The following is a 142416-nucleotide window of genomic DNA, read 5'->3' on the forward strand; positions in this document are numbered from 1 at the left end:
TTCTTTCTTTCTTTCTTTCTTTCTTTCTTTTTTCCTTCTCTCTTTCTCTTTCTTTCTTTCCTTTCTTTCTTTTTCCATTCCTTTATTTTTAATCTGTCTTTATAATAAGAATGGTTTTCTTGTAGATAATATATAATCTTGCTTTCCTTATCCACTCTGACAGTGTCTGCTTGCTTGCCTGCCTTCTTTCTTTTCTTTTCTTTTCTTTTCTTTTCTTTTCTTTTCTTTTCTTTTCTTTTCTTTTCTTTTCTCTTTCTTTCTTTCTTTCTTTCTTTCTTTCTTTCTTTCTTTCTTTCTTTCTTTCTTTCTTTCTTTCAAGACAGGGTCTTTCTCTGTCACCCAGGCTGGAGTGCAGTGGCATGATCACGGCTCACTGCAGCCTTAATCACCTGGGCTACAGTGATCCTCTCTCCTCAGCCTCCTGAGTAAGCTGAGACTACAGACACATGCCACCATGACTGGATAATTTTGTTTTTTTTTTTTTTTGCAGAGATGGGATTTTGCTGTGTTGCCCAGGTGGTCTTGAACTCCTGGGCTCAGGCAGTCTGCCTACTTTGCCCTCCCAAAGTGCTGGAATTACAGGTGTAAGCTGCTGTGCTCAGCCTCTGTCTCTTAACTGGTGTATTTACTGATATAGTTGGATGAATATCAACTATTTGCAACTATTTTCTATTTATTGCCAGAGGCTTTCTGTCTTCCCTGGTTTCAATTGAGCATTTTATATGATTTCATTTTATCTGCTCACTTAGTTTATCAATTATATTTCATAAAAATTTTTAAAGTATTTTGCTTAGTTTCAGTATGAATTTTTGACTAATCTAAGTCTATCTTCAAATAACACTATACCATTTCACCTGTAGTACAGATACTCTCTTTAGGTTGTACTCTTAAGCAAGTCTGGAGGGTTTTAGAGATAAATGTGTGGAGGACTGAATAATCTAGTTTATCTCTCATTGGTGGAAAAAGAGTTTAAGGAGTCCCATACTGCCTACTTCTCCCTGTATCACCTAAAGGTTTGCTTTTATGAGTTTTTGATGCTATGTGATTTGGTGCACAGATATATGTAACTCATATCTTTATCATGCATTACACCCTTTATCATTATAAAGTGCTTTAAAAATCTTGTAATTGCTTTTTGCTCTTATCTCTGATATTAAGATCATATCCCCAGCTTTTTTATAGTTAGACTTTTCAGACACACTCTTGCTATCCTTTCATTTTTAACTTTTTTGAATTTTGAGCACACATATTTGACTATGGACAAAGAATTCTACCTCTGCCTATATGCCCTAAAATGCATTCTACATCTGAAATCACACTTTTCTTTTTTTCTTTTTTTTTTTTTTTTTTTGAGACGGAGTCTTGCTCTGTCACCCAGGCTGGAGTGCAGTGGCCGGATCTCAGCTCACTGCAAGCTCCTCCTCTCGGGTTCACGCCATTCTCCTGCCTCAGCCTCCCGAGTAGCTGGGACTACAGGCACCCGCCACTTCGCCCGGCTAGTTTTTTGTATTTTTTAGTAGAGACGGGGTTTCACCGTGTTAGCCAGGATGGTCTCGATCTCCTGACCTCGTGATCCGCCTGTCTCGGCCTCCCAAAGTGCTGGGATTACAGGCTTGAGCCACCGCGCCCGGCCGAAATCACACTTTTCTTGTGCAGAGATGCATCCATATGCATATGATCTTTACCAAAGAAGTTTCCAAGTTTATTTGTGATGGATGAGAATGTGTATTCAAAGGTAATATAGTACTGGAGTTACCTTCAGGGGTATCATACTCCTCTTGACTCAGCCCCTACCTCGTCACAAAAGATTTGTTTTTAAAGGAACAAAGCAATAGACAATAGAAAATCTCTTTTAGGTGTGCCCAAAACAGAGTTTTGCTTTGCAATCCAATTTGCAAATTTTAAAAAAAGTGTATTTAGCTATTTCACATTAATTCCAAGACAAATGTTTGGTTTTTGTCATAACATTTCAAGTTATATTTTCTATTTTCACAATTTATAACCTCTTCTTTTGTGTGTTTCCTGTGCAAATACTAAAGCATTTGTATTTTTATACAAATGGTTTCCTTTATAACTGTGTTATTTATAACACCCTATTCACCTGCATTTCTTGAGATAAGGCCAATTAATTTCCTACAATGAGCAGCAATAAAATTAACATCTTTGTTCTTCCACCTCCCTCCTGGTGTTAGTTTGGAAGGGGTGCTATAACAAAGTACCAAGATGTGGGTGGTTTAAGCAACAGAAATTATTATCCCACAGTTCTGGAGGCTAGAAGTTCAAGATCAAAGTGTCAGCAGGGTTAGTTTCTCTTGAGGTCTGGGAGGGAAGGACCTGTTTCATGTCACTCTCCTAGCTTCTAGTGGTCTCAAGTATTCCTTGGCTTGCAGATGGCATTCTCTTTGTGTCTTCACATTGTCTTCACTCTGTATGTGGCTGTCTCTGAGTTCAAATTTCCACTTTTTTTTTAATAAGGGGGCAGTCACACTGGATTAGGGCCTACGCTCATAACCTCATCTTAGCTTAATCATCTGGAAAGACCCTATTTCTAAATCAGGCTACATTCACAGGCTCTGAGGGTTAGGATTTCAACACCTTTTTTGCAGGAACACAATTCAAAATATAAGACTCTTCTACAGCTAGATTTTAGCCACATTACTCACTTCCTAATGTTTACCTTTGAACTAGTAAATGTACTATGGTTTTATTATTAATTCATTATTTTTAAGTTATAGTTTTTACTTCTGACTCTAAATGATGAATAAATCAAATTACTTACTGCTTTCTATCTTCCCTCTTGGTCGCCACTCAATTTGTGCTGATTATATCATTTATACACTGTAGAGCTTCATAACATTCACATTTTACTCTATTATTTCCACGTTTGTTCAGCTTTGCTTGCTTTTCTCATTCCTGCCTTCTTTTTCAGTTTCTGCAGTCTATTCTTTCCCTCATTTTTTTCGTTTCTCTGATATTTTTATTTCTGCTTCTTTCTGAGCTCTCTTGAGTTTTTGTATTTCTGCTTTTTAGTTTTGTTCTACAGTGGTAATTGTTTCATTAAATTTTTATAATTCATGACAAAATATTTGGCCTACATTTTCATCTGCTTTATAGGGATATTTTTCTGGTGTTTTTTGACCCATTTATTTTCTGTTCCTTTTCTCGGTGTTTTTTTTTCCTCTTGTATTTCTGGACAGCTCCTGTGTTGGTTCTATTTTGAATACTTAGTTTTTTTGTTTTTTTTTCCCAAGACTGAATCTCACTCTGTTGCCCAGGTTGGAGTGCAGTGGTGTGATCTCGGCTCACTGCAACCTCTGCCTCCTGGGTTCAAGTGATTCTCATGCCTCAGCCTCCCAAGTAGCTGGAATTACAGGCATGTACCATCGTGCCTGGCTAATTGTTATGTTTTTAGTAGAGATGGGGTTTCACCATGTTGGCCAAGCTGGTCTCAAACTCCTGATCTTAAGTGATCCACCCACCTTGGCCTCCCAAAGTGCTAGGATTATAGACCTGAGCCACTGTGCCCAGCCCTTGAATACTTAGTTTTAAGTAAATACAGTGTTTACTGTATCAGCGATTCATGGTAAGTCAACGTGGAGAAGGGGCAAGAATGTGTTTCAAGCTAGGGAACTTTTAAGAAACAATTCTCAGTATGAGAATTTATTTATCTCAATATGGGAGTTTATTTAGCCTTCCCTGCACCCAACCAGATAAAATCTGTTCAGTTTTCTTAATACCCCATGGACAGATGATGAGAAGGAGGAGAAGAGGAAGAGAATGTGGAGGAAGTGAATATGCCTGCATCAAGGGATTCTTCTTTTAAACCTACATAATTTTTTAAAATCAACCTGTGCATCCCAGTTCCCATTGGTGCAAACCAGTGATTTTGATTTTGTACTTCAGTACATGCCCTTAACCTTGGCGAAATGTCTTTGCCACTTCTTTCTGAGATGTACAATCCTGAGTGATTGCTCCCTCTCTGAACGTTTTTGACTCCCTGCTTAATCTTCTCCACTTTTGGCATTCTTTTGCATACTTTGAGGTTCAAGGTTTTAACTGTTTCCTAATTTTACCATGTATTATGTTTGTGTTTGCATTTCTCCTTCTCCTTGCTATTTTTGGATAATTTTCTAAGAGGCAATAGAGAAATTCTGCTTTTACACCACCGTATCTAATTGAAAAGATGGAATCTGCATTTTGAAGGTTTCAGTGTGATAGATGACCTCAAGTTCTTTGATGTTCTTTCCATTGAGAGGTGGGGTCTACCTCCACTTCCCCTTGAATCTGGACTAGCCACAGCCACTCACTCATATAACTAATAGAAGGTGGCAGAAATGACGCAGCATGACTTTTGAGTTAAGTCAGAGAGTCCATGCAGCTACTGCATTGTTTGCCGGTACACTTGCCCTTGGAGCCCTGAGCCATCATGTAAGAAGGCTGCCATGCTGAGAAAGCCTAAGCCACAGGGAGAGGCCACATGGAAAAGCTTGGTTGATAATCCCAGTTAAGCCCAGCATTCGAGTCATCCTAGCCCAGGTACCAGACATGTCAGTGAAGAAGACTTCATCCGTAGACATTTGAGACATCCCCAACTGCTTAAACCTTTCCAGTGGCATCCCCCAGACATTGTGAAGCAGAAACATGCCATCCTCACTGCGCTCTGTTCGAATTCTTGACCCATGGAATCCTTAGGTGTAATAAAATGGCTGTTTTATGGCATTCATGTGAAGGAGGATTATTATACAGCAACAGACAATCAGAATGTCTGGTGAATCTTTTGCACAATAAAATTTGAAAACTACTGTCTGAGATAATTTTCACTGTACCCAAGAAAGTTGACGTCATGGTTGTACGGTGTTTTAACCTAGCAAAGTCAAACAATTCTCAGAATTTCCTTCCTTGTGTGGTTCCAGGTTGGAGCTGGCCACAGAAGAAATTTATGCAAGCTTTTAAGGGTGGAGATGAAGAAGCAGTCACTTTTAATGCTCTAAAGGACAGTGTAGGGCATCAATTGCCATTGCAACCCAGACACATTATCACTGATCTGCTGATTTACCTTCTTGGCATGGATCTGCAGCTCCTTCAGCTCATTTTTTTTTTAAAAGTATAATTCCCAGTTTATTTTTCTCCAGAGAATAGTCTGTCTTCAGCCTTTAAGAACTCAGCTCCTTACGCGGGTTTTGGTGGGGGTCGTGTGGCAGCATCCGCAGGTCTAAATCTGGTTGGGGGTGTTCGGTTCTTACGGGCTTCATGAGGTCAATTCCTGACTAATTTGTTGTGAACTGGATAACTCACACAGTAATGCAGCTTCACATACAGCTTGGGAAGCACATAGGCATCGAAGATGTTCATTTCAGGAACGTCCCTGACTGTTGCAGCCTCCACTGTGTTTCAAATGACGAATTTCTTTTTTTTTCTTTTTTTTTAATTTATTTATTATTATTATACTTTAAGTTGTAGGGTACATGTGCATAACATGCAGGTTTGTTACATATGTATACTTGTGCCATGTTAGAATTTCTTAATGGCCTTTTCCTTGGGCACACATTGGGCACAGTTCGTGCAGCAAATAAGCTGCATGTGGCTGCGGCCCATTTTGGCACAACCATTGTTCCTTCTTTTCTTTGTTGTCTTGGAGGTACGGACTGGAGACTCCTTCAGCTCTTGATGGACCTCTTTGAGTTCTGGGTCAGGCGAAAGTGCTGCTCCATGGTGAAATATGCCAAAGAGTAGGATAGTTAACAGAGCCCTGGGGCAAAACAGTAAAGGAGTATTGCTGCTCATCTCACATTAAAAGCAAAAACCTGAAAAACATTTGGCCCTCTTTCTTGCTGAGGATTGAAAAGAATGCCCTTGCCAACTCCATAATGTAGACCAAGCAATACAGGGTTGTGTTGTCTATTTCAGTTAAGGTGCCATGTTGCAATGTATCTGGGTTGCAGTGACAATGGGATGGCAGCTGTGTATGGGACTACAACGTTGTTCAGTTTTTATAGGTTTAAATTAGTAGTCCGGGAGGCAGTTAATTTTTTTTCTTTTTATTTCTTTCAGGGCCAGAAAAGCAAATTAAATTGGAATGTGATGGAGACCACTATCCCTGCCTCCTTTCCTTCATTAAAGGTGGCACTAATTTCTGTAATTCTTTTCAAGATGTGGCTTTCCTTCTGATATACCATCATGGCTGGAAGAGAAGACATAGGTGAGCTTAGAGGCTTCCACTTTGTCATTTTTACCGTAATAACTCTAATACAATAGGTCAAGAAAGAAATCTGAGGGCTTTTCCAGTTTTTAATTATAACCATCCCAGTTATGCACTCAGGGGTCTGACCATCACTGGTAGGTTTATGTAGCCCACGTACCCACTGTGAAATAGACTTGGACAGGGACTCCATAAATCTGGCTTTCATAAGCTCCTACTCTAACCTGGGGACTACGCTGGCATTTCAGACCCCCCGGCAGAAGTATCAGCTAAGACTGTATGTCTAATGGCTCTCAAAAATCTGGGTGTTTCCCTTTTCCCTAGTATATCTGGAAAAAGGCTGCAGGTCCCTTTAGGGAGGGAATGGGGGCATGCTTATTGTATGTATTTGCAGTGGCATTGCAGGATTCTTTATCAAGGAGGTTAGACTTCCTCTGCAATCAGTAGGCTTTAGTTCTGAGAACTGGCCTGAGATCTGAAATATAGGATTGCAATTACCCATTTGGTGACTGGCATCAGCCTTTTGTTCACTAGCTTTCAATTTTTGTGTGGTTATATAAACCAAGTAGTAGTCCAATTGGTTGCCCTTCTGTATTGCTCTTATTGACCATTGCCACAGATACTAGTAGGTCAAGAAACCTTGACTGTCACTCTAGCTTTGGTCTGTATCACAGTAATTATGTTCCTCCTGACTTTTAAGATTAGATGCCACCATCTGGTCTCTGCTATTCTTGAATCTTATCATCCCCATTGATAATAGCCCAATTCCATTGCAAAATCTCTTGCTCTCAAATGTACTAAGACCTAAGATACACAGATGTACTAAGGGACAGTTATGGCTGACCTCAAAAGACGCTGGCGCCTCACTACCACTGTTATTACTTCCTGTACTGGTTATTACTTTGGCCTTCCTGGGGGACCTAGTCAGGTGTTAGGTTCTCTGATTCACATCGCAAAGGATTTTAATATGTATACCTTTCTAACTTGTTGACACCTTTCTCAACACTCTGTTGAGGCAGTTCCAGCATTTCTATCTTATGAGAGATTGACACTGTATCCAAGCCTCCAGGAGTCGTCCCAACAACACTTTAGGACTGACTACAAGTGTCCTTATCAGGACATTAAGTTTCAAGTCATGAGTCATGAAAGAGTGCTCCCATATCATTATCTGCTCCCTTAGCTCACCTTATATTCTGCCCTCCCCAGTCTAACATCCTTAAGCTCCACTCCCATAAGCACTCCAATTAGTATATGTTAACCAGGTCTTTAAACTTGTTCTGTGTGTATATAATATGCTTCAGGAGGAAGAATCTTCACTTGAGTTGTGCTGCGCCTTGTTCCTGTCACTGGTTTGGAGGTAGTTAGGGAAGATAGAGTTAGATCTTGAGAAGGACAAGCACCATTTTGTGAAGCACCTGCTTCACATGAGCCCTCTGCAAGGTCTCCTATTGAATGGCGGCTCTTCTCTTTTAACAAGGGGGAAGAACCTTAATCCTTCAGGTTGGTGAAAAAAAATCTCAGTAGGTCTCTTCTGTCAAGGTCACAGATCTGGTATGATAATTGTGAGAATCAGAGACTAAGATGAGGATATTTGGTTCAAGGTGGTCAGGTTCATGCAACCAAATATCCTCATCTTAGTCTCTGATTCTCACGATTATCATACCAGATCTTTGACCTTGACAGAAGAGATCTACTGAGGCTATCATTCAGTATTCTTGGAGCTCTGCTAGCCTGGCAATTCAATTCTGGGCTTGCTTTTGAATAGCATCTTCCCTGTGGCTACAAAGGATAAGAACCTCTTCAAACACTACCATGGAAGCTTTCTCACTTTCACGGTATGTCTTGAGTTGTCAGCTTAACGTGCGCCCATCTATGGTTTTTTCCCCTTTTTCTTCAAGACCTCTAAAGCCGTGAACAAAAGTCAACCAAATTCATAGTTTTTATAATTATCTCTTTCCTGCTTATCCTACTTGGTGCTTTTTAAGGCTGACCGGTAAGTGACCCAGTCTCAGCATCTCAATCTGAGGGTCTGCTTTCTAGAGCTACTTCTTTATTTAACTGTTCTTAAATTGACAAATAGAAGTTGCATATATTTATGACATGCTACATAATTTTTGAAATATGTATATATTGTGGAACAGCTGAATTAGCATATGTTTTATCTCACATACTTACTTTTTGTGGCAAGAACGCATAAAATCTACTTCTGGCAATTTTCAAGTACATCACACATTGTTATAACTATAACCATGTTTCACAATCACCATCTAATGTCGTTATATTCTATGATAGATCTCTTAAACTTATTCCTCCTATGAAACTGAAATTTTATATCTTTTGACTGACATCCTCCTTAAAGACCTCCCTACCCCTCACCATTCTACTCTCTGCTTCAATGAGTTTGATTTTTTTCGATTTCACATCTAAGTGAGTTCATGTGGTACTTCTCTTTCTGGATCTGGCTTATTTCATTTAACAAAATGTCATTCAGATTCATCCATGTTATTGAAAAGGACAGGATTTCTTTGTTTTGTTTTCAAGACAGACTAGTATTCCATTATGCAGAGCCACTTCTAGTACCCACTGTTTAGCCTAGGTTTCTTCAAAGTGCTGAGCCTGAGACAAGGCGTGTGCAATGGTCATTATTTTGGAAAATAATACTTCAAAGAAGAATAAGGGAAGAATGAAGCAGGAAAGGAGGGAAAGATAACTTAAGAGCACCTTACTGAGTGGATGGCACTGTGGAGAACTGGAGATTAATCCTTGTTAGGGACCCTCTGGGAAGTCATGTGCAGCACATTTAAGAATCATCTACTTGAAGGGGAAGAAGGGAATATTTATCACTGACTCCTGTACATTGCTGGCTGAGGATTGTCCCATGGGATATAACTCTCACATTTCCATTTTTGGAAAAAAGTATTTGGTTCTTTTTTATCTTTTAAAGATGATCAATGAGACTTTTAAAAAGGTATCATTATGAACTTATGGATTTTAACATATTTAAGTCTCTCTATTGTAATCATTACTCTTTTTGATAATGTCCCATCTTTGGCTATTGTGAGCGCCTTCAAATTGGTTCCTGTGACCTTTCAACCTGAATCCAGCAGACTTTAGTAGCTTCCTTGTTTTCTAGCGTGACAAGGTCTTCTAGGCTCATTCCTGCTCCAGACACGAAATCATCCATTTTCCCAAGGAGCCCTTCAGAGATCACGATCTGGCACTAGAGGTCCTCGTTGCTATTGGGTTGGTCAATGTATGAAGACCTGTTTCCTGGACAGAGCTAGAAATATGTTTTTGTTTATGGAAAAGAGAAATACCTCATGAGTTAGTACTCATATTTCCAATTCAAATAAAATATTACAGTTTTTCTTTACCTACCTTCTTTGATTTTGTATTTGCACTTCTTTACTCTTTCTAATTAACATAATTACTTATTTGCTTGTTAAAAGAAAAACTTTAGACACAATTGAGCAAAGAGGGATTCACAAATCGGGGAGCGTTCCCATCTCCCGGAGCCAGAATAGGTTTGGAGCAACTGTGGAGCTGTCACATGGTTGGATAATATTTATGGACAGAAAAAGGAAAGTGGTGGACAGGAAACAGAAGTGAGGTACAGAAACAATTGGGTTGGTTACAGCTCAGTGTTTGCCATGTTTGAACATGGTTTCAACAGTTGGCAACCTGTGATAGGTTACAGTCTGTTTACATATCCAATTAGGTTACAGTCCACTTTGGGTCAAACTTAAAATATGCAAGGAGGCAGCTTTAACTTAACACAGTTTAACCTGTTCTATTTGTATATATAATTGTTTCAAACATCATTACAAAATTACTTATTTTCTATACCCTATCATATATGTGTGTATGATAGTTTGATACTCACCATATCAATATTGTTATTAACAATATGAGCCCTGAATACAATTTAAGATTTCTTTGCAATTCTATTTTTCCCCTTAGAACATATCCCATTAGGAGGGTACAGTCAAATTAATATGTTTTGAAGTTATTGAATTAATTGGATATCACATTCTCTATATGTTAATAGTTAAACCATCCCATCAACTTAGTATTTGTTTTCAATTTTTAGGAACTGATATTTTCCCACCTTTATTTAATTTTATTTTTAAATTATGTAAACCATTTATGTGGTTTGTAAGTCAAAAGTTCTAAAACAAAGTATATTCAGAGAAGTTTAACTTCTAACCCTAATCCCTCTAACTTGTTTTTTCCTTCCATTTTTCATTAGAGTTTAATTTATTCTTCCAGTTTTTTGTTTGTTTGTTTTTGTAGAGACAGGGTCTTGCTCTGTCACCCAGGATAGAGTGCAGTGGCATAATCACAGCTCCCTGTAACCTTGAACCCCTGGGCTCAAGCAATCCTCCCACCTTGTCTTCCCAAAGTGTTGGGATTACAGGTATGAGTCACTGTGCCTAGCCCCTTATTCTTCCATTAAAAAAATCTATATATATGTATAGATAGATATATTTGCATTCCTTCCTTTCTTAGATAAAAGGTAGACTACTACACACCTTAATCTGCACCTTGCTTTTTTTCACTTAATCGTACTTCATGCAATTCACTTCATAATGATACTTAGAGATTGTATTCCTTACTAGAGCTTCACAATTCTCCTTTTTGTGAACTTATTGAGATATAAATTGAAGACGGTGCAAGCAGATTTGGAAAGCAACTGAGTCCTTAACTAGAAGGATAGATTTATCACTTGTTGCAATGTGGAAGACTGCAAAAGGAAAAAATTTTTGGAGAAATATCAGAAATTTAGTGGACATATTTTGCTTGAGATGTCTATTAGACATGTAAGAAGAACTACAAATAGATAGTTTTGGATACCCTAGTCTAGAATTCAAGGGTGAGGTCCAGGCTAGACATATAATTTGGAAGTTAATAGCTGGGGAGTTTGGTGAAAGAATGGAAGAGTAAATGCTCTAGGCTGGTCATTTCTCCCCTGATTTTATTAACTCCTAAATGTAGGAGATTTGGATTGCCTGTTTTTAGCCCCTGGACTCCTGTTTCACTGATTTCCGTGATGAACAGGTAGGCAATCACTGTCTGCAAGCAGAGCAGGAAAGGCGCAAGAGGAAAATACAATCTTGTTCTCGCCAACCTATGTCCCCTGCCAGTCTTCTCTCCTGGGCTATTGTCAACCCTTCTTCCCCCACCCTCTTCAGGTGCAGAACTTCCATCTCCCAGGGTTTCTTACTGTTGATGTAATTAGTTCCTGGAATCTATGCTTCCTTCTGAGCTTCTGCTTGTTTGATTCTGGGGAAGGAAGCCGGTAACCCATGCCAGTTTTCCATCTTTGCAGGAACTCAAAATTCTATTAGATTTTAAAAATTAAACAGGGGAAAGAATTTTTTTTAAGAGAAACAAGATGAGGAAACTGATTTATCATCTCTTTCAAATATCCTGTGGAACTATTCCAAGGAGATTGATTCTGATTAGACTCAGCCTGGGGAAAACAGGGATTCAACAAAGCTGGAAATTGCGTACTGGCTAAGAAAATAAAGAACTGACTACTTGCTAGGAAACAAAAAGTATTCTATGTGAAGACACGCTTTAACTCTAAAACCTTTCTGAAATTTTACCTTGGGTAAACGTGTATAGTACATCCTTAAAAGCTACATTTCCCCAGCCTATGGTAAACAAGGGGAAAGATACCAAGTTCATCACAGATTATTTCTCTTAGTCTTGTATAATTCACTACTGTTATGTAGAGAAAATGTTTTAATATTATAAAGTCAAGCATAAAAACCTACAATCAAAATTAAATACGATGAACATTAAAACAAACAGGAGAGGTAGTTTATAAAGTTAAACTAAATGACATAATTGGAAGTTAATAAAACTTAAATAGATCTTAGAAAAGTTTTCTGATGGAAATTAATATCTACATTTTTATATAGTTTCTCTTAATTGACTATGTCCTTAGTATACTCTGTTTTTTGTTTTCTATTTTTGTACTGGTGGCTTTTAAACAATTTTTACAAGAAATATGTTTATTATCTACCAATACAGATGAAAAAGGAGTCAAAAGTGAAAGTTCCCCTATGATAGCAGAACCTTCCCTTCATGGATGCAAGGCAACATGCCTCCCAGAGATAACTGCCCTTGACAGTTTAGTATTTATCTTTCCAGACTTTAGAAACACAAATTAACATTTTTACATACACATGCATATATTGAATACATACGTATTTCAGATATATGTAGAGAGATAATTACATCTCTATGTATCTGAAACTTACAATGGGTATGTTTCAATATTATTAGTACATTTAGATCTATGTCTTTATTTGAAATAGCTAAAATTGATTTTGCACATATATTTATAAATTATATTTTATTTCATTGAAAAATACACACAAAAAGAGAAAATTAAAATGAATCTGCCTGTGGTCCCAGCTACCCTGGAGGTGGAGGTGGGAGGCTTGGGCCTGGGAGGTGGAGATTGCAGTGAGCCAAGATTGTACCACTGCACTCCAGCTTGGGTGACAGAGCAAGACCCTGTCTCAAAAATAAAATAAAACAAAATAAAATAAAATAAAATAAAACAATAAAAATAAAATAGAATAAAATGAACCATATCTTTTTAATCCTTTTTAAAATAAAACATTATAAAAGTAATCTGAAAAAGTAGTATCTGGTCATTGGTCCCAGTTGTATCTCTTCTTTTCTATGTTGCCAGTTTGTATTTTTTGCACATTCACTAAAAGAGAGAAGAAATTCACAGATCTGTAAGGCTAAGGTGTAAAAAGGAGTACATTTGTAATGGAAGCAAATAAACTCTTGAATGCCTGGTCTTTAAGATTGGGGAGTGGAGGAAAATATATTCAACAATTTATCAAATGAGAGAACAGAGATAGAGGATTAAAATTAAGGTTAAAAAGAGAATTTGAAAGCAATTATATGGGACAGGCAGAAAAACTTCATGCAAAAACCCTTTCTTTAAAATGTTTACTGTTATTTAAGGTTGGCTTTGTAATGAAGAAAATAGCTTCATTCTTAGAAATGAGAACAAACTTCAGGTTTTTCAGGCCAACCAATGTAGAAAAACAAGAAGTGAGTTCTGTGATGAGACAGGTTGAAGTAGCCTCCAGTACATTCACTTCTCTAAAAATAGCCATTTTTTTCATGACAAAATAGCTACAGAAGAATAATGAAAATTGCCATTCTTGGTCTTTAAGCCTGTACTAGTGGAAATGGAAATTTTCTCAGCTTTTAGAGTCCATATCTAAGGTCTTTAAAGACCTAAAGCCCATGCAGTGAGAGAGAAAACATTTGTGAGAGGCAGAAGGAATTAACTCCATAAAGAAATACCTCTCAAGGGAATGTAAGGCTTGATTGCAGAAGTGAATATTAGCCTCAAAGGAAAACCTTTTGCAGTAAAATGATAAAACTTCATGTACTTAAGGCAAAGGGAAGGGGAAATTTCTTTTTTGTTTTGAGACAGAGTCTTGCTCAGGCTGGAGTCGCTCAGGCTGGAGTGCAGGGGTGTGATCACAGCTCACTGCAGCCTCAACCTCCCAGCCCAAGCAATTCTCCCACCTCAGCCTCCTGAGTAGCTATGATCACAGACACGTGCCACCATGCCTGGCTACTTTTTTTTCTTTTGTGGAGATGGGGTCTTGCCATGCTGTCCAGGCTGTATTTTTGATAAAAAGAAGGAAATAGCCTCAAGCAAAATTTCCAAAGAACCCTGCATCAATATTTCAGGCATTTTCAGGGTTGATGTATGGAGCAGGGATTCAGCATTGCTCTCTCTGTCTTCAGAAGACAGCATGAGTTCTCCTGGGAGGCAGTCACAGGTGCAGTCTCCAAGCCCTACAACAGCGGCTATCTGCTGCGTGCTGAGTTCTGGGGAGCTGAGGATGTCTCAGCAGAGATAACATGACTGAGGATTAAAGAAGCAATTGCTACTCACTGGGGATTAGATTTGCAGACCTCTGAGATCCCTTCCAACATTGAGATCAAATGTTATTAAAAGAAACAACCACACACACCCACCAATCCCCTGCAGCAGGGCTGAAATTGGACCTGGGTAGGGGTGAGGTGGGGTGGCTATGTGGGGTGGGGAGATGGTAGGGTTGGGGGAAGACCTGGGGAAGTGTTTCTAGCAGAGCCTCATCAGTAGAAACAGTTTGGTTTCAAATGTATAGCTAAATTCCCCAGCATGTGGTTGGGGCAGGTTCCCCTAGGAGAGAAACAGGGAATAGCAGGGATATGCTTCCTCAGTTGGCATTGCAGCCACTGGAGGAGACTTAGATTTCAAGGAGGACACCCCATAGCGTGGCATTCTCTGAGGCATAAGGCTCAGAATTAGGGCCCCTTTTGTGTGAGGGCTGTACTGCTTTTCACTCTAAAATTGTCCTTCTGGATTTACTGAGAAGGCATGAAATTAAAGTTGGTAGGTGAATAATATCTCTGGCAAATACATGGTGTTTAGGAGTAAAGAAGTTTTTTTGTTTCTTATTCCATCTTAAACTAAATGTTTGCTAAATTTTCTCCTGCATTTCTTCACTTAAATTAAAAATGAAGAACATGTAGTTTTTTGAGTACCAGAAATTGCGAGAGATGATAGATCACCAATGAGATGAATATTTTAAAACCTGAGTAATGATGTAACGGAAGATAGATTGAAAGTTAAATTGTTATTCTACTTGGAAAGAATTATGTAATACAAAACTAAAGGGCAATACAATTCTTCAGTGTCTAATATTTTAGCCCGAGTTTCAAGGTGAAAGAGAAAAGATGTATACAGATTTTCTCAATAAGAAAACTCAATTATAAGTTTTTACGGCTGAGAAAAAAATGTGTAGTCTTAAAGAACAAGTTTGGCTTATGTGAAAGTTCTCTATGAGAAATCTATTTGTCTCAGAACCTCTATTACTGAAGGAGAAAGTAGCTTTATGTAAATAAAATCTCTGGAATAACACAACAGTTTCATGACTTTCAGGCCAAAGCATAAAAAGAAATACAGAAACAAGTATTTTTTCACTGAAATAAGTAGCATTATGCACAATCTCCTGAATAAAAGAATAAAATCTTAGATTTTTGAGGCGGAAGGTGGTGGGGGGTAGGATGAAAATAAAGTATTTGTGATGGTAATAAGAAAACAGCTTCATGTGAATCTCTCTAAGAATCCTACTTAAAAATCTTCAAGCTATTGACAAGGCAAAACAAACAGCCAAAAAAACCAAACAAGTCTTTAACTCCAGGGTAAAAGAAAGAATGAAAATGAAATGTCTAATTTCATGGAAAGGTAACTCCATGCAATATCATCTGTCTAAGAAATTCTCCTGGATTTAATTTTCAGGCTCTTCCAAAATTAGGACAAGAGCCCTTTCTTACCTAGGCTGTACCTTGGTTTTTTTGATCTTGAGATAGAAATTTCAGACATGGAGGCACAGAGGCCATTAGAGAATTTCTTATCACCTTTATCCTCAACATACAGTACCAGGTATGACCCTCGTGGCTCCTGTCCTCTGCCTGAAGAGGCCTCTTTGAAGTTTCCAGTGGTCCTTGGCCAACATGTGGTGAGTCTTTGTTCGTCAGGACGTGGATAAAAGACAGGTTGCCGACCCATTGCAATTAAGTGTCTGCAGGCACAACCTAGTGACTATTTCAAGAAGGATTGCTTTCCGCTTCAAATATATTACTTTGTTCAAAGCAGATCCTGTGGGCTTACAGAGATATCGCAGCTTATCCTCTACTTCATTTGGTTCACCGAAGGACAAGTGTATGCCTGTCCTCTTAGAAACATGAAAAAATACAAAGCACAATTTCCCAGCAAAGAGGGACTCTTCATGGTAAAGTTGTGAAAAAAAAAAAAAAAAAAGTCGACGTTTTCCTCTTTGTGTCAGATGTGCAGCCTGGCTTTTGGGAAGAGCTTTATAAATCTTGCAGTGCCTTGTTTAAGAACAATAATTAGAAATGGTCTGTTAATCCCATCTGCTTCCCAGGAGGAGAAAGAGTCACTACAGGGATGGATTAGGGCCTCTCTCCAATCCTACATAGGGACATCTGCAAAGACTCTCGTAGTAAATGTTAAAAGCTTGGCTAGAGAAGAAGAAAGTCGCCTTAGAGAGAATCTCTCGAAGATAGAGCAAGAAGTAGATAAGATAATACTACTGGGCAAATATACTATATAAGAGAACAAAAATTCACGTCTACTAAGTAGAGATAAACCTAAGGAATATTTATGATTACTGAAGGTTCAGGGGACTCATACCCATCTTCTCTGCATAGCTCTGAACTGGGAATAGACTGAAGAGATGGGCAGATGGAGATAAAATATCAGCTTTACTATTGAGAGAAAGCTACGCTGAATGACATGGCTTAGATCTGTTGCAAAAGGGGCTTGCACACTCTCTATTTGAATTGGAGAGGTGTACTCAGGCTAGCACAGCTGGACAACTGAAGGCCCTTAAACCACAGCAGAGTAGAACAAAGTGTGTGCTCTCTGAAGGCAGGCACATTACCCTTTAGTCTTTTCTTCCTTGATCTCTCTGTGGCATTTAAAATAATTGAACATGCTTTTCCCACAAACACTTTTTTGCTTGGTTTCAGGGACACCAAATTTTCCTGGTTATCCTCTGATCGTACTGGCTATGCCTGCTGCTTTCCCTGGCTGGTTCCTCCTCTTCTCCCTGAACTGTGAATGTTGAAATGCTGCAGCGTTCACTCTCCCCTCCCCTCCTGCCTCACACATGCTTTTTGTGATCTTATTCAGTTTCCTGACTTTAAATATGGGTTATGTGCATTAGCTACCAAATTTACTTCAAATCTACCAAATGACTACCAAATTTATATCTCCACCTAGGACTTCTCCCTGAACTCCCGAGATTCATACATGCAACTGCCTAGTCAACATTTCCACTTGCATATCTAATTGGATGTTGAATTTGACACATCCAAAGCCAACCCCTGATGTCTCCTTCCCATCCCACTCCCCTCTCAGTCTTCTCCTTCTCTAGTCTTCTGGTTGCTAGGTCAAATGACTCACCACTGTCCCTGACTCCTTTTTCTCTCATGCCATACATTCAATTCTTCAACAAATCCTGTGGGCTCTACCTTCAAATTAACTTAAGAATCCTCCCACTTCTCCCCACCCTCAAAGATACTACCCTAGTCCAAACTACCATCAGTTCTGGCTTGGGTCATTGTGATAGTCAAAAGTGATTTATCACTCCCAGTACTTCCACAGTCTGTTCTCAAATCAGCAAAGTGATCTCAACAGACACTTTTAAAATCTAAGTCAAATAAACACTTCTGTGCCCCAAAGCTTTCAAAGTCTCCCTATTTAATCTAGACTAAAAGCCGAAGTCTTTACTTTTCCCTACCAAGTCTACAGAATCTGTTCCTACTCTGGCCATATCTGACCTCATCTAATCTCTAATCTGTCCCCAGAACCATCCTTTCCTGGTTGGGCACGGTGGCTCCCACCTGTAATCCCAGCACTTTGGGAGGCCGAGGTGGGTGGATCACCTGAGGCCAGAAGTTTGAGACCAGCCAGGCCAACGTGGTGAAACCCCACCTCTACTGAAAATACAAAAATACAAAAATTAGCCAGGTGAGGTGGCAGGCACCTGTAATCCCAGTTACTTGGAAGGCTGAGGCAGGAGAATCGCTTGAACCTGGTAGTTGGAGGTTGCAGTGAGCGGAGATAGCACCACCACACTACAGCATGGGGAAAAGAGTGAGACCCTGTCTCAGAAAAAAAGAACCATCCTTTCCAGCCACCTTTTTGCTGGTCTTCAAACAGGTCAGGTATGCTTCTGCCTCCAAGTTCTTGTTATTCATGATGCCTCTATTAGATCTTTCTTCCCATATTACCCTCTTACTGAAGCCTTCCCTAACCATCCTATTTAAAATTGGACATCTGCCCACCACTCCCTGCAACTTCCACATCGCACCTCCCCTTCTCTATTCTATTTTTCTATAATACTTACCACCATCTGACACAGCATGTATTTTACTTAACTATTTCTCTTCTCCCCTGCTTGACCCCATAGCTCCCACAAACATACATGATGTGGACAAGGACTTTTGTCTGTTTTGTCTGGTCTGACATCCCCAGCATCTAGAATAGGGCCTTTCAGTAATGACTGCTCAAATATGTGTTGAATAAATAATTCTATTTTTTATATTATGTAATATTATTTATTTATTTTTTTTGAGGTGGAGTGTCACTCACTCTGTTGCCCAGGTTGGAGTGCAGTGGTGCTCACTACGACCTCCGCCTCCCGGGTGCGACTGATTCTTCTGCTTCAGCCTCCCGAATAGCTGTGATTACAGGCACATGCCACCATGCCTGACTAATTTTTGCATTTTTAGTAGGGATGGGGTTTCATCACGTTGGCCAGGCTGGTCTCAAACTCCTGGCTCAAGTGATCCGCCTGCCTTGGCCTCCCAAAGTGACGGGATTACAGGCATGAGCCACCGCACTCATCCTGAATAAGTAATTTTAAAAATGAATCAATGAATGAATCTCAAGGGGAAGCAGCTGTGCTAAGCAAGACCTGCTTCCTTCCTCTGAACACCAGTCAGGAGACTCACAAGATAGTCTAGTGAAAACCTTTCCCTACGGGAATCTGAGGGTTGGGAACTAAGTGTTCCTCTAAAAAATGATGGGGGAAAACTTATCACAATATGTCTCTTCCAATCAGGCCAGTGTTGTTCTTTAAGATTGCGGAAGTGGAAAAAAGATGAGCTTCATGCAAAATCTCTCAGGAGAAGAATAAAACTAGGGTTTTAAAAATTGAGTCAGAGAAAGAAAGAAAATGATTTGTGTTAGGAAATACCTTCCAGAAAAATCTAAACAATCCTCCTTTGGTCATTAAGGCTGGGGTAAGAGAACAAAAATTAATCATTTGATTAAAGAATAAAATTCCCAGATCTTGAAGACTGAAATATAAAAGGAGAACATTTATGGTAAGAAAGAAGAAAAAGAAGTGAATGAGATTTTATGAACTGGACAAGTAAAAAGTAGCTTTTCATACAGAAGTCCTTGAAAACTTTTCCAGAGCCTTTAGTTCCTTAAAGATAAACTCTTAGAAGGAATAAAACATAAAAGAAGAAATAAAAATATTTGTGGTGGCAAAGGTACAGTAGATTTATTTGTCTCACAAGTCTCTCTAGTTTGTGGTTACATGCACACTTTTAGCTCTGCCATTGTGATTATTCCTCTCAAAACCTCAACTGGGCCAGGCATGGTGGCTCACACTTGTAGTCCCAGCTACTTGGGAGGGTGAGGCCGGAGAATTGCTTGAACCAAGAAGGTCAAGGCTGCAGTGAGCTGTGATCGTGCCACTGCACTCCAGCCTGGGCGACAGAGCGAGATTTCATCTCATAAAAAAAAAAAAAGTAATTATTCTTAGGTAATTCATAAAATTACATTAAACAATGTGCTTCAAATAAAGAAAGCTGAAAGTGTTAACTGTGTAGGAGTGAGACTATGCATAGTATTTAGCATGATTGTGTGTTAGGGAGAATTTATTTTTATATTTATTTATTTATTTATTAGTTTTTGAGATGGAGTTTTGCTCTGTCGCCCAGGCTGGAGTGCAGTGGCGTGATCTCAGCTCACTGTAACCTTTACCTCCCATGCTCAATCAATTCTCCTATGTCAGCCTCCCAAGTAGCTGGGATTGCAGGCACCGGCCATCATGCCCAGTTAATTTTTGTATTTTTAGTAGAGACAGGGTTTTACCATGTTGGCTAGGCTGGTCTCCAACTCCTGACCTCAAATGATCCACCTGCCTTGGCCTCCCAAAGTGCTGGGATTATAGGCGTGAGCCATCGTGCTTGGCCTATTTATTTATTATTTATTTTGAGATGGGTTCTTGCTCTGTTGCCCAGGCTGGAGTGCGGTGGTGCAATCAGGGCTCACTGCAGCCTTGACCTCCTGGGCTCAATCAATTCTCTTGCCTCAGCCTGGGGCTACAGGTGTGCACTACCACGCCCAACTAATTTTTACATTTTTTGTAGAGATGGAAATCTCCCTATGTTTTCCAGGCTGGTCTTGAACTTCTGGCCTCAAGTGATCCTCCTATCTCAGCCTCTCAAAGTGTGAGCCACTACAGCTGACTGCTAATTTATTTTTATATAGTATAGTTCAACTGATGGCTGTTTACCTTCCCTTCATGATAGCTCAATTTAGAGGGAATTTTTTTCCATATATTATGTATTGGGCTCTCACCTAACGCAATGGTTCTAGATAGCCCTGGCATCTCTCAGGGGAGAAGAGAGCCAGGAAGCCTCAGTGTCTATATGATTTGGTCCAGTCCCCAGATGAGAGCTGACAGAGGCTGCAGGAAGACCAGCTGCTGGGGGGGCAGGAATGTGTCAGGCTGGGTATGGGTGACTGTCTCATTTGCAGTCAGGCTCGCAGAAGAAACAGGAGCTCTGTTATTCTTAATAGTTTGTGTAATAACAGAAAAATAAACAGGACCCGTATTTTCTTTCTTGTCAGAACGGGAAAGCAGGTGAAAAGTGAGAATTTGTGCACACGTTGTGTCTGGGAGACAGGGCATGAGTATCTGAATCCACCACCAGGACCTTTTGCTTATAACTATCTGGTCTTCCTGTCTTCATTCATGTTATCCTCCAGTTTATTCCCTGCATAGCAGCCAGTTGGATCACATCAACTTTTCTAATTAAAGTCCTCCAATGTCAAGGCACCTGCATGATCAAGTTCCTGTCTGCCTCTTGCTTCTCACATCAGCTCTTTGCAACTATCCTTAGGCACACTGGCTTCTTCCATAGAACCAAGCTTCTTTCTTTTCCTTCCTCCCTTCTTCCCTCCCTCCTCCCTCCTCCCTTCCTCCCTCCCTCCTCCCTCTCTCTCCCTCCCTCTCTCCCTTCTCTCCCTCCCTCTCTCTTTCTTTCATGGAGTCTCGGTCGCCCAGGCTGGAGTGCAGGAGTGGAGTCTTGGCTCACTGCAACCTGTGCCTCCCAGGTTCAAGCAATTCTTGTGCCTTAGCCTCTCCAGGAGCTGGGATTACAGGCATGTGCCATCACGCCTGGCTAATTTTTTGTATTTTTAGTGGGAATAGGGTTTCACCATGTTGGCCAGGCTGGTCTCGAACTCCCGACTTCAAGTGATCTACCCGCTTCGGCCTTCCAAAGTGCTGGGATTACAGGCGTGAGCCACCGTGCCCAGCTGAACCAAGCTTTTTTCTGACTCGACCTTTACATGTTCTGTTCTTCAGCCTTACGTGAACAACTTCTACCCATTCTTCAGGCCTCAGCTTAAGTATCAGTTTCTCAGAGTCATTTATTTCCTCACTCCCCAAACTAATCTATGATGTCCCCATGATTCTTTCCCACAGTACTAGGTTCTTTTCCTTCATTGTGCTTGCCGCACTTTGTAATGATATATGTATTTATTGCTTGCTTAATGTCTGTCTCTCCCCTAGATGGCAAGGCCTTTGAAGGAGCTTACAGGATTTGTTTACTATTTTATATCCAGCTCCTTGAAAGCATGGGCTAGGAACGGCCTCATGAGAAGGCTATAGTCAGTGGACTCCAGGAGCAGTAACTTGATACTGTTAACTTTTCCTATTTTGTGTTACCATTCCTTTTTTTTTTGAGACACAGTTTTACTCTTTTTGCCCAGGCTGGAGTGCAATGGCACGATCTTGGCTCACTGCAGCCTCCTCCTCCTGGGTTCAAGTGATTCTCCTGCCTCAGCCTTCCGAGTATCTGGGATTACAGGCATGTGCCACCATGCCTGGATAATTTTGTATTTTTAGTAGAGATGGGGTTTCACCATGTTGGCCAGGCTGGTCTCAAACTCCTGACTTCAGGTGATCCACCCGCCTCAGCCTCCCAAAGTGCTGGGATTACAGGCGTGAGCCACCGCACCTGGCCTTATAATTCTTTACAGATGTGCAGAGATGAAATGGCCAGAGGTAATGATCAGAAACGCTGAGTCCACCTAATAGGAGGGATGGGGAGAAGTTGACAGCCACGAGGCATATGTGGCACATGTGCACACTGCTGAGATTCACACGCAGAGGGACTACGTTTCCCCATCATGCCTTGGTGCTTGGACTATGACACTGGTATAGAGAAGAGTGGTGAAAGAACATGAGAATATTTGCATTACACAAAGCAGGGAGTATGTGCGTAGGAAAAAAGTTTTATTAATTATAAAATCCAGCTGGGTACAGTGGCTAACGCTTATAATCCTAGCACTTTGGGAGGCCGAGGCAGGCAAATCACTTGAGCTCACAAGTTCAAGACCACCCTGGGAAACATGGCAAAACCCCATCTCTACAAAAAATACAAAAATTAGCCGGGTGTGGGGGTGCACACCTATAGTCCCAGCACTCGGGAGGCTGAATTGGGAAGGATTGCTTGAGCCTGGGAAGCAGAGCTTGCAGTGAGCTGAGATTGTGCCACCGCACTCCAGCCTGGGCAACAGAGCCAGAACTTGTTTCAGAAAATAAATAAATAAATAAATAAATAAAACAAAATAAAGTCCTCCCCCTCTTTTTTTTCTAAATTGATTTCATTCTTTTCTCATAATGTGATGGGTATTTATTCCTGCATTCACATTTATCCAATACACATCTGGGACCATATGCTATGCATTGTGTAGGGCTAAAAAGATACAAAATTTCACTTCCATTCTTTAAGAACTCAACATTTAGTATGGGAGTTTTAATACGATAGACATATATTCAAATTTAATATTAGATATTCAAATTAAACGTGGTATATATATTCATATTACAACACACAGCTGCCTATAATAAATAAGATGTGCAGAAAAATGAAGTGTTCTAGAACTTCGGTCACCTAGCCAGTGGTACCCTGATTTACTGACTTTTAGAGGATTACTTAGGACTTAACCAGTGAGCTAGACATGCAGAACTGAGAAGACTCAACAGGGATGTAATCTAAATATGAAAAACACAGCACTGCATAGGTCCTGACTAACCAGAACATGTCTGACTAATCAGCTAGCACTCCCAACCAATGAGAACAAATGTTGGCCAAATGTCAGTTACATTCAACACTGACATCTGTCATGAATCAAGTACTGTAATAAAGGAGTTCATAGTTTGGTTACAATGCTATAAGTGAGGCAGGGATTACAAGTAGTTTTCCATTTTTGAGCCGAATCCAATAGATAGGTAGTGGCTCCCTGGATAGTGGAGTGAGGGATTCTGAAGCTACGTCTGGGCTCACCGTCAGAGTGTGGTGATTGACATGTGCCCTGGAAGAAGAAAAGACAAACTGGGCCGGGTGCGGTGGCTCACGCCTGTAATCCCAGCACTTCGGGAGGCCGAGGCGGGCAGATCACGAGGTCAGGAGATCGAGACCATCCTGGCTAACACGGTGAAACCTCGTCTCTACTAAAAATACAAACAATTAGCCAGGTGTGGTGGCGGGCACCTGTAGTCCCAGCTACTCGGGAGGCTGAGGCAAGAGAATGGTGTGAACCTGGGAGGTGGAGCTTGCAGTGAGCCGAGATTGCACCACTGCACTCCAGCCTGGGCGACAGAGCGAGACTCTGTCTCAAAAAAAAAAAAAAAAAAAAAAAAGACAAATTGGAGCATACATGCCATCTATCTGACATCACTGCTTGTGATTAAAGGACAGAAAAACCTGCATTCAAATCCTTCTTCAAGTCCTTGGGAATTGTGTAACTTTGGGCAAATGGCTTTATGCATCTGAGTTTACCTTTTCTCACTGATAGACGACCTACCTCCTAGGATTGCTGTCAGAATTCAACAATATATTATTAGAGGGGCAATATGGAGAACAGTGTGTGAGAATTCCACTGTATGGAATGACAACTTCCAAGGAAATGTTCTGCTGATAGGGTGGAGGTGAGACTCCAGCCTCATGTTGAAGCTAACAGCCGCAGAGGGCAGGAAATAAGGGAGGAGGAGAAAGCCTGAGAGTGGAACTGACCCAAGAGATCTTAGTGGTGGGGAAGATGAAGTGATGGGGCCAAGAGCAGAGACTGGGAGAAGAGATGCATCTAACAGAGATTTTTTGGGGGGCAGGGGTGGGGGGAATGCTACGTGCCTTGACCCATCTCCCTGGTCCCTTGAATCTTCAGGAAAACCCCTCAAGTCACAAGATGCTTGGCCCATTGCATATTTTTTTTGGAAGTCATTGAAGGGGCTGATCACGACTGGCAAGGGTCCAAAACACTGTCTTCTCTTGGGGGCTGTTACCATCCATACTGCTACTACAGGTCCTTTGGTCAACATGAACACACTAGAATGAGGGATGGGAGGACGAAGAGCTCATTTGGCCTGGGTGTGTCTGTTGTTAATTACACTGTTCTCAAACATGTGTTCCAGCCAGAGGCTTGTTAAGAAGAGGCCTTTGTTTAAATTTCAGGGCCCACAAAGCATTTTAGAGTCCAGACTCTAGAAAGTTTTATAGGCTGGAAGTCTGTGTGATCTGAGTGAGATGAGCCCTTGTGTTTTATCAAAGGACATTCTGGGAACATAAACCTGTTTGTCTTCATGACAAGGCATGCAACTCCTGGGTAGAGTTCAGTTCTCTGTGAAGAGAAGTGAATATGCCACAGGTACACATGCCTTTCAAACTTCCTGATCCCCACGCAAGACTGATTTCACAGGCTCCTTGACATCTGCGTTTAACCCCCAAATGTCCTCTGCTGGGTACCTCTTTCACTTTTCTCAATCTCACTGCCCACATTGCTATTTGCTATGACATTTTCTTTTTGCTTTTTGGATCTTGTACTCATTACTGCTTCCTGACCCTTTTTGGCACTCATGTAGCTGAGGGTACTACCCTCCGCTTCAGATAAGTCAGTGGAGTTCAGATTTGTCCATCCTCTGCTGATAGATGTAGGAATGGCTTCCAGGAATCTCTCTGCAGAGGGAGTGAGGAGCCTCCTGGGAGAGCTTCAGCTTAGACACATAAGTCGTGACGAGAAACTCAGCTCAGGAACAAAGCCTTAGCCCCTACAGCAGAAAGGCAATCCTAAGGAGAGCAGCGCCTGAACCCTTTCCTACCATCAAGAACTCAAGAACTCAGGTCTGTAATTTACAAAGGCATGGGGTGACCAGTGTCACAGAGATTGGCTAGATGCTCCCCAAACTCGTCTCCTTTTCTTCCTGGGCTCATACCTTCCCAGCACACATATTCTGTGTCTGAGGTCTAGCCTAATAAATGTGGGCAGAAGTCACGTACACCAGCTCCAGGCCTGGCCCATAAAACTTCCTGCATGATCTGGGATGCAAATGATCCAGTGGAGACCTCTGAGGCCCTAAGGATGAAGCAGCTGGAGACAGAAGGGTCTGGGTCCCTGAATGACTGGGAGGAACAGAGCCCCAGCGGAGTCTACTTGCACCCCCACCTTGACTGTGACATAGGCAGAAATAAACTTTTACACTCTAAAATCACTGAAATCTTGAGGTTGTTTGTTACAGCAATTATCTTGCTCTGGTTGACTCGCTAAGTAACCAGAGCTCTGTCTAATGAAAATACTGCATTCAACCTGAAGGAGTAGCAGCATAGCATTGGCAATTTCCTAATAAAGTGTAACATAAAAAGGAGAGAGAGGCAGTCTTCCCTAGTTAACTTTGCTCCTCACAGCTTTGACATTTTAGGAGCACTAAAATATGAGGTGGCATTCAGTGGGAGATACAGGAAGAGGCAGCAGTTTTTGAGAGGAGGCGGTTTTTGAGGGGCCTGGCAGCGCAGTGGAACCAAGGAGGAAGGGAGGCGGCTGCTGGTAGATACAGTGGCATTGATTCCAAGAGGAGGTGGTGAAACCTAGCGGGGGTAGTCAGGACCAGCAGAAGTGGCCACACTGTCCAGGGAAAGGCAAGCATTAGATGGCCAGATTTGATCATAAACCCATGCAGGACACTTAGAGATTTTGAGCAGTACTTGGAGTATGACGAAGGTAATAACCAGCAATATGGGTTCCCTCTATGAGTTATGGGAACTTGAGAAGTTTGGGGAAGAACACTCTCACTGGAGATCAATGTAGGAAAAATAAAAGGTGATTTTTCTGGCTTCAGTTGTGCTTTTTCAGAAAAGTAATTTCTTCAAAGAGGCACAGCCGCCAGGCAGGTTAGACTGTCCATAGGCATCCTGCCCCTGCCACTCTTGTACTTGTCAGGGAGGCAAGCCAGGTTCAGAAGGCAGAGACGGCCCGGGTGTTTGCATTTTCCACAGTGACCTCAGTGGGTGTTTGGGCAACAAAGGTATTCACATTCCACTCAGTAGCTAGAGAGGTACTCACAGGTATTCTCTATGTAAAAGGTAAGGATCCTGATTCATTTGGCAGCTGCTTTGAAGTTTTTTCTTTAATTGAAAAAAAGTACATTAAATTTGGGAAATACTATTCTAAGCTGCAGTTCCTATGTTCAAATGGAAAAAAGTTGTGGAGGGATGAAAGAGATTTCCAGAGGGACAAGGAAGACAAAGTGGGGGAAAGCTCAGAGAGCCAAGGAAGGAGGGATTCCTGGGCGCTGGCCTCCTGGCAAAAGTCATTCGGGCAAAGCTGGGGTGATTATGGAGCGTGGAGATGCCTTAAAGGTCAAGCATTGAAATCTGAGGAGCTGGAGATGCTGCATCTATTGGATGTGTGTACACTAACACATGTTTATATGTACACATGTAAGTGTGTACATGCACATGAGCACTTTGGGTAACTACACAGTTTGAAGCAAAGTTTTTTTTTTTCTTTTTTTTGAGACAGGGGTCTCATACTGTTGCCCAGGGTGGAGTGCAGTGGTTCAGTCACGGTTCACTGCAGCTTCCAACTCCTCAACTCCAGTAATCCTCCCGCCTCAGCCTCTCAAAGTTCTGGGATTGCAGGCACAAGCCACTGTGCCTGGTCCTGAGAAAAAGTTTTTAAATAAAACTTTACATTTTACATCTTTATTTTATTTATATCACAGAAGAAAGTACTCTCCTGGAATATACCTTTTTACTAAGAAAAGGAGACAGATTTTTCTTCTTTCTTCCTATCCTGTGTGACCTGGCTATGCCTTTCCACCCAAACTTTCTCCTAGAAACTCAAGTTCTTGTTCTGCAACTAAAATGAACATTTTTCTACATCCCTGTCACATTCACAGGTTACTTTTCTCAGTCTTCATATTTCAGGAATGTGTTTCATTTAGTTAAACTGATATCAGGCAAGCTACTACTGGCTCATGGTAACTTGTAGTGTTGCTCCTCTTAGATGACCTACATAGATGTAAAATATGTTTTTTAATCATGCCTCTAGAGATGTGGCAAGCTATAGAAATTTTGGGTATTGTAGAATGCTGAAAGAATTAATAAATAAATACATTACTAAACCATTAAATTACTATGAAATGTATTATTTGTTATTAAGTTACAAATTCTAAATTGTTAAAACATTAAGAAATTATTGATAAAAAGAGTGAACACTTAGAAAACACTAAGTACCAGGCACTGTTGTAAGCACTTTCCACGTATACATTTAATTCTCAGGAGAACTCGATAAACTAGAAACTGTTTTGTCCCCATTTTGCAGGTGAGAAAATTGAGGTGGGGAGAAATTAAGCAACTAACCCTCTGCCTGGCATCTAGGAAATGAGGGAGTCGGGATTTGATCTCCGCAGGCCTGGCTCCTGGCTCCAGAGCCTGTGCTCTATCAGAGACAATGACATTTTTTTTTTTTTCCCGTGGGAAGAAAGGAGGTGAGACTGATTGCTGGAGACTCTCAGATTACTCCCACAGGATAGTCCTGTCTGCAGTTTCTCACGGGAATTAGGCAGCCTGCAAATGAGATTATCTTGGAGCTTTTGTTGTGACCCTCAGAAGTTACATTACCTTTCTATTTCTCAGCTTTCTCTTAAATAAAACAAGGAGAGTGGGACTAGATGGCCTCTAGGATCTGTTCCAGTTCTAAGATAACATAGTATTAGCATCCCTGCACTAAAATGCTGATCTCTTGCTTGTGGGACAGCAGCAAGTCAGTTCTTCCTTCTACACCACTGTGCCTGGTCCTGAGGCAAGCCAAGTTCAGAAGGCAGAGAGGGCCCGGGTGGTGTTTGCATTTTCCGCAGTGACCTCAGTGGGTGTTTGGGCAACAAAGGTATTCACATTCCACTCGGTAGCTAGAGAGGAACTCACAGGTATTCTCTATGTAAAAGTAAGGATCCTGATTCATTTGGCAGCTGCTTTGATTTTTTTTCTTTAATTGAAAAAAAGTACATTAAATTTGGGAAATACTATTCTAAGCTGAAGTTCCTATATTCAAATGGAAAAAAGTTGTGGAGGGATGAAAGAGATTTCCAGAGGGACAAGGAAGACAAAGTGGGGGAAAACTCAGAGAGCCAAGGAAGGAGGGATTCCTGGGCATCGGCCTCCCGGCAAAAGTCATTCGGGCAAAGCTGGGGTGATTATGGGGAGTGTGGAGATGCCTTAAAGGTCAAGCATTGATATCTGAGGAGCTGGAGATGCTGCATCTATTGGATGTGTGTACATAGTCAGTTGCTCCTTCTACACCCTTCAACTAGAAGCTGCAGCGTAGGATGCTGAGTAGACACCTGTAAAGAACTGGGAGCAAGAAATGAGGGTTCCAGCTAATAGGAAACTTCAACCTCTACCTAAGAAGCATAATAGAAACACTCTTACTAGGTGCCTACTGTGTGCTGTGTGTTTTAAACAGGTCATATCATTTAATTCTCACTGCAAGCCTCAGAAGTATGTAGTATGCCTTTAATTTAAAAAAAGCAGCTGCAGCTCAGATGCCCCAAGGGACTTGCCCAAGATGGCCCAGCTAGTAAGTGATGCAAGCAGGATTCAAATCCAGTCTGCCTGATTTCAAAGCCCACGTACATTGCACAATCCACACCTCCTTAAATATCTCGTTCGAATCATTTTCACTGCAAGCTTACGGGGTATTTTCTCCCCATTTCACTGACAAGGCAAGTGAGACTCAGAATGGTGAGGTGACCTGCACAGGTAGGGTGGAAGAAAAGCCTGCGGAGCTTGTACTCGGGCTTGGCTTCCCTCGGCTCTGTCCCCAGCAAGCGGGTCTCACCTTTCCCGGTGCCAGCCCGGCGCACCGCCCGCCCGGAACTACGCTTCCCGGCAGAACCCGGGCGTGCGCACGCGCACCGGGGCCTCCGCCATGGCGACCGTGCTGTCCAGGGCGCTCAAGCTCCCGGGTAAGGAGTCGCAACCTTGCGACCACCCTGTCCCCGCCAGTGTTGGAATAAGGGGAGGCGAGGCTCTGGGGTGAGGCCGGTCGGGCCTTGGCCTCAACCGAGACACAGCTGCAGGCGCCCAGTGGCGAGGAGGGTGCAGTCCCTGGGGGCTGGGGTTCCTGTGCCACCAGGGGGCGAGAGGGGCGTCCAGCGGGGCAGGGGTCGCGGGCGCCGGGCGAACGCGGAGACGCGCGAGGAGAGGGCGCCGAGCAGGTGTTGTGGCGGGGAGTGTCAGAACGCCGGTCGCCGCTGTCCCGAGGGGAGGCTAGTGAGAGGAGCATCCTTCCCGAGCGCCGCGGACCGGGCACCGCGGGGACTCCGGCGCCTTCTGTCTTGGCTGGACCTGGGCGGGGGCGGCGGGACGGCGAGTGGCCCTCTGTGGATCATCCCCTCTACCTAATGACAGCAGCGAAGCATCCATGAGGCAGGTGGGACAGGTGTTTACGTCCCTTCCTAGTTTACAGAAGACAAAATGAGAGTTATTTGGCTAATTGAATTGTCCCAGGTCTCTCAAGTATTGGGAAAGCTCGGCCTTGAACGTCAGGGGTCTTTTCACTCTAAATCCTGAACTTTTGATTCCACTTGGTAGGTCTCCAGCTGCCGAGATTAAGCATGGGAAATGATTTGGCACCTATAAGTTGAAGATAATGTATGGAATCTTCTTTAAGGCAGCGTTAGGGGTGATGACAACTTCTAGAGCTGATTCAGTACTTCGGGCAGCAGCTCCAAGTTTTTTTTCCTTTCTTTTTTTTTTTTTTTTCCTTCCTGAACCTCCAGAGTAGGATTGTACTGTTAGAAACTTGATATTTTAATAAAAATGTATTTATTCCACCCAAGTAAATTTTAAACATTAGGCTTCAGAAAAACTGATGGTTCTATCTAAATAAGTTTTAAGCATTAAACTATAAACATTTGTTTGCTGATAATTTGTATTAGAGGGAAAAGCAGTTGCTTTCACTGTTATCTCTAGAGAGGGCTCTTTGGGTGTTGGGTGAATAGCTGGTTTGAGATTGCAGGGGGATTACAGGGTCCTTGTTCTCAAGGAGCTTCCAGTTTGCTACCCTGAAGTGAACCTTGCCATTTGGATGACACTGGGTTGGATATTAATTTGCATTTCTGTCCCCAGACTTCATGACCTCAGACAGATTTTTTTTTTTTTATGGGCTCATTGGAACATTGGAAGGAACACTGATAGTATCTGTCTTGGAATGTGTACATAACACTGGAATTAAATGAGAGACATGGCCCTTTACCTGCAGGATTAATTTTTTACTTTGAAGAGAGTAGCCTTGTATATCCTTAGTGTAGAATGATATCCTCCCAGAGGGGTAATAAGATGTCAGACACATTTAGCTTTATTTCTTTTTTTCTTTTAGGGTCCTTTTTTTTAAAAATTTTTATTTCAGTGTAGGTCATTGTTATTCTCTAAGAATGAGAATGCGGGAAAATCTTGCTTTAGCAACTCTTGAGCTCTTTTGTGTTCTTATGCCCCAAGGCTGTGGTGTTATTACTCCCTGGAGTATTAGTTGTAGGAACTGGTTGGGGTTCCCGTAGCCCAGTCCCTGAGCCTGTTTGGCAGGCAGCTTGGCCCTGAACCCTGAGACATGCTTGATACCTTTTTAGGCCCAGATATAGTAGGCATGCGTTCTTTCATGTGATGTGGGTTTTAAGAAAATAAAACCACTTGCACTTTTCCTCGTCTTCTTGCCCTTTCTTGCCTCCACCCTAAATACTATTTTTAGTTTTTGCATTAGGTACAAGTTGTTTTCATATAGCTTTTTTTGACTCCCCTGTAATTGGGGTTCTGAGACTGCTGTCCTGTTTGGGCTACTGTGTTATGTTCCTGTAGTTAACATCCTCACTGTTTTCTTTTTTGTTTTTGTTTTTGAGATGGAGTTTCGCTCTTCTTGCCCAGGCTGGAGTGCAATGGCGTGATCTCGGTTCACGGCAACCTCCGCCTTCTGGGTTCAAGCAATTCTCCTGCCTCAGCCTCCCGAGTAGCTGGGATTACAGGCATGCTCCACAACACCCGGCTAATTTTGTATTTTTAGTAGAGACGGGGTTTCTCCATGTTGGTCAGGCTGGTCGCTAACTCCCGACCTCAGGTGATCACCTGCCTTGGCCTCCCAAAGTGCTGGGTTTACAGGCGTGAGCCACTGTGCCAAGCCCCAACATCCCTACTGTTTTCATGTGTGAGGACGTCAGGATGGAATGGTGGCTGAGAGCATGAAACAGGCTCGGATTCAAATCCAGTCTTTACTTAATTAGTTACTTAATCTCTTTAAGCTTTAGTTTCCTCATCTGTAACAATAACATTATTATGGAACATTCACTCTATGCCACACATTCTACTACATATTTACCTCCTAGGGTTATCTGAAATAGTAAAGGACATGGATGTACTTAGGAGATCTAGTAACCTCTGACATACGTTAATTAGTCAGTAAGTGTTAGCTGTTGTCATCAGCACCATGCTCATTTATGAATGTGATACCTGAAGGAAGGCTTGATGTAATAGTGAGCTCTTGACAGATCTCAGCAGCCTTGTTAGAAAAGAGCAGTTTCGCTAAGCTCAGGAAGGAAAGATGTTTGGCTCACATGCGTAAAATGAGGTTATTCAGTAGCAGAAGGCCAATATGACATTCATAAAGCCAGTAGGACAGCTTGTCTCCTAAGTATATATGTATTTTTTTCCTTAGGCCATTTTATAGTTTGAAGGTCAAACACTGGAGGGAATATCAGAGCAAAATGATTTTTTATGATTTGTTTTATTTGTGTAACTTAGAGTCATTATATGCCCTTGGATAAACTAACCCATGATATGAATTATTTACCTTTAGTTGCAGTAGAGTGTATTGTATAGTATATGTACAGTAGAGTGTATGCTATAGTATCATATATGTTATAGAATAGTGTATGTTTTAGTATATTTCCTGAAAACATTTGGGCATGGTATAATTGCATCACTTTCCTATTTGTGTTTTCCTCTCTACCATTTTGGAAATCCTATTATATTTAAACAGCATCTTTAGTCTTCCTAAGAGGAAAAACAATAGCTGTGGAAAGCTCACTTACAATGATTTGCTGTGAAATCAGTGCCCTCTCCCTTATTCTTTGAAAACCTTTCATTCATTAAAAATTTGGGTGCTGGCTGAAAGTAGCAAGGAAGCGAGTGAGTGTTAAGTGTCTTGGACTTGGAAGCTGGATTTGATGCCTAGCTCCTCAGCCTGAGTAGGACTTAAGGCAAGTTGGCGGACTTCTTTTCCTTCACTCTCTCTTATTGTCTTTCTGTAAATAGAAAAAAAAATTATTTAAGACTTCTGTAATAAAAACTTGCAGTCGGTAATCCTTAAGCTGAAGTTTGTTTTTGCACTATCTGAAAAAAAATTAGTATAAAAGTATTTATTCCTCTGAAAAGGCTGGCCAAGAACTGGCCCCTAGTCTTCTGTAATGTAAAGAAAGCACAGGAGTATGATAACTCTGAGCACTTGTGTGCTTGTCTTTATATTTCGGCGATATCCTGGCTGGGTCAGAATGCTTGGACATCAAATTGCATGTTCTTTCTCTGAGGACTTTTGAGATATTGCTCCACCATCTTTTAATAGTGTGTGTGACTATGGAGAAATCTTTGCCTGATTTTTGTTCCCGTCAGTAGTGACTTGATTCTTTTTCCTTTGGCCTGGCTGCTCATAGGATTCCTTCTTTGTCCTTGAAGTCCTGCGCCTTTACTAGGATGTATTTCAGTATTGATTCTTCTGAATCAGTTTTTCTTGGGACTCTGTGTACTCATTATTCTGCAGTTTTAGGTCTTTATTGTAGGAACTTTTTTTTTGCAATTCTTTAAAATACTGCTTTTGGTATTTTCTTTTCTGTTATCCTCTTCCGTCATGCATATATTGGCTCACCTTTGTTGTCAGTATCTATCACGTTGTTTCTAGTCTTTTTAAAAAGCCTTGACTTTTTTCCTTGGGATCATATGTAGCCAGTACAGACTTTGAGGCCAGACTGGTTTTGAATTGTTACCTATCACTTGCTGTTTAACTATGGGCCAATGTGTTAGTCTGTTTTCGCACTACTAATAAAGACATACTTGAGACGAGGCAATTTACAAAAGAAAGAGATTTAATGGACTTACAGTTCCATGTGCCTAGGGAGGCCTCACAATCATGGTGGAAGGTAAAAGGCACATCTTACATGGTGGTGGCAAGAGAGAGAATGAGAACCAAGCAAAACAGGGTTCCCCTTACAAAACCATCAGATCTCGTGAGACTTATTCACTACCATGAGAACAGTATGGGAGAAACTGCCCCCATGATTCCATTATCTCCCACTGGGTCCCTCCCACAACACATGGGAATTATGGGAGTACAATTCAAGTTGAGATTTGGGTGGGGACACAGAGCCAAACCATATCCGCTTAACTTAAACTTCAAAGCCTCAGCTTCCTTGTCTTGAAAGTGAAGACAGTAATGTGTCTACCTCACACAGTTGTTATGAAGATTTGCTGAGATAAGAATTTTTTTTTTGAGATGAAGTCTTGCTCTGTCACTCAGGCTGGAGTGCAGTGGCACGGTCTCAACTCACTCTAACCTCCACCTCCCCAGGTTCAAACAATTTTAATGCCTCAGCCTCCTGAGTAGCTGGGGTTACAGGCGCCTGCCACCACACGTGGCTAATTTTTGTATTTTCAGTAGACACAGGGTCTTGCCATGTTGGCCAGGCTGGTCTTGAAGTCCTGGCCTGAAGTGATCCCTCGCCTTGGCCTCGCAAAGTGCTGGGATTACAGGCGTGAGCCAGCACCCCTGGCCTGAGATAAGACATTAAAAGGGCTTGGAAGAGTGTAGGATAAGTGTTCAGAACTGCCAGCTGTAGTTATTTCCATTTCATTTTGCTTGATTTTCACTAGTCTGTTCTTTATGTCTCTGACTCTGTTTTCAGCAATATCTGTTCCTTTAGCTGATTCCAATAAGGATTTCTTTTCTCAAATTGGTTTGTTATTTTTTCCAGTGTTTTCCTGAGTGCTTATTTCAGAGAAGACGATTTTCCTAAATTTCCCAGACTCTGTGGGGAAGTATATGTTCATTATTTCTTCCGTCTTGTGGTGTGATTTGTCCAGCATTTGTTCTTCAGCTAATTGTTTGCTATGTTTCATTGTTACTTCTTTCTTGAATATTCATAGAGCTTTGTGGTATCTTGTGGAATGAGTACTAAACATGGCTCCTTTCTGGTTATTACTCACATTTAAATGGGGCAGTTGTTTGACAGCCTGGCTATTGCCAGAGGGGTGATGTAGGGCAGTTGGAAGCAAGAATGTAATCCAGGCCTGTTAAGTCAGCTGGCTCCCCACCAGCACGCTTCCTGTGTGGATGTCTCTATCCTGGCTAGGACGAGGCTTTTCACAGGACTGTAGGGTGCTGGTTTGGCGTTTCCTTCACTGACTTTGTTGTGCCAGTTATCAATTTATTGCCTGTGAACTCCAAATTCACCTTTGTTGACTGATCTGTGAAAGCGGGTGTGAGCCCTTTTAAATATCGTTTGTCCTGCCTTGGATATTGTCTCTCAGTCCTAGGGGACCTTTTAGAGTTCTCTTCCCATCTTTATGTTTACTCTCCTGTCTTTGCTTAGTAATTTTTTATGTTAAACTTGTCCTCTTTGAACTACTGCTTGGCTTCTGTCTCCTGACTGGGCGTAGTCAGAGTGATTATGCCCGGTGACTTTTCGAACCTGCCTTCCTGACAGTGTGCTTTTTGTGACGATGTCAGCTTGTGCTTTTCCTCCTTCGGTCCTACTTCCCTTTGACTCTGTGGTGTCGAATGGGGCTCATTGGTGCTTCTGTGACCCCAGACTTTGTCTTTCCAAGCAAGCAATTACTGGTTTGGCTGTATTTGTGGAACAAGGGAGGTAGTATAACTTGTTGGTTAGAACAACAAGTAGACTCTGCAGTCAGATGCCTGGGTTTGAATCCTGGCTTTTCTTTTGGCTAGTTCTGTGATCTCAGCCATCTTACCTCTCTATATTTTATTTTTCTTGTTGATAAAATGGGGGATAATAATAATAATATCTACCATATGAGGTTGATGTGAGGATTAAATGAATTAACACATGCAAAATGCTTGGATCAGTGCCTGGGACAGTAGGCACTCAATACACTTCCAGTTGTCATCGTCATTATCATCATCATCATCTTATTGTTGTCATGATTATTAATTCTGTGAACTCGGCTCATTGCTGAAGATCTGCAATATATGTGCAATATATATCCACAAGATGTATTTGCCTGCTCTTGCTGAGCTTTCTCAGCTGAGTACAAGTTTCAGTGCATTTGGTTCATAACTTGTGGTTTGGGAATGCGACTGTTTCCTATTTTGTGTTCTATTTTTATTTTTCTTTATTTGTCTTCCTGGTTTTAGGAAGAGAATGTGACAGAAATGCCCACTTTTGCCATCGTTAACTAGAAGCATGTAATCTTGCTAAACAGACCAATTTGACAGCAGCTTTTTTCTCAAGGAATGCTTGCAAATTGTTTTATAAATTTCTTACAGATTTTATAAGTTCCTGGAGCATATGCTTCTCTTCCTGCCTGCCTGTGATAGTACATAGCATGAGAAAAGTGAATTTCCTTTAAATTGTTTTGCTGGGCAGCATTTTATTAATGATTTCACTTTGACAAAGGTGCTGTTTTAGCCCGATACGTTTCTTGCAGGGTGGAGACTGACTAGCAAGATTGAATTTGATGTCGATGCTAAATTTTTCACTTGGTGCTAAAAATCCAATTGCACAATTATAGGGTGGCTTAAGCATGTGTTCAAAATGCTTGGGAGTTTTAATTGAATCAGTATGTGATGTGAATGCCAAGAAAGCTATCAAGATCTTACATTATAGAAATTGAACTGTTGTTTGCTATCTGGAGTAGATAGGAAATAGGTCTGCCCTCCCTTTCTCTGGTCAGACTGTACCTAGGATTGTATCCAGTTCCAGGAACCATACTTTAAAAAGCACAGACGTATCACATTGTGTCCAGAGGAGAATGACCAGGATGTTGAGGACACCTGAAACAATGCTTCTTCAAGTCATGGGTTGAGAGAGGTGGAGGTGTTTGACTTGGAGATGAGAAGAGTGGGGGAGGGCACTGGGAGATACAATGCCAGCACCAGTGATGGCAATGATAATAATAGAAGCTAAAATTTGTTGTGTGACTATAAGCCAGGCACTGAGAACCACACATATATTATCTTATTGGATTCTCATCACAATCGTATGAGCTAAAAAGAATAATTATTCCATTTCATAAATAGGGAAATTGATGCTCAATAAAGTTAAGAAATTTGAGACCACATAGTTCATAAGAGATATAGCCAGGATTTGGCTTGATGTTTGATTGTGAAGAATTGAGCTCTTAAATACCATATCATATGTCTCTTGTGACTGATACCTTTGAATGTTTGAAGGACTTGCATGTGAAAGAGGGATCCCAGAGATTAAAACTGGGGTAGATAATTGGCAACTTCCCAGAAAAAAATTCTGGAATCAGTGTAAAGAATTTTTTTCTAAATTAGAGGTCAGTGTAGCCCTAATACAGGTTACATTCAGGTGTTTGCTAAGTGACTGGTTGGTAGGTCTTTGTAAGTAGCTAGTTGTAAGTTTGGGATGGGGTGGGGATGGATTATGTGATCTTTAAGGTCTCTTGCTGTGCTTTCTTAAGTGACTCTAGAGTTGAGAACTCTGTGTGTGCTTTCCTGTTTTTCAGATACATATAAACATTTTAAATTGTCAAAAAATACATACACCATAAAATTTACTATCTTAACCATTTTAAGTGTACAGTTCAGTATTAACTGTATATGCACCTCATCTCTAGTACTTTTTCATCTTGTAAAACTGAAACTCCATACTTATTCAGTAACAACTTTTCCTTCTACCTCCAGACCTAGGCAACAACCATTCTACTTTCTGTTTCTGTGAATGTGACTACTCTAGATAACTCATATAAGTGGAATCACACAGTATTGTCTTTTTGTGCATGGCTCATTTCACTTAGCATAATGTCCTCAAGGTTCATCCATTTTGTAGCAAGTGTCAGCAGTTCCTTCCTTTTTAGAGCTGAATAATATTCCGTGGTATGTACATATCACATTTTGTTTATCATGTCAGGTGTATTTTAGCTAAAAAACAAAACAAAAACAATCACTTTAAAAAGCATTAGAGTTAATATTATTCTAACAACCCATGGCTCTGTGTGCAAATTATTATGTATAGAGTTATCTGGGATGGTTAGGGAATGGTGTGCCCTAATTTACCAAATAATTTGGTTCATGGAGTAGAAATACAAATTGTAGGAGATTATCTGGAACCTCTACTGACCCCATGCATATTCTGAAAGTACTATTTTGAATTAAGTTTCTAATAACTGATTTATTTTCTTGTAATTTGTGCCTTTTAAAAATCAAATATAATATTTATTGGGCAAAGTGTGTAGCTTTGAAAATAAAAATAAATGGAAATAATTTCTAGTTATTAGGATGACAGATTATTCAGTATTTTCTTTGGATTTTTTTTGAAAGTACTTAATGTTATAATTCTGTGGAATGTTCATTTTAAAAAATCTAAAATTTATTGTTTTTTTAATGTACCAAATACTAAACTTTAACACCACAAGTTTTACTTCCAACATCTGGTATTGGAGAAACCAGCCACCAGTATTTCAACGTAGGTTCTTTCTATTTTCCCTAAGTGTAGCCGGTCTGAGAAATAAAGAGAAAGAGTACAAAGAGAGGGATTTTATAGCTGGGCCTCTGGGGGTAACATCACATATCAGTAGGTCCGTAATGTCCCCTGAGCCGCAAAACCAGCACATTTTTATTAGGGATTTTAAAAGGGAAAGGGGTGTATGAACAGGGAGTAGGTCACAAAGATCACGTGCTTCAAAGGGCAATAAAGATCACAAGGCAAAGGCAAAATTAGAATTACTCATGAGGGTGTATGTCCCGCTGTGCATGTATTGTCTTGATAAACGTCTTAACAGAAAACAGGGTTGGAGAGCAGAGAACCAGTCTGACCAAAAATTACCAGGCTGGAATTTCCCCATCCTAGTAAGCCTGAGGGTACTGCGGGAGACCAGGGCGTGTTTCAGTCCTTATCTCAACCACGTAAGACAGACACTCCCAGAGCGGCCATTTATAGCCCTCCCCCAAGGAATGCATTCCTTCCCCACGGTATTCCTTGCTGGGAAAGTAGTTCAGCAATATCTTCCCTACTTGCACGTCCGTTTTTTAGGCTCTCTGCAAGAAGAAAAATATGACTCTATTCTGCCCAACCCCGCAGGCAGTTGGTTATCTTCCCTTGTTCCGTGAGAATTGCTGTTATTCTGTTCTTTTTCAAGGTGCACCGATTTCATATTGTTCAAACATACATGTTTTACAATCAGTTTGTACAGTAGTGGTCCTGAGGTGATGTACATTCTCAGTTTATGAAGATAATGGGATTAAGAGATTAAAGTAAAGACAGACATAAGAAATTATAAGAGTATTATTAGGGAAGGGATAAATGTCCATGAAATCTTCACAATTTATGATCAGAGATTGCAGTAAAGACAGGCATAAGAAATTATAAAAGTATTAATTTTGGGAATTGATAAATGTCCATGAAATCTTCACAATTTATGTTCTTCTGCCGCGGTTCCAGCAGGTCTCTCCATTCGGGGTCCCTGACTTCCTGCAACAATCTGGTCTCCATATAGTGTTTTATTCTTTCATTTTATTAATTGAACAAACTGAGATATAATGTATGAAATGACATCACCAAGGCCAAGGTGACCCAGAGGTAGACACTAGCATTAGTAATTATTCTTTTCCTCTTTTTAATTAGCTGGGTTATGTGTTTTTTATTTTTAATATTTCCTCTGAACAAAAGATTTAATGATAGAGTTTACATTAGTGATAGATTACCAGATAAAGTCTCCCCAAAAGAAACATTTTCTTGGTTGTTACTTGGTGGTAACATGAAGTAAAGGCATAAAATCATTCAGTCATTGGCAGTGAGGCCAAGGGGTGAGTGGCTTGGGAGAAGGTGTGCCTAGGCCTTTCTGTAATTTCTGTCTCATCTATCCCAAATCAACACTGCAGGCTAAGTAAAAACAAAGTGCTTGCCGTGCAAAGCAGCCTCAAGGCAAGTCCCCTACCTCTGTATTCCAGCTAGATCACCACCCCTCCCAGAATGCTTGCTCAGAAGAGCAGTTTTTGGGGGTAAACACTATTTACTAAAAGATATACTGAAAGGGCCTTCAAATCACAGGATGGTTCTTAGAAGTGAGATTTCAATACATCTTCAGATGAACATTCAGTGTTCAACTTTCTAAGTTGTTTCCATAGAAACAGTTGGGAAGCCACAGATATTGGGCTGTGAGAAGCAGCGTATGGAGAATAATTGTTCTAAAAGTTTACCAGGAAAGATTAGGACGTCACAGATGTAAGAAAATCTGAGGCAATATGCACATTAGGCACATGGAGAGTTGACACGGAGCCATGGTCTTTTTCTTGAGTAAGATTCGAACACATTAAGAGAGCTTTCTTTTTAAACTGAAGACATTTTAAATTTGCTAACTTCTGCCTCCTTTTCCGTTGTCTTCAACTCATGCAGGCAGTGATCCTGGAGCACTGTGCTTTTGTTTCTCCCTCCATTCCTAACCCCTGCTTCGCTGGCTTGTTTTACAGATAGCCACCAAGGTTCAGACTTGATGTAAACCTGGATTTTTTTGTTTTAGTTTTCTGTGTTCTCCTGGGTATTTATAGATGCCATATATTTGGTGAGGGTGTCTCCTCCCCAGTTCTCCTTGACTCTCTGTTTTTCTGTCTTTTCAGGGAAGAAGAGTCCAGACCTAGGGGAGTATGATCCCCTCACCCAGGCTGACAGTGACGAGAGTGAAGACGATCTGGTGCTTAACTTGCAGAAGAATGGAGGGGTCAAAAATGGGAAGAGTCCTTTGGGAGAAGCGCCAGAACCCGACTCAGATGCCGAGGTTGCAGAGGCTGCAAAGCCACATCTTTCGGAAGTCACCACGGAGGGCTACCCCTCAGAACCCCTTGGGGGCCTGGAACAGAAGGCAGCCTCCTCCTTGGTGTCATATGTGCGCACATCTGTCTTCCTGCTGACTTTGGGGATCTCAATGATCCTGGTGCTCCTGTGTGCTTTCCTGATCCCCTGTCCTCCCAGAGATCTGCACAGCACCTGGAGCCGCCATTTGGGCTCCCAGGGAGGTGAGCTGCAGAATCTTCAGCCCTAATCCTGTGAAACTTCATGCTATCTCTCATTACATTTAAATTTTCCTCTAAATCTGAAAACTTAATATGTGTCATGTGGCATTCCCCACCCTGCCCTCCCCGCTGTGTGGAGGTGGCAAGGAGATTAAGATTTGAAAGAAAACAAACACCTCCAAAAACCTGGGAATCACTGCTCTGTGTGTCTGTCGGCATTGGTCTTTATTCGACCCAGAGAGGACGGGGCTGGTTTGCTGGGTTCCTGCTGTGGAGCCAGCACTGTATCGGGGGAATGCAAAGCTGTAGGAAAGGCTATTTACAGAGAAAAGCAAGGTTCAAGGCCTGGCTGCACCAGGTATAGGGCTCCTGTAGAACCCTTCGACATTCGTTGATTATAGAGGCCTGATCTAATTTAAATGATAAAATAATTTCATTTCCTGTAAAAGATAGTTGCTACCTTTTCTTTCTTGCTCCTCATGGTTAGGGTGGTGCTGTCTGAGTAATTCCAGCTATTCTGTCTCCTTTTGGAGCAGGCTTCTTTAAAACCTCTTGCTCTAGAATGGGACTTACGTCTCACCTGTGTTGAGTAGTCCTGTCTCTTGTGAACTGGATTAGGCTCTCCTCAGACCCTGCATCCTGTTGATCTAGAAATGTTTATCTCTGCCACTTCTCTGAGCCCAGTTGGATTAGCTTCTGACAAGTTCTGTGTTCTCATCTTCAGTTTCTCTGAAGGCAAGTTTAATTTACATATATTTATATACAGTCTAAAGGTGACAGATTGTTGGTGTGTCTGCCACCCAGCTTTAGAAATAGAACATCATTGAGACCTTCACAATCTCTTGTGTGTCCCTCCTGACCACATCCTCCTCTGCCCACCAAAGGCCTCTGCTATCCTGAATTTTTTGTTGATTATTCCTTTTTCTGTAAAGTTTAACCATGTCAATGTGCCGGGTTTTAAATTTTACATGAATTTAATCATGCAGTCTTCTGTGAACTGCTTTTTTTTTTTTTTTGTGACAGAGTCTTGCTCTGTCACCCAGGCTGGAGTGCAGTGGCACAATCTCAGCTCACTGCTGAGACTTCGCCTCCTGAGTTCAAGGGATTTTCATGCCTTAGCCTCCCATGTAGCCGGGATTACAGGAGCTCGCCACCACGCCTGGCTAATTTTTGTATTTTCAGTAGAGACGGGGTTTCGCCATTTTGGCCAGGCTGATCTTGAACTCCTGACCTCAGATGATCCGCCTGCCTCGGCCTCCCAAAGTGCTGGATTTATAGGTGTGAGCCACTGCACCCAGCCCGTGACCTGCTTTTTTGTGCCACTTAATTTTCTGAAAACAATTTATTGAGATTCATCTATATTGACACATTATACCTGGAATTTATTCATTTTCACTACTGTCTAATTTTCCATGGTGTGAATATCCCATGATTTATCCATTTTACTGTTGATGAACCTTTAAGTAATGCTTCCAGTCCTTTTTTTTTTTTTTTTTTTTTTTTTAATAAATAAGTGATGCTGCTAAGAACATTTTTGTGTGTGTTTTCTATTGCAGTGTATAAGAATTTCTCTAAGGCATAAACCTGGGAGTAAAATTGCTGGATCATACCACAGGGTGTGTGCATGTTCATTATTAGTAGTTTATGTTAAATTATTTTCCAACGTGGTTGTACCAATTTACACTTCCACTAGCAGTGTGTGAGTTCTCTCCAAATTGTGTGGGCATCCTTGGAGTCCACACTGTTGGGTGGTCGGGGGATGGAAGTCCAGACTCCACACGAGGCCTCTGCTGACACCACCCCTGTGGAGAGGAGGGAGAGGGCTGCCTTGTTGATGCTAGTTGGGGTGGAACTCCTTTGGTCCTGCTCGGTGAGGATGACAGTCCTGGGCCCCACCTGGCTTTCTCTGACATGACCCTGATGGTGGTGGTGGTGGTGGGGCGCCTTGTTACATCCAGGAGAGGATGGGAGCCCAGCTCCACGTTCAGCCTTTGCTATATGGGTGGGTGGAGCTGGGCCCATAATTTTATCTGGGGTGTTTGGTTGGAGTAGGACAGTTATTATCTAAAACTTTCCTGTCTTGCTGGACTGCACCTTTCCTGGGCTTTTGGCTAGGGAAGCCAGCCTTATCTGGGGCTTTTTTTGTCTGTACCTGTGGTGTTTTTGGGTTGCTGGCTTTTCCAGCACCCTATCTGGGTATTATGAGGCCAAAAGAAAACCCAGGGGACTCATCACCTTGTCATTCCTTGGGTCTTGCAGTCCCTAGCTGGTCTACTTCTTTCTCTCCGCCTTTTAGAGTTGTCTTATGTTTGTTGTACATACAGTGTGCAGGACTTTTCGATGCACTTAGCCGGGGTGAGGGGAGCAGGGAGTAGGGAGAGGTGTGTCTACTGTACCTAGTCAAGGAACTGGAGTCTGCCTGGTGTTTATAGAGCTACTGGCAACAGAGAACTGGTTTGTGGTAACTTGCTCAGGACCTTTTTGTTTTTTTATGTGTATAACAGGTGGGGACCTGTCTCCATTGGAATTGGCTGATGTGAATGGAGATGGCCTGCGTGATGTGCTTCTCTCCTTTGTGATGTCAAGGAACGGGAGTGCAGTAGGTAAGAGACGTGTCTTTTCAAGACTGCTACAGGGATACCGTCAGCTAGGAGAAAACATCAGAGCTGTGTCCCAAGTGGTACTGCAGAAGGATCTGCAGTGAACAGAAAGTTAACCGTGGTTCTGGCATACATGAAAACCCTCATAGGAAAGCTTCCACATATAAATAAAGCTCAGTCTAAAAAATCAGAAGGAATTATAGCTGGAAGGAATTTTGAGTCGTGACCAGGCCAGTGAAGAAACTGCGATGCAGAGAGGAAGCGACTTGCTCACACACTTTGCAATGAACAGTGTTTAGTCCTCGGGTTTCATGGGTTTTCTCCTGGTTTTCCATTGCTTCTTAGATTATAGTGAACATTGACTTTATGCTACCTTCCTATTCCTGGCAGAAAAGTTTTGTTCATAGACTTACACATCTTTACACACATACCTGTTGGCCAGGTGTTTTCCTTTCCCCCTTCAGTTTACGCTTGTAGACCTGCTGTCCATCCTGCTCTCTGCATGGGGAAGCTGAGCTGTATGGATGGTATCAACAGGCTTCCTTGCCTGCTGGTCTGCTTTCAATGGGGAACACAGCTCAGGAATGGGAGGGGAGGAAGAGTGTGAGAGGAGGTATTCACTCCCCTGGCTCCCTCCTCGCCGGGGTCACCGCAGGATGGCTGCTACAGCCTTGACCCTGGGTCACAGCTCGTTTCAAGGTGGCCCTCCTATAGGACTTTGCTTTTCTGGATTCCAGTAATTGCATCCTCTCCTTGTGTCTTTGTGGGGGAGCCTAACAGTTCTGAGGGTCTGCACTATAACTTGTGGTGTTTCTACACGCTGGCCACATCTTTGTGAATAGTCTCCTTATGAAACCGTCCACAACCTACCCTAATTTAGGGTGCTGTTTCTGGGATCCCAGCTTTTACACATGTCAGCTGTAGAAAAAGAAAAATGTTCTGATTTCAGCCTAAGTACACAAGGCTTTTGGTTGGTCCTGCAGTCTCCACTACAGTGGAGTCAAACTGCAGGCTGTGAGCTGATGCAGGGACCTAGTTTGATGTTGAGGGTGCCCTAGTGACTGCTTTTAAGTCATCTAGGCCTTGGAATACACGTCTAGGTGTGTTTTAGAGAATTCTAAACTACATCTCTTACATTAGTAGGGGTGGCTTTCTGAGGCCCACGTGAGATGTGAAAGCAGTCTGGGTGGAGATCTGCTATAGAGAGCATCTCTAGCCTAGGAGTAGATTTCCGTGCAATCAAAACTTGATTACGCTTTTCCTGCCCGTGACTTCTGAAGTTAAAATCTTCCCCATCTACTAAGATTTAGAGATGTTTTTAGTCATTTGGTATCTTACGTGGTTTGCTTCATATCAAGACTCATAATGGCAAGGCCGTGGGTTTGGACACAATATGGACCAGGCTGATTTGGCCACAGACTGTGCAAATAAGGATATAGCGAACATATGGTGCTTTCTATGTGTTGACACACTATTGTCAGCACGTAACGTATGAAGGAATTTATCCCTCCACACAGTCCTGTGAGGTAGACTCATTATTATTCCCCTTTTGCACACGAGGAAGGTGAGACACCATGAGGTTAAAGAACTTGCCCAAAGTCCTGCCGCTGGTAAATGGTGGAGCTGGGGATTCAGATCCAAGGAGTCTGGCTCTGGAGTTCATGTCCTTGACCCTCATGCCAAGCTGCTGTGCCCATAACCCACAAAGCTCTGTGCCACTGGACACAGAGGAATTAAGTTTTTGGTCTATTCACTTGTTCCTTCATTCAGCAACTGTGTGTTGATGCTGACTGTGTGGCAGCCACTGTGCACCTTCTCTAGAGTTCTGCTGATTACACACAGACTGCCGAACAAGAGCAGCCTGGCCTCAGCCTCGAGGAGTCATGGTCTAGCAGGAAGGGGTAACGCATCACCACCTGGGAAAAGATGAGCTAGAGCATTGTAGGATGGAGTAGGTTCCTCCAGTAGGGAGAACTGCACAGGATAGGGATCCTAGCACCTTTGAGAAGCCTGGAAGTTACCATATACCACCCCTGTTTGTCATATATATCTTCTGGCAACAAGGTCTGAAACAGCCAACCATAGTTGGTCACTCGTTTTTAGGTTGTATAATTAATTAGTCGTACTGAGGAATAGATAGAAGGAAGCTCTAAAAGTTTTGTTTCCTTTTCTGTATTAGTTGTTGCTGAAAGTGGGAACTGTATGAAATGAGTCATGTATCCCTGTCCTGAGAATGCATGTGAAACTGACAAGGGAGAAAGTTCTGAGTCTGATGTCTGATGTAGTAATTAAGTGACATAAAGGCTTATTTACTAAGGGCATGGCTACTCTAATCCCTTACTAGCTGTCCTTGGACCTAGGTATTAGGTCTTCCCAAATATTTTTTCCTGACTGGGACCAAATCAATTGATTCTGTACAACTCTAGACTAGCAAGACCCACTCATCATTGCTATATGTAATCTTCAAGTTTATTATTATTATTTTTTAATTTTTCTACTCTCAGGAAGCATTTGTTAGTGATGATTAGAATTCAGGTATTTTGCTCCCTGCTCTGCACACATTCTAGATCAGTCTCATGTTTCCGAGCATATCTTTTCCTACTGGTTTTTTGTTCTTAACTACTTTTTCATATTCTCGAATTTGCTCCTGTCTCTTATAAGGCAAACAGTTGGTTGCTATAGGTGCAGACATTAGTGAGACAGTCTTTCTCCTTAAGGATATCACCATTTAGTTGGGGCCAAGGTGGCAGACATGTAAAGAGAAGTGTTGGGAAAGGTGCAAAAGTGGAGATGCATTCGACAGTGTAGAGGAGGCCGCAGCTCTTGTCTTACATGAGAAGCGTGTTGAGCAAAGATGACAGGCATTCTGTGTTCACACCTTGCTGCCAGAAGTGTGGGAGGGAGCTGAATACACAAGTGTGGTTGCTGCCTTACCACCATCCACTTGGAGTTTTGTGGCCTCTAGTTCATCTCTGCCTCTTATCTCCTCTGCCTGCTTTCCTTTTTTATCTCTCTTGTGTGCTTTTAGGTGGCTCAAGGCCAGCTGCTAATCTTGTGTGCCTTTCGGGGATGAATGGCAGCACACTGTGGTCTAGTCTTCTCCCTGAGGAGGCTCGAGATATCACATGTTTGGAGCTGATGCCAGGAAGCTTGGCTGAAACCGTCTGCCTTGTGACGGGGACACACAAAATGCTCAGTGCATTCAATGCTACGTCAGGTAAATACCATTGATCACAAAAGAACTTTGCTGCTACGAGCCATAATTTTGGATTAGAATCATCTGTTGGGTAGGGGACCTTTTTACTCTCACATGGTGGAATGTCTGATTTACTGCTCTGGAATATGGTTATTAAGAGAAATGAGAGAAAAGGTTTGGGCACTTTGAGTAAACAGATCCATGGTTCAACCTGTTTGGTGATAGGATGGGGCTGGAACTGAATTACCCAAACAGAAACTACCCTGAGGCCTTTGGTGTGTAAATAGTCTCCTGACTCTGTTCTTTGTACAAAAGACAACTGAACTTTGATTCTTCATATTTGATGTACATGGGATCCATGTGTAAACTTGGGCATTAACTACTTAAAAAGGCCGGGCGCGGTGGCTCAAGCCTGTAATCCCAGCACTTTGGGAGGCCGAGGCGGGCGGATCACGAGGTCAGGAGATCGAGACCATCCTGGCTAACACAGTGAAACCCCGTCTCTACTAAAAAAATACAAAAAACTAGCCGGGCGAGGTGGCGGGCGCCTGTAGTCCCAGCTATTCGGGAGGCTGAGGCAGGAGAATGGCGTAAACCCAGGAGGCAGAGCTTTTAGTGAGCTGAGATCCGGCCACTGCACTCCAGCCCAGGCGACGAGACTCCGTCTCAAAAAAAAAAAAAAAAAAAAAAACCTACTTAAAAAAATACGTCAGTGAAGAAATAAAGGTTTGTTGAGGCTTGTTGACTAGCCTTTTAGCTTCTTACTGCATTCAGACATACATGACAAAGGGAATGAAAAAGAATCACATGTCCTGAAGGTTCTTACAGAATCCTAAGTATACGGCCCATAGGCTTGGTACTGCTGGGCCGTGTGCTCACATGGAGCGGAATAAATAACATCCTTCCCAGGTTTAGAGGTTGGAGTTTGGTTGCGGGGTGCTTCTGAGTGAAAAAAACTGGGATTTGAGTTAACTGTAGAACTGAAGCCATCTGGAAAACTTCCTGTGATGCTGTGGTGCTTACTTATGTGTGGGGGAAGGAAGCAGAGTGGTCTGGTCGGCTGCTCCTAGATGTTTCCTTAGTAGTTGTTATAATCTCTAACAGATTCGTTCCCTCACCCCAGGCAAGTGAGCCCTTCTTTGTTGGAAAGGATTTAGCACCTCCATTTGATCTAAAAGGATCTAGGTGGGAAATTATTGCATGGATTTGTTAGCCAGATACCTGAGGATTCAGATCACACTCCCTGGCCCCTCCTCCTCAGTAAGACAAAAACGAAAGGCAGTAAGTAGGCAGGAGTTGCTGTCTGTTGTTCAGCCCATTGCGTCTTTCTTTTCTGGCCTGGGAACATGGCATCTGCCTTTTCCAGAGGCAAGAAGCTGTCATAGTGACCAGCCTATGTGTCCTTCCTTAGGGAAAGCCATTTGGACTTTGAACCCAAACTACTTGTCTAATGGTACCTTAGCTGCCCCAGTTGTGGTGCTGCCAGACTTGGATGAAGATGGTGTTCGAGACCTTGTAGTTCTGGCCATTGGGGAATTGCAGGTATGATCTCTATTAAATGGTTTTTGTTTCTTATAGGGAATGCTTCTATTTTAGTTGTCTCAGCTCCTAGTGTTGCTATTATAAATACTGCTTGAAATGTTCTTTTTACAAGGGTTTAAGTAAATTCTCTTTGTGAGGTTAAGTGAATATATGACCATTATGAACCCATTTTCTCTGGCAGCCTCATGGCTCCATGGACTAGGGTGTAGTGGAGCTTTAGAGTCAGGTAGGTCTGTATGTGAATTCCACCTTTACCACTTTATATCTTTGCAGCCTTGGGCAAGCCATGGAGCCTGTCCAAGCTCTGGTTTCTTCATATGTAAAAAGGGCATGTTATATCTACTTATATCATTGTTATGAAAATAAGAGCTAACATATTTAAAGTGCCTAGAGCAGTGCCTACGTTTTACTGTGTATATGTATTTTTAGTTTTCCTATATTATATATGTACATTTTTATGTCAATTATAAAACAATAGAACAGGCTGGTACAAAGTTCATAAAAGATACGTAGGAAAAAAATCTAAGTCAAGCAATAATAACAACAATGACCAAAGAAAGGAGTGTTGTAATCTAGGCTGTGATAAGGCAGACTTTGATCCAGGACAGTGGCCCTTGAATTATGGTCCTAACTTGTGATTTGCAGGAACTTCAGTGTACTGGTTACTCTGCACACAGGTAAAATAAGAGTAGATCTTTCCTCCAAATCACAGGCAGGAATACATTAATGAGCAGGATTTTCTCGATTTTAAGTTTTTATTCTGGAAGCGTTTTTCAGAGCTTTTGTTAAAGACTTTTTCTCAGACTTCCTAGTATGTCTGCCAAGGAAATGCTTGGGCACAAAAGAGTCAATTGGCAAAGAATGTTTATGGAAAAATGTGGATATGGCTAATTTTGCCTCATTTGATAACCTATTTTAATTTTTTTTTTTTTTTTTTTTTTTTTGAGACGGAGTCTCGCTCTGTCGCCCAGGCTGGAGTGCAGTGGCCCGATCTCAGCTCACTGCAAGCTCCGCCTCCCGGGTTCACGCCATTCTCCTGACTCAGCCCCCAGAGTAGCTGGGACTACAGGCGCCCGCCACCTCGCCCGGCTACTTTTTTGTATTTTTTAGTAGAGACGGGGTTTCACCAGGTTAGCCAGGATGGTCTCGATCTCCTGACCTTGTGATCCGCCCGTCTCGGCCTCCCAAAGTGCTGGGATTACAGGCTTGAGCCACCGCGCCCGGCCAACCTATTTTAATTTTAATAGACCTTGTGTTTGCTGTTGTGATCTTTGTATTGCCTATATGGAGTAGAGTTGTAAATTCTGCAGGTAAAATTATGCAGAATGGAATGAAATCTGTTAAGATTTTGTGGCTTTTTGCCAAGAGTCCCCAAAACTCAGAGTGCCCCGTCAGTCATGAGTTTTGAGGAGCACTGCTCTAGCACACTAAACTCTCCCTTACATTTGCAAGATAAAGGCAAGATCCAGAATGAGCTAAATTTCTGAAGCCTACTTAGTTTTAAGGGTTTTAAGCTTTAAGGGTACTTTATGTTCGTTTTCTTTAGCTAGCAAGTTGGTCTCAAAGTGGACCCGAACCAAGGATTCAGGAATTATTCATGTAATCTTTTTTATCCTAATTATTATGAATAAAGAGATTGGTGACTAGGGAAAATTTGAATTATTACTTACCTCAGGGAGCAATTCTCTGAAGGGGAACATATGGGGAGGCACAGCAAGCCACTGAACAAGTTTTTGTGTCGTGATTGAATTTAGAAATCGGTCTAACTGTCCCGTCTGGCCGCTTATTAGCTGGTGGTGGTTGGCAGGAGAGTGGCTCAGGCCGTTGGGGACCCTCCATAGTAAGGAGGTCTCTACCGGAGGAAGCGGCTTCTTGCCCACTCTTACTCTGTGCCCTTTGTGTTGGTCTCTACCCAGTGTATTGCCTTTTTTGCCCTACAGAATTTTCACAATAGGGTACAGCTAGGGCATAGTCGCAGTTCTGCTTGAAAAGTGGTAGACAGTTCTAGGAAAATCTTATGGAGGCACTAGGTATATAGCGCAGCAGCTTCATCCTTGTACTGACCTCTTTTGACTTCTCTACCAGCAACAAGGGACCCCAGGAACCTGCATAAGCTTCTGAGATGGAAGACTCTTCACAAGGAAGGAAACCTAAGTCTGTGACTTAGAGTGATTGCATTTGTTGATCTGGGTTTAGAGTGAAGTGGGCTTGGAGAACTGGACCTGGTTTTTGATTAGAGGAACTGATAAGGTCTAGAACATTAGTGGGAAGGGACCTTGAAGACCATTCGGTTAACTTTCTCGCACCATGCTATGATCTGTGGTTCAGCATTACAGGCATATTGGCACCCCACTCTCTGGCGTACTCAGGCTGATGGAATAACACGAATTTGTGAGGCAGTCCATTTCATTTTTGGGCCAGCTCCAGAAAATTCTATCCTAAGCAGAAAGAAATCTGCTTTCTCATAGCTTCCACTCATTGTTCCAGCTTCATTCCCATAGAACTACTCTGAATGAGTCTAATCTCCTTTCTATAGGAAAGCCGTTTAACCATTAGCCTAGTCCGTGTAAGCTTGCTACTCAAGGCTAAATATCCCCATTTCTTATACTGTTCCTCACGCAACCAGGAAGTCCAGACCCCTCTTTTTCTTGATTTCTTTCCCTTTGCATTCTAGTTTGTCCAAATCTCTTTTAAAATGTGGTACTTATATCTAAAAACAGCATTTTATTTGTAGTATAACCAATGTATCAACCTAAGGGAATTGTTGCTTATTTTGATATAGACTCTGTATTTCTGTTTTTGCAGCCAAAGATCATAATATTTTTTCTAAGATTTGCTTTTTGTTTGTAATCAGTTAAAATGCCTGTATCTTTTTAAATGTTTAATTATTAATAGACCAGTTTTTTTTTTTTTCCTCTGGCAGATTTTGACTCATCTTCCAGCCTAAGGTTTTTTGAATTTTGAGTTTGTCTGATGCCATATTAGCTATCCTTCTCAGCTTTGTGATAAACTTGAACTCTATTCCTTTCAAGTCTTTGATAGGAATGTTTAATAGGAATGGGGCAATGGCAGAGTGCTACGACATTCCTCTAAAAACCTCCCTCTAGGTTGTTATTGATCCCATAAGTACCTTTTCCTGGTACACGGCAAAGCACATTTCTTTATCTTGTCCAGAGAGTTCATGATGATAAACTTTGTCAAAAGCTTTACTGAAGTCAAGATATCAGTAAAATCCTCGTATTTAACTGGTGACTCTATCCCCAGAAGAAAATCCTCTAGAGCTGAAGTTGGCCACTGTGGCCTGTAGGTTAAATTTGACCCACTACTTGTTTTTGTAAATAGAGCTTTATTGGAACATACTCACACCCATTCATTTATGTGTTGTTTATGATGGCTTTCACACTAGAACAGCAGAGTAGAATAGTTGCTACAGAGATCATCTAGCTGGCAAAGCCTAAAATTTGGCCCTTCACAGAAAAAGTTTGTTGATCTCTCTTTGAGAATGAAGTTGATGGTGTCCAGGCCAGATATCCAGTGTTCTGATGGGAGAGCACTGCCTGGATTAACTCTAGCTGGAACCAAATATTACTGGGGATTTCTGGTATTGAAGTAAAGACCCAGGGGCCAGCCATCCTATGTTTAGCTGTAGGCTAGAATTCTGTGCCTCAGGAGACTGTTCCGCAAGCAACAATTCTGCTTCAGAGAAACTGTCTGAGGTGCTTTGAAGATGCCCTTTGCTGGCTTTAATGAGGCAATGGGACATTTGCCTCACTTGCTTACTTGCAGGGAAATAAAGCGAAGCAGGTTTGGCTTTGTGCTTTCCAACTTGGGGGAGTGTTTCTGAACCTGTGGCTAATGAGGAGGCAGCGACTGTCGGAGAAGCCATTTAATTAGGAAATGATAGGGCTTCTGTTGACTCTACCCCTCTCTCTTACTTCCTCAGCCAGATCTGTGCTTTCTGCTGGTGTCCGGCCGGACCGGAAGTCCAGTGGGTCGACCTGTGAAGTACAACATCGTGGGAGTTGGGAATCTGATTGGTCCTCAGGTTTACATCACAACAAACGGGGCTGTCTACATCCTGTTTGGCTTTGGTAAGATGCAAGGCTACTTTTTGCTCCTGTTCCCCACTGGCATATGTGATGGGGTCTTCCTTATGAGACAGGCTGAAAGCTCAGGAACTCCTGACACCAGCCTTCCCAGAGCCTTCTAATGCAGGGGTCTCTCACTGTCCCCTACTTATCACAGGGTATTAACTCTGCTTTCCTTTGCTGCCTCCTCAAAAGGGAAGACTCTTTTCCAGCATCCACTTAATCACCTCCCCACTTGTTCTGTGTTGTCCAGTCTGGGTGGGCTCTGTTAGACCCATCTGGTCAGGCTCTGTGTCTCTTGCTCAGATCCTCACCATGGGACAGTTCTGTTAAATTCAAATTCTCAGTGTTGGTTCTTCCTGTGGTGCTAGGAAATATACAGGCTGTCGCCCTGCGGGACATTTTTGTTCAGGCCCAAAATCGAGACAGCTCACCACCTTCTCTGCAGATAGAAGAGCCAGAATGGGAAAAGCGAAGATCCATCAACCTCTCTGAGCTCATTGATGTTTACAGGTAGGGCAGATGTCTGTCCTTGGTCACAGTGAGGTGTCCTGTGAACTCACATGCCTTTGAGTCTCTAAGTTTGGTTGGGCTGGTGAATATGTGGGTAGAGGTTTGGGGGAAACAGTGCTAATCTTAATTTACTATCTTCTGATCTGGTTAACATGAGTTAGAAATTTTCTTCTCTTGGTAACGTAATGCGTTGATATCTATGTGTTGGTGACCATGTGTGATCACTCCTCAGGTAGGATGCAAGGAAGGATACTTAGGGCTCTGAGTCAGAGTGGGGAGGGAGATAGACTTATCTAACTGTTTGTAAAACTGTGTTGAAGGATCTGACCTACTCTTTTCTGTATTTTTCTCTTAGTTGAAGCAGCATTTTGACAGAAGTGAGAATAGCGTCCATGAAATCTTATTTTTTAATTTTTATTTATTTCTTAACTAGAAGCATGTAGTTTGTCACATGCTGGGGATTTTACTCATTTAACCCCAAGCCTGGATAATAATTGTTTCATTCTTTTCTACCAGAAGTTCCAATTCATTTTCTAGCATTTTTTAAGGCAGTATCATGTTGTTTTGGTGAATTTGACAGGTATTAAGTAGAATAGTCCCAGGGGCACCGAGCAATAACAAATTCAGCGAAGTGTATGCCATGGGCTGCTGCCCAAGCTCATTGGCAACCTCTGGCCTCCTGTCCAGATCTCTGTCTGCCTTCCCTGTGATTATCCTTGACTCTGTTGCCTTTCCCAGAGTATCCAATGTGAGAGATATTGCACTGTAGCACTTTTCCTATGAGTTCCTTTTGAACTTGTATGGAATTTTCTAGGGATCCTTGGTTTCTAAGGTCAAGAAAATGAGATTCAACTGAAACAACAGTGTGTCCCACTTGATGAGATAATGGTGGGGCATGAATGTAAGAGTGTATACAGGTATATGTATACTGAGAGAAAAAGCCAAAATAAATGGCTCAGAAATCTCGTTCAAGCCAGAGACTAACTGTTGGGGTCTTATTTAACCCAGTGATGGTGTTGAGCTACTCCAGATGGTGAAGGCACCAGATTCCAACTGCAGCAACCTTCTGATTACAACCAGACAAGGCCTTGTGCTGCTTCGGGGGCAAAATCTGACACCTTACTGGACATTGAGACTTCAAGGCCTGCGCAGGTTTGCAGTGTGTTCCTTCTTGTGTTTGCTGTTTTGATCCACTTTCCCATGTCTAAAAATTGTCCAGAACAATTGCTTGCAATTCTTATATCTGGGGCCAGTGCAAGAGAAGGGAGAGAGAGTTCTTAGTTTTCCTGTTTTTCTTGTTCACTATTGATTGCTTACTTTATCCTTATTTGCAGCCAGCCTACTCCTGGATATTTCACTGATGATCAGACGTTAGACTTCCTTCTGCAGATACAGGATGGAGTTGGGATGAAAAAGGTAAAACTTTGGGCCTCAGATCAATCAAAGCATATGTAAAGTATATACTTTCTGTCCAACCCTCTGCTAGGCACAGCAGGGAATAAAAAGAAGCTATAATATGATCTCTACCTTCAAAGAACTCAGAGTCTCACTGAGTGGATAAAATGAAAATTCACAGTTCAGTGCTAAAATCTGGAGCACTGGAAGCCTTTCTAGGATAATCTCCTTCCTATATAGGAGTTTCTTGTTCTGGATCCCTAGCTTACGGTTAGGCAGTGGGAACCTTCTGAAATCTCTTGGTGGGGAAAGACAGGTATACAGAAATGTAATACTTTGACACACAGCTACACCTGAGATTTCAGAGAAGTCTGTGGTGACTGGGGTTTTATGGAAGACCTTATAAAGAAGGGAAATATAAGCAGGGCTTTTTAAAGCTGAGTCATATTTATGTGGAGAGGAAAACATGCCAGGTCAGGGGTGCCAAGACCAGAGGCCCAGACACAGAAAGGATAGAGCATGTTCTAAGGACACTGAATAGATCCTTGATATTATATGAAATTGTATATTGTGAGAATATAATGATTGGATAGATGACTTTCATTTCTTTAACATTACAGCAGAATTACAGAGTTACAATTTTTTTTTTGGTTCATTTTCACTGTGAAATATATATCTGTTTCTGTACATTGCCCACTGTTCCCTGAGAGAGAAAAAGAATTCAACAAACACTTTATCATCACCTCTAATGTGTGCCAACTTCTGTACTGAATGCTGGAGACACAAAATTAATGAAGACAAAGTCACTGCACAGCTCTGCCACGTGCTGGAAAGTGCTGTTGTGGAGGTTCACACAGGGGTCCACTGGAAACACAGGGAGCAGATGGAGTGCAGGCGAGCTGGAGGGCCAGGGAGGCAAGAGATGCCTCATGTTGGTCAGGGGTTGTATGTGCAGAATCATGAGAGCAGAGAAAAGGTTTGCTAAATAGATAAGGGTGGGCTGAGGTGCACTCCCGCCAGAGAGACGAGAATGAGGTCAGCTTACAGAGGGCCCCGAAAGCACAGCTGCAGAATCTGGATGAGGCTTTGGAGGCCATAGGGCTATTTGGTTATGGGCAGAGGACAGATACAGTGATAAAAGCATCATGTTAGGGAGAGACTTCCAACAGTGCTATATAGGAAAAGCCAATGCCTGCGTGTAATTAAAAGGAATTTCCGATACAGATTGGGATTTCACTGGTGCTGGGAGGACAATGAAAGAAGGGTGTATAGTAGGTATAGTAGGTTGAAGGTGGAGATACTGTTTCAGCCCTGGGTTTTAATCCTGACACCATTACTTATTGGAGACCTTGGGCATATTACCTAATCTTGCCTAGCTGCAGTTTCTGCATTTATAAAACAGGGGTAATAATATTGCCTGCCTTCATAGGATTATTGTGACAGTTAAATGAAATATGTGTTTGAGTGGATACAAGTTTTTAGTGCAGTGTCTCTAGACTTCTTTTTTCCCCAAGACTGCCAAAGGGAATCTTAAAGTGCTTCTCTGTTTTTCTTTCTCTGCTGGTTGAGAAGATTTTGTCTCTGCCAGGTTGGTTCCAGGAACTTGTGTGATGCAGATTCTGAGTACAGACACAGAAAGGCGGGACTCAGGAGCCTGGAAGAATAGGGCAAGCAGTTGTCCAAAGAGGTTAGGTCCTCCACTTATAGAAGTGTGGAGACGCTGGGTAGGAGGGAGTAAAGACACTTGGGCTAGAGGAAATTGGGGAACTTCTTGGGGATTGTGGTAAATGAGAGGTTCCAGATTTGTGAGGCATTTAGGGTGAAGAGCAGACATATGCCAGAATTATGAATTTGAACTCCTTCATCATTATCCTTTGATAAATGCAACTAAGCAATGAATTCCCTCTTGGATTATTTTTTTGCCTGTTTAAACAGCATTGCTTTAAATTTGAGACTTCCCTAGGTCCATATGCCACGACACCAAGAGTCAGATCCGTAAAGCTGGGAACACCGCGCCCGAGGACAGTGTTCACTGGGCCGTTGTTTTCTGAGTGGCTGCTGTGTTGTGGGGAATAAGGTGCTGCTGTTGGCATTTGCAGAGTTGCTGCTGTCTCTCTGAGGACTGTCCTAATCGTGGACAATCCCTGTGTCCACATCACTTCCTGTTTCTCAGATCCTGCTTTTCTCACCTGTAAAATGGGGTGGACTACATGATTTGAATGTCCCTTTTCCACTTGAGAACTTTGCAGTTCTTAAAATCTATTAAATGGGAACAAGGGCTGCAGAAGCTTAGGTCCTGGTCCTTAGCCATTATTCATGCTCTCTGAACACCCAGTTTGCTTGCATCTTAAAAGTGCAACCTGTTAATGTTTGTGTTATTTGAATACCTGCACATTTTTGTGTGTGCATTTTCTGGGCCTGCTGCTTTTTTGAGGCCTGGCCATGTTTATTCTGTCTTCTCTTTTGTAGATGATGGTTGTGGATGGTGACTCTGGCTCTGTTGTTTGGAGTTACCGTGCTCCGTGTCACATGAAAGAAACGCCAGCCACCTCGGCAGTTACTTCAGACCGGAAGTCTGTCTTCCTCTTCTGGGCCGAAGGGCTGTCAGCTGCATCTCCCAATTCCGTGAGTGAGCCTGGGAGGGTCTCTTTTTTACTTTGTCAGATGGCAGCTGCTCTGCAGGGCTGACTGTGTTCTGGAGATGTTATTTGATCCATCACTTTCCAACGGCTGGGGTAGAAACAAGTCAGCACTCGGTGGAGAAAAGCAGGAACCCTGTGTCCTCCTGAGCCACACTTTTGCCTTTTAGCAGAGAATGTGAATGCTGACAACAGCCCCTGACTGCTGGCTACTGACAGGGGGAAGCTGAATAAAGAATAAAAAGTCCTCCCAAGATGCTAGATCCAAATTTGCAGACAGTTCATATATGCTACAATTGTTGAAGAGGAGAAATCATTATGACTGGTCTGGAGTGGGCAGAGAGAATTTCAGGGAGGGGTAAGGCTGGGCTTTGAGGTGCATGCCCTAAGACTGAAGGAACGGGTATGGGGGAGGGTGGCCAGCAGTTGGAGAGGGACATTGACCACATAAAACTGAGAGGTTGTTTGAGGAACTATGGGAGAGAACGTCTGACACCTAGAAGGCAGATTTTAGAAAGTCCTAAATGTTACACTGCAGTGTTTTCATGGGGTTGATGAAGCAGGGTGCTACCTGTGTTAGGTACCTGGGAGTTTTTAGTAAGACCCACCCTGACCTAGTTCAATGAAACACATCTTGACTCAGCACTTTCTGTGTGCCAGGCACTGTGATCTCTGTAGGGGTCTAAGGATAAACTGAAAATAATCTGGCTCTCTAGAGAAGACAGATGGTCTAAGATAATGGGGGGAACCTGATGAAGGCAGGATCCCGAATTCATCCACCAGGCTCAGTCAACAAGTCACTCAACTTCTCTGAGCCTCATGATCTTTATCCGTTAATGGTTAATGAAGATGCTAATATATTTGCTCATTTTGAGGATCAGATTTACCTAAAATCTAGATTATATTTCTAACTCTGACATACCCTAACAATGTGACCATGGGCAATTTACTTAACTTTTTAACTTCCTCCCCGCATATGAGGGGACTTCAGGAAGTTCATGGAAAAATGTAATTAAAATATAAAAATAAAAAGTACCGGCCGGGCGCAGGGGCTCATGCCTGTAATCCCAGCACTTTCGGAGGCTGAGGCGGGAGAATCACGAGGTCAGGAGTTCGAGACCAGCCTGGCTAACATAGTGAAACCTCGTCTCTACTAAAAATACAAAAAATTAGCCAAGTGTGGTGGTGGGCACCTGTAATTCCAGCTACCTGGGAGGCTGAGGCAGGAGAATCGCTTGAACCTGGGAGGCGGAGGTTGCAGTGAGCTGAGATCGTGCCATTGCGCTCTAGCCCAGGCGACAGTGGGAGACTTCGTCTCAAAAAAAAAAAGAACTTTATTTCTTAACATAAGTGCCATCAAGTTCAAGACAGTTTGTAAGCATTAATACCAGCCATTTAGTCCATCCCTAAAGAACTGAGGGTCCTGGGAAAATCTAACCATGTCAATGCAGTCTTTTTTTACATTATAAACTGAAGAAAAATGAGAGCTCTTTAAAGAATTTTTAAGATCAGGAAACTAAAGAAAGTCACAATGAGCTAACTCAGAACTATAAGGTGGATGCCTCATGATTTCCCATTGAAACTCACAAAATTGCTCTTGTTTGATGAGAGGAATGAGTAGGAACATTGTTGTGGTGGAGAAGAACTCTCTGGGGAATCTTTCCCAGGTGCTTTTCTGCTAAAGCTTTGGCTTTCTCAAACGCTCTGATTTTAAGCAGATGTTATCATTCTTTTTTTTTTTTTTCTCCTTTTTGTGGAGAATGGGGTCTCATGATTTTGCCCAGGCAGGCCTCGAACTCCTGGGCTCAAGCTATCCTCCTGCCTCTGCCTCCCTAAGAGCTGGGATTGCAGGCGTGAGCCACCACACCTGGCCAATGTTATCATTCTTTAGCCCTAAAGTCAACAAGCAAAATGCCTTGGGCATCCCCCCAAAATACTGCCATGACTTTTGCTGTTGACCTATCCACTTTTCTTTGACTGGACCGCTTCCACCTCTTGTAGTCATTGTGCTTTGCCTTCAGGAGCACACTGGTAAAGCCATGTTTCATCTCCTGCTACAGATCTTCAAAGAAATGCTTCCAGGATCTTGATCCCACTTTTTAAAAATTTCCCTTGAAAGCCCTGCTTTTGTCTGCAGCTAATATGGGCCAACAGTTTTGCCACCCGTCCAGTGGAAAGTTTGCTCAACTTTAATTTTTCAACCAGAATTATGTAAGCTGAACCAGTTGAAGTGTCTTCAGTGATGGCTATTGTTTGTGCTATTAATCATTGGTTCTCTTCAATTAGGGCATGAACAAGATGAATTTTTTCCTCACAAATTGATGAGGATGGTCTGCTATTGTGGGCTTAATCTCCAACATCATTTTGTCCCTCGTTAAAATGAGCTATCCATGTCTAAGCTGCTGATTTCTCTGGGGCATCGTCATCATACATTTTTCAGAAGGCATCAATGATTTCACCATTCTTCCACCCAAAATTCACCATAAATTTGATGCATGTTCTTGCTTCAACCTTTTGGCAGAATTCGAGTTACTTTGATAGAGGCTCTTTTCAAACTGATATCTTACCCTTCTTGGTGCCTCAGACTAGCTCCTGTTCAGGTATGTTATAACAACTTAGTATGAGTTTATTTTGGTGCAAAAAGAATTTTGAAGTCCTTGCGTAGTTTTTTCATAATCTGCATTTCCATGAACTTTTCGAAGACCCCTAGTATAATAAAATGAGGGTATTGGACAAGATAAGTCTCAAATGTAGTCTTCTATAAATAAAGCGCCATGTTACAAATGCTTTAATAGAGGTACAAGTAAGAAGTTTACATGGAAGCACAAAAGAAAGGAGATACTAATTTTGCCTAGGGTAATAAGGGAGCTTTTCCTCAAAGAGGGGGCCCAGGTGGGCACATAAGGATAAGTGTTTTAATGTGTGGAGATGGGGTAGAGAGGGTGGTTAGGCAGTCTAAGGGGCAAATAAGATTGGCAACGGTTAGGCAGAGTAGGGTGAAGCATGGATTGAGGGTGATGATCAAACATTTGTGCAGCATGGGGTGGGCAGGTGAGTCATTGCAGTTTAGTCTGGAAAAGGCATATTTTGGTTAAATGGTGTAAGACTGCTTTTCATGCTAAGGAATTTGTGTTCATTTTGTAGGCAGTGAGGAAGGTGTTTGGTTGTTTTCTTCTCATGTTAGCTGAGCCAGAGATCTGTCCCGTTGTACCTGGGATCCTAAGGGTGTGTGGAAAATGCGCTCTTCTGCTTTGTGGGCATGTGGTGAGAGTGAGGTTGCAAGCTTCCTGCTCACACTTCTCCTCACTTGGGGACTTCTTCCCATGTAGCCATATGGAAGCAGGGGTAATATTCATCCCTCAGAGCTTCCACTTCCTCTACTGCAGGAGGCCCAAGGTAGTCCCAGGGGAGGAGAGGCACTTGGGAAGTTCTGGAGAGCAGCCACTTACTAACCCACATGGGTGTACTTCTGTGCTTTAACAACTGCATAGCTGCACACTCATGTACCTGCCAAGTCTCAAGTCCCATCCCCCCATAGAAATCATACTGATGAAGATAGTCCCAATGTGCATTTTTTCTGCTGTAGAGAGTTTGAAGACTGACACTCAGACCTTGGAACTTTTGTTTTATAATTGATGATTTGCCTCTGTCTGGTCAACATTCCATTCATTTCAGGAATGGATAAGATTTTTGTAATTTTTAGCCCAATACTTGCAATTGGCTTTGACACCAGTGAAAGGAAATACCTTTGGCTTACTGTGTTTTCATAAATAGATTTCATCTCCACAGAGCCCCATCTGCTGCAAGGGATCAACCAGTATTCTAGTACTTCCATGAGCAGAAGACTGGGAAGTCTCCATGTCAGATTCCTCTCTTGGGGCCTGCACATTGCCTCTTTCTTTCTTTCTTTCCCTTCCTTCCTTCTTCCCTCCCCTCCCCTCCCCTCGCCTCCCCTCCCCTCCCCTCCCCTCTTCTTTCCTTCTTTCCTTCTTTCCTTCTCTTCCTTCTCTTCCTTCCCTTCCTTCCCTCCCTCCCTTCCTTCCTTTCCTTTCCCTTTTTTGCAACAGAGTCTCTCTCTGTCACCCAGGCTGGAGTGCAGTGATACGATCTTGGCTCACTGCAACCTCTGCCTCCCGGGTTCAAGTGATTCTCCTGCCTCAGCCTCCCAAGTAGCTGGGGCTACAGGCACATGCCACCATGCCCAGCATTTTTTTTTTTTTTTTTTGTATTTTTAGTAGACACAGAGTTTCTCCATGTTGGCCAGGCTGGTCTCGAACTCCTGACCTCAGGTGATATGCCCACCTTAGCCTCCCAAAGTGCTGGGATTATAGGCGTGAGCCACTGTGCTTGGCCTGCCTGCCTTTTTTTTTCTTACAAGGGAGAAAGCATTTTCCAGCTATAGATAGTGGTTTGAAAGAGTTAGTGATTAGTATTTTGAGCTCTTTGAAATATGTCTCTTATACAGGGGAGTTTCTTTCAAACACATTCTTGTAGTTAGGATCAGGCATTAGCATCTGAGAGGAATGAGGAATCACCATTTTCTACTCTGCCTTTTCACCTGCGGACAGTCATGTGTGGGAATGTAGAGTTACCTTTGCTCTTCCTTTTTGCGGTTCATTGTCAGGATATCATCCTAGGAACTGAGCCGCCCAGCCTTCACCACCTTTACCTCCTGCATCCTGTGTTCCCCTCCATCCTTCTGGATCTGGCTAACACCACCGGCACAGTGACGGCTTCAGAGGGTGAGTCCCGGTGCCAGCGGGAGTCTGTGTACACAGATGGTGGGAGAGTAGGTGCTGGCTGCGTGTGATAAGACCATTGCCCCACCCAGGGAAGGATGTGTGCTTCTCAGACGACAGCAGGGCACTTTCCCTGGTGTCCCTGGTGCCTCGGGCTTTTCTGGAATGCTCCTTTGGGTGGAAGCCTTGGGCTCACAGGGTGAGAACCCATATGCTCTGAATGTGGAGGTGAAAGTGCGTCCCATTCCAAAGAGTGTGTAAGGTGATGATTCATCCAGCCACTCCTTCAGCAGACATTTAATGAACATCAACTGTATGCCAGGCACTGTGCCAGCTGCTGGGACTACAAATAAGACTAGTTTCTTGACCCACTCAGAGATTAGGATTTGGAATTAACTGGGGAGGACATGATGGAGATAGAATGTGTTTTGCCAGGGCACTGATTTAGAAAACCTTTTTTTGAATATAACTATGCACCTTGCATAGAAATCGGAGAAAGAAGAAAAATCAAAGGCAGAAAGAAAAATTGGCCATAATCTGGCCACTCATAACCACGATTAACATTTTGGAAGTGTTCTTCTGCTTTACATATCTGTCTAAATAACATTGTAAATAAAATGGGATACTATATGGGAGACTCTCAACTCAGAAAACCAAAACATTGGGATCGCAGCCTGTGCTGCTGCTAGTCTAGGTTGTCTGGAGATCTCCTTCTCGGCGATTCCTTCCCTCATGGAATCTGCTGTTCCTGTTGGGGGGTCAGGGGGTGCAGGAGTGGAAGAGGACTAGATGGCCACAGCTCCTTTATTTCTTTCCACATTCTCTTGCTACTTATGGACTTGGCTGTCTACTTACCAACTCATTGGCCTTGGGCTGCAGCTGGCGTTTGTAGCTCTCTCGATTTATGGGGATATATGGGGAAGAACAGAGCTTACCTGGAACTTGCAGGCACACCTGTCCACTGGTTGGGGGGTGGGGGCAGGGAGGTGTGAGCTTGGAAAATCCTGTGATTAGATCTGAGTGAGCTGTTTTTTCAACAGGAGCATAAAATATTCAGTGAACATCAAATAATGGTAATTAAGACTCTTGACACCATTTTTATTACAATTTGTATTTTAAAGATGAGGCAAAATAAACGCTGGCGAGGTAAATCGCTTCTGTGACTGCGCACTGACAGTCTGGGAATTCTCAGGCTCCCTAGCGTTTCGGGCTCTCTTTTCTACTGAATTCTCACCACAAGGGGCACATTCTCTCAGTTACTGAGTTGGGTTTTTTGGAAATAGCTTCAGAGGAGTAAAGGCGCAAAGACAAGGAAGAATGTGCTGCTTTACTGGCATCCAGTCCTTCCCCAGTTTGCACTCGTGGGCTAGCTCGCTGCCTTCTGTTTATTCAGTGCTCAGTACATTTCCTGTGTGAACTAATGAGTAAATAAATGTATTGTTGAACCAAACCCCTCTCCTGTTAGTAGACAGTATGTGTCCATGTTAACTGCTCTTGTTTTTGTCCTTCCTCAGTTGGAATTAACGACCTCTGGAAAGATGCCTTTTATGTTACCAGGACAACAGGTCCAAGCTCCGAAGGCCACCCAGCAGCCCTGGTGGTCAGCAAGCTTAGTCTACGGTGGGCACTAATGGAGGGCCAGATGGCTCAGCTACAGGAGTCTACCCCCAAAATTGGCCGTGGGGAGCTGCGAAGATTTCTCTCTAGGATAAAGTTTGTCGAAGCTCCCTACGAGGTGAGTGGCTGCTGAAATATTGTTCCTCTTGAGGGTTTCGGACAAATACTACCAATTCCAGCTTTGTCCTTTAGAAAGTGGCAGAATGGGGAACTTTCTTGAGTAGATGTGTATCAAGACAGTTGTTTTGGACCAACACTATTTCCTATCTGACCATGAAGAAATGATTCTCAGTTGTTTTCAGCTGGAAATAATAGCATCTACCTTAGGGGACATTTGACAATGTGGGGTCGTAGTTTTTATTGTCCCAATGACTGACAGGGGTGGCTACGACTGATTTTTTCTGGGTTGGGGCTAGTGATGCTAACATCATGCAGGGCTTGTAGCAGTTACAAACTACAAAGAGTCATCTTGCTTAAAATGCTAATGTTCCCTCCCCACCCCCACTCCCAAGAAATATTATAGTCTAGTTCAAAGTTCAAAAGCTTATCATGGAAAATAACAAAGTTTCTGGGCCTTTCTGGAAGGAGGAGATGTTTACAGACTATTGGGGCTAAAGAAAAGGTCAGGAAAATAGTTGAATATTCTGACCTTTAGTTTTCCTGCTTTTCTTTGAACATCTCTACCATGAAAAACAATAGTCACTGATAACTCTTTTTCCATAGATCTAATCTGATGGAATCTTCAGTTGCAGAAGAAATGAACAGAGTGGATGCCCTCTCTACTCTCCTGTCACTGTAAAATCAGTTCTGTGGAGAGAAGACTTCATCCTCATTTACCGCCTCCCTGATGGTTGTAAAGGCTTGGGAAGGCATGTTGGAGTCTTTGACGGCAGCATGTTCTATTTGGCTGGGGTGTCTTACCTACGTTTTCAGTCCCTGCATTAACTCCCTCTAGGAACTCTGCGTGGATCATTTGGAAATGTGACTCTCTTAAGTATTTTATTTTTTTGGTATGTCTAATTTATGAAGTCTTGCTGGGAAAGCCAGTGAAGTCTATGACTAGGAAACATTTTGTTGTACATTATGCTGTGTGTGTGTATTTTCTAATGTTGTGGTGAAGTTATTTTCCAGGTATGTCCTAAGTTTCAGGGATCCAGTTTCCTGTCCTTCTGAAATATATCTAGTTTGTTTGGTCATTTTGAGACTTCCAGATTCCCTACCTCTGATTTTGAGGGCCACTTATTTCTCTCCTTATTCTTTCCACCTGTACCTTGGCTACTTCCAAATTGTAGACAGAGTGAGAAAGATTTATAGTGGAAGACAGAGTTAGCTATCCAAGTATTTTCATCTCTTTTGTTTTATATCTTATTTCCTTAGATTTTCCATCCATGTCTATCAAGTGACCACAATAATAACCATATTCCTATCACAAGGGGAGCAAGAGGATGTAGTCTGAGTGACCCATCTCTGACCAAGTCCACATGTTGTGTTATATGTGGCTCTGATGGTTCTGCCAGTCATGATCTTTTTTTCTGTGGCGACCTCAGAAGTGTATGTTTGCATGCTGTCTTCAACTTAGAGGAGAACTGGAAGTCAGGAGCCTTTGATGTCCTTATCCTGCTCTATCTCTTCTCTGCATCTTTTTCTATAGGGCATCCTCCTTAGCTCCCCTCACTCTGCTTTCTCTTCTATTCAGGGATATGTTTCTGGACTTTTGCTTCTGCTACTTGAGTCCAGGATGCAACCATTTTGTCCTGCATCTCTCCTTTCCTATAGAGCCTTTGAAGCTTTGTATTTTGGGAAAATTCTTCTGTAAATACTCTAAAATGGTTAAGTTATTTAGAATGATCTCCAGTGCTTACTCCTCCTTTCTTCTGTATCAATCTGCTGCTTCAATTAAGTTCTTCTTTAAACTTTTAGGTCATTGTTTATATAGCAGAAAATTCAACGTTGGCAGATGGAAAACTGCTTCTTGAATAACCTTGGTAGGTCTTCCCTGAGTGCAACTCAGGTTCTCTCTTTACCTGGGCTTGTATCTTTTTTTTTTGAGACAGAGTTTTGCTCTTGTTGCCCAGGCTGGAGTGCAATGGCGCAATCTCGGCTCACTGCAACCTCTGCCTCCTGGGTTCAAGCGATTCTCCAGCCTTAGCCTCCCAGGTAGCTGGGACTACAGGTGCCTGCCACCGCACCTGGCTAATTTTTTTTTTTTTTGTATTTTTAGTAGACATGGGGTTTCACCATGTTGGCCAGGCTGGTCACGAACTCCTGACCTCAGATGATCCACCTGCCCCTGCCTCCCAAAATGCTGGGATTATAGGCATGAGCCACTGTGCCTGGCTGGGCTTGTATCTTTTAGCTTGTATTAGTAAAAGGATTGTAGAAAATTATGAAGTCCAGATTTAAAGGGATCTCTGTTAATTACCCACTGACAGGCATTATGACGTAACAGGAGGTTGGTAGCAGTAGATCCAAGCAGGCATGTTGCCTGGCTTCAGATTGGCCTTCTCAGGTTTCTGGGTGCCTCTGCCTTAAGATCCTGAAGGCAAATTTGGTTTCAACAGTTTGGAAGTCTTCTGTGGGTCCAGCTTGACTTTGGGGGATTAAGAAGATACTCCCAGAGTATGGAAATGATTCCAGATAATTTCTGGGATTTGAATCTACTTGAGTATAAGGGCCTGGGACCTACTTTGGTTTAGTATAGAATTTGAAGGATTAATTTATAGGCAGCTGAACACCCAAAACTTGGGTGGTGGTCCTGTGGTCTGACTGAGCTGTCCAGGCATCACCTGGTTCTCTGTCATGTTAAAGCTTTCTGGGAAGCCAGCCACTCTATGCAGCAGTGAAACATGAAGTTGTTAATGAGGACCTGTTTTGGTGGGATTGTTTGGGGAGAGGACTGTGTTTATGCAGGGCAAATCCCAGAAAGAGATGAGAGGAAGCTAGAAAAACTTAATGTCTCTGAATTCTTCATGATGTATTTGCAAACTAACCTAACATAGATTCTTTGGACTATGAGTTTGAATCTCTCCTTGCGAAACAACGTTATACGCTTAGTTTTCTTCTTCCTCTTGCAGCCGGTACAGAAAGGTGTAAGTGGTGGCCGAAAATTGAGGAAGCTTCATCTGACCAATGTGGGTGCTGGTTTCTTGTGAAATGTGTCCCTAAACCTCCTTCTCCTTGCAGGCAGCCACCCACCCAGGTGTCTAAGATAAGAAATGCTCCTTTCTTTCTCTAATCCCATCGTGGGGTTGCCGGCAAAGCCAATATGACCACTACTGAAAAATAGTAATGACTTCTGCAAATGCAAGGGTCTTCCCCTCCTCTGTCCCTTAAGTACCCTCCCTTTTCCTTAGACCCCGTTTTTGCCATCCCCCAAATGTTGTGGTATGGTGAAACTAATCCCCTGAATGTGAATTGCTATCCTTATTGCCCTTATTAGAGAAGAGCCAGCTGGTATATTGTCAGGAAGCACTATTTAAAATGTGAACTGTTACAGAGTAAATAAATAAATACTCTAAGGGAATATACTTGTGTGCCATTCTCATTTGTCTGAGTCATCAAGGATGGTTTGTTTCCCCATATGGAAAAGAGAATGGGCAAGTAGATGGGTGGCATTCTTTTTTTTTTTTTTTTTTTTAAATTTAAGTTCTAGGGTACATGTGCACAACGTGCAGGTTTGTTACGTATGTATACATGTGCCATGTTGGTGTGCTGCACCCATTAACTCATCATTTACATTAAGTATATCTCCTAATGCTATCCCTTCCCGCTTTCCCACCCCACGACAGGCCCCAGTGTGTGATGATCCCCTTCCTGTGTCCAAGTGATCTCATTGTTCAGTTCCCACCTATGAGTGAGAACATGCGGTGTTTGGTTTTCTGTTCTTGTGATAGTTTGCTGAGAATGATGGTTTCCAGCTTCATCCATGTCCCTACAAAGGACAAGAACTCATCCTTTTTTATGGCTGCATAGTATTCCATGGTGTATATGTGCCACATTTTCTTAATCCAGTCTGTCATTGATGGACATTTGGGTTGGTTCCAAGTCTTTGCTATCGTGAATAGTGCTGCAGTAAACATACATGTGCATGTGTCTTTATAGCAGCATGGTTTATAATCCTTTGGGTATATCCCGAGTAATGGGATGACTGGGTCAAATGGTATTTCTAGTTCTACATCCTTGAGGAATCGGATGGGTGGCATTCTTTATGGAGGAAATAATAGAGTATATTTCTCAGAAGGGATGAAAAGGTGGGATCCAGAGAGGAGCCTGTGCCCCCTTGTTCACTGGCAAGTCCCTGGTATGACTGTCTAGAAGGGAACCACAGTCCCATCTGAATAGCCTTGGTGGGCTATTTCTAGAAGTGACCCTGCCCCTGTGTGCTGTTGGCGCCTTCTCATGTTAAACCACTCTCCTAAGGGCTCCTGGGACAATGTTTCTTAACACTTTTACTGGGTACCTACTGTGTGGATGCAGGACACTGTCTCAGGCAGTGTGGAGGACCTCTGTGCTACATGGCAAAGCACTCAGGGGTGCTTCTGTCTTCCCATCTGTGACTTCCAGAACAATTCGCGTGTACCATGGAAAGTTGAGCCACAGTCACACTACCGTTAATTTGCTCACCTCCATTTCTCCAATTTCCAGACTGATAACTAGATTTATCAGACCCTTAAGGTCAGTCAGGAAGTGTATTTTACTCCTCTTTTTATCTCCATGGTTTGGCCCAGAACCTGGCACAGAAGCTATCAGTAAAAAAGGGAATTCTGGATGTGTGAGATGTGGGGTGGGTGAAATGAGTTGGAGCTGTAGAGGAAAAGAGAGCCATGGCACCCAGGAATCCCTTAGGACTTAAAGATAACCCTTATTCATAGCCTTATTCATAGCCTCTAAAAACCATGCTCAAGAGACGGACGTTGGCTTAAGCACATGTTGATAATCCGCAGACGTGTAAGGTGGGGCTCAAGCCTACTCCCCAAACCCGCTTAACTCCTAACACTGCTCTTCCTCTACAGATGACCTAACTGCTTCTTTCAGCTCCTGGCTGGCCTCTCGTTGAAATCCCTTGTTCCGCAGCTCAGAGTAGAAGTCGACTCCCTCAGAGACAGAGTGGATGGGCTGATTATGATACTGGTGGTAGCCGGTCAAAGGACCCGCGGTGGGGGCTGCACTTGACAGCTGCCGAGGGAAACACCGGTGGTGATGTGGTCGGCAGTTCGGGGGTTCCTTGAAGCTCTTACTATGCTTGCACTTGAACTCCAGCACCATCCTGGTGTACGTGTTGAAGGTGGTGACAGCTGACGCCATGCAGCAGGTGAAGGAGAGCCAGGCCATGCTAGGGACAAACGCACAAAAAGATTGGACAATAAGAATAGGACTTTCTTGAGAGAAGAATGCCATGACCTCTTCCTACTAGTGGACTAGCTTAATGCCTTGTAGGGATTTAGGGACTTTCCACCATGTTTCAGGTAAAGAACTGTGGGAAGAGAACTTACCGATTTCTAAAAAGAGAATGACTCATGTAGTCCTAGTATCAGACTAGGAGCTTAATGGATTTGTTTTCACTGAATTGTTGAGTTGTCGGTGCCATGCCCTTTTCTATCTGGTGTGCCTATTTTGTGTGTGTGTGTCTGTGTGTATTTGGACTCCTGTTTCCCAAGCTGCATTGACCCTTGTAAAATCTCCAAGATTCCCCAGGCCTGAAGCTGAGCTGTGTGCAGTGGACATAACCCACTGCATACCCTCCCTCTCCCACCCCAACACACACACACACACACACACACACTCTGCCAAAGATGTCCCCCCACTCAGATGCTGGGAGGAATCATCCCTCTTCCATCTTCCTTTGTTTTGAACTTAGCAGTGTTAGGGTCCACAAAGTTGAGCCTCTGAAAGTCATTCAGGAAAACATTTACTACAAATCAGGAGGTATTACAGGTTGTACTAGTGGAATTTGCTTCGTATGAAAACAGTGTGGTTTTGGCTTACAGGAGTTCATAATGGATGGGAGAGGAGCTGGAGATTAAGGGAATCTGGATGGATTCAAGAAAGGAAAAGAAGACACTAGGGAACTATATTAAACACATTCCTGAAAACTTGGAAAATCAAATCCCTAAATCTCCCTGTGGTTCTGGGAAGCTCAAGAAACAGGAAGGTTTGTGAGGTTAGGGAGGGATTTCATGAGGCCAAGTGATAGTTAAAGCCAGGTCACATGCAGGCACTGTGTGTTCATATCTGTTGCCTCTGACAAACGCAGTAGGTTCAGTCTGGGATGCTTCTGGGAGTTGATTGATAGGCGTTGCCTAGCCTGAGCTCCACAGCCGTAATGCCAAGAATGGCCTGAAGACAGACAAAAGGTGAGAAATGCTGGATCTGGGAACTGCATTGAGCCGATGCCCTGGCTGGTGGAGTAGACTCAGACTCCCAAATTATTAGCACAGATTGTGCCATGGAAAACGGGATAGGGCCTCACAACAGACGTGCAGGCTTCCTTCTCTGAGTGGAAACTTGAGCCCATCACTGTGTCTTTTTCAGTGCTCTCAAAGTACTTAGCACTTAGTAAATATCAGTACAAGTTGACAACTTGCTGTGAATAAAGAGTGCTCCTTAAGGGAGAAAGTAAGAGCTCTCAAAGGTAATATTTAACTTGAATGTGTTGCCTCGTGATGTTTGCTGTCACTGTCTTTTTAAGAGAAATCTAAAATGACTGACCCCTTAGTTCTTTAAGGGTTAGAGAACGACTGTGGTAGTGAAGTGTTATTTCCAACGCGGTTCAATAGAATAAGAATGGATATAGAAGGAAGTGAAGAGGAGAGGAGTAAGCTATTTACAGAGAATGCAATTCAATCCAAATTTCAAAGCGATATCTCGATTTCTCTGTTCTCTAATACCTTGAATCATTAAGAAAAAATAGAGCCCATTTCCATAAGGCCTACAAAATCAGTCTTGTTTCCCCAGGGTGACATATATGCCAGGTGAAGAGGCAACTGCCACAGCTGATGAGCAGGAAAACTGGACAAAATAACATCCTCCCAAGACACCCTCGAGGAATCCTCCCTGTACCCACTCAAGGCAGGGAAGAATGGATGTGTCCTGATGATGCAGCCCTGTGTGTGGTTGACAGGCTCCTGGGATGAGGGATGAAGAGAAGGCAGGGCTTCACCGAATAAGCATCTAGCTGGGGGCAGAAAATCTCATGAAGGTTGGCTGGGGCTACAAAGGTTCAGGAGATGACAGCACTTACTAGAAGGCCCAGCCATAATTCCAAACATGGGGTCTCCAGTCTTCCGGACCCAAGTTGGCAGTCGCCTGGAAGACTTGTGAATACATCATGTGGGCCACCATCCCCAAGAGACCTACGGAGGAAACAGGAAGGCAGAGCCCTTAGAGAAAGGCTTTCATGCCATCTGCCAGGAGTATGATTTTGGATCACCCTTCTCGCAGTCAGGCGCAGCCTCTGTTGGAGTAGCCCATTACCCTATGCCACCACATTTCCTGAAGAGTAATCCACAAGGGGGGCTTCTCCTTAAATGCACATCTTTGCAGTAGGTGATCCCAGACTGCAGGCTGAGAGCTATGGAAAAAGTCTGAGTCAATGCTGCACCCAAGGCCACTGCACCCCACCCCTACTCCTTCCCACCCACACCCCAATGTTGGCTTAATTCTTCATTTCATATGTGCATCTCTCACTTTATCCAATGGAGACTGGTCTTGAAAAGCTGTGTGTATGTCACAGCTGAAAAGTAACCCAAACAATAGATTTTACATATTGAGAAAGCTTGCAAATAAAGGAACCTAGAGGTAAATCATTTTGTAAAGTACATGGTGGTCCAATATACAATTTTACATGTTACTTCAATTTAAAATTAAAGATGCCTACCTCCATTCTTTATACTGTCTTTGGGCTCCTTCTCCCCTTCAGGGCAAAGACTCAAGTCCTCCAGCTAGGGCTTCAAAGGTGGCCAGGGCCAATCACCCCCTCCCACTCCAGGAGCAACTCACCTGACAGCACAGAGGAAACAGCAGCAAAGGCGCTCAGTTTGAGCCCACAGGCAGGGTTCGCAGTAAGTAGCAAGTCCGTTAGTAGCAGGAGGAAGCTGATGAATTGAAGTCCGATGTAGGTGATCTGCGTTCCCAGGGATAACCATAGGATTTCTGCCAGAAACCAGAGGAAGAGGGAGCGCTCACCCTCAGTTAAAAAACTGAACAAACGGTGAGCATAGGATGCCTATTAGGAGTTAAGACCCTAGCAGCATCCGAGAAGGGGAGAATGAGGCACAGCTGAAACCAGGGAGGACCATTACTTCATTCTGGTTCTTTGACGTTGCTCACAGCTCCTACTCTATAACCAATATATACCCAAGTAAGTTTGACCGACTGTCAATACTGTTGGGGAGATTTGAGAAGAAATCATCGAATTTTCATAAATTCTGCAGGGAAATAATGTTGCTCTAGTTATCATTTTTGTCCTCTTTTTCCTCATTTAATTTTGGGACGGTTCCCTCCCTGCCTCCTTTCTTCACTCCTTTCATTTGACCAAATAATAATATAATAATAGTGGAGGAGAAGGAGGAAAAACCTAAGCCTTCCTACACGGTTACTTGGCAACAAGAGTAGGTTAGCGCTGTTGGTGGTTTTCTATTTGTGAATCTTATTTATCCCCGCTGTTCCTTTTTTTGCGTTCCTGCATATGAATGAAAGTCAGTTCAAGGAGGAATTTGTGTCACCCTGTGGGGCTCAGAAGAGAAAAGTGGGAGATCACAGTGCAGTTTAGATCCGGAGAGGCTCAAGTCAATGGTAACTACTGTAAATTCCTTATCAGACACATACTTGCCACAAAGCCCCAAGGGAGGGGAGGGGAGGGAAGCCTTCTCCATCAACCGCTTCCCTCCAAATCGGAGAGTGGGGTGACATGGGCCTTGCAACGTGGCAAATTCCAGTAGTCCTTTCTCACCTCTCTCGGTTGGTGGTGTGAGTTCAATGAAACTTCGGCACCTCTCCCCTGAAACATACAAGGTGCAACGTCATGGAACTGCTCCCTGGGATGGCTGGAATGAAAACCTTCCCCACCCCATACCTGGCGCTGCTCCCTCTGCTCTGACAGCACCTGCCCCACATAGAGCAGGAAAGCAGGAAAGAATACCTGGGTGAATGAATGGCACAGCCAACAGTCAGCCCAGGTGAATTTCTCTCTCTTCAATCTCTGATAATGCAGAAGCTGTTTCCCTGAGAGCACCTACATAGCTTAATATTCCCATTTCCCATGTCCTGAAGAGTTAACGATCTTAGTGTTAACTAATACCTTTTGCTGCCGCTGTACCACTGGACCGAAGGGCTCTAAATTGTTTCCAGGACTGGGGATGGAGCAGTGCTAAGTGGCACAATAATAAATATAAATGTAAATACTTTTTTTTTTTTTTTAATTCCTCTTCCATCTCCCTTTTAGCTCAAATAGGGAGAAGTAGCAGATATCAAATTGTTCATGATTCTGGGCATTAGAAAAACTTCACTACCAGGTGCTTTCTTCCCAGGACACAGAGTCACCTCTCAGTGTTCTGGGCAGGGAAGAGGAGGTGCCTTCAACTCGTTCCTCCAAACCTGAGGAACACACATCGACCAGCACCTGCCTGCTTTGCTAGTGTGCACCGAGGGGCAGGAGATCTGGCAGATCTGCCTTCAGTTCCTTGAGGGCTCCCTTACGTGATCTAGTTACCCTAGCTGGCTGGCTTCAGTTCCCCCACTTTTAAATGGTAGCAGTAATACTTAGAATGATAAAACACTTTGGGGCCAGGAAAAGGCTGTAAAGATTATCTACTGTGATGCTTTCATCTCACAAATGAGCAAATCAAAGCCTATAGAAGCGAAGTTATAGGCTGGGCGTGATGGCTCACGCCTGTAATCTTAAGCACTTTGGGAGGCCGAGGTGGGCGGATCACCTGAGGTCGGGAGTTGGAGCCCAGCCTGACCAACATGGAGAAACCCCATCTCTACTAAAAATACAAAATTAGCCGGGCATGGTGGCATATGCCTGTAATCCCAGCTACTTGGGAGGCTGAGGCAGGAAAATTGCTTGAACCTGGGAGGCGGAGGTTGCAGTGAGCCGAGATGGTGCCATTGCACTCCAACTTGGGCAACAAGAGTGAAACTCCATCTCAAAAAAAAAAAGAAGGAAACAAAGTTATTTGTATGAGGTCACAGTTGAGCAGAGCTAGGGCCTTCCTACAATATTCCTTTCCGTTTTGTTGCTAAACAGCAATTCTAGGTCTCTAGACTGGAAATTCTCATAATGTGAATGGTCTAAATGAAACTTTTAAGGTTAATTCTATTTTTAACATGCTATTTTGAACCCACAAGTCTACTACAGAGGGAGGAAGTGAAAAGCCAACCTTATTAAAAGGGGCTGCCATAGAGAAGGACACTACACAGAGGTGGAAGGTTCTGTGCTGGGAGAAGGAGGTGAGGCCCACTGGGGTGTGGGCTGCACTTCCCAGGGCAACCCCAGCCCTAAGCGGGCCTACCTGGTTTCCATGCCTGCATTAGATCTCTTGCCCACCCTGACCCCGTTGCTCTTATATCCCAGAATTTAGGCTACCTGGTTCTTCCACAGTTTCCTCACAGGATAGCCATATGCCACTCCGGAAGCTCCGGAAGGAGAACCGGTCATCCCCAGTCTCCCAGTTGTATTGTACCACCTCCTGGGTGGATGTGTTGGTGGTATCTCCATCCAGGGACACTGGCATGTCAAAGCACTTGGCTGCCAGACCTTTCTCGCACAGGGGCTTGGGCACCTTCTGTGTGCCCACAAACCAGTAGTTGCTGAGCAGGGATATTGTGGAGAAGCTGAGTGATAGCATGCTGAGGACGGCAGATAGGAGTGTCCGCTGGCCAGAGAAGGCCTTCGCGAGCTCCATCTGTAATAGACAAGCACAAGTGGAAGGGAAGGGAGCAAGGGAGCTTGACTCAGAGTCGCCTCGGAGATTTGGCCGCCTTTCCCTGTGCTCCCTCTGCTCAAGCCATACCCCTCCAAGGCGGATAGGCACAACCCTCCTCTGCCAGTTTTCTCCAGGGGCCGCATGGAAGCCCGGCTTCAGGAGTGGTCTGCAGCCAGCACCTGGAGGGTCTCAGAAAACCATATGCCCGCATGGGGGCCTCAGAGCAGCTCTCTCTGACCTTCTCCTGTCCTCCTGTCTCAGTCCCACTCTTGCCCGAGGCTAGCCACAGAAACTAGGATCCCTCTGCCTCAAGGTGGGTCATAGAAACCAGAGCCCCTTTCCCCAGAGCCAGCCATAAAACCTAAAAATAGTACTCTAACTTTCCCTCTGCCTTTCCGTGTACAAACGGACCCTAAAGAAGTTTTCTGACCTAGCTTGTGTGACTGTAGGTCATAAGACCCCCATTCCAGAGAGGGTCGGGCCCCGCACCCGGAAGGAAGAAATGCTCACAGAGGCCAACGAGAAGCAGGCCTTGCTGGGTTTCCCCACGCGGTCTATTAACGTTATTAGATCAGGCCAGATGCAGAAGTGGCTCACGCCTGCAATCCTAGCACCGTAATCCCTCCCAGAGGTGGGAGGGTTGCTTGAGTTCAGGAATTCACCCAGCCAGCCTGGAGGCGGCATAGGTAGAGACCGTCAATGCCTATGAGAAAAGAATTAGCGGGCATGATGGTGCGTGCCTGTAATCCTAGCTTACTTTTGAGGCTGAGGTGGGAGGATCACCTGAGCCCAGGAGGTCGAGGCTGCAGTGAGCCATGATCATGCCACTGCACTCCAGTCTGGGCAACAGACTGTCTCTAAAGTCTGTTTTACAGAGTGCAGTCTGTGCCATTGCACCCCAGTCTGGACTATCTGTCTCTAAAAAATAAAGAACAATCAATAAACAAACAAAAAAAAACCAGTAGATCATGTCCTTGATGTCCAATCATATTTCTACGTGATACATACTTTTGACTAGGCATAAAACAGATGGTACCACCATCTTTTGGGTCTTCATTCTGAAGGTTCCCTTGTTATGTGAAACTATGATCAAATAAACTTGTATGTTTTTTCTCCTATTAATCTGCCTCTTGTCAGTGATTTTCAGTGAACCTTCGGAGGGCAAAGGGAAAGTTTTCTCCTGGCCTCTACACAATGCAGGGATGATGCTGCTTCAAGTTGAACCTTACACAGGTCCAACCGCAGAAAAGCGGTGATTTGCATAGATTGAATGACAGGGGCTGGTCTCTGGGCATGATATGCAGCGATACTGCATAGAAGTAGGATAAAGGTGATCCACCAGATAGGACAAATTAGAATGACGAATGCAGAAGTCAGAATGAATTGGATGTGAACATGTTAAAATCTTCCATTTCTGCTTCAAATGGTGAGAGTAGAATCAACAGAGCCTCCAGCTGGCAAATCCTAGGGAGGGTGTGTGTGTGTGTGTGTGTGTGTGTGTGTGTGTGTACCTTTATGGTAAGTGCCATAATGACCCCACCAACAAACAGCACGGGGATCATTCTGAGTAGCAGTGATGGATCTGCCAGCAGCCACTACCTGGAGTTCTTGGACCAGTGGATTGAGCAAGAGAGAGAGAAGGTGGATTGCTGCAAATATTAATACCACTGCTGGCCAGGCCCTGTCTACTGAAGTCCTGCCCCTCTGAGGCTCACTCCAAGCCCCAACTGCTTCAGGGACATCCCCTAAACAGTACCTTCCATGGGAAGTGAGGCTTGGAAGGGCTTCAAGGACTGTGGTATGTGCCTTCTTAATGGTATTCTTTTCATATTTATTTTTGGTCATGTCTTCAAGCTTTCAAGATTTCAAGCTGCCATTAGGTAGCAAATGTGTCTTTGTGATTTTTATCTTTCCCACAGCAACTAGCACAGTATTTTACACATTAGACACTCAATACTAAACGACTGAGTAAATTGAGGATGTTCTGAATAAGCATCAGATAGCAATGACCTCAGTCAGAGGTTATATAAACCTTTTTTTTTTTTTTTGAGACAGAGTTTCACTCTTGTTGCCCAGGCTGGGGTGCAATGGCACAATCTCGGCTCACCACAACCTCCACCTCCTGGGTTCAAGAGATTCTCCTGCTTCAGCCTCCCGAGTAGCTGGGATTACAAGCGCCAACTAATTTTTTTTGTATTTTTTTTTTTAGTGGAGATGGGGTTTCACCATGTTGGCCAGGCTGGTCTTGATCTCCTGATCTCAGGTGATCTGCCCGCTTTGGCCTCCCAAAGTGCTGGGATTACAGGTGTGAGCCACTGCGCCTGGCCGGTTATATAAACTTTTACATAACAGTTTATATAAACTTTTAACTTTATATAAAATAATAATATATATACACATATATAAATATATAATTATATAATTAATAATTGACAAGGCAATTGACAACCTCTGGAAAACTTTTATATAAAGTCTCAACTTTATATAAAAGTTTAGAAAAAAGAATTGGGAGCATTCAAATGCTCTTCGTGGTAATCGTTTTTGGCTTTGTCTTCACTGACAGGTAGTAGCACTGACTTGTTGAAGCGTTTGCTATTGTAACAATGTAGTGAGCTCTTGGTGTCCTCTTCCCTGCATTATAGATTCCTCTGAAAGGAGTATGGCAATGAATATTAAACTGGAAACCTCCGGGGGAAGCAGATGGATGCTTTGGGGCCTGGAGGATAAAAGAGGGCAGTGAACCTACTGGGATGTGGAGCTATTGAAACCTTTGGAGAGGAGATGGGGCTTCTGGTTCTGGGAGAGGTAGCAGTCGGGCCCAGCTTCCACCCACTGCCACAGAGACAACAGAATTTCAAATGCTCGCATTTGAAATTGTGGTGCCTGTGTAGGCTGGACAGCAGGTTTGGTGTCCACAGAGCCATGGGTAGGGTGTCGGCAGCCAAGCCCTTGGTCGGTGGAGAGGAACCTGGAGGGCGGTGTCTTCCAGCCTGGTGCAGAAGTGCCTGCCTCACAGTGGGGACATAGAGGAGGCTGTCGAAAGAACTGAAGCCCCCCGGATGGCTCTGGCTGGAGCCCCTACTCTCTATGTCATTTTCAGCCTAAGAGAATAGGAGGGCAAGCTAAAATATGACCAGTATTAGACTGCCAACTTTGTTGAGTGGTGGCTTGGAGCCAGATTTAATTTGACTTAGAGAAGTAATTTGGCAAGTCTCTCACTTTGTGTTAGAGCAGTTTATACAGTTACATTAATGCACACTGAACAGAAAAGAAGCCCATGCTTAGTTGCTGACAGACGCTTCTTAAAGTAAACCTTCTTGAGCTTTCCAGGGGATCCTTCATATCAGAATTAATCAGACTTAAATCTGCTTAGCTTAAGAGCCATAAATAAAACCATAGTTAAATGGACAGGCCCATAAATTTCCCTCCCTTATCACGCCCAACTTAATGTTTCTACATTAACAGAGAACTTTACCTTAGAAATGAAACAATTTGTTCTTCAGAATTTCCAGGGACTAAGACAGTGCATGTCACAAAGTGCTTATTATTTATGGCAATAAGAAATACACGAAGATCATATGTATGTAAAACCAATATACAAAACATGATCAAGACAACTTCTGAAAAGCAATCTGCTAATATGATTTTACTTTTAAAAGCACTCAACAAATGAACTCTGCCAAGAATTGTCAGTTCTTGCAAGACTCTGGGTGACCTTGACTAAGGACAAATTATCTGCAGCATCTGGGAGGAGGGAAGATTTTCTATTGCCAGACACTGAAGTCCTATGTTGCCCAGTTCCCCTTTCCTAAAATGTTTTCATCTTGGTTTTAGTTACGAAAATCCTATTGGTTTTAGTCATCGTTCTCTTACTGTGAGTCATCCTTTTCTAATAATTCTTACTTTGCTTGAATAAGAAATGGATTTCCAGGTAAAACATCTTCACTAACTATTTAGTGTAAAGGCTGACCTAAAGACTTAGGCAATTCTAACTTTTGTGACCTCAGCATTCATTTTTCAACAATCATTTTCAGTCTGGTTTGGAAATTTGTCAATTATCATGTCAGATTTTAACTCCACACTCAATCCATTTCCAGTTACACTTGCAAGATTTTTACTCCACATTCAATCCACTTCAAGTTATATATATTTGCAAGTTATTCTCGGGGTTATTCAGAAATAAGAAAGAATAATGAACCCCGTGCTAAGATACACCCACTTTGTGGCAACAAGGTGACAACCAATTTAAGGAAGAGGCAATTTGAGAAACAAAGAATAAAAAAGAGCTTGGACTGAAGCTCAAAGAGGTTCCTTCCAGAAGGAGTGTCCACCAGGCAGAGACACAAGGAACCTCATTCAAAAATCATCTTCTTGATATCAAATGATAATTTCACTCGAGAATTTTCAAGAATTATCTTCAACACCTATAGTACCATGCCCTTTGTCACATACTTTACTCCTTTCCCCAAACATGCCTTTCCCTGCTAGGATCCAATTACCTCTTGAATTGGAAGAACAAATCTAATTTTGCAATGGTTTCCATAAAGTGATTCTGAAGAAGTAATGACCATAAGAACAACTCTATCTTAGCGTATGCAACAGATCCTATGCCAAGGTGACTCTTTACTCTCTGGAAGAGGGACAGAGTGGTTACTCTAACACTTGGGCCCTTAGATCATTAGGAAGTGCGTAGGCGCCAATGTATAATCAGTAACCCTTCCATCAACATATATCAACAGAGTAACCCAGAATTAGCATAGGCTAGAAAGGACAACAGATCGATGAGGCAGGTGCATAAAAAAAGCCAGGTACAAAATAGCTGTAGACTGCATCCCTTGAGCAATATGAGGGGAAGCCGGTTACCTTGGCCATGGTCAGCGTCTTGCAGCTTGTCTGGAAGAACCGAAGGATGCCATCTGCACTCCAAGTCCCTTTGGTTTAACGTTGCAAGAATACAAACTGTCATCCTACCCTCCTTCCTCTCCTCCTACCCCTCCCTTTCTATCTCATATTCTTTGGAGTGCCTCATGATTAAATGCTGCCTTACAGGGAACATGGGCATTTAATAATTGACAAGGCAATCAGGGCCCAGCTGTTCTGGGAGATTACACCAGAGAGCTTGCCAATGGGGATCTGGGATTAAGCATAAAGAAGCAAGGACCTGCAATTTGCAGAGGAAAATTTCTTTAAAAAGTAAATGATGGTTTAGTTTCCACTGCCTGCTATTCTGTAGGTAACTGGAGTGAATGGATTGGGCTTGAATTTATGGCAGACATGAAGATATGGCAGGTCACCATTATTGCAGAAGTTTACCTTCCCTTGAGTAGGGTTTCCCAGCTCTTTGAAGAAACTCTGTTCTCTGCAATGTCAGGGCCTCACGGAGCCATGAACAGGAAATAGTTTCCCTGTTCCATGGGTGGTCTCCACCTTCCAGTTAGAACATTAGAATAAGTACTATTAAGCATCTCCTCCACACATGGAATGCTGAGTGAGAGTGTTGGCTGGGGATGGGGTGAGGATGCAGATAGGATTGGAGATAAATGAATTCCAGGATCCGGAAGGCCATGGCTATTTACCATTCCTCTCCCAACCTTCAGGCAAAGGAATGACAATATTTTATATTTCAAAAAAGAGTTTCTAAAATGTTGAGAAAGTAATCTGACAGACCAGTAAGGGGTCGTTTGCATATCTTCTTTCCACCAGTCAGTCAGAAGTACAAGTTGTTCTTTTTCTCCTCAAAATTGTACAAACAGCTGGGCCCGATGGTTCATGCCTGCAATCCCAGCACTTTGGGAGGCCAAGGCAGTTGGATCACTTGAGGTGAGGAGTTCGAGACCAGCCTGGTCAACATAGTGAGACCCTGTCCGTACTTAAAAATACAAAAAAAAAAAAAAAAAAAAATAGCCAGGCATTGTGGTAGGCACCTGTAATCCCAACTACTTGGGAGGCTGAGGCAGGAGAATCTCTTGAACCCGGGAGACAGAGGTTGCAGTGAGCCGAGATTGTGCCACTGCCCTCCAACCTGGGCCACAGAACGAGACTCCATTTCAAAAAAAAAAAAAAAAAAAAAGTGCAAATTAATTGGAACACCAATGTTGAAAGAGATTCTGCCGCTGTTTGTGAGTCCCTAAACGCTGCATGGACTTTCATCCTCCAAGCCTTTGCTGATGCTCTTCCTTCTGCCTGGAATGCCTTCAGTCTCTTTTTATCTGGTGAACTGCCTGCCTCTCAACGAAATTAGTCTAAAAAGTCATCCACTCTTTGAAAATGTTTCTTTTCTCCCTAGGACATACAGTTCCCTCCTCATGGTCCTTGTCACACTATACCTCTCTCACAACACTTATTATTATTATTATTATTTTTAATTTTAGCTGAGACAGGGTCTCACTGTATTGTCCGGGCTGGTCTCGAAATCCTGGGCTCAACCAGTCCTCCCACCTTGGCCTCCCAAAGTGCTGGGATTACAGGCGTGAGCCACTGCACCCGGCCTTCTCACAACTCTTTCTATATTCCATTATAACTACTGCATTTGTCTTAAATGTAACTTCCTTAAAGGTCTCACTTTCATTTTAGAGCAGTTGTTCTCAGTCCTGATGGAGTATCAGAACAACCTTTGGAAGTCTGGAAAATATGCCGATTCCTGGATCCACCCTGAGATTTCATAATAGTTCTGGATGAGGCCCAGGGATTGGGAATTTTAGAAAGTTCTTAATATATACCCAGGGAATTCATGTAAAATGGTACCTGTTGGACTCATTTTGGGCTTACATTTAATAAAACCCTCTGTATCCCACCTGGCCCTTCCTCCCCCTCTTCCAGACTAGCCATGAGGTCGTATTTTTCCCATTCTATATTTGTGCAGTTCGTTTAGGGAATCAAAGGCAGGTTCTTGTGGACTTAACTGTTTGAATTAGTCCACGTTCTAGCTGAATGAGTTGCTTTGGATCCTGCTTTTGTCACCTGTAATGTCTGCTCTCCTCAGACTGATGTTAACAAGCAAATTTGATAAACATGTGCCATGTTCAAGCATATTTTCTGCATCGCCCAAACAACCCTTTATTTATTGTGACAGAATCCACTCTCCTTTGGGAGGAGAAGCAGGAATTTTGTGTTCTTTATTTTTTTTTTACAGTTGCATCGGCTGTTGGTTTCCTAGCTAGTAGTTTCATCATAACGCTGGGTGGCGCTATCCCCTCATCGTTTCTGCTTCCGTCACGTGCTTCCCCCACCAGTCGGCAAAATGTGGGTGGAGGTGGCTGCTCCTCCCCATAGGATCCTCTTTTTAAAATTTGGCATCCTCCCTGCCTGCTAATCTACAGAATGCCATGTGTCAGCCCTGTGGAATTCAGGGCTCAGGCTGAACTTTGGGGCATCCAGCCACTCCCTATAGGAGTCTTGTAGGATTGTTTCCTGTAGCACTGTTTTTTTTTTTTCTTTGTGCGGCCAGTTCCAGCTTCAGTGACTCAGTAGAGCCTCATATACTTCCCATGGGAAATACAACTCCACGGTATCAGAAAATACAGTTAGCCAATGTTTCCTGATGAGTTTTGTGCACATTTTTCTTTACTTAATTGTATCTTCATTGTCTTTCCACCCCAGAACAGTGAACAATTCTTTTCCCCTCTCTGTGCTTACACCCTTCAAATACTTGCAGACACTTCTCATAGCCCGCTTGAGTCACTGTTTGGCACGGTCTTATGTCTTTGGTTTTTATTGCCTCTGCTCATAAACCGCACCCCCTGTGCCTTAATAGCCTGAAGTTCGCCTTCTCCAGGGAAATGGGGATGGGAGTGGCAGGCTCGTAAGTGTGTTATATGAGGAGGCTCAGGGGTGAATTTATTTAGAGTGAAGCTAATAAGTGAAGCTTCAGCTTCCATGTCCCCTACTCCCTCCACCTCTTCTAAAACTTTGTTACCTAATTTACACTTGTAATTGTGTACTCTTTTTCTTAAAGAGGGCCTCCAAAATTATATCATTTTAGGCCTCCACAAAGCCTGGGTCCACCCCTTAGGAAGCTGTGCATTTTGTGTGCGTACTTGGCTGCCTGGCTGCTGAATGTGACCAGTCTTGATCTCCCCCTCCCCAAGGACCCTGGACCACAACGTCTAATTTCCTCTTTTTGACAAAACATGAGTTTTTCTGCCTGGCCACAAACATCAGAGCCCAGCATCCCACTCACTTCCTTTCATTGTAATTTGGGCATGTTAATATTTTTTTCTTCCCTTTCCTCTCTTAGAACAGAAGAAGTAATTGCTAGCCAATGCGACATAAATATAATTAGGTTCGGCTCAGAAGCTCATGACTCAGCACAGACACGAAGATTCCACACCTAAAAACAGTATTTAGCTCTGGCATGTTGGACTGTGATCATTCCAAGATGACCTCCGCAGGAATATATATGCACCTCATAATTTATGACACCACAAGGCCAACGGTGGGGGATAACCCATATTTGCTAAGGTCCTCAGTCCCTGTTCCCTGTGCTGGACAAAACCACATTTACTAGGCTGTGCATCAAGAGAAAATAGTGGTCTTGGGGCACCTACACATACTTTGTAAATGGGAATGCAATTTATTGTTTTGTGAGTTCACTGCAGGTTAGGGGTGATTAAATGACAAGCGTGAATGCTGAGCCGGAAAGCAGGTTATATATCACACCACTTCCCTAATGCCAAGGCCTGGGGCTAAGGGATCTGGTGTTTTTTTTTGTTTGTTTGTTTTGTTTGTTTCTTTTTTCTTCACATCATCCATACTGGCATCTTCCCGGAAAGGTTTGTTTTCTCTCCCTGGCAGGAGTATCTCTATCCTGCCAGGAGCTAGATTTCGGACCCACGCGCCATTAACTTCTTTCTATTACTCAGTAGACAAAGGCTGGAGTGGGGTGTAAATGTTTCGGCTATCACTGGTCTGATGACCATGCCTGCCCCTGTTCTCTGCTCCTGCATGTTCTAGCATGTGCCTCTCTCATGTAACTCATCACATGGCTTTCCTGTCTGTTATGCTCATTTGACTGTAAGTTGCTTGATATAGTAGCAGCTATGTTTTATTCATTGTTGATCCTCAGAGCCTAGCAGTGTTTTAACATCTATGAATGAATGAATGAGGTTTGTAATGCAAAAAGGCTTATGGATACAATTAGGAATCCTGAGTGAAGATGTGAATAAAGAAGTGTGTCCAAACAGCCTTCTGTTGCTAAAGGAAACAGGATGCTTCCGGATTCACATATGTAAGAGCAGTGAGAAGCTACAAAGGAAGTCCTGGGTCCACAGGCACACCCTAAGCCTTTTTACGCAGATGCACCCAGAGTTTCATCAAACAGATTCTCTGCCAATCCATTTCCTCTCACCTGTGGAAACATTCCTGCTTTTAAATGAGCAAAGCCCAGAAAACAGTGATTATCTCATGAAATAGTATATTATCTTTAGTGCACAGAGATCAGGGGACAAACAGATTGCTCAAAAACCAGTGACAGATTGGAAATGTTATATCCTTTTCCAAGCTGGGTGGTCCCCTACCGATTAGAGCCATTTTGGATGATGTATCTCCAACCTTCTGAGTTTTTGCTGCTCTAACTGCAATGTTTACATCAGTGCCTGACCTTCAGCTCCTTCACTGATTAAGACAAAGAAGGTCTTCACACGGGACATTTTCACATTTGTTTCCCAACTCGGAAGGGAAGAGTAATGCCACCAAAATGCCCATGCTTACTGTTCAAAATGACTACATCACTGTAGGACACAGCTCCAGGATTTATTCTTAGCTGTAACCACATTTAAGGGGCCACATCACCTCAAATGGTCACACAATCAAATGACTCTAGTCTTCCTAACGTAGATCCCGAGTGTTGGGAACACTTCAATTCAGTGGGAAGGACCCTGGAAAAGCGTTTCGGGACCTCGTTCTCGTCTTTCCCTTTCCGCCTTTTAATGGAATTGTTTGAGGACTTTTGCTAACGCAGTCATTTCCAGGAGAGGAAGCCGCCTTTCTTCCAGGCCCCAAGCAGCTGGAGTGAATCAGAGGGGCAGCCACATCTGCACTTCCTGTGGGGCAATCGCTCACGCGCGGGTGACGGCTCCCGCGGGCCGGCTGGGGTCGGGGGCTTTTGGGGACCGCGGGGCGGGGCGGGGGCGTAACGGGTGGGGCCTCTCGGGGGTGCCTGGGCCGCGCCATCTCCACTTCCGAGCGCGCCCTCCCACCGCGATGAGTAACGCGCCCCCTCCCGTTTACTACGGCGCCCGGTCGCCTAGCAACGGGGCGCGTTGCCGCGGCGACGGGCCGGGCGTCTTTGGCATTGTTTGCGAGGCCCCGCCCCACGGCCGCCAACCACCCAGGGCTTCCTGACCGGGTGGGGCGGGGGACCCGGGCTGTTTCTTCCTCTGGGTCTTCCTGCGTCGGCTGAGAACCGTGTCCCGGGGGCCCTCCCAGAGAGCAGGGACGGCCAGGGCAGGCCAGGGACCCGGCGAGCCGCGGAGGGCGGGGCCATGTGTGTCCGGGAGCTGGGCCGGGGCGCTAGGCCACCTGCGGCGCGGCCCCTCTGCCGCCTGGCGAGGCTGGGCGGGAGGGCGGGAGAGACGGGGTAGTCGGAGGGATTCCTTACACCCAGGCGGGTGGGCCAGGGCTCGGGATGTGTCGGGCTGCTGGGAGTCCAAAGTCAGGCATTTCCCTGCCCCTGCCTCCTAACGCTACGGGTCCCAGGCTCCCCTTCTACGGGAAGGGGATGTCTGCACCTCATTGGGAGGACTCGAGGGGCGGGACTTCGCCACCCAGACCCCTCAGCAGATCCGAGTTCTATTTACGACCCATACGCACGACTGCACTGAGGATTTTGGCCAAGTTACTTAACCTCCCAGAGGGTTAAATTTACCCTCCGGGGTAAATGAGGGCAAAGAGTTGTCCTTCTGTGAAAATCGAAACAGGTAGAAGAGTGCCTCTAAGCAGCAACGAAGGGGAAGTGCACCTGTGCTACCAGCAGACACCTTGCTAGACCCTTCAGACATCTTCCTTAATCCTCACAACCAGCGTGAAAGAGACGTGGCGGCCGGGCGCGGTGGCTCAAGCCTGTAATCCCAGCACTTTGGGAGGCCGAGACGGGCGGATCACAAGGTCAGGAGATCGAGACCATCCTGGCTAACCCGGTGAAACCCCGTCTCTACTAAAAAACTACAAAAAAACTAGCCGGGCGAGGTGGCGGGCGCCTGTAGTCCCAGCTACTCGGGAGGCTGAGGCAGGAGAATGGCGTGGAACCGGGAGGCGGCGGGGCTTGCAGTGAGCTGAGATCCGGCCACTGCACTCCAGCCTGGGTGACAGAGCGAGACCCGTCTCAAAAAAAAAAAGGAAAGAGACGTGGCATCCCCACTCTACAAATGAGGGTTCCGATTCAGAGGGTTTGACTTGCTCAAGACCACAAAGCTAGTAAATGGTAGAGTCAACATTGGCAATCTTTGAGGACTGTTCGCCTGACTCATCACCAGGCTGCCACTCAGTAAAAGGCAAGGCACAGTCACCTTTAACAAAATGTACAGATTGCAGGCCAGATTATGGGACCTCCTGCAGAATGAGGCAATGGAGTAAGTGTACTTTATACCTCTCAGGTATATATTAGCAACCAGACGCTCCCATATTCCCTCTGTGTCTCTCCTAGAAAACCACTGATAAAGAACAATAATAAAATTTATTCTAAGCCGTGACTGGCTTTTTCTATCATGTTCACATCCACTTCTTTATCATCTGTTCACTTTGAGCTGCTTCTGAATGAGGGAAACTGCCTGAGCCCACACCCCGATGGCTCTTCAGAACCACCAGCTCAGCTCTGCAGTCCCAGAAGCACCTCTTAAGTTATCCTGTTCTTTCCTTTGAGATCCTAACTTCCAGCTGGTCAACAACACACCACATTGCTCCCTCCGTTGGAGTGTGTGTGTGTACGTGTGTGTGAGTTTGTGTATGTGCTAGTTTGCTGGCTAATCACAAGCTTCATTTTTCTCTCATGAGAAAGGCAAGATATTTGCGAATGAACACCATTTGTTTTTTTAAGTAATCCTTAGAGCTGAAAATTGGGAGGCTGGTCGTTTCTGAATGTAGGTCAAATCCTAAACAAGCCGCAACTTCTCTGCAGAGTGTGAGAGTCTGCCCGGGTCTAGAAGGATCCCTGAAGACTCTCCTGGATTCTCTGAGACCAGAAGGAGCTCGACCGTGTGTTGTCCTTCCCAGTTCCAGATCAGAGCTGGTTTCCAGCAGGACTTTGGGGGTGCCCCACTGTTCTCTGGCATAGAGCTTGATGTCTGCTCTTCCAGCTCACTGGGGTGACACACAGCTCTATTGTTGCCACCACTACTGGGCCTTTACCGGGCTCCAGATTTTGGCAACAAGAATAATACAGATGAAAGGAAAAAAGGAGAGGCATAGGGAGCCCTAGGAACAGAGAGGAGAAGGAAGACGATGAGGCAAGGGAAGAAGAAATGGAAGTTTTAATGAAGGAAGATGAAAAGGTAATAGGCTAAGGTATGGACATACCAGTTTTATCTATGAAAACTGGGCTGAGTAACACATTTTCATTCCATTTTGTAGAACCCTATAGTGCATTTCCAAGCTCCTTACTGTGACCATGTGAAATACATAAAATTGATGAGTTAGTGTAACCTGTGTTACAAATCCAGCAGTAAGTAAGTATGTGTACGAGATGTTCATGAGATTTCAAAATCCATGTACCTACCTCCTGGGTGAGGCAAACATCTTGAGTCAGTTGAGAGGAGTCGCTCATTCACTCTTGCAGTGCGAAGGCAGAGAAGTTTCAGTTTATCTTCTGTTCTGTCTCAATCAGTTGGGTAGAATGAGTGTTTAGCGTGACGATGAATTAGCTCCCCTCTTGCCAGCAGAGGGGTAAGGTGGTGTGTGGTGGATTGGAGAGGATGTCCTGAGGGCAGGACACCAGCCAGGGCGGGGCTAGGTGACCCAGGGGGTTTACTCTGTGATGTCACAATGGCAGGCAGGGGTCTCCTTGTTGCTCCCTCAGCCTCCTCCTCTTTCCAGCCCCAGAAGGATTAGGGGGTCATGCTGGGTACCTGCCAGTGACTGGATGTCTTCTGAGGTCGTCCAGATCACTGCTTCTCTTATTGTGCGTAAGATTCACCTGGGGAGCCTAGTCAAGTGCAGGTCCTGAAGGTCTGGGATGGCTCTCATGCGAGTCCAGCCAGACCACACTGAGTTGTGAGACTCTAGACCAGTGCTGTCAAAGCCAAATGCAATGTGGGCAGCATACGTCACTTAAAATTTTCTAGTAGCCACATTAAAAAAAAGTAAATTGGACATACATATGGCAATACAGCAATCATATGCTATACAATACTATGTTTAAAATTTAGGCCTCCCCAAACAATAAAGTTGGGTTTAATGAAAAATATTTTATACTGCTTTCATTTTAAAATTAAAATTTAATGAATTCAGATTACATAAAATGAGAAATTCAGTTGCTCAGTTACACTGTCCATATCATAAGGGCTCCACAGCCACACGTGGCAAATAGCTACCGTATTGGATGGCACAACTCAAGGCCATTCTCTGAAAAGGTAACAATGTACAGAAATTACCCTTCTAAAGGACTAGTATCTGGAAACCCAGTAAACATTCACTAACATCATTTTAATGAATCCATAATTAGTGTCTGGGGACTGTTAATAGGAGGCATAACTCTCGGAGACTGGCAGAAGGTGTAATGTTGGCCTCATCCAGGATTCCAGCTCACAGTCTGGACAGGGCCCTCTGCCCTGTGAAACCTGTCACACTCAGTCCTCCTCTGAGCTTTTGCCAGGGCTCCCCTCACTGCGATCCCTTCCTCCTCCTTGCTGCCCCGCCTAAATCTTACACAACCTCAGGGCACATGATTCCAGTCTCAGCACCTTGTGGCTCTAGCCCTCCTTACTCCCCATTTCCTCTGTGCTCACACAGCATGCCTGCTTTGCTTTCAGTGTGTTAGTCTGTTTCTCGTGAAATTCTAAGTTGCTTGAGGACAGAATCTGCTTTTTTACTTCTATCGTGCTTAATATAGTGCTTGTGCACTGATTTTATATCCTAAGACTTTGCAGAAGTTTACCAAGACTAGGAGTTTTTTGGTGGAATCTTTAATGTTTTCTGGGTATAGTTTCATATTATCAGCAAAGAGATAGTTTGATAACTTCTTTTCCTAGTTGGATGCCTTTTATTTCTTTCTCTTGCCTGATTGCTCTGACTGGGACTTCCAGTAATGTGTTGAATATGAATGGTGAGAGTGAATATCCTTGTCTTGTTCCCATTCTTAGGGGTTCCCCATTCAGTATTATGTTGGCTGTGGGTTTGTTTTAAGTGGCTGTTGTTATTTTGAGGTATGTTCCTTTGATGCCTAGTTTGTTGACGGTTTTTATCATGAAAGGATGTTGGATTTTATCAAATGCTTTTTCTGAATCTATCGAGATGATCATATCATGTTTTTTGTTTTTAAGTATGTTTATGTGTTGTATCACATTTATTGATTTGCATATGTCGAGCCATCCTTGCATCCCAGGAATAAAGCCCATTTGATTGTGATGAATTAACTTTTTGATGTACTGCTGGATTCAGTTTGCTAGTATTTTTTCAAGGATCTTTGTATCCATGTTAATCAGGGATATTTGTCTATAGTTTTCTTTTTTTGTTGTGTCTTTGCCAGATTTTGGTATCAGGATGAACTGGTTTTGAAGAATGAGCTAGTGGGGAGTCCCCCCTCCTTGATATTTTGGAATAGTCTCAGTAGGATTGGTACCAGCTCTTCTTTGTATGTCTGGTAGAATTTGGCTGTGAATTCATCTGGTTCAGGGCTTTTTGTGGTTGTCAGGTTTTTTATTATTGATTCTATTTAATTACTCATTCTTGGTCTGCTGAACTATTTTTAGTGTATATACCTTATTCATCTTGTGGTAGATTGTGAAACAACTGTGGAACCGTTTTGGATGTATTGTGGAATTGGGCACATGAGTAAATGCTGTTGAGAGCCAGAGTTCTCATTATAGGAAAGGAACATCAACATATGGAATGGAGGGAGGCAAGAAGGAACCTATGGGTTAGATTGGAATGAGGGGCATCAGTATGAAGCCATGATTTCTTATATTTATATTTGAAATACCCACATATACATACATGCATGTACACATAAACACGTATGCACGTATATTTATCTATGTATATATGTGTATTATATTTGTATATGTTTGTGTAAATAAATGAGTATTTTTTTCTAGTTTTATTTGCTAAAAGGACTTAGAAGAAAGACTCCCCAGTAGCAATGAAAAACTAGCACTCAAATCTTGGTCTCTAATACTAAGAGGAACCAGAGCTCCTCAAATAAACGTCCAATTCTAGAGCTGGGATAGGGCACGTACAAGATGAACCTGGGACATCTTGATATGCCAGAAAGTAAAGAAATGTCTATGAAAAAATGATGGGGACATTTCACAGAGACACACCAGCCTCCTGAAGGGATTCCTACTGGCTAAATCTGGTACAATTTAAGCACCAAAATAATTAAACACGGTATTGAATTATAAGCCACAGGAAAAAAACAGGACTTCATGAGTCCATATGGATGATAAATAGATAGGCAGATAAATATATACATAAATGAATGAGAACAGAAGACTCTTGCTTACTGTACAAAGCAAGGAGCTCACTGATGAATACGGAGGGTGTACTGAAGTTGGAAGATCATAATTTTGCAACTATTTTAGTAAATATGAATTTAGACACGATCATCAGTGGATGCTAAATACAGAGGAACATTTTAATGAGGAACAGGCCAGTTGCATGGTCTTAAACTGTCTCCCCACAGATTGCTCATTAATTGTAAGGGAAAAAGTAGCCCTACAATAGGGAACTCAGATAACACTTTACATAGTCAAGAAATCAAATAACAGCTTAACCAGGTAATTAAAATTGACTTCAGCTTGAGGAGGCAGATGACCATTGTGTGTCTCCTGAGAAGGGCACAATGTCACTTATGTAATATTCAGGCAGTGACTGTATAACTTGAGTCTAAATGCAAGAAATCATCATACAAATTCAAAATGAGTAAATACTCCATTTTTAACAGTTAGGATTTGTATTTATCAAAAATGTCAATGTCCAGACAATATTAAAAGCATCTAGGGACCCCCTATACAGTTCTCAACTATTTTTTGTGGATAGATGTGAATACATCCAGAATATCTGACATTAGATCCTTTTGGGACTATAGGCTCAGGTCCCACTGTGGCTTCCAGGTGTTCATTGCTGTTGATTTCTTGTTTACTCTGTTATTTTTCATATAGGGAAGTGGGACTGCTGTTTTTTCTAGTTCCATCTGGTTCATTCCTGGGGGCAGATAATATATCTTACTCATCTCTGAAATTCCCACAGTGCCCGAAACACAAGTGCGTGCTCAGTTAACATTTGCTGACCTGAAATGGATTGAATGAATCCAGATTGTTCTAGTATCAGAATTTTTGTCTGGAGGTCTTGGGGGAAAACCCCTTTAAAATCAAGGAGTGTAGTCTGATCAGCAGTATTTCCAAGATCTCCTTTTTTTGGATCAGGTGAAAGTGGTAAAAGCAAAGCTGGATAAAGAGTTTAGCAGAAAAAGTGGTTGTGGTAGGCTGAAAATGCTCCCTGCGACCCCCTACCCAAAAGATATCCATATCCTGGGACTATTATCTTATATGTCAAAAAAGGACTTTGCAGATGTGATTAAGTTAAGGATTTTGAGATGGAGATTATCCTGGATCATCAGGGTGGGCCCTAAATATGATCACATGTATCCTTAGGAGAGGGAGGCAGAGGGAGATTTGACACATACTGAAGAGGAGCAGGCAACACGACTGTGGAGGCAGAGGATGCAACCACAAGCCAAGGAATGCTGCCAGCCACCAGAAGTCAGAAGAGGCAAGGAAGGATTTGCTCCTGAGCCTCCAGAGAAAGTGCAGTCCTGCTGATACCTTGATTTTGGACCAAGGAAACAGATTTTAGACTCTTGACCTCCAGAATTCTGGGAGAATAAATTTCTGTTGTTTTGAGCCACCAAGTTAGTGGTAATTTATTACAGCAGCCTTAGAAAAGTAATACAGTGGTAAAATGGAAATTACTTCAATTCCATTTCTACTAGCAACTCATACGCATACTTTCAGGAAGGCGTGTACTCTCTGAGTCTTATTGTTTTAATTTGTGACATAGAAAAATTGAACACATAAAGATATAGTACATAAAGGAGCAAAAGTATGAAAAATACAACTTCTTCATGCAAACCTCTCCTCCCTCTAATAGATAAAGGCAAATGGTTCCCATCCTTCTTTCCTTGATCCATTCCAGTATTATGAACCACAGCATGATCCAGAGTGACCATATGAATAATTCTACCTCTTGTCTTTTCTTTGTTAAAGCATTGTTAGTCTGAGAAAGGATCCAACTCAGACTTAAAAAAAAATCCAATTACATATTCTAATTAGTCATACTCTCCTTATTGAAATTTAACAGACTTAAACTCCTCGTCCTTAATAATAATAATATAACGTTGACTGGCTAATATTTATGGACTACTTAAAATGTACCAGGTACTATGCTATAAACTTTTTTGCTTATTGTCTCATTTAATCTCCATAATGCAATAAGGTAGGTCCTATTAATATTATTTTACTGAAGAGGAACCTGAGGATGTGGCTTTATTGATGGTGACATGTGACTTTCTGATCAATTACAGCAGGACCACAGTTTTTATGGGGGTTCACGCAAGTGGGAGTACTATGGCCGAGATACACATTTTGTCCAACTTGCTATGGTGATTAGCAAATATGACAGAGTTTCAGAGAAGGTGACTCTCCATAGGGCAAACTGAGAGTGGGCAGGATGTATGGAGAGAATTTCCAATGGAGTTTGGGCTCTACTGAGTCATCAGGGATCCAGACATAACTGCTATTTTAAATTGTATGATTGCTCAGGGGAGTCTGCTGATTATCCAACCACTTCTGGCATTAAGCAGCTTTGAGAAGCGACCAGGGCAGAACTTTTCTCAAATGTAGGTCATTTCCAGCGTGGCTTTGAAGATTCCAAACCATCTGCATTCTCTATTGAGGAAAAGGTAGAGTTTTTAACATTTGGATGTGCTACTATCCATGAAGCAAAGAACAATTAAAAAATGCACAAATTGCACTCCTGTTTATATTTCAGTCTCAAGGCTAGTTATGACACTCTTGCTTTTCCTCTAAATGCAAGTAGTTGCTGTTACCTTAGAAAGATGATGGGATGGATTGTAAGTAGAATTGAGTTGCCGAGTTAGTGGCAGAACTCTTGGGTAAGTCATGGAAACTTTGGGTGTTGCCCCTTTAAAAGGTGGATTGATACTACCTTCCCTACTTACTTCATAAAGACATAATAAGGTTAAAATAAGGAAATATAAACTTCTTAAGAGCTTTGGATTTAGACCGATCTTGGTTTAAATTCTGCCTTTTCCACTTCTATGCTATATGACTTTGGGGAAATTTATTCAAAATCTCTATTTTGAATACATTTAGTCCTCAGTTTCTATGTGTAACGAGTGGAGATAATAAAAGCTACTTCATAGAGTCTTAGAGGGGATTTAATGAGATAACAATTATAAGGCATTTACATGTGCACAGAGTAAACATTTAATTAATGGAAACTATTATTATTAATGTTCATAGTTTATATGTTTATATAAAAGGAATTAAAAGGTGAAAAATAATTTTATAGTATATTAGTTGTAGTAGTAGTAGAGCATGCAAGGCTTGTGAAATTAAAGCATGCCTCTGAATCTATGCAAGTGTGTTTTGATTTACTAATGACAGTAAGCAAGGTGAATATACTTGTTCCAGTGATTGGCTTCAGACATAGGAGTATGACCAAACCCTAATGAGTTTCCCTTGGTTGAGACATAGCACACCTATATTTAGATTTCATGTACTGGTATTTGGTGAAGCATTTTATGTCCTGTGTAACTTGATATGCATCTTCTTCTATTTCCTCTTGAGACTGTAAATTCCTTGAGCATAATGATAGCATTTTCTCTGTGGCCATAAAGCCCTGAAGGGCTTGGTGAGGACTGTGTGGGTGTTCAATATATTAAGTACTAACTAGTTCCAGAGGAAAGCTGAGATTGTTATTAACTTTTCCAACCAATGTGATTCTGGGGAGCTGAGTGTGATGCACACGGGGAGCGGGCTCTAGAAAGCCTAATGAGTTGCCAGGAATTCGGGGCCGCTTACAAATGAATGCACAAGTGGTTCTCTCCCCAGGGCTTCCATCGACAGTGGCGTGAATGAAAATACATTCTATAAAGCAAAGAGGATTGGTTCTGCCTCCTTTAGTTCTCTTTTGAAGTGCTGCCTTTCATTAATTTAGACACCAAAGTCCATGCCCCGCCACTCCCTAGCCGTGGGAGCTTGAGTATGTCATTAGGTCACTTTGAGCTTCAGCTTTTTTATTTTTAAAACAGGGGTGATGATATCAGTTCTGTTTACTTCACAGTGTTGTCGTCAGCATACGATGAGATGGTTTACAGACGAACTGTGCACACTGTCAAGCATGATATACATGGAAGGTACTATTATGATGTCATCAGCTAGGGCCTGGGTCTTTATTGGTGGCTTCCTTCCTCAGAGATGACAATCAGCTGTGTTCAAAGCTTTACGCGCTTCTTTGGCTTCTAGGAGGGATGGCAGTACAGAGCACTCTGGGGGCTGAGCCCCTTGGTGGCCCCAGTTCTCCAGTGCATGGACTGTGCTTCGATTGCCTCCAAACAGCACAGATGCAAACCTGTCTGTCCTTCAGAAGTAAAGGAGATGTGCATGAATATATCCCCCTATTCCAACACTCATGTGTTCACACGGACTAGCCCCTGTTTCACGCACGGCCCCTGGGAGCACTGACAGGCATTTAGGAGATGGCTGGTTGTGAGTGGGATGCTTTTGAGGACCCCAGAGCAGAATTTCCCTGTGAGAAGGTAACCAGCCCCTAGTGGTTCAGGGATCCTGGTGTTTTCTGGGTCTTCTGCTAGTATTTCTACCCTGACACCTCCCTTGTCTACTCCACATTTTGCCAGATTTCTCCTTTGAGTGTCTCTGCGTTAACTTATGGTATGGGGTGAAAGAACAATAAGCCACTGGTATACCTGGCCCATGGAGCTTTAAGCCTGACTTGCCTAGTGACAAAGTCAGTTGCTGACGCCAGATAGGTCTCCTATCCATGCCTCCTCCTCCCTCGGGAAGGGGACACCATCAGCTCTCACCATGACACTCATCACCTCATTTTTTTGGGGAGGTTTCCAAAAGAGAAGGGACATCTGAGCTTGCTTTTGCCCCTTCTGTTGGTAACTATAAGACACAGAGGAAGACAGAGGTGGCTGGTCCCCTGGAAAAGTCTAGAGGCTTCCTTGCTTACATTTCTCATCATGTCTGTTCCTATTAATATTTACAAACTCTTCAAGCAGCTCATGAACAAATTCCCTTCTTGCCACTTTGTGCATTTCATTGCTTTACCTGGAGGAAGGTGTTTCCAGGGCAGTCACAACCTCTTTTAAACTTAAATCACAGCATCACCGAACTTCAGAGTTAGTAGGGGCCTTGGAAATATCTATCCTAAAAACTTCATGTGAGCACATGTGGACCCTGAAGCTCAAAGAGGCGAGATGATTTAAAGTCCCTCAGCTGAGCAGGGCAAGAGAGACTCCCACTCTGCACTGGACTGAAGTTCCTCTTTGCAATAATCAAAGAATCATAAACTAGAAAGACACTTGAAAGATCCTTGCTCTACTCCTTTAATTGAGGCAGCATTACTTCATCTTAGATGATTTCTTTTACTGAGATCCCTTCCAAGCCTCTCTCTCTTTCTCTTTTTGCTTGCTTTTCTCTTAGTTCCTCCCTCCCTATAAACTGTAACTAAAAATTACTATTTTAGCCACGAGGTATGTGATGCATGCAAAGAATAAATTAGCAAAACAGAACAGTGCTGTAATCTGAAAGGACAACTGTGTCCTGGACACTGTTTCCTACCTGGCCCACAGGGACACCAGCCTGGGCCCTTCTCACGCCCCTCCTGCCCTTGCTGCCCATTTGTTTTGAACTTAGATCCCTTCATCAGGTCCCCTACGCCCCAAAGAACACCCTGTTCAGAAAGCTGTGTCATTCCTCCACCCTGCCTGCCCCAGCTGCGGAATTCCAAGTCAAACAGTGCTTTCCTGCCTTTTCCATTCCATACAACATTCCTGGGCTCGTTTCCACTGCTGGCATGCATCTCGTAGGTAGAGGAAAATGGAGCAAACCTTTGAAGGAATATGTTCAATCACCACAATGGAAATGATGAAAAGTAGATAAAAAGTATAAGCCATGTAGTTACAAATCCTTAAAAAGATTGCTATCTCAAAACATCCTGTATATGCAAATTTCATAATTGCAAGCTTGGAAGTGTTGTGAAGCCAATACAAGCTATTTGGGAGCTGAGGGGCTGTGGACCTTCTTTCTGGTGACCAGTGATTGAGACCCAAACCAGGACTCTTTTGAGTGAAAAGGTGTGTTACTGACGAGGATGCCAGTGGGCTTCTAGCTGGTGCTTAAATACTTTACTGAGATCAGGAACTTCATTTGTCTTTGAATTTCTCTGAGTATTTGCTGAAATTAGCATCTTTGTCTTTGTATGACTTCTTCCCCTTGGGATCACCAGGTGGGGAAAACCTCATCCCTCTTCCCAAGAGGACAGCTGAGCTATTTGGGAACAGCTCTCCTGTCTCCTGAGTTTTTTCTTCTTCAGGCTAAACATCTCTAGGTCCTTCAGCAGTCCCATATTTGGGGTAGTCTTCTGGCCTTTCATTGGCCTGGTTGCTCCTCTGCATGAGCTGCCTATGGTCTGTGTTTTACAGGGTTTGGCCAGAGCTCGATGCAGCTTCCTTCAGCCTCTCGTTCTCGTGTCTCTCAGCCTGACCTGACATAGCCACTTAGACTCAGGGAGCAGATGCTTAGCTCCCTCATTTCCTGGAGCTTCTTTTCACATACTTTCTTGGGCACAGTACATGGAATTGGCGCTCATCAATGACAAGACCAGAATCAGGGGGAGGAACAAGGGCAACAGTGTGGGGGCTTTATTCACATCTGAGTTACTCAAGGGCCTTATGAAATGAATATGATTCAACACCTGTGTCTCTTTTGCTATGTCAAGAGCTTCATTTCCAGAACCAGGCTACTTGGATACAAATCCTGTCTTGTCCCACTTAAACAATGTTTAAATGTGAGCAAGTTCCTGCATTCCTCTGTGCCTCAGTTTCCTCCTTTGGGACATGTAAAATTGTACAGGATCAAATTAAAAGTACTGAGAACAGCATTTGGCATCATGGTGCGTCTCAACCCATGCTATAAAAATTATCATTATTATTCTCCCTGCCCTCCTTTTCTCTTGGTGCTGTAGGTCACTCTTGGGGAGATTTTCCAGAGCAGCAAAAACTGCACCTGGCATGAGTACTTCAGGCTGAAAAGTCACCTTCTGCCTTCTAGATTGCAGGTGTCTCTGGGGGAGGAGAACAACACCTAAAGCCTGTCATTAATGCCTTTCAGGCTCCTGAGGCCTTTCATCCTGAAAGATTCCAAGGCCCTCGAATAAAAGAAGCAAAAACATTCATTAAAACATTAACAATTGCATGGCAGGTACAACAAGTCATCCCGATACAGCCCATTGTGAAACATGCTCGTTATCTGGAGCATTCAAGCAGTTTTAAGAGGTTTGCTTATTCCAAGTATTCTTTGAATTTCAGTGACCAGAAGAGTTGAACCCAGAACGTCCTTTCCATTCCTTCTTTCCCTCTCCCTTGGCAAACCAGAGACAAAGGCTTGGTCTGAATGTCCCCTCCAGCTCTGCTTTCTCAGATGGGGCAAAGTGGAAAGCACAGGACAAAAGAGGGAAAGGACAGTCATATTGGATCCCCGCAAAATAACATCACCAACAGCAGAGAGAAATGGGCCTTTCCTCTGAAGATCTCAGATCTATTTATACTCAACATACTGATATCTGCTGTCAGGCATAGTTGTGCTTAATTTCTGACTTGACCCAGGTTAGAATTTCACTTTTTAGGTGTAAACAGCACCAACAGTAATGTGTTGGCTTGTGAAAAGATCAGTCCATTGTTTCTGATTTTTAATCAACTCTGGAATATTCATCAATCGAGGATGTGCAAAAGATCTGCTCCAGTCTCAGTTCTGGGCTGCATGGTTGGGCCGGCTGACTGCACTGCAGTGACCACATAGTGGGTCATTTGGAGGTTGGCACATGCACAACTGTGAATGGTCCAAGGCTGACTCAGTCTAATTCACTAGCACTCAACTGCATTGCAAATCCCTCACTTCTGGTGAAAAAAAGTGACGGCAAAATTTTATTTCCTGATCACCCATGTGAACAGTCTCAATAGGGTGTGCCATCTGCTAGAGATAACCTGAACCTATCAGTCAGAAGGATTAAAGTTCATTGATCAGGGCGGATCTGTTCACCACACAGGTTTTTAAAGAAATGCATTCCTGGGCCGGGTGTGGTGGCTCATGCCTGTAATCTCAGCACTTTGGGAGGCCGAGGTGGGTGGATCACTTGAGATCAGGAGTTCGAGACCAGCCTGGCCAACATGGCAAAACGCTGTCTCTACTAAAAATAAAAAAAATTAGCCGGGCATGGTGGTGGGCACCTGTAATCCCAGCTACTCGGGAGGCTGAGGTAGGAGAATTGCTTGAAGGCAGAGGTTGCAGTGAGCCAAGGTCGTGGCACTGCACTCCAGCCTGGGCAACAGAGTGAGACTTATCTCAAAAACAAACAAACAAACAAACAAAAAATATATACACGTGTGTGTGTGTGTATATATATGTGTGTGTATACGTGTGTGTGTATGTGTGTGTATATATATATATAAAGACATGATTCCCATTTCCAGTGGCAACAGATGCCACTGGATTTTCTTCTTGCCTGCTGCCCTTGTCCTCTGCAGAGATGGGTGTTCCTCTTGTCCTCTGCTCAGTGCATGGCTGGCAGGCATGGAGGTGGCACTCAATGAAACTGGCTGTTGCCTCTCACTGTCACCACTCCCTTGGGTTTGGTGGCACATTCTTATCCCGCATTTCTAGTTTCTTAAGGGAGATGGAAAGAGAGAAGTGAATTAACATTCAGTGGATGCTTATCATGAATCAGACGTGTTACATACATGAGTTCAATTAATTTCACAGGTTGTAATGTGACCTGAGAGCCGTGGTGTTTTTGAAAATCCAAGTTAAGAAACACAGTGGGTAATATACATATTAATATACATATTAATATACATTTAGACCAGAACACAGGAGGCAAGAGGGCAGGGAGATTCCCTGTGGCCTCTTCTATTCTTTCTGCTCACAGGGCATGAAAGTGCTGAAATGTCAGATTCTAGCATTGGTATACTTCCACATTTGGGTACTTTTGGGGGTTACAAATTCTTGTTTGCAGGTTCCTGAAATGATAGATTTATTTACATTCTGGACTGTCATACCATTGGCAGTGGCATTTTGGATCTGTGTTAGTGTCTCTGCAGAAACACTTTAGTATCTTTAGCCTAACTCATTGGGAGAACATTCTCAGCTCTTAGTTAGCCACATGTCTGAGGATCATAGCTGTTAGACCATGAGGCTATAACCAAGGCATCTCTCTTACCTTGCAGGACAAACGTCTTGGAGGAGGAAATAAACTGCTTGTATTACCGCCAATCTGTAAAAATGCAGGCAATGGCATAATTACCATTTGTAATATCAGCCGATTTTGGTTCCTATTGCTTTAGTTTTGCTTTTGATCATAAGAATTATTGCTTGCAGATCATAATAGCTTAGACCTTAATTCTGTTAACATGTTTTTGGAACAGATGACATGCTTGGTGGGTCAGGGATCCTAGGAATAGGGCAAAGATGTGGCTTCTGAGGTTTGACCCTGATTGTTTTCTGTAGGTGGGCAAATGGCCTGTTCCACATGATGAGTTGCTGGAAAGAACTAATATGAATTATTGCAGTTGACTTTGCATACATAAATACTTAAGTTGTGCTTAATAATACACTTGATCCAAATATCCTGCAAACACATTTACTGCTAAACCAGCCTCAGATAAGTTCAGTGGGCTTGCCATCCCACAGACAGTTTTTACCAGCCTGCCCTCTCTCCAGGCTACAAAGCCTGTGTCATAGAGACAGTAAAACTGAGTAAAAATGATTAACATTCTTTCCTATTGACTTGTCTTAAGCTTCCCCTGGGAATAGGTATGTAGAATGGTGATGTGTGAGATTCAATCCATACACAAGTGTTTACTGGCATCTCGTGTGTTCCCACCATAAAGCTAAGTGTAGATGCTTGATCCAGAAGATGTGAAAGATATGATCCCTGCCTCCCTCGTGCATGAATAATCAAATCGGAGAGCTAAAAATAACACTCAAGAAGCAAGCATAAAAATTTTTGACAATATGTATAAATGATGTGACTAACCTCTGTCCTGGAGTATTTGAAAAGGTCACCATGAAGACAAAGGGATAAGCAGGACCTTGAAGAAGGTTTGGATTATTAATAATACTTATAATGGAGTACATTAGCATTTACAGTGAGCTCTTTTTATAATCCCTCTGAGAAAGGTGACAGAAGGAGGGAAGACAGAAGGAGGGAGGACAATTTGTTGAGTAACTAAGCAAACTATACAAAGTGGACCAGATGACAACTGCTCAGGGTTCATTCTAAGAACTTACAGAAACCAACTCGTCTGTCTGTCCATCCGTCTTTCTTTCTTTCTTTTTTTTTTTTTTTTGAGGCGGAGTCTCGCTCTGTGGCCCAGGCTGGAGTGCAGTGGCCCGATCTCAGCTCACTGCAAGCTCCGCCTCCCGGGTTCACGCCATTCTCCTGCCTCAGCCTCCCCAGTAGCTGGGACTACAGGCGCCCGCCACCTCGCCCGGCTAGATTTTTGTATTTTTTAGTAGAGACGGGGTTTCACCGTGTTAGCCAGGATGGTCTTGATCTCCTGACCTCGTGATCCACCCGTCTCGGCCTCCCAATCTTTCTTTCTTTCTTTCTTTCTTTCTTTCTTTCTTTCTTTCTTTCTTTCTTTCTTTCTTTCTTTCTTTCTTTCTTTCCTTCCTTCCTTCCTTCCTTCCTTCCTTCCTTCCTTCCTTCTTTCTTTCTTTCTTTCTTTCTTTCTTTCTCTCTCTCTCTCTCTTTCTTTCTTTCTTTCTTTCTTTCTCTCTCTCCTTCCTCTTTTCTTTTCTTTTTTCTTTGCCTTGCCTCACCTTCCTCTCCTGTCCTCTCCTTTTCTCTCCCTTCCTTCCTTCCTTCCTTCCTTCCTTCCTTCCTTCCTTTCTTTCTTTCTTTCTTTCTTTCTTTCTTTCTTTCTTTCTTTCTTTCTTTCTTTCTTTCTTTCTTTCTTTTCTTTCTTTCTTTCTTTCTTTCTTTCTTTCTCTCTTTCTTTCTTTCTCTTTCTTTCTCTCTCTCTCTCTCTCTTTCTTTCTCTCTCTCTCTTTCTTTCTCTCTTTTCTCTCTCTCTCTCTCTCTCTTTTTTGAGATGTTGTCTCGCTCCATTGCCCAGGCTGGAGTGCAGTGGTGTGATCTCAGCATCCTCAACCTCTCAGGCTCAAGTGATCCTCCCACCTCAGCCTCGTGAGTAGCAGAGACTACAGGTGTGCACCCCTGTGCTTGTGACTTTCTTATTTTTATTATTGTAGAGATGGGGTTTTACTATGTTGCTTAGGCTGGTGTGTAACTCCTGATCTCAAGTGATCCCCTTGCCTTGGCCTCCCAAAACGCTAGAATTATAGGTATGAGCCACCGTGCCTGACTTCCCAACTCTTTTGTAATGGACAGTAAGCCTGCTTGACTTCTGTTCCAAAGGAAAATTCTACTCTGTCTTTTAAGGCTGCTTACTATATAAGCATCCTTGAAAAAGTAATCTGGAACCAAAGATAGTGCGTCTCTCACAAAACATGGAAAAGTGTGAGAGACCCATGGAGAATTCTCTCCTAACAACTTGCTCAAGGTTTCCAAGCTAGCAGCAAGCATCTGGGCTAGGATTAGAAACCAAGCAGGCCGAGGAACATTTAATGACCTCCCTGACTCCCTGTCCAAGATCATCAGACTCCAATCTATCCCAATTTCTGGGACCACCTCTCTTCCTGCATGGGCAATTTTGGCATTTAAGCAACATGGCCTTTATGTTGCTGGCCTGGCTCGTGTGGGGAGCCCCGTGTCAGTGATTATGCTCCTTCTTTGTTCCTGGGGCCACGCCCTGATCCTGGGCTCCACTTTTGCAGTGTTTCTTGTCTAGTTCCCCAGGATGAAGTGCCTGCCTTGTCCTTGACCTAGTCCCACAATCCCAAGCATTCGACTGCCATATTCCAGGCCACTCTTGGCCAGCATGATGCCTGGATCTTTGTGTCTTCTATCCCGGATGTGCTGCTGCATATGGGCCACTCGTCACACTTGCAGGAGCTCTGCCTTGTTGACCTGCCCACCAAGAACTTTAACCTGTCACTTCATCTGCCAACCTGAGACTGCTCCACAGGTTCTGTTGGATTTCAAGTATCTTCTATTACATCTACTCCCATGTGCTTGTCTCACCCTGTACCATGTGTTTTGTTGCTGGATCATTGTCTCGATGCACTCAGGCAGCAGTAAAAGAATACCATAGCCTGGGTGGCTTATAAACAGCGGAAATTTATTTCTCACAGTTCTGGAGGATGGGAAGTCCAAGATCAAGGAGCCAGAAGATTATGTGTCTGGGGAGGGCTTACTTTCTGGTTCACAGACAGCTGTATTCTCACTGTGTCTCCACATGGTGGAAGGGGTGAGGGAACTCTCTGGGTTTTCTTCTTGTAAGGGCACTAATCCCATTCATGACCTAATCACCTATTAAAGGCCCGACCTATAATTGCCATCATATTGGGGGTTAGGATTTCAACATACAGATTTTAGAGGGACACAAACATTCAGTCTCCGGCAGTCATTTGTCCAGTTGTTTACGTGGTTTCATTGCAATGAGGGGAGAGAGGTGGTGATGGGTGCTTCAAAGGTGGACAGCATAAGCAAAGTGCTGCAGGGAAATGAGTGTATTGGGCCAACCAGGAAGTCAGTATGATCTGACCCGGGGTAAAGAATGGGAGAATAGAGATTCCCAATGCCAGGGTGAAGAATGCAAACAGAACTCAGTGACTGAATCATCGAACATCACAAGAGACTCCATGGTGGTGTGAACTGGTGGATACAGTATGGCTTGGGTGTCAGGTAGAGATGGATTTGAATCCTGGATCTGCTACCTATGAGGTGTGACCTTGGAACTTTGTGTCTCAGAGTTTCTCATCTAGAAAACTGTGATAATAATACCTACCCAATGGGGCTGTTATGAAGATTGTCGATAAAACAGATACAACATCTAGCACAGTGACTTCAAATTATAAATGTTCGGCTGGGCGTGGCTCATGCCTGTAATCCCAGCACTTTGGGAGGCCGAGGCGGGCAGATCACGAGGTCAGGAGATCGATACCATCCTGGCAAACATGGTGAAACCCCGTCTCTATTAAAAATACAAAAAATTAGCTGGGCATGGTGGGGGGCGCCTGTAGTCCCAGCTACTCGGGAGGCTGAGGCAGGAGAAGGTGTGAACCCGGGAGGCGGAGCTTGCAGTGAGCCGAGATCGTGCCACTGCACTCCAGCCTGGGTGACAGAGCGAGACTCCATCTCAAAAAAAAAAAAAATAAATAAATAAAAATAAAAAATAAATAAATGCTCGATAAGTGGTGGCTGTTACAGATTGATCCTGATGGAATGCTAGTCCTGGAAGGGACCTTACGGCATATTTAATCTAACCTGTTTATTTTAGACATGAGAAGAAATGAAGAAGCTTAGAGCAGTCAGCTAAGTGACCTGTTTGCTCAACCTTGCCAGGGGTGACAGAGACTTACTCATTGAACACTGATTACTTATCAAGGGCTTGATTGTGTGCAGTCAATCATTTATTGGTTGCTGACTCGCTGCCAGCAGACAGACAGCAGCATCCTCTGGAGACACAGATGATGTGTTTGTTTATGGCTTACCCTGTAGTGGGGGCACTGTCCTCTCTTAGCTATGGACTACCTGGATGTAAACCAGTCAAGTCCTCTGTGATGTAGCCAGCCTACCAGCCCTTCAGCCTCACTGCCTTCCTTCAGTTCCTCAAAACTGCTCTATTCTTTGCTGCCACTTAGGGCTACTTCACTCGGTCAATTCCCAGTCATGTTTTAGGTCTCAGCGTAAGTGCTCTTTTTCCAGAAAAGTCTTCCCAGATGCCAGCAGTGAGGCGAGGTTGCCTGTCATCTGCCCCCTTAATGCCTGGGGCTCCTCCTTCACTGTGCTTCTCCTGACATCATCAGTACCCATCTTTTCCACTAGGGAATCTCTGTAAGAGAGGAAGTTGGTTGCTGTTGTTCACTGGGACATCCCCAGGGCCTGGCAGAGAGGAGGTGCTTAGTGAATGTTGGTTAAATGACTGATGAAGGTTTGCTAACTGCAATCGATGGTCCAGAATTTTGGGGTTGCTGCTTGGGATGTAAAAAATACTCTAAAAATGGAGTAGTTCTTAGAGTATTTCTTCCCAAGAAAGGCAATGAGGAAGGTTATACTGATAGGTACATATTTATGTAATATGTATTCCACCTACTGGCACAGAAACAGGCATTGCTTTGTCCTTATGCTTCTCAGTTTATCTTGCAGTGACACTTCACCATGGACCACTTGGTCCAAGGACTGGTATTTGGAAACTGCTCTCCTAAAAGTCACAGCCATTAATTAGCTGTAGCAATTGCCATTGCTCTATATTGCTAAGGAAAGCAAGTTTCTGAGTCCCAAAGGTTTTCATGACAAATTTACCAAATATACATCCTTCTTTTACTTCTTCACGGCTCAATTTTTACCCTAGCTCTACTTTTTATTTTTTAAATGAATATCTTACCTTGTCATGGTGGCTTATTTAGTTCCCCGGTCAGTTCACACTGTCCAGGAAAGGGAGATGGCAGCACATGTGGATAAGGACATTCCTCTTTGAAGTGTCATTTAGCCAAAGTGGAACTTGACCACTTACTGCAGCTGAAATCCCCTCACGGACTTATGGTGCCTTTAGATTTGCCCAGTCCTGCCTCAGGGTGAGAACAAGAGGACTGTGCATGACTGTGCTTGGGAGATAGGGCACGGTGACCCAGTGTACAGTGGTGCAGGTTGCACCCTGCCAAGGGTCCCCAGCTGAGGGAAGAGTGGGCTCCCTCACTAAGCTATGTACCCAAGCGGAGTCTGGGTCTGTTAGGAAGGCAAGGCCACATGTTTCTAGTTCACACGAAGGAGAAAGGGCAGGAGGTGATGGTGGTCCAAGGAGCCAATAGGGTGGATTAATTTGGAACATGTGGGCTTTGCAGGAAGAGAGGCATAGGCTTAGATCTTTGCCCCCCACCACTATCTGTGTGACTTTTGGCAAGTTTGTCAGCCTCAGTTTTCTCATCTGTAAAACAAGAATAAAAACAATAGCAACAACAAGATCTGTTTTATATGGTTGTTGGAAGGATTAAATGAGATAATGCAGCAGAAGGCTCAGCAGAGTGTCAGGGCTTCATAAATGCTACCTGTGTTGATCATCGATGGTTCCAGGAAGCCCTGAGTCATCCAGGATGCCTTATGGACAGAGAACTCACATGCTCTTTCCTGTTTCCTCCTCCTCACCTCACTGCTCTGTCCGAACAGGTGACTCCCGTCATGTCCCCACCATCTCATTTACTAAAACCAGAAACCAAGACATCACCCTAGACTTCTCTGTCTCCTCCTCCCTCACCTCAACATCTAAGCAGTCTCTAAAGTCTATGAGTCCTACCAGCTCACCCTCCTTCCCCCGACCTTAGCTCAGCTACTTGGTCCAGAGCAGCCTCATTCCTATTTTGGACAATGGCAGCACCCTCAGACTGGCCCCCGCACCAGTTGTTCAGAAATGCAAATCTGATCTCATTGCTTCCTTGCTTAAGACTATCCACTGGTGCCCTCTTTATCTACAGGATAAAGCCTACATTTCTTTGGGATTAATCACAGTTTTGCAAGACCTAGCTGGTCTCCTTACTACTCCTACCACAACTCCTGTGTCCAGCAACAGGGCATTCTGTGGGCACTTTCTATAGCTTTATGGCATTTCCTGTCTCTGTGCCTTAGACATGTTCTGCTTTCTAGGAATGCTGTTGATGATGATGATGAAGAGGAAGAGGCTGAGAGTAACAGTAACAGCTGCCAGGTATTGGCGATTTACAACAATAACCGTTTTCTGTGCTCAGTGCTTTGCATTCATAATCTGTCTTTCCCCAACCTTGGTTACCTGGTGAACTCCTCAAATAGAATTATGATTTTTTTTTGTTTTTTGAGGTGGAGTCTCACTCTGTCACCCAGGCTGGAGGGCAGTGGCACAATCTTGGCTCACTGCAACCTCCGCCTCCCAGGTTCAAGCGATTTTCCTGCCTCAGCCTCCTGAGTGGATGGGATTATAGGTGTGTGCCACTATGCCCAACTAATTTTTGTCATTTTAGTAGAGACGGGGTTTCACCATTTTGTTCAGGCTGGTCTTGGACTCCTGACCTTATCATCAGCCCACCTAGGCCTCCCAAAGTGCTGGGATTAGGCGTGAGTCACTGCGCCTGGGCACAGAATTATGATCTTTAGAAATATATCGTCGTGTTGATTTACGGGAGTGCTTCACCTGGAATACAGAGGGCTTGACTTTACTGGGCCCTTACTCGAGCCCACGTTGGCATGTGTGGTAGTCAGTGCTGCCCTCCTACTCATTTTAAAAAAATAGACTGGTTTCTAGAGCAGTTTTAGGTTCACAGCAAAATTAAGCAGAAAGCAGAGTTCTGACATGTCCTCTAAGCCCTTTCCCCAGCCTCACTATCAGCATCCCAGACCAGAGTGATACATTTGTTATGATTGATGAACCTACATTAACACATGAGTATCGCCCCAAGTCCCTAGCTTACATTAGGGCTCCCTCTTGGTGTAGTACATTCTATGGGTTTAGGCACATGTGTAATGACATGTATCCACTATTACAGTGAGACAGAGTACCTTCCCTGCCCTACAAATCCCCTGTGCTTCACCTCTTCATCACTCCCTCAAACCCCTGCCAATCACTGATCTTTTTATTATCTCCATAGTTTTGCCTTTTCTGAAATGTCATATAGTTGCAATCATACAGTACATAGCCTTTTCAGAGCAGCTTCTTTCACTTAGTAACATGCATTTATGTTTCCTCCATGTATTTTCATGGCTTAATAGCTCATTGTTGTTTAGTCCTGAATAATATTCCATTGTCTGAATGCAAAACAGTTTTTGAAGGACAAAACTGAAGGACATTTGGTTGCTTCCAAGTTTTGGTAATTATGAACAAAACTGCCGTAACATCTATGTGCAGGTTTTGGCATGGACATAAGTTTTCAACTCATTTGGTTGAAACCAACCAAGGAATATGGTTGCTGAGTCATTTGATAGGAGCATGTTTTGTTTTTTGAGAAACCGTTATACTGCCTTTCAAAGTGGTTGTACTGTTTTGCATTGCCACCAGTCATGAACGGGAGTGTCTTTAGCTCCACATTCTTGTCAGCACTTGATGTCATCACTGTTCTGGATTTTGACCATTCTATTAAATAATAAGTGCATGGTAGTAGCTTATTTTAACTTGCAATTCTCTAGTGACATATGATATTGAGCACCTTGTCATATGCTTATTTGACATCTGTATATCTTCTTTGGTGAGGTGTCTGTTCAAATCTTTTCTCTATCTTAAAATCAAATTGTTTTCTTTATTGTTGAGTTTGAAGTTGTGTATATATATATATATATACACACACACACACACACACAAATATATATATGCTCTGTCACCCAGGCTGGAGTCACAATGGCTCACTGCAACCTCTGCCTCCTGGGTTCAAGTGATTCTCCTGCCTCAGCCTCCCGAGTAGCTGGGATTTAGGCACTCGCCACCATGCCCAGCTAATTTTTGTGTTTTTAGTAGAGACGAGGGTTCACCTTGTTGGCCAAGCTGGTTTTGAACTCTTGACCTCAGGTGATCCACCTGCCTCAGCCTCCCAAAGTACTAGGATATTACAGACGTGAACCACCACACCAGGCCTGCATTTTGGATAATAGTTCTTTATAAGATATGTCTTTTGCAAACATTTTCTTTCAGTCTGTGGCTTGTTTTCTCATTCTCTTGAGCTCCTACTCATTTTTCTTTCTTTCTTTTTTAAATTTATTTTTTTCTACTCCCCAGATTGGAAGAGCTCCTACTCATTTTTAAAGCACAGCTTGGGACTCAACTTTTGTGATAACTGGAACTGTCTATTTCTGTCTCTAGAAGTTGATCACTATTGACTCTGTGCCATTACTGTGCCTTTTACAAATATCCATCATATTGTAAATATTTACCCATCAAACTGTAACATTCTTGGGGAGAGGGACATGCCACTCATTTTTACATTTCCAGAGCAAAGCATAGTATCTGGCACTAGCTAATGTGTGTCGTAGTATATGTGTGTCAAGTGAGCTAAAGGTGTAAAATGAGGACCCAAGTGAGCAGGGCACCACTGCTTCCCTGAAAAGCACTGGGTGAGTTTTGCTTCAGCAGAAGTATGAGAAACATGCTGTGTCTCCTGGTCTTGTTTCCATTACATCCTTACCTGGACACAGGCTTTTTTTTTTTTTTTTTTTTTTTTTTTTTTGTGGAGTCTTGCTCTGTCACTCAGGCTGGAGTGCAGTGGTGTGATCTCAGCTCACTGCAACCTCTGCCTCCCAGGTTTAAGTGATTCTCCTGCCTCAGCCTCCTGAGTAGCTGGGATTACAGTCACGCGCCACCACGCCTGGCTAATTTTAGTATACTTGGTAGAGACTGGGTTTTGCTATGTTGGTCAGGCTGATCTCTAACTCCTGACCTCAGGTGATCCACCCACCTTGGCCTCCCAAAGTGCTAGGATTACAGGCGTGAGCCACCACGCCTGGCCTGGACACAGGCATTTTTGATAGATCCCTCCCTACTGGAAAACGGGTGGGTGATTAGAGGCCGAATTCCTCCCCAGTCAGGGTAAATACATTTGTAAATTGCTCCGGGGGTCTTCGTGGGCAAGAAGTGTGTCTGTCGCCTGCATATAATTTTCTAGAGTGTGTCCTGACTCAGCTCTTCCCACTCCTTTTTCCATTCCTGCTTATCATTTAGCTAGAATCTTCACTGTGAAGGAACAATTAGCATTCTGTCTGCCTCCACAAAGTCTCATCTCTTGCATGGATCTGTAAGAGCGTGTGCATGTGCGTGCTCAGGTGGTGAAATACCTTCTGAATTCTTCCATGGGTCAGAATCTTGCAAACTTAAGTCAAAACCCTTTCCTTTCTCTCTTCTCCTCCCTCTACCGCGACCTCCCTTCTGTTTTTTTCTTACTTCTCATGTCTGCCTCCCTCTTGCCTTTGGCTTGCAGTGTTTTTGTAAAATTCTCCCCTTCTTGACTGCATATAATCCCTGGCATTTAGCTCAGAATGCGTTCCATTATATCTAAGAACAGTTTTCTCTCAATGGGGCTTCTGTTAAGACCAGACCTTACACCCAGAGTTGGCTTAAGCCCTAAGGGGATGAAGTTGGGAGAGGAAAGAATTTTCACATGGTTTTTAGGCTTGTGACCATTTGACTTATAGACATGAATGCTGAGACATTCAAATGAAAAGTAAAGAAAAATCCAGTAAAAGATCAGCAGATGTTTTGTCTGCAAGGCTTGAGGGTTTCGATGTTAGGCAGGAAAAATGTGGATTCTTGACTGAACTTTGCAATTTTCACAGGGTGTTTTAGGGATACTTAGGTAATAGTCATGATTAGCATCTTGAGTCAGTTGAGATAATTAAAAAAGTTAGCAAACTATTGCATGATTGCTGTAAGAAGTCCAAATAATATGGAAATCTACAGAGCAGAAGCTTAAATGTCCCTTCCGCCTTCCTTCCTCTCCCTCCATTTCACTCTTTCCTGAGACAAATTCATGGATTCAATATGTGCGCTTTGGGACATTTTTTTTCCTGTGCATTTGCACACACTCGGTTCTATTATTACTTTCACGTAAATGGTCATACAATTTATTCTGTGATGTTCATTTATTCATTGAATAACAGACCTTGGAGATCGTTCATGTTAGTGCATACAGAATGATCTCCCTCTTTAGCTGCTGTGGAGGGTTCTGGAACATGGGCATAACATCCTTTACCTAACCATTCTCCCAGGGAGGGTTGTTGGGGTGGCATCGTTCCTATTCTCTCTTTCCTTTTTCTATTTCGAACAATAAAGCAATAAATACCCTTACACATATATTTTTTCATATATATTTTTGTGGATGTTATAAAACTTTACAAATTTTTGCTGATTTCAGGTGACATTGAGCCTCTTGTTCTCTGTCCATTTTTTTTTTTTCTAATTTCAAATTGTTTGTTCATTTTCTTTTTTTACTGTTCTTAGGAATTGTACATATTTTCTTATTAATTTCATGGGGTTCTTTTCCAAGATTTTATGATTCATTTTTAAGCATACAGAAAAATTAACAGAATTGCATATATAATAAACATCCATGTATCCACCACCGAGAATTTATAAATAACATTTTGCTATTTTGACTTTTATTACGTAGCTTTTCACCTATCCATCCTTTTACTCATTTATCAATCCACCTTCTTTTTATGCATTTCAGAATAAGTTGCAGATCTCAGTATACTATTTCAGATTCTTATCAATAACAGAATTTAATATTTGTTTACAATCCTTTTTATTTTTTATGGTAATGTTTACATATAGTAAAATGCACAAATCTTAAAGTTTAATTCAATGTGGGGGCTTTATATATATATGTTAAGGGGAATAATCGTTCCCTTTTTATTTATATTGCAAGTATTTTCTTCAAATCTGGCACTTACCTTTTAACTTTGTTATGATATCCTTCACATACAGAACTGCAAAATTTACATAGTCAATAATTTTCTTTATGGATTCTAGAGTTTGCATCTTCCTTAGGATGACTTCTCCTGTCCCAATATTATTTTATTTAATAAAATAAAATAACATTCAATTATTTTATTTTATTAAATAATTGAATGTTATTTTATTTTATTAAATAAAATAATTGAATGTTATTTTACAAATTCAATTTTTTAAGAGTTTTGGTAGTTATAGTTTTAATTTTAAAAATCTATATTAAATTATATTTTTGTAGGGAGTAATAAAACCTAACTCTTGCAATAGCAAACCAGTTGTCCCAAAGCCAGACTTTTTTCAGAATTATCTGCTTTAGTCTTTGATGGATGATTTTCTCCAAAATTTAGAAGAAGTTGGAAGAGTGGAAGAAGAAAAGGCAGCAAGAAGGCAGGAAGAAAGCAGCAAGAAAGCAGGAGAAGGCAGTGCAGAGGGGATGGTCAGAAAATGAGAGTTTGGAGTGAAGATTCTAAAAGTCTCACGAAATTTTTTCTGCAACAATTGAACGAAGTTATTTTTTGCATAAAACTGTGAAAACTCAGGTTTTGTCTTCAACAATATCTCCCATGTAATTTTATTTAACAGGATAATACGGTGATTCAGAGCTTGGGAATTATGTCAAAAACAGTTTCTGTATCTTTTTAGTGAAGACTTATCTGTGAAAGCGTTGGAGTCAAGGTGTGCAATTTGTCAGATATCAACTGCAGCATTAGTAACTGATGAGTCTGGGGACATGTGAAAGAAGAGAGAGAGAAGACAGCAGCCAAGAGCACAGCAGTCAGAGGGAGGGTCTGGCTACACTTTGCAGTTTCACTTTTGAGGTAGGGGACAAGGCAGCCTTTGGCAAGGGAGCATGATGTAGGGTCAACGTTGCCATTTGAGAAACAAGGGAACAAAAGAAATATGGATATATAGTTCTTTTGAGAACACATCTAGACTATCTCATCCAGTCTTGGAAATGTTAGTTAGTGTTGTTTAGCAGACAATCAGTTGGAGTGAACCAGAGAAAGAGAAGAAGAAGAAGAAAAAATCACTTACAAGGACATGTTAAAAGGAATGCAAAAGAATTTTTGTCAATTGCACTGCATAGCACAAAAGCAATTTCTTTCTATTATTAACACAACATAAGGAAAGAAGAAGAAAGTGCCAATGTTTTATTGCCATGATAAATACTTGCAGGGGTTCAAAGAACTATAAATAAGGGTTCACATGTGTCATGCTTTCTACAGTACACTATGTATTTATTCAGGATCTAATAAAAAGTGAATATTGTACAGCAGGTCCTTGAATAATGTCATTTCATTCAATGTAGTTTTGTTATAATACTGATGAGGAAAAATAATCATTTCCTGGCTGGGGCTGTTGTCTGTGTGGAGTTTACTTCTTCTCCCCTTGTCTGTGTGGATTTTCTCCAGGTATTCCAGTTTCCTTCCACACCCCATAGCTGTGCACGTTAGGTGAATTGGTGTGTCTAGTTTGTCCATTCTGATTGTGTGTGTGTGAGTGTGTGAGTGAGTGTGCCCTGTGATGCAATGGCATCCTGTCCAGGGTGGGAGCCTGCCTTGTGCCCTGAGATCCTGGAAGAGGCTCTGGCCACCCATGACACTGAACTGGAATAATTGGGTAAATAGCTATCTTACTTGTTTTTATTAATCTTTCATAAATGTATGCATAACTCATTCTTTTTTTTTTTTAATGTTTTTGAGACAGGGTCTTGCTCTGTTGCTCAGGCTGCAGTGCGGTGGCATGATCATGGCTCACTGCAACCTTGACTCCCTGAGCTCAAGTGATTCTCTCACCTCAGTCTCCCAAGTAGCTGGGACCACAGGGACGCGCCATGACACCCAGCTAATTTTTTTGTACAGACAGTGTTTTGTCATGTTGCCCAGGCTGTTCTCAAATTCCTGGACTCAAGCCATCTGCCCACCTCGGCCTCCCAAAGTGTTGGGATTACAGGCGTGAGCCACCATGCTGGGTCTACTTTTATTTGAATGTTTAATATTAGAATTGCTTCTGTCATTATTTAAAAGTTTGGTGATGTTTTTGTGATCAGAAATATGCTGTAGGAATTTAACTCTGGTGTATATCAATTAGCCTATGTTCAAATTGATTTTGTTATATGTTGTTCTGCTTAAAGTCACAATTTCCAAGAAGCTATCAATGACGTTAAACAAGGACTTCCTGTACTATATGACCCAGCCATTCCACTCCTGAGTATTTACCTGAGAGAAATGAAAGGATAGATCCATATAGAGCCTAGTACATGAATGTCCACAGCAGCTGTGTGTGTAGTAGCTGTGTCTGAAATAGCCTAAATGTCCGTCAACAAGGGAATAGATACACCATTGTGGAATATCTGCACAATGGAATCTTGGTCAGCAATAAAAAAGAAGGAACTATGATACACCCAACAACATGAATGAATCCCCAAATAATTATACTGAGTGAAGGAAGCCTGGCAGGGCGCTGTGGCTCATGCCTGCAATCCCAGCACTTTGGGAGGCAGAGGTGGGCGGATTACTTGAGGTCAGGAATTCGAGACCAGCCTGGCCAACATGGTGAAACCCTGTCTTTATTAAAAACGCAAAAATCAGCCGCGCATGGTGGTGCATGCTTGTAATTCCAGTTACTTGCAGGAGGCTGAGGCAGGAGAATTGCTTGAACTCAGGAGGAAGAAGTTGCAGTGAGCCGAGATCATGCCACTGCACTCCAGCCTGGGTGACAGAGAGAGACTCTGTCTTAAAAAAAAAAAAAAAAAGAAGGAAGCCAGACAAAAGAGAGCACATGCTTCATGATTCTATTTCCCTAGAATTCTAGAAAATACAAACCATAGAGGAAGGGAGACAGGGAGCCCTAACAAAAGTGCACCAACGGTTTTAGGTGTAGTGGATATATTCATTATCTTGATTGTGTTGATGGTTACATGGATGTCTATGCATGTCGGAATTGTTCACATTGTACAATTTAAACAGCGTATATTATTATATGTCAATTATATCCCAATTAAGTTGTTAAAAAAGATAACGTCAGAAGGTACCTATTCACTTTAAAAAACATGATCTTTTCTAAAAGATTCAAAATTAAATGTTTTAAGCCAGCAAGATTTATTACTATGTTTAATCCACAATTTTATTTCGAAAAATTTAGTTAATACCAATATTTTTTTTTTAGAGATGGAATCTTGCTCTGTCACCCAGGCTGGAGTGCAGTGGCATGATCTTGGCTCACTGCAACATCTGCCTCCAGGGTTCAAATGATTATCCTGCCTCGGCCTCCCGAGTAGCTGGGACTATAGGTACATGCCGCCATGCCTGGCTAATTTTTTGTATTTTGGTAGAAATGGGGCTTTACCGTGTTGCCCAGGCTGGTCTCCAACTCCTGAGCTCTGGCAATCCACCTGTATCAGCTTCCCAAAGTGTTAGGATTACAGGTGTGTGCCACTGTGCCCGGCCCCCAAATATCTTTAGAATTAAAATTATTCAAAGAATTTTTCTTAGAGTTGAATGAATCTATGTTGACCATCTATGAGAAGGAAAATTAGTCAGAAGGAAATAAAAGAGGTTTGTAAATGCATCTATTTGCCACGACACTCTTAGGCTCATAGAATTAACTCTCCAAAGAGAAATTATAGAAGCCTCATTGCCATTGCCAATAAAACCCAGCTGTACAAAGACCTCAGCTAAGAACAGAGCTCAAAACTTATAAACCCTTTCATCCGAAGATACAAACTTTTCCAGATACCAATTAACAAAATCTTGCACCATGGTATGAGCAGAGGGGTACACTCATTGCTGGTTTAACAGATATTGAATTGGAACCCCAAAAGGTGCAGACAACCTGTCTGAGGTCATCTGGCGAGGCAGCTGCTGACTCAGGGACGAAGCTTAAGAGTTCTGCCTTCTGGCCCTGCCCTGCCTGACTCCAACCGACAAAGAACTCTCTGGCCCTAAACCAGACCAAGTAGGGGGAAGAAAATTCATGGTTTAAGCAGTTTGCATTGGAACCAGTGTGGTATTAGAGGCCACAGCAAGGGTGGGAACCAGTAGGTCTAATTCTAAATCCATCTCATTTCTCTACTTCTTCCCTCCCTACTTTGGACCAGTCCATTGCTGTCTTCATTGAACTCTTTGTGGCTTGACAGAATATATTATTGCATCCTTTTTGCATAAAGGAGAGATTCTTACAATTTCACTGGACTGTGGGACACTCAATCCTACTAGATTGATTATGGTGATAAATTTGGAGCCTCCTGGAACCTGGGAGGGACTTACTGTCAGATCCAAAGCAACAGCAAGTGGAAGATTTACCAAATCCTGGGAGAAGTTTACCCTGGACTTTTGAGGAATATTGTAGCCGTTAGATGTGTCAGGGGCTCCCACTTGTCTGGACTGGGATTCCCGGTTGGCTTTGACTCCCAAGTGTGGAGGAACCGGTTAATTTAGATGTCGGATTCTAAAGCAATCTTTTTCCTGGATGACATATGGTGAGATATTCTAACCAATGTAGAAGGCATCTATTATGCATTTCTTCTGCAGTTATTACAGTAATATTTGACTTACCTGGCAATTATTCACACAAGGCAGACACAGCCATCTGAAACACAGGTGAAACCAGCAGGAAGTAAAAAAGGCCTTTGGGTGGCCAACATGGACATCAAAAAATCTTCGAACTATTCTGTATCTCTTCAACACTATTCACTTTTATTTCAGGCATGACCTAGTAAGCTTAATTATGATCTACAGAAGATTAGAAACAGCACATTAATGGGACAGGGGGAAACTTTAGAAACAGAAGCTAGAAGTTAGCAGTTTTATGATGAGGGAGGAGCCAGGAGAATTACATAAGAATGCAGAAAATGTATTAATTTGAGGTAAGGGCAAACAGCTCTCCAGAACTCATGAGTCCAAGAGTTCATTATTTTTCTTCATCAAAATTAAATATTGGAGGTTATAATTATCTCTTTTACAAACATATACTGGAAGCCTGGATACTCCACCTGGCACTGGGTATGTAATGACAGACATGGTCCTGCCCTAATAGAAGGTAATAAATTATGTTGAGTAAACTTTAGAAAAGTGGAGAATAATACAATATATTTAGAAAGATTTCCATAACAATTAAAAATGTTTAAATGACTTCATTCCCCAAATTGTAAGCTCCAAGAATCTGAATCAATTATGTAGAATAGCTAATTTCCCACTAGACCTAATAAATGAGGCATTAATTATATAAGCATGACATTGTTATTAGTTTTAAATGAAGAGCAGTAAGCATATGTGCTCTAGTCTGAAGACACGGATGTCTGCTGTATTCTTTAATTATTACCAGCTCTTGTGACCTTACATATTTCAGCTCAATTAATGCAGCCCAGGGTCCCTGGGGTGAGGAGGCTGGGCACAAGCTCAAGAGCCTTTGGTGATTGGAGGTGACATATTCAAGGGAGGAGAACGTAAAGACATGGAACAAGGGGTGCAAGGGGCCTTTCAATTTCTCTTCCTCTGTTTACAGGAGACCCTTATTTTGTTATGTTCTCTCCCCACCCTCTCTCCCAGTTTCCCTTTCTCATGCATAGAAATAAAGATCCAAAAGGAATAGATTTAAAGGGCTTAGATCTGAGGGTGGAGCTGCCTGGGGATGTGCTGTGCATTTAAAGTAAAACAAAACAAAATGCCTCTTGATTGCCAGGGCAGGAAATTTCTGCTCAACTGGAAGGGCTGGTTGCTGGAACACAGGAGAGTCCTTGAGGGGACTTTCTGTAAGGCTGGGGGAGGTGTGGCTGTGGGAGAGCTCCTGCGGGCACCCACGCCTCCCTGCGGACTGGCTGAGGAGTGAGTCAAGTACCACAGGGGTGTCAGGGCAGTGAGATGAGTCGGAGCCAGCCCAGGGATCCGGTCCGAATGTGACCACATTCTGGCAGGGTCATCTCCGTGTCATGGAACACTGTGTGCCCAGCAGGCCAAAGACGATTGAGTTGAACAACTAGTTTAGAGTAGAATCAGGATCCAAGCCAGTGTTCGGTCATGCAGGAGGCCTCTCCTCACTAGCCTACTCAGACTACAACCTTTTCTGTGTATTTTTCTCATCACTTACCCCTAGTACCTAGCACAGCTCCTGGCATGAGGTAAGTGTTCACTAATGAATGAATGGATGGATGGATGGATGGATGGATAGATGGATGGATGGGTGAATAGATGGATGGGTAGATGGATAGATGGAGTAAGGAGGCTTCTTTGTTATCCTCTTATAATATAACCAACTACATTTCTGAAACAACTTACCATTCCTGATTTAAAACACACGTGTCCCAAGAAATAAAGCAAACAACACCACCCTGACCTAGGACAGTTTGCAAAGCTCAAGGAAATTAATCAGATGCTAAAATCGGGAGAAATTGGACAAATTACCTCCACATTATTATTATCTACTACTTCACAAAAATTTCCATAGAATGAAAATAAATAGTTTTTTCCTTTCCTAGTAAAGATTTTGGTGGTTTCCTGTTATAATTTTATTTACCTTTAGTGACGAAATGTATCCTCAGAAGTTGATGGTTAAACAAGTTTTACCCTGAGGAGTGAGCAGTCTAATTATAATGAACACAAACAAGCATAAACACACATACATGCTTCTCTCATCAAAATAACCTGCAGGCAGGGCCTCTGCTCTGTAGCTCCTGAGTATCTTTTAAGTATGGTGTCCAGGACGTCTGTCTGTTATGGAGGGAAGGACGGTGGCTTCGCCTCCTTGGAGCCTGACCTTTGAATCCACAGGTAAGCTGTAGCTGTCCTTCCCCACTGCTCTATGGACAGCACTGCTCAAAGTCCATCACAGAAGCCTGGCCAGAAACTGCTACCAGTTACAACTAGTTAAGGTGCTTGCACCAAAATGTAAACCAATGATGTCAGGAAGCACACTTTCAGGTTCTATTGATTTTTTGGAGTAAGAATTTCTAGACCAAAGGTTGACATATTTTTTCCATAAAATGCCACAGAGTGAGTATTTTAGGCTTTGCAGGACACTGTCTGTCACAATGACTCAACGTTGCTGTCTAGGGGAGCCAAAGCTGCCAGACACAATGCATAAGCAAACGGGTATGACCGTGTGCCAATACAACTTCTTTTTTTTTTTGAGATGGAGTTTTGCTCTTTTTTGCCCAGGTTGGAGAGCAATGGCATGATCTTGGTTCACTGCAACCTCCGCCTCCTGGGTTCAAGCGATTCTTCTGCCTCAGCCTCTCAAATAGCTAGGATTACAGGCGCGTGCCACCATGCCCAGCTGATTTTTTGTATTTTTAGTAGAGACGGGGTTTCACCATGTTGGCCAGTCTGGTCTCGAACTCTTGACCTCAGGTGATCCACCCACCTTGGCCTCCCAAAATGCCGGGATTACAGGCATAAACCACCATGCACAGCAACTTTTTATAAAAATGAAAACTGGTGCAGGCAGGAGATACCTAGTGGGTTGGATGGGCTCTGCTGGTAGAGACAAGGGACTGTAGTTTGCTGACTTCTGTTCTAGATGAAAGAGCTATTCATTGATTACCTTCTGGCTCAGGCTCCTTGTTATGGAATAGATGCCGCCTGAACACCACTGGACTGCACAACTTAGGAGGAACCACACCAGGCAGGGTCCCAAGGGCCACCCAGCTGTGGCTGGTGAGACCACCAATGCAAATACTATGAGGAGGATGATAGTTTTCTCCATGGATTTTTTTTTTTTTTTTTTAAACGAGATGAGGTCTTGCTCTGTCACCCAGGCTGGAGTGCAATGATGCAATCACAGCTCACTGCAGCCTCAACCTCCCGGGTTCAAGGATCTGGGACTACAGGTGCAGGTCACCATGCCCAGCTAACTTTTTAAATTTTTGGTAGAGACATGGTCTCACTATGTTGCTAGGCCTGGTCTTGAACTCCTGGCCTCAAGTGATTCCTTTGCCTGGGCCTTCCAAAGTGCTGAGATTACAGGGGTGAGTCACCACACCATGGAAAATGTTTTTACAAGAGTAAGCATTTACCTACCCTTGGCTATATTGCCTTTCCTCTCAAACTCACCAATGGCGTTATCATCATTGCCAGCCTCATAGCTTCATTTAGTAAATGCCCACCAGACACCTTCCTTGACCTGTCTTCTCAGTCCTCTTCTACACTACCACCTACCTTCTTGTCTTCTCTCACTTCTATTTCTCTGTTCTGGTTAACTTAGTTTTTTGCAATCACTCCAGCTTTCCACTTTCTACCACTCATGGTGCCTTCTTCTACCAATATCACCCATATCACCCGAGAAAGATGCTCTTTTTCCCACTTGTAGTCACAAAATGGCCAGGGGGCAGGTGTTGTTTTTTCATCTTTCTTTCTTCTTCTTCAATTTTCTTTTTCTTTTCTTTTTTTTTTTTTTTTAGAGATGGAGTCTCACTATGTTACCCAGGCTAGTCTCGAACTCCTGGCCTCAAACGATCCTCTTGCCTTGGGCTCCCAGAGTGTTGGCATTGCAGGGGAGAGCCACTATGCCTGGCTACTTTTGTCATCTTTCTTTCTGTTTAGGTGTCCACATTCTCTCTTTGAAGTTCTGTGCTATTCAGATCTCCTGTCTCTGACTCCTCTGGGTCCTGGTTCTTAAAGACACCCCTGCCTTTGCCAGGAGTAGGTTTCCACGTTGTTTCCCATTGCTGAGTCCTTCTTTCCCTTTCTATCTAGTTTCCTAACTTGCTGCCCCTGGCCTCTTGGTCCTCTCTTCTGGGTTGCCATCAAGAAGCACCAGTGTTTTCTCTGTCTGAAAAGTTAGTGGGTTGATCCTTCCTGTCTCTATCTTTCTTGTTCCAGTCAGGGTCTTTGACACCGAGCCTTTCTGTTGGTTTGTACTCTCATAGTCCACATGCTGAACCATAGATTTTTGCAGGAGCCATCCTCCCCCACTGGATTGACAGGGCTTTTTAAACCCTGAACCCTTATTATCTAGCTAGTACCTGGCACCTGGTGTATATTTTATAAGTTCATTAGACTGAGGACTGTGTGGATCCATCCTCAGTTCCATGATTTCTTGTAAATGGACAAAGAAACTCTCAGGCAGTGGTAAGGCTGCAGAGGAGTTATGTGGTCCTTGGCCAGTCAGACTCCAGGCAAGGTCTGTCTTCTGTTTCTAACTGGGTTTCTCCTTGATTGTCAAATATTTGCCGTGTCTTCTTTGGGGTGACCCTTGACCCTTGCAGGACTTGAGGATGCCTGAGGGCTAGATTGCAGACAGCAGTAGAATGGCTACATGCACCTGACTGTTGTGGAGAATTGGATCTGGAGGGATGGGAGGCTCTGACTTCTTCCCTTCTCATCCCACTAGTGGATACTCTGGATGGGGCATTAACTTCTCCATGGAGCTGCTTGTCAGTGATTTGCAATTCACCACCTACTTGTCGCTTTAGAAAACCTGTAAGTCCCTTAGATGGTCCCTTCTCCTCACCTGCTGACAGCAAATCCTTCATCTGGTCCTATATCGAATCCTTCATCTGGTCCTATATCCAACTCCTCAGCCAGTCCCACATCTAATCCCTCATCCTGTCCCACATCCAATCCCTATCCCATCCAGTACCCAATCCCTCATCCCATGCTACATCTAATCCCTCATCCCATCCTACATCCAATCCCTCATCCGTCCCACATCCAATCCCTCATCCCGTCCTACATCCAATCCTCACCCGCATCTTTACATCCAATCCCCTCATCCAAGTCCCATACTCAATCCTCATTCATTCCGGAGATTTCATCTTTATCTGATTCGAGATCGAATCCTTTATCTTGTTTCGAGACGACCCTTTTATTCGTGAGGGAAGTATCGGGATCTCTTTATCTCTATTCGAGACTTAATTTCGTTTGTCGAGATCTTATCTTTATCTGTCTGAGACGACTTTATCTCTATTTCCGACATTTTAATCTCTTTATTTCGAGTTCCGGAGACGACCGATTATCTCGACCTGAGACGACTTTATCTCTGTTTCCGAGATCTTAATCTTTATCTCGATTCGTGAGACGAATTTTTACCGAGTCTCGATTCTCTTTATTTGTTTATCTGACTTATCCTGCTTCGACGATCTTTATGTCTGGTTCGAGATCTAATCTCTTTATTCTAGTCTTGTATATCCAATCTTCATCCTGTCTTCATCCAATCTCCTTTATCCCATCTCTTTAATCTCATCTGTCTTATATCTAATCTCATTCAGTCCTGTACATTCAATTCCCCTTTTATTCTGTTCTGTATCTTAATCTCTTTATTCGATTCAACGAATCTCTTTAACTGTTTTATATCCACCCTTTATCCAGTTGCTTACATCTTAATACTGTATCTGCCTTAGCATCCACTCTTCACCTGATCCTCTATATCTAATCTCTCATTCAGCCTTTATCCACCCTTTATCTTGTCTTAGTATCCAGTTCCCTCATTTGATCTCTACATCTTAATCCCTTTGCCTTGTCTCTACATTTTATTCCCTATTCCAGGCAGACGACCCTTTATCTCATTTTATACCTAACTTTTACGTTTCCGAGACGAATTTTTATTCCGATTCCGGAGGACATCTTTATCGATTCGAGATCGACCTTTTTATTCGAGCCCGAGACGACCTTATCCACTCCATCTACTCTTTATCTTTCAGACGCATCTCTTTATCTCGACATTCGAGATTCGACGCGCGAGATCGACTTTTTATCTCGATTCGAGACGATCTTTTATCTTGTTTCCGAGACGAAGTTTCTTTATCTGTCTGAGACGACCCTTTATCTCGACCCGAGACGACGACGACCCGAGATCTAATCTTTATCTTGTTCGAGACGTGACCTCTTTATCTGCTCTTTTGCGATTCATCTTGACGTTTTATCTAATTCTTTATTTCGCCCCAGACAACCTTCATTCCATCCCACATCCAATCTCTCATCCAGTCCCACATCTAATCCCTCATCCCCTCCTACATCCAATCCCTCATCTGGTCCTATATCCAATCCCTCATCCAGTCCTACATCCAATCCCTCATCCAGCCCCACATCTAATCCCTCATCCCATCCCACATCCAACCCCTCATCTGGGACCACATCCAACTCTACCCGTCCTACATCAACTTCCATCCCTGTCCTACCCACCTCATCGAGTCTTCTCATCATAGGCCTTCATGCCTACTTCGCTTCCCCAGTTGCCATTAGTTGGTTCAGTGGCTGGCAGCCCTCCGGTGCACGACCATAACAACTCTCTTCTCTCTGGGCTTCTTGCCTGTAGTTTGAACCCAATGAATCCACTGTCTCCACCATAGCTAAAGTGACCTTTCTAAAATGCAGATCTGACCCTTAATGGTTTCTTGTCTTTTTCAGGTTAAAGGCCGAATTTCTTAGCCATTCTTGACTGCCACCTGCAGGTCCTCATCACTCCTTGTCTACAGTTACGGGTGATGCCTCCACTAAGTTCTGGCCGATGTGCTATAAGCAGAAGTAATGTGTGGCACTTCCAGGAAATCTCTTTATAAGACAGTTGTCAGATGCCAGTTTTTTCCCCTTCGATTGCATTGTTATTGCCAGGTTCATAGTCATTCTGAGAATTTCAGAAGGCTGATCTCTGGAGAACTGAGGTGTTTGAAAGATTGACTTCTCAGCAGCATGGCTGAGAATGGAATGGGCCCTTAATACCTGACAGTTTCCCAAACCCTGATGACAGAAAGCCAGTGTAATTAACTCAGAACATAAGGCTTCTGATTGCATTACTGACTCATCATCAGTGGTGGCAGCAGCAGCAGAAGTCACTTAAGCTCCTTGTGCTCATGGCACCGTGATGGGCATCCTGCATGTCCCTTGTCTGCTGACAATGGTATGTATCTGCAGTGATGTGGGCTGCTTTGGAAAGTGAGTAGCTTGGGTTTAAGTCTTCAGAGATGGGGTTGGATGTCAGTTTGCAAGGCTGTGGTAGAGGTACGCTGGGTGAAACAGCTTCCCTGAGATTCTAACTATGGTACAGCCAGTGGGAAACACTGGAATCATCCATCTTTTCTTTCAACAAACATTTCTTGAACACTAACTGCGTGCCTGGCACTGTGCTAGGCCCAGAAGATCCCCAGGTGAATATCACCAGTTCCTGCCCTTCCAAAGCTCACAGCTGAGAGAAGGGAGCCACTCCAAAAAGCCATCCCCGGATGCTGTGCAGAGGAGTCACATCATGTTCGAACTTAGTCCAAAGTCAGCACAGAAAGGGAGGTGACAAACAGTCCGGAAAACTCCTCCCTCAAAAATCCCATAAATCGACTCTAAGTAGCTTCCTTTATTTTCAGCTAGAACCTCCTTTTAAAATGTTTTTATAAAAATAATATATAAGATTTTTTTTTTAGAGGATGGGGAATAAAGAGATTTCTTTCTCTTTCTTTTCTTTTCTGTTTACTGAGCATGCATAGTTAAATTAAAGCAACTCAAGTATGCATATGATGCAGTCCCTTGGCTGTCCCTAAAGATTGAAATTTGCTTGAAGGCAAAGTGCTTTGGAAGCGTAGAGGAGAAGGGGTCTAACTCTGCCTGAGGAAATCCTGGAAGGCAGAGGAGGTATTATTCGCACTTGTGGAGGGTTAAGAGCGTCCTAAACACAAGGAACAGCATGCACGAAGACTTGTTGCTCTGGAAGAACATGGCTGGTTCAGAGAATAAACTGGAGTTTATGTTTGGGGCAGGGATGATGGCAGTGGAGACCATGCAGGGACCGAAAGCACACCCCATGGTGGGCACAGCTGGAGGAAAGAGTGGTCAGGAACACTGTGTCCACTCCCCGTCAGCCCCACCCTCCAGCCTCTCTCCTCTTCCTTCACCACTTCCCTCCACTGCCAGCTACTTCCCGAAATGGCCAGATCTATTATTCTCCATCACAATTGTGTTGTGTGGGCTCTGACCTGGTGAGTGTTTTTTTCTAGCTGAAGACACGGATGTGTTTCTGTTTCCTGAGCCTCTTTTATCTAAGGATCACCAAGTAATCTGGAGACATCAAATTGCTATTAATCTCTAGGTTGGTTCTAAATGTAGGGGGGTCTGATGTTTCTGTTTAATAGTTACACTGTGGCACAGCTGCCCCCAGGGAACCCTTGAATCAGGATGGGATCTAAATGATATTCCATTTTCTCCCTTGTCATTCAGACCATGAAATGCACATCTTCAAGGACCATGGAAATACTGCCTCCACTTCCCTAGAAAGAAAGAGAAAGTGGCTTCCATGTTGAGACACCTCTGGAAAAAATTAAGGAAATGACAGTGGAATTTCTGAGCAAGAATTTATTTAAGACAACTTATGTTATACCTAAAGCCTGGAGAGATTTTTTTTTTGTCAGTTAGAATCAGATCAGGTCACATATAACAAAGAAACCAAAATAATAGTGTCATAGACAAAGTAGAAATTTATTTTCTTTTTAAATAGAAGAAGTCTAGAGATAAGCAGTCCAGGGTTGATATGATCATACAAACTGTCAGGGATTCAGATTTCTGTCTAAATACCCTTACCCTCTGCATGTGGCTTCCACCTAATAGTCTAAGGTGGCTGCTCAAACTCCAGCCATCACATCCACATTTTAACCAGGAGAAAGAAGGAAGGATCAATGGAGGAGGGGAAAAAAAGGGCATCTGACAATGGACTTATAAAGAGATTTCCTGGAAGTGCCACATATTGCTTCTGTTTATAGCACATTGGCCAGAGCTTAGTGGAAGCTGGAAAATATTGTGATTTCTCCAGTTGGCATGATGAGAATAGAGAGGAACGGCAGGGGGCAACTAGCGGCCTCTGCCACAAATCCCACTAGCAAGAGTGCAGCACTGTACCTGTGCTCAGAGACCTGACACCCTTGCTTATCCCCCATCCCTGGTGGCAGTGAGACCCATGCCTCAGAGAATCATGTCACGGTGGCAGGGGCTCCTCTGGAGTCCTTAATCCCCATACTCCATACTCATAGACATGATCTCTGTGATCTGATTCTCACTGGTTCTAATTTAAATGCTGGAGAAAGGAAAGGTCATCCCAATTTGTGATCACAGTAGCCCTCCAGGTTTCTTGAGAATATAACATGGAGATATCCTGCCTCTTAGGGTTCCATCCACGTGACATTCACTAACTCCAGGCAGAGCCATAAATATCAGGGCTCTTATGGAACTACTTTCTCAGATTCCTTACTTTTTTTCCCAGAGCCTCCTGTGTTTAGATGTTACATAAGAGGTACCTGGCATCTTGTTTTTAGGCAATAGTGAACATGGGCTTCCTGTGTAACCTGAATTTTACATATGTGAGTGAAAACAGTAGGAAAAGAAGAGGAGGAAGTAGTGGTTCAAGTAGAGAAGTAGTGGCAGGCAGGGAGGAGGAGGAGGAAGGAAGTGGGTGGGCCAGGCCAGTCCCACACAAATATGTGAATGAATCCAGCTTCCTTTCAGGGCTTTTCCCTATCTTTGGGCACAACCCCCTCCACTTACTCTCCTGTCTGCACAGCCCTGCACTCATCACCCTCAGCGCCCTCCTTAGTACTGCCATGACCAAGCTTCCCCTCCCTCTTCAGAACCTAAAGCAACATCTACTGCACTGTCTCTTGAGGGATTCACAGAAGCAATAACACTTCAATAATGGCAAGTAAATGGCAGGCTCTCAAAATATGCTATATTTACCCTCTCTTTCCAACAAGTTTGACAAGCTCATTCACTTCCATAATGAGCAAGACAAGAATATACTTCTAGAAGCCATATTTACATTGTAAGAGAGATTTCTAAGCCTAAACCCAAAGATATATCAATCACCTTCAGTAGAATTAGCAAAGGGAAAAGAATTGGGTAGGAGGCGCCTCTATAGGGCTGGGGCTGGAGTTCCAGGGCCCTAGCAGGAAGGAGGGAGAGGTGACACAGGGCTCAAGTCCACCACGAACTGGCGTGTGCCTAGCACGGTGTCAGCTTCACACTAAGTGAATAATCCATAATGAATAAATACCTGACAGGGGATTTAATGAGTGAACACTTTACAAAGCTGTGGGGTAAGTTTGAGAACCAGGAAGGGATGGTGCAGTATGCAGGGATTAACAATGTGGAAATCCTTATACCTCTCAGCCTGAATGGGCACAGGGAAGGAGTGGCTACCAGATCTGCAGACAGCTGTGGCTATCAGAGAGGGGACATTGGATAGGAGCTATGACATTTAGTAGAAGAACACAACCACTGTTCTTTAGTAGAAGAACACAACCACTGCTCAAAACACGGCCTGGCAGGAGGGAATAAATACCTCTTCTTACCCTCCAATCTTTCATCTGCATGTCCCATTGGTCACACCCACCAGCAGCCACAGGTGCAAGGGACCCAAGGTGAGTTGGTGGGGAACTGAAGAATTCAGCCTTCCTAGGGAAAGATGGAGAAGGTGGAAAGTGGACCTGGTGGGACAAATAGGAAATCTAGTACATTAGCCTTTAGGTTTATATTGTAGTTTGAGAGACAGGCTGATACATAATTCTAAAAAAAGACAGTGAGATAAGACAGTAATAAGATCAGGCAAGGTGACTTCACTGGGGTAGAGGATCCCGCTTGGGAGTGGAGAGAGATAAAGTGGGATGGGTATCAGGAACACTCAGCAGAAGATTTTTAAAGGACTTAGGGCTGAAAAAACAAAACAGCACAGAGTGTCCATCAAGGTCATTAACAGAATGTATTATTGACTCATTTTATAGAAAAAAATTTCAAAGACTGCTGGCAGGCCCTGAGGATGGTCTGAGGTCTCCAAATCCTCAGATCAGATGTAACTATACATCAAGGTAATCCTTCCCTCCCTCCCTCCCTTCTTTCTTCTCTCCCTGTGTCTGTCCCTCCTTTCCTCCTTCCCTCCTTCCTGTCCTGCCCTCTCTCCCTTCTTCCCTCCCTTCTTCCCTCCCCCTCCCTCCCTCCCTCCCTCCCTCCCTTCCTTCCTTCCTTCCTTCCTTCTTTCCTTCCTTCCTTCTTTCCTTCCTTCCTTCTTTCCTTCCTTCCTTCCTTCCCTCCTTCCCTTCTTCCTCCCTCCCCTCCCTCCTCATGAGAGGCAGTGTGCCTGCCCTTGGCTCGTGGTTGGTGTCTGCCCTTACATGCCTTCATCACAGGACAGATTTTCTTTCTGTCCCATAGACCAGCCTTTCCAGATCCTTTTTGAGAGACAGCAGGGCTTCCTTGTTGCTGGCAGGCAACCATTCTTGTTTAGGGAGATGTGAAGGTTTTTCAAAAGAAACAAGCCATGTGGACAAAGGAGTGGAAGGAAGGGTTAGGATTTTGGAGATACTGGGCTAGAAGGCAAAGGCTACAGGTCCATAGGGAAGAGGAACGTGGGGGAGACTTAGTCAAATGTTCTAGGGGAAAATGTATTGAAATGTCAGCAGGTATCTCTTTCCTTCTTCCCTTCCATAAGAAATAGGCACAAATATGAGGGAGAACTGACCTCAGAAGTTGGAGGCAGAGCTTTCTTTCAGCTCACTTGACCTAGAACTGACCCTTTTAAAGCTTTACACCAGGAATTCAGCAGTATATAAGATCCATTCACATAGTCCTAGAACCATTAAGCAATGCAGACAGACTCTTGGAACGTGGCATGGATTTCTGGCAGTTCACCCTGCGACATGTGCCCCTCATTCTGTCTATTGGGACCTGCTTGTTTATCTTTCTCTCACTCTGCCAGTAGTCATTGACCTGGTTTCATCATTGCTTTGGAGAGTTATTCAGTATGTTCCTCCTCTGTCCCTAAGAGTCACTGCTCCTTAATAACTCTGTGTGTGGCCAACCTATTCTAAAGTGTCTCTGAGGCATCCCTCTAGATTCCTGTTTTTATTGAGTAGCTACTGTATGCTAGACAATGCAGTTCACTACTTTTACAGCTTCTTCTTCCTTCTCTGATGGGTCTTCAGACCCCAACAGGGTCTTCATCTTGGTCTCCATTTTTAACAGCATAGTGCTTCAAAGCACTGATGTTGAAGTCAACTTCTGCTATTAGCAGCAACATGATTTTGGACAACTCCCTTAACCTCTTTGAGCCTTAGTTTCCTAACCTGTAAAATGAGATTGATATTAGTTCCAATTTCATAGGACTGTCCTGGAAATTAAATGAGTTAATATGTATAAAATGCTGGGCTCCATATCTAACCCATTGTGAGTTCTCAATAACAACATGCTTTTATTATTCTCATTTTGGGGGTGATTATAAGGACCCAGGGCACAGGGTAGTCCTCTTTGGAGCACAATGTGCAAATTTTCTTCTCTGAATTGCTCTGTGTGATGGGTTATAAGGATCTTCCAAGCATAGAGAGGATCTAATAGTTCCCAGGTTGATCTCTCCATAAAACTCCATTTTCCCATGAAGAGGAGACTGTAGAGCGAGTTACAAGATCATTAAAGGCAACTGTAGGCATCTTGTAGAGCTTCCTTGCAATCAGAGAGCCAACTAATGTTGGACTTAAAGGTCCTTAGAGAGCACTTAAGAAAAAAAGAGAGACTTACAGGTTATGATCACATCAGAACTAGTGGTAACCTAGACCAGAAGTCATTTCTCCTAACTCCCAAGGCAGCATTCTTTCTATCCCACCAGGATTTCTCATGCTATACATGTTTTGTCTATCTCTCTCTGTCTTGATCTGGCTTCCAACATTCTTTTCTCTCTCTCCCTTTCTCCCTTTCTTTCTTTCTTTCTTTCTTTCTTTCTTTCTTTCTTTCTTTCTTTCTTTCTTTCTTTCTTCTTTCTTTCTTTCTTCTATTTGTCTATCTGTCATCTATAATCTATCAATCATCTATTTATTTATTTATTTATTTATTTATTTATTTTTATTTATTTATTTTTTTGAGACGGAGTCTCGCTCTGTAGCCCAGGCTGGAGTGCAGTGGCCGGATCTCAGCTCACTGCAAGCTCCGCCTCCCGGGTTCACGCCATTCTCCGGCCTCAGCCTCCCAAGTAGCTGGGACTACAGGCGCCCGCCACCTCGCCCGGCTATTTTTTGTATTTCTTAGTAGAGACGGGGTTTCACCGTGTTAGCCAGGATGGTCTCGATCTCCTGACCTCGTGATCCGCCCATCTCGGCCTCCCAAAGTGCTGGGATTACAGGCTTGAGCCACCGCGCCCGGCCCTATCATCTATTTAATCTATCATCAATCTATATCTTATCTATCTATCTATCTATCTATCTATCTATCTATCTATCTACCTACCTACCTACCTTCTATCTAAGCCAGCTCATCTATCAGGATCTTTTTCTCTAAACTGAAGCTTTTTCAGAACCCAGTTTATGGGGCCTGAAAGCTGAGCTCCTCAGGCTGCAGGCAGAAGCAGGCCCAGCTCCCTGCTTACTGCTTTTCCTTTGCTCTCTGCGGCAGCCCTGGAGACAGACCACAGTCTTACCTTATCAGTACTTGTGCATCTGTTTCTTTGACATGGTTTCAAATTCCACTTTTCGAACCAGTTTTTCTGGTACATGGAGTTTTTGAAGCAGTTCTGTCTTAAAAGGGGGCTGTCACCTAATTTTCTCCGTATGATACACTGTAAAAGGAGAGGTTTTTGGACAGATCACTCTGAACTTTGGTCTTTCCAAGGAGCCTGGAAGCCAGTCTGACTCTAACACGGGCCAGAGTTCTGTAGAATGGGAAGGACCCTAAAGCAAACAAGCTGACACCCCACTTTCATCAGTCCAAATATTTCTGTCCTCAGCTTGCAGCACACCCAGGACCAAGTTCCAAAAATTCCATTTAATTTTTCTTGGCTTCTATATTTACTTAGTTACAATTGGATCAGAAGGGGTCTTGGCACCAAAAATCTGTAAGGAAAAAGCTGTTTCTTTAAACTTTGTTGCCCAATTTTGTAGACATTACAGGTTCAGATAAGGTTGTGGGTGGCCCGTCAATTCTTTCTACATGTTGTTCTAAAATGAACCCAAACCCTGCCACCTCCTGAGATTCCCTAGTCAGACTGTGGCAATAACAAGCGAACATTCCTGATTTTAAAGCCAAGTTTTCCTAAGGGTCAGCTCTTCTCAGTGCTCTTTCTCCTAGCCATGTGCTTCTCTTGATCTGCAGGTGAGGGGAGAGCAATGGTTGGAGCCTCTTCCTCTGGCCCCTGTGCAGCTTCTTAGAGGCATCTGTGTCAATGTGCACCGGTTGTTCACCTGAGAAGGTGAGAAAAGTTTCTGGAAGCATTGCTTTAACTTTCTTAGTTACTTCTTACTTTTAAACCCCCAAGCTCTGCCCCATCAATTGAGTCTTCTACTATAGGGGTTATAAGATAGCTATGTGAATAGTTTCTTTCCCACTTCAGGTAGCCGTGTGTGTGTGTGTGTGTGTGTGTGTGTGTGTGTGTGTGTGTGTGTTGTAAGAGGGTAAGGGCAAGTTAAGGAGCTCATCATATTCTGAGCGCCATGACCTCAGGGAACATGTCCGCCATGTTTAGTGCTATCCTCTGGGCCTATCACGTACCAGATACAAACAAGACAAGGATGTTGCTTTTTTGAGCTCCAATAAATATTGGCTGAAGGAATGAATGAACGTCTGCCTAACTGTATTAGTAGGTCTTTCCTTCCATTGCAGAGTTAGAAAGTAAACCATCCTCTGAGACCCAGGACGTGGACTTTAGTGGACTGTAGGTTTGTATCCATAGGGACTGGTCAGTGGGGCTATCCTTAAGTCAAAGAGGTCATTCATGTGATATGCTTTGAAGGGTGTTGGGAGTTCTTAACATCCAAAATCATCCCATATGTTAAGGCTCGACAGTCCAGCGTTTGAGATAAATTTATTTTGGTCTTAAGATTGTTTGTTCAGCAGTAGTTCTCTATGGGAACGTCAATGTTCCTCATGGGACATCACCTTTAAATTTGTTAGTCAGATGAAACAGCAAGATATGGTGAGCAGAGCATTGTTTTTGGAATCAAATGGACTTGTGTTCTAACCCTGCTTCCACCATTTACCATCTGTGTGACTTGGATAAGTTATTTGACCTCTCTCAGTGGGTTTACTTTCTGTAAAATGGGGATAATAATACCTGCCTGTCAAACTCATGGAGATAAATTATGTAGTTACAATTGTACATTACAATTGAGTATGTAAGGTATCCAGTCATGTATCAGCACACAGAAGACCCTCAATACAGGCAGGTATTTTCCCTAGTTTTCTCCTTCCTAAGAGCCAGATCCTGAGGAAGAGGCTGTGGGTGGCATTGTTGGGGAAGGTGATGGTGGTGAGAACAGAGGGTAGTGAGAACGAATCTTGCCACGGATTTAAAAATTTTTCTGAGTGGGACAAGTCTCATTGAATAATATTTGTTGATGGCATGTGAAACTAGAAACTAGAGAAATACAAAAGTTTTTCTAGTTATATTATTTTATTGGAACAACCCAACAGGCTTTATGCAATGCCTTTGTGCACATGTGAAAAAGTAGCACAGGTCAGGTATCAGTCACCATTTGCCCCATCAGCCACTTGCCCTGTGCAGTGAACTACCTGTCCAATATATGAGATGGGCCTGCAAACCAAAGAGGTAACAATTTGCAGTAAACTTGGCCGAGTCACTAAAGATAGAAGTTTGTGGAGGAAAATTCATGATTTAAGTCAGAAGATCTGGTTCAAATCACTTCCACTACCAACTCTAACCCAGAGCAGGTTTGTGAGATAAGTAAATACTCCAAATGCCAGTTGCTTCATGTATAAAACAATGATAACAATGCTATGCTTGTAATCTATTCTTTATAACAAATTACCTTAAAATTCACCAGCTTAAGAAAGAAACAGCATTTATTATATCATATAGTTTCTGTGCATTGAGAATGCAGGAGCAGATTAGCTGTTTGGTCTGGCTCAGTGTGTCCCATAAGCTCATGGTCAAGATGTTGGTGGGTCAATGAATATAATACAGCATAACAACAGAATGAAAACCAAAAGTCCATGATCATATCATTAAATGCAGAAAAAATATCTGACAAATCCAAAACACTTCCCTGATAAAAACACTCAACAAACTAGGAATAGAAGGGAGCTTCCTCAGTCTGGCAAAGAGTATCTGTGAAAAGTCTACAGTTAATATCATATTAATGTTGAGGCTAGATGCTTTCCCCTGAATATCAGAAATAAGACAAGGATGTTGCTTTTGTCACTTTCATTCAGCATGATATTAGAGGATCTAGCCAGGGCAATTGGGTAAGAGAAAGGAATAAAAGCCATCCAGATTGGAAGAAAAGAAATAAAACCATCTCTGTTCACAGATGAAATGATCTTTTATATAGAAAATCCTAAGGAATAAAGAAAACTATTAGAACTAATAAATAAGCTCAACAAGGTTGTAGGATACAAGATCAATATACAAAAATCCATTATATTTCTAAATACTTGCAATGTACAATCTGAAAATCCGATCAAGAAATCAATTCCCTTTACGGTAGTATCAAAATGAATAAAATACATAGAAATGAAATTAACAAAAAAGTGGAAAACTTATACTCTGAAAACTACAAAATATTGTTGAAAGAAATTAAACAAGATCTTAATAAATGGATATTCCATGCTCATGGATCAGAAGACTTAATGTTGTCAAAATGGCAATATTCTCCAAACTCCTCTATAGATTCGATAAAATCCCTATCAGAATCCCTGCTGGCATCTTTGTAGAAATTGACAAACTGACTGAAATTCATATGAAATTACAAGGGACAAGAATAGCCAAAATCATCTTGAAAAAGAAGAACAAAATTGGAGGACTCACACTTTCTGATTTCAACTTAGTACAAAGCAATAGCCCTCAAGACAGTGTGGTACTGGCATAGCAGTACACATACAGATCAATGGGATAGAAGTGAGAGTCTAGAAATATATCCATGTGCACTGTGGTCAACTGATTTTTGAGAAGAATGCTAATGTCCTTCAATGGGGGAAAGGAGAATCTTTTTTTTTTTTTCAGTCGGAGTCTTGCTCTGTCACCCAGGCTGGAGTGCGGTGGCACAACCTCGGCTCACTGCAGCCTCTGCCTCCCGGGTTCAAGCAATTCTTCTGCCTCAGCCTCCCAAATAGCTGGGACTACAGGTGCACGCTGCTACGCCTGGCTAATTTTTTGTATTTTAGTAGAGATGGGGTTTCACTGTGTTGCCCAGGCTGGTCGTGAACTCCTGAGCTCAGGCAATCCGCCCGCCTTGGCCTCCCAAAGTGCTGGGATTACAGGCATGAGACACTGTGCTCGGCCTAATTTTGTATTTTTAGTAGAGACGGGTTTTCACCATGTTGGCCAGGCTGGTCTTGAACTCCTGACCTCGGGTGATCCACCCACCATGACCTCCCAAAGTGCTAGGATTACAGGAAGGAGCCACCGTTCCTGGTCAGAAGAATCTTTTTAACATATAGTGCTGGAACAACTGGATAGCCACATGTAAAAGAATGAAGTTGGACCTTTATCTTACACCATATAAAAATTAATTCAAATGAATCAAAGATTTAAATCTAAGAGTTAAAACTATAAAACTATTACGAGTAAACGGGAAAATCTTCATGACCTTGGATTTGGCACTGGATTCTTAAATATAACACCAAAAGCACAAGCCACAAAAGAAAATAAATAGATAAATTGGACTTCATCAAAATTAAAATATTTTGTACTTTGAAGGATACTGTTTAAAAGTGAAAAGACAATCTATGGAATGGAATAAGATATTTGCAAATTATATATTTGATAAGAGACTTATATATAGAATATGTAAAGAACACTTATAGCTCAGTAATAAAGACCAGACAATTCAATTAAAAAATGCACAAAGATCTGAATAGACATTTTTCCAAAGAAGGGATATGAATGACCCATGACACATGAAAAAATGCTCAGCATCTAGTCATCAGGGAAATGCAAATCAAAACCACAATGAAATGCTACTTCATATACAAATAAGTCAGATAACACACGTGGGTGAGTATGTGGAGAAATCAGAACCCTTGTATACTTCTGGTGGGAATGTAAAAGTGGTACAGCCACTTTGGAAAACAGCCTGGAAGCTCCTCAAACCCTTAAACATATAGTTAACATATACCCAGCGATTCTACTCCTAGGTATATACACAAGAGAACATACATCCACTCCAATAATTGTATGTAAATGTTTAAAGCAGCATGCATTTACGATAGCCCAAAGTCAGAAACAAGCCAAGCATTCATGAAGTGATGAATGGATAAACAAAATGTGTATACATACGATGGAATGTTATTCAGCCATAAGATGAAACCAAGTTCTGATACATGCAACAACACAGATGAACTTTGAAAACATGATGCTTAATATAAGAAGTAGGTCACAAAATACCACATACTATATGATTCCATTTATATGAAATGTCCACAAGTGGCAAATCTATACAGAGAAAGAGTTTAGTGGTTGCTTAGGGCTGGGGAAACTGGGAAGATATGGAGGCAATGGCTAAAGGTTATGGGTTTTTGTTTTTGTGCTGAAGGTGTTCTAAATTTGACTGTGGTGATGTTTGCACATATCTGTGAATATACTAAAAACTAGTGACTTCTATCGTTTAAATGAGTGAACTGTATGGTAAGTGAATTATATTTAAAAATGCTGAGCGTGACTGCAGTTACCTGAAGGCTTGATAGGAGCTTAAGGATCCATTTCCACGTTGTTCCTGCCCCACTGGGCCGCTCAGCATCCTCACAAGATGGCCGCTAGCTTCCTCCGGAGGGAGGGACCCAAGAGATTATGAGGTGAAAGCCAGAAAGTCTTTAATGACCTAATCTTAGAGGCCACACTCCATCATTTCAGGTGAGTCCTATTCAGTGCGGGAGTAGCTGCAGAAGGGCATGAATATCAGGAGGAGAAAATCATTTGGACAGCTTGGAGGCTGGCTACACAAACACCTGCCTCACAGGGTAGCTTTCACGATCACATGAGGTAATGGGTATAAAACATATTGTAAACTTTAACCTGCTCTATCAATATTCAATATTGTTCATCTTATAATTGACATGGAGTCGTTGTCCACAGCTAACTGCAGTTTGCTTATTAATGTTTACTGCTTTAGTTGGTCAGAATTAGTGTCTTAGAACTCTCAACTGTCTGCAAAATTGAGGTATGTTTTTGAGACTATGTCTTTATTGACATTTAGATATGATGGAGAAGCTAGTAGTTCTAGAATTGACCAGGAGTGAGACCCAAACAGCCCTGCTTGTCAATTCAGCACCTCATTTATCTCCTCACGGATTTATTATGTGAGCTGAAAAGAAGCAAAGTATATTGTAAAATTCTCAAAGAGAAGGGGAAAGAAACCTCAAACCTGGCACCCAAGAAGAAACACTGACTTTCTTTGGGTGATTATCCAGGGAGAGATGCTTTGCTGCTCAACTTGTGTGGAATCTGATCCAGCTTCAGGCCAGCCCCAGGGGTGCAATTTCAGACAGGATGGAGATGAGGGTGTGGTGGAACTTCAGCCAGATGTCTGGAAGTGGCCCGCTCCCTGCCTTTGTGGCTGCCTCTCCCTCCCATGTTTATGGCTCCAGGAACACAACACTTGTGGCCACTAAAGCCCAGGACAGCAGTGGATTCCAGGCTGTCTTCTGGTGTCTACTGGTTATGATTCTCTCACAGGCAACACACAGAGTTTAGGTTCAACACCATCATGAGACTGCAGTCACAGGTTCACAAGCTAAGGGTGGAGGCTGGTTATTTAGACAGTTTCCCTAACTGATGTGTATGTTTCTCTCCAACTTACTGAGTCTAGTGCTTTCTTGATCTCCAGGGGTTCCCTTAGAAGAATGCTAGTCTCCCACCTGCTTGGTCCAAGCTTACTCCCCTAGTTGCCTAAGAAACCTATTCTCTCACCTACCCAGGTGTTCTCTTTCATAATTTTACAAATGCTTAACATCTGTGTGAGGCATTTCCAGAATGTTCAGAAATCTAATCTCACGTGATCATCAATGGAGCCCGGTGGTGTAGGTAATGCTATCATCATTTGAAGACTGAGGTAATGACAACATGAAAGGTTGACCAACATGTCTAGTAGCACACAGCTGGTAACTAGCTCCCCAGCCCGGATTCTCTGGGCTTCCTCCTGACTCTGCCCCTCTTTTCTTTGGCTCCAGACACTAGGATTTCCCTAAACCTATAGCATCTCTACCCTTTCTGGGGGAAGAAAGTGGCCTGCTACAATTAATCCTCACAGAAATGGATGATGTTTCTATAGGCTGTGGAGGCCATTCTCCCTAAACACTCTCTTCTGGTTTGGGTCGTTGCCAGGAGCTCCAACCTAGCCCGTTTAGAAGTTAATGAGGAGACAGTGAATCCTGGGAATAGCCAGTGACCACTGCAGGGTGAGCTTACAGTAACACAAGGGCAAGGTCTGCTCTGTAAGCCCCAGATGAGCTCTGGAATCATTCCTGCCTTCTGAGCCTCCTCCCCATTGGGCTTGTTCAGAGGCGCCCAGATTGGTTTGGGTTCATCCTGGTGTGCTTTCCTGCCTCGTGATGGGGTAAAAACTGGGCCATCCTCTGTGGGCCTGCAGAGGCAGGAGGGAAGACACAGTGATGCTTTATATGGGGATCTGATCACTCGTGCTACCTTGTGACCCTCATTAGCACCAAGGAAAAGCTATGACAGAGCAAGTTCTCAACAACGGCTTTTTGGATTTAATTAAATTGTAACCAATATTTTGCCTCCCCCTAACCCCCAGCCAGAAAACTTATTCACATAAAATACATGTAAATGGAATTTTTTTCTCCCTCTCTTCCTTCCCCTTCCTTCTCTCTCTTCCTTCACCGGGCTTCTTTTTGTCTTCTTTTCTTCCTTACCTTTTTCTATACCTTGTAACATTTATAAAGAATGTCAACACTCTCCAAGTGCCTTTAAGTCTCCCAAGCCCTACACACAAAAGGCAGAATTTGAACAAATAATGAGCCTCCCCCAAATAATCTCATTTGATCTGCTTCACCACTTTTATCCGCAATGCATATCAAATATAAAAGATCACTAATTCATTTCATCCCAAATCCTAGTGCTTGTCCTGTTTTATTTTTTCCACCTTCTGCATTAAAATACTGTGATTCATAGCCCTCCACTCCCACCCCTGGGGGTGGGGTGGGTGGGAGGAAGGAACAACCCAACTTCTAGTTTTCTACCAGTGGTCTGTGAGGGTTTCTGAGCAGATGTTCAGGGAATTAGCGTTCAGCATCCATAAATGTGTGGCTGGATCGCTTTGGTGATCTTGAGTATTCAGTAAGTTGCTACCCAGTACCTCCTCCTACCACTTCTTTTACTTTTTTTTTTTTTCAGTTTCATTCTGTTATTTAAAGGAACACTTCTGCTTTTGAGAGTTTCGTTTCTTACAGTAATGAGTACCGGTTGCCTAATATTTGGGGCAGATGTCAAAATTACTTAGATCATATTATATACTGGTAATTCTGTTCTCAACCAACTCAGGGACTTTAAGGACTTCAGAAAGGTGTGATTCAGCAATTCACCTCAAGAAAATGATACACAGAGTTTGACCAAGCTCCAGAGTTTTTCTTAAACAATTTACCCAACGTTCTTCAATACAGAATGCAATAGTGTAGCCCAAAAATTTTTGCTTATGTCTGGTTTGAGACTACACTGAAATGATGTAAAATCAGTTCTTAGACTCTTTTCAAAGAAAAAGCCGTGTATGACAAGTGGCAGAGACATCAAACCACTGGAATGAAAACACAACTCTTAATGCCATATTCATGCTCAGGGAGTATTTGAAAATTTGTACCTGGCAACTTAGTTAAAAGCAACCATACATTTATGTATTGTAAAAGGTATGATTCTGAAGGGCGAAAGGAGGATTCCTGCAGGAGAGAAAAAAGAAATATTAAGCAAGTGAATTCCAATAGTTTAAAGGGTTCCCTGGGAAGAATTTGTTTTTTAAAGACAAAGAAATCCAAGGGAACTGTGTGTTCCATAAGAAAACAATATGGTTCTAATAATATAAGAAAAAGTGATTTTGATCTATGAGAAAGCAGGGAAGGGTAGAAATAAATTAACTTGGCAAGACTAAGGTTTGCTTTGAAATGATCTCAGAAGTAGTAAGTTTGCCAGGCTACCAGTAAAAAGGATGGAAAAAAATGGAAATAATTTGCTTAGAAAACCAGAAGGTCGAAGTAGGAAATGAAATGCAACTCTCAAAGGATGTAAAGAGAAACAGAAAAATGCCATATATTAGTTAAATACTTAAGACATAAATGAGATATAGAAAAACATCTTTCACAAGTGAAAAAAGAAAGCTAAAAATATGGGATACTTACATGCCAAACTTAAAAAAATTTTTAAATTGTGAAAGCAATTTCACACATCGAATTCATATATGAACCGTTTTGTATGGATTTTGAAAAGCATTTTGGTGCATTTTCTTCCAGACCTGAGCCATATAGAACTTGAAATGTGGCTAGTTCAAACTGAGATGTACTGTAAGTATAAAATACAGACTGGATTATGAAGATTTAGTTAAAAATTTCATGAATAATTTTATATTGATTACATGTTGAAGTTATTACATTTTGGATAGTTATGTTAAATCAATATATTAAAATTAATTTCATCCATTTGTTCTTAGAATTTTTTAATGTGTTTCCTAGAAAATTTTAAATTGCATGAGTGGGTCACATTATGTTTCTATTGGACAGGGTCATTCTATTTTTTGTCTTCTAGATGAATGATCAGGAAGTTTTTGTTAAACCAAGATAATGGTACTAGAAAATGATCATGTGAAGTTAACCAATTAAAATAGGAGTGAAAATTTCATAATAAGCAGTTAAAAAGATTATGATTTTATCTTGGGAATGTAATGAAATTATAAAAATAATTTTATTGTAAGTATTTTAAATAAAATTTAAGTTATACTTGCAATTTTATACCAATTCTTAGAAGAAAATGTCAATAAATAAAGAGATTTGGGGTGACGTGGGGCAGACAATTTTTTAAAAGAAAATGAAAGCTTAAATATGACCTCTTTGACCTCATGTTTGATTTTTTGGTAACAATTAAAAAGGGAAATTTTTTGTAAACATGTTTGAAGAGTTCATAAATTCCTCAACAGCCTCTCTTAAGACTTTTAACTGTTAGATCGTTGCAGGGCCTGTCTCGTATCATCCTTGTTGACTTTCTCTTTGGTTTTTTACCACTCTAACTCTCCAGCTCCTTATCTATTAGTGGTTTTGCATGTGATTTGTGTAATTCTCCAAACTGCCTCTCATACTTCATGAAATCTTGCAACTGTGGTGACTTAGATAGTGAATATGTGGGTAATGAGGACCCTTGTATATATTTACATAGCTGGGGTGACACTGTATTACCAGTCTACCCTACACTGCCACTTAGTACTACATCACAGTTATTTTTCCATATCTTTAGGAATTCTTTTTTTTTTTCATGCTTTTTACAAGTACTTTAAGAATTATTTAGAAACATCACCCTAAGTGAATGACTACATAATAATCGCTCTTATGAGTAAACCATAATCTATAATTGATGGAATCATTCCCTATTACTAGATGTTTATGCTGCTTCTTTTTTCCTCTGTGGGGTTTTTTTTTTTTTTTTTTTGCTATTATAAACCATGCAGCAAATAACCGCTCTGAACATAAATCTTTATTACATTCCCATTTTTGTTTCTATAGATACCTAGAGGTGTAATTAATTACAAGGTAAAAAGTTAGACATTTTAGGCTGAGCGCAGTGGCTCATGCCTGTAATCCCAGCACTTTGGGAAGCTGAGGTTGGTGGATTGGATTGTTTGAGGCCAGGAGTTCGAAACTACCCTGGGCAACATGGCAAAACCCCATCTCTTCAAAAAATTAGCCAGGCATGCTGGTGTGCACCCACACTTCCAGATCCTTGGGAGACTGAGGTGGGAGGTTCACTTGAGTCTGGGAGGAGGAGGTTGAGATCATGCCATTGCACTCCAGCCTGAGCAACAGAGGGAGACCCTCTCTCAAAAAAAGTTATTGACATTTTAATCCAAACTGCCAAATGGTTTTCCTGAATATTAATAGTAGTCTGTGCCCTTACTAGCAGTGAATAACCTCATGGAATCATACTCTTGCCAACACTGAATATTACCAAGAAAAATATTTTTCCTAATCTTATCTGTGAAAATAACATCCATTTATTTTCAATTTGAATTTCTTTGATAATGGCTTAAAATGTTCATTAACTATGTACAGTTTATTTTTTTTTGGATTCTCTGTTCATTTTTTTCCATTTATCTATGGTGGATGTTTTTGTCCTTTGTAAGAGGCTTTCTTCTATATTAAAGGCGTTAACCATTTGTCTAGCATATTTGTAAAAACTTAGGTTTTTACTTTCAAAATGATTGTTAAACAGTTTAAACATATACAAACAAATAGAGAATATTTATAAGAATTCTGTGTACTCACCACCAGTTTTACATATGACCTTAGCCAAAAGGCTGAGAAGCGATCGCTGCCAGTTTTAAAACCTTAAAGTTTGCCATACTTCGCAAAACATGTTAGAAGTAATTGAGTCCCTGGTGATCCTCCCACCTCAGTCTCACAGGTAGCTGGGACCACAGGCACACGCCACCGTGCCCGGCTAATTTTCGTTTTTTGTTGAGGCGGGGTTTTGCCATGTTGCCCTGGCTGGTCTCGAACTCCCGGGCTCAAGCAATCCACTTGCCTGAGCCTCTCAAAGTGTTAGGATTACAGGCGTGAGGTACTACACCTGAAAAGCCACTTTTTAAAGCTTCTGATGGTAGTTCCTGTGCATGTTTTGATACTTTTACTGCATACTCATGTGTCCTAAGTTAGTGTTTTTTGCATTTTATAAATGTGTATAAGTGGTATCGTAATGTAATATACCGTTCAGGAGGTGGTTCTTGTTATATTTTTATTTTTTGCTCCAAATAGTATTAAGCAATATTTATTTATTTTAAATAAAAATTAAGTTTCTGAAGTTTGTCCACTTTAACTACTATAGATATTTCATTATAACTCTTCATTCTTCTGTTAGGATTTTTTTGGCTATCACAGAAAATGCTGCAAAAAATTTTTAAATGTGCCTCCTTGTGCACTTGTGCTATAGTTTTTCCAAGGCATGTATATAGAGAGAAGGAGAATTGCTGGGTCCTAGGAAATGCATATCCTTATTTTTACACGTCTTGCCATATTTTAATCCATAGTGGGTTGTACCAATTTACATTCTCACCAGTAAGTTTTGAGTTCTTTCTCTGCATCCTTGAGAAGATTTGGTATTGAGAAGCTTTATTTTTTTTAACTTCCATTTTCGTAATTCTAGTGAGGTCAAGCACTTTTCGCAAGTATATTGGCCATTTGTTTTTCTCCTGTGTATTTCCTACGGTATATTTTAACTATATTTCTATTGAGCTACTTGTTCTTTCATATTGAATTGTATAAGTATTTTATATTTTCTAGACATCCTTTGTTGATTATATGCATTGAAAATATAGTCTCTTCATCTGTGACTTATTTCACTTTTTCTTCACATCTATAATAGCGCAGAATTTAAAAAATAATCAGTTTGTAATTTTTTCATATAAATTTAGTGTTTTCTCGCCTTGTTTAAGACAAAAGATGTCATGAAGATATTTTCCCAATTTTATTCTAAAATTCATGACATTTTCTTTTCAAATTTATGTTTAATCCACTTGGAATTTATATCAATGGCTCCTGGGATGGGGGATATAATTTTAGGCGTACTCAATTGTATCAGGACTACTTACTAAATATGCCATCTTTTCTCCACTGATTTTTTTAGAGATACTTCTCTTATTTATTAAATTTTAGTTCATATGAGAGTCTGTTTCTGAGCTCTCTGCTCCATTGGTTTATTTGTTTATCCCTTATTAATACACTGTCTTAATAATTTTACTTTATAAAAAATCTTGATTTTTTTGCTATTTTAAACCATGTAGCAAATAACCTGTCTGAACATAAATCGTTATTACATTCTCATTTTTGTTTCTATAGACACCTCGAAGTGTAATTAAATAAAGTGAGGGACAGGACCAGCAAGCCCGGTCCCTCACTTTATTTATCTACTTCAGGAGTATCTTGGCGATTTGTAGGCCTTTTCTCTTCCATGTGAATTTTAGGATCAAATAAAGATTTTAATGGAATCGTATTTCTTTCAAAGACTTATTTCGAGAGAATTCATGTCTTTTTAATACTGAGTCTTCAGGCTGGGTGCTGTGACTCGTAATCCCAGCACTTTTGGAGGCGGGCGGATCACAAGGGCAGGGGATAGAGATCATCTTGGCAAACACGGTGAAATCCCGTCTCTACTAGAAATACAAAAAATTAGCCGGGCGTGGTGGTGGACACCTGTAGTTCCAGCTACTCGGGAGGCTGAGGCAGGAGAATGGCGTGAGCCCAGGAGGCCGAGCTTGCAATGAGCCGAGATCACGCCATTGCACTCCAGCCTGGGCGACAGAGCTAGACTCCATCTCAAAAAAGAAAAAAAAAATTGAGTCTTCCATCCATGAACATGTTTTATTTCTCTATTTATTCAAGTCTTTTCTTGCTTCAACATTGTAATTTTCTTAATAAAGGTTTTATATAATATTTATTAGGTTTGTAGACATTGTACAGTTTTTGTTGATTTTGTGAATGGAATTTTTTTCCCACTAAGTTTTCTAATAGTGTATCACTTATTTATAGGCATCTATTGAGTTTTAATAGCCTTATTGTTCACGCAGTATACAATTCACCCATTTAAAATGTACAATTCGATGGTTATTAGCTTAGCATATTCAAAAATTTGTGCAACCATCCCTATGATCAAGTTTAGAACATTTTCATCACAGCAAGAAGCCTAGTATCCTTCATTTACCTGCCTTCTCCTATCCTTCCCTACCTCCTCCAGTCCTAGGCAACCACTGATCCACTTTCTTTTTTTTAAGATGAAGTCTTGCTCTGTCACCCAGGCTGGAGTGCAGTGGTGCGATCTTGGCTCACTGCACCCTCTGCCTCCCAGATTCAAGCGATTGTCCTTGCCTCAGGCTCCCAAGTAGCTGGGATTACAAGTGCCTGCCACCATGCCCAGCTAATTTTTATATTTTTAGTAGAGATGGGGTTTCACTGTGTTGGCTAGGCTGGTCTCGAACTCCTGACCTCGTCGTGATCCACCTGCCTCAGCCTCCCCAAGTGCTGGGACTACAGGCGTGAGCCACTGCTCCCGGCCCACTGATCTCCTTTCTATCTTTGTATGTCTCTCTTTTCTGGGCCTTCATATGAATAAAATATATGATGTAGTCTTTTGTGACTGGCTTCTTTCATTTAGCACAATCTTTTAAGGTACTTTTCATGTTGTAGCCGTACTGGTACCTCCTTTCTAAGACTGAATAATATTTCATTATTCAGCACTATGGATATGGATATGGATACAGATATATACTGTTGATTTTCACCCGTTGATTTTGTTTCTAATAACATTGCTGAAAGCTTTCATTAATTTTACTGATACTTTTTTT

The 142416-nt window shown here is 42.6% G+C and overlaps 2 protein-coding genes across 10 annotated transcripts; one reads left to right on the forward strand and one right to left on the reverse strand.

The window, feature by feature from the left end:
• Window positions 1–29130: 29130 nt before the first annotated feature.
• FAM234B (family with sequence similarity 234 member B) lies at window positions 29131–66515 on the forward strand. The gene is made up of 13 exons (XM_003906028.5): window positions 29131–29373; window positions 40269–40664; window positions 43166–43264; window positions 46290–46478; window positions 47869–47999; window positions 51943–52090; window positions 52459–52600; window positions 53609–53752; window positions 53935–54016; window positions 56465–56620; window positions 61259–61376; window positions 62888–63108; window positions 63714–66515. Exons 1-13 carry the CDS (start codon window positions 29337–29339, stop codon window positions 63717–63719), a joined length of 1869 nt encoding a protein of 622 aa, XP_003906077.2. The 5' UTR covers window positions 29131–29336; the 3' UTR covers window positions 63720–66515.
• Window positions 66516–67903: 1388 nt separating this feature from the next.
• On the reverse strand, window positions 67904–86883 carry GSG1 (germ cell associated 1). 9 transcript variants are annotated; one of them, XM_003906029.4, is made up of 7 exons: window positions 86628–86883; window positions 73579–73897; window positions 72289–72357; window positions 71941–71988; window positions 70989–71141; window positions 70231–70342; window positions 67904–68322 (listed from the first exon to the last, which is right to left on the reverse strand). In XM_003906029.4, the coding sequence occupies exons 1-7, from the start codon at window positions 86673–86675 to the stop codon at window positions 67980–67982; spliced, it is 1092 nt and encodes a 363-aa protein (XP_003906078.1). In that variant the 5' UTR covers window positions 86676–86883; the 3' UTR covers window positions 67904–67979. The 9 variants fall into 9 exon arrangements, with proteins under 9 accessions (XP_003906078.1, XP_009178516.1, XP_031506162.1 ...); XM_009180252.3 differs by having other exon boundaries at window positions 70231–70369; XM_031650302.1 differs by having other exon boundaries at window positions 71821–71988.
• Window positions 86884–142416: the final 55533 nt, after the last annotated feature.

Source organism: Papio anubis, chromosome 9 (genome assembly GCF_008728515.1).
Source record: "Papio anubis isolate 15944 chromosome 9, Panubis1.0, whole genome shotgun sequence".
Taxonomy (NCBI): domain Eukaryota; kingdom Metazoa; phylum Chordata; class Mammalia; order Primates; family Cercopithecidae; genus Papio; species Papio anubis.

Coding starts and splice junctions, on each gene's coding strand:
- GSG1 (XM_031650302.1), bottom strand. CDS start 86,675: ATGAGCGACTCCTCTCAACTGACTCAAGATGTTTGCCTCACCCAGGAG. Junction 73,898..86,627: donor ATGTTTGCCTCACCCAGGAG/GTAGGTACATGG, acceptor TGTCTATTACAG/ATGGAGCTCGCGAAGGCCTT. Junction 68,323..70,230: donor AATTATGGCTGGGCCTTCTA/GTAAGTGCTGTC, acceptor GTTTGTCCCTAG/CATGGCCTGGCTCTCCTTCA.
- FAM234B (XM_003906028.5), top strand. CDS start 29,337: ATGGCGACCGTGCTGTCCAGGGCGCTCAAGCTCCCGG. Junction 46,479..47,868: donor TGCATTCAATGCTACGTCAG/GTAAATACCATT, acceptor GTCCTTCCTTAG/GGAAAGCCATTTGGACTTTG. Junction 54,017..56,464: donor ATGGAGTTGGGATGAAAAAG/GTAAAACTTTGG, acceptor TCTCTTTTGTAG/ATGATGGTTGTGGATGGTGA.